This window comes from Diorhabda carinulata, chromosome 5 (genome assembly GCF_026250575.1).
Source record: "Diorhabda carinulata isolate Delta chromosome 5, icDioCari1.1, whole genome shotgun sequence".
Classification (NCBI taxonomy): domain Eukaryota; kingdom Metazoa; phylum Arthropoda; class Insecta; order Coleoptera; family Chrysomelidae; genus Diorhabda; species Diorhabda carinulata.
The window spans coordinates 12,982,499-13,099,849 of NC_079464.1; the positions used below are offsets into that span (position 1 = coordinate 12,982,499).

Here is a 117,351-nt window from a genome sequence, read left to right on the forward strand (position 1 = left end):
TGTAAATTCGCTTTTAGATCATACTTAGAATTATAATAAATAACATCATTATTCGTAATCCCACCCCAATTGGCACTTTAACTAAAGGTTCCTTTAAAGTGAAGTGGTCCCGCAATCGATTTGTAACGATCTATTAAATAAAGGCTCCTTTAAGGCCTTAAAAGAACGTTGACAAGTTTAAAAATTTTTGATAGGTACTACGGATAATATTCTGTACTTTTCCAATATATGTCGTTAGAAAAAAAAACAAAATAAAACGTAGAAGTGTGTGTTAAAAGTGTTTGTTTCGTCACTAACATTTATTTTGGCTCGATCTTAGATGGCGTGCTGTTGTGTTTTCTTTTTGTCAAATTGATTCTTCAATTCAACAATTATTTTCAATCGTAAGTATCAAATGTTTCATATGATTGATTTATTATTATTTTCAATTGTATTATTTTTTTTGTATTTAGGTATATTCTTGAAATGATTGCAAAGAGACTTCGAAGTACCAATTTTGGGAAAGAAGAATGTCTCATATTAATTGAAGAGGTGAAAAAATATCAAGTAACAAACAAATCTCGCTTCGGATAATGTGAGTACTTTGGTGATTACAGTAGTATTAGACGATTCAGTGAATTTTTGATTGCAGTGGTGTAATAAATATACTTCTCATAAACTAAAGAAGTCAGCGAATTAACAACTTAGATCAATAACAAATCTGTTAGAAGTAAAAAATAAATATGAAAAAAAAATTATATTATTTGAGAAAAAAAGAATTTTTAGAAATGGTTTACAAACAATGAACAAGAAAGCTATCAATGGTAAAAAATATTATGGATTAGGTAAGGGTGTTCTTGTGAAAATAATTAAAGATGTTAGTACTAGGAAAATTGTCTTTTATTTGAACTAGAGTTTTGGAACTTTGTTTTTACAATGTTAAGGATCAGAGAAAACTAACTACTTACAATAATTTAATATCCTGGGTCTGTATGTTTTATTCTATATTTAAAATTATACCTGGTTTTATGACTCGGAAACAATATGTTTACTTTTAGGAAATTCTAAAATAAATTCTTTTACAAAACAATGTGTTTACCAACTGTCATTCAAATAAAAAACTTTCGCTTTCAAATTACACTGGTTTGCAAAAAAGAAATTATTTTTTTCTCCTTCTTGTTTTTATTCGTCATATTTTGTTCTTTAAACGCGGAATTTGATATACAATTAAGCACCACACGTAGATTTACAATATATTTATTTAATTAACAAATAATATTATTAAATTATCAATTAAAATAAAAAAATATTACGGTCTAAGTTATACAGTGAAAAATCCTAAATTATAGTCACAATATGAATAAATATTTTATGTTTTTTTTTACTTTTCATCGTTTCTATTGGAGTTTCTCGACGAATTGACCAACAAAAATCAGAAAGCTGCTGACCATTTCCTACTGAAGCGTTTTTCAATCTGCATTATATCTTGATGAAACCTTTCACCATGTTCATCTGATACGGTTCCAAGATTTTCAGGAAAGAAATCAATGGGAGTCCAAAAAATGAATCTTGAGTGACATATTGCAACCTAGAGCTTTATAAGCAGAAAAAATCTCCCGAATGATTTGTCGGTAATCCTCAGCTTTTGTATTATGTGTATATTGTATATTTGTATAAAATATGAAACTCTAGTACTTTTATCAACGGTTTTAATCTCTAGATTTTGAAAGTCTTAAGTCTCTAACATTTAAGTCACCTTGTTTAAGTAAATGAGATTCTTTAGATGGACTGGAAGATCCAAAGTGTATGAAGATGTATCGTTAGAAAGATTGAGATTGTAGACCAGAAATATTTTTATTTGCCACCTTCTTATTAATTGGTGGTGAAGTGCCTTCACCACGAGGAATTGGTCTCTTTGCAGATGGGACGTTCGGGTGTACAATATTATTTTTTTTTTGTTGAGAATCCTCTTGTTGAAATAACAATCATTTTCGAATAACTTTAATAAGTCCGTGGAAATTGGATATTGATGATTAGGTTAGTTTGAAAATTTCCTTGTTTCCGACCACGGTTTTTTTCCGTGGAGGGTGGCGATTTCGGATCACGAGGTAAGACTTAGAGATACGGGAAAAGCTTCATTCTGATACGTTTTTATAAAAATTTTAGTATCTCTAACGGAAATTTCCGTGGCGGGTCCCAATAGCAGCAATTATAATTCATAAATGGGGGAGGCCAGATATAACTATTGATGCCATATATTGAACAATTATCTTGAATAGACTATGAGGGTCAGATAAAATGCCATATTCTTTATTGTTTAAGCATAGAGAAACAATATTATAATAAAGTTTTACATAAAACTCGTCTATGGACCAATGGAATTCAATAATTAATAAATATTTGAGATTTAAGCCAAGTGGAATACATTTTTTAGTTCTGCTTTTTCAACAAATTATCGCACGACCCCCATGCTATTGAAAAAAACTGAGATGGTAGCCGTCTAGGTAGGGGGTAAAAAGAGGTAACAATTTTTTGTTTTTTTTTTATAAAACCTCTCAATTGAAATGAAAATTGGTTGTAGGTATTGTTGTAGATGTTTGTCTAAAATAACGAAGATTCTTCCTAGAGGAGTAAGACTTAATATCCGCAACGTATCGTAAAGTTGTAAAAAAATGTCAGCTTAATACATTGATTTTATTACCTCATCATGTACGTGACTTTTGATAGCAACTGTGAAACTAGACTTAAACATTTTTATATGCACTGGTTCTACTTCTAAAACTATCGGAAGCGATATAACACAATCAATATAAGATAATAGTATTTTATACTCACAACTTTCCGAACCATCCCTGCATATCCAATATAAATTAAATGGTAAAACTTTGTATTTTCTCACTTTTTACACTTATTTTTAATATCTAGTTTATATTTGAATTATTATTATTAAATTATTTATTCCATTTTATTAATTTTCTCCTATTCTTTCGCATTCTTTTTATGTGCATTTTTCAATTAAATCGTAAAATTTTCTTATAGATCGGAATTGTCAATATTTTATTAAATTTGGGGTATTTTATGATCAACACCTGGTATAAACCTGCTGTGTATATTCATATATGTACAACAAATAAATAAATAAACCCTTATAATGTAAAACAATAATTTATACATAAAAAAAAGAAAAAATTAACTTAAAATCTAAAAAAATTTTCTAAAATGTAGACTATGCTTTTAGCTTCGTGGGTTCTAATGGTCTTGTTTTGATGTAAGGAGGATTAGGCCATGGCCACGTTTGTGGCAAAGACGGTTCGTAGTTATGATTATATTGGTGAGACTCCACATACTTTCTCATGTCTTTCGGTTTTGGATATACTGATGCTATACCTAAAAGTAAGAATATTATGTATACAGAGTGTTTCTAAATTTATGCCATAAAATTCAGGTGGTGATTGCCTGTATGAAATTAAGATGGATCTTTACTATAATAAAATTTCTTCAGCCCATCCCTTTCAAAGAAATCACCCTGAAAAGGTGATGGCTAAAACTGAATGTTTTTTCTAAAATTTCAGTAATACTAGAAACTTGAAATTCTGTAATTTTTGTGAACACGCAAACGACTTACTAAGGGTATTTTTTCAATATTCCTAAGCATTTATTACGAATCGCATTTATTTTACTGTTTTCCACCCAATTTTATGTTTTTACAAGAAACTAGACAATTTAAAATCGCCGAATACTAATTATTTCTCAGACGATGAATATATAAGTATTTGAAAGCTCGGAATATATTAAAGTTAGTATACTTTTGTGTTTTATTTTGCCACATTTCCAATAAGAAAACGTTCATAATCTAGCTGGACAAGATTTCGTTCCAATTCAGTTTTATAGAATCAATTGTTTGAAATATTGATATTGGTTACTCAATATTTCAATCAATTAATTCTATCAAGCGTGAATTTGAATATTGAATTTTGAAATCCACGAATTTTATGTTTTTCTAAGAATCTAGACAATTTAAAACCGCCGAATCTTAACTTCGTTCCCAGACGATGAGTACAAAAATAGTAGAAAGCTCTGAAATATATTAGAGTTAGAACACTTTTGTATTTAATATTTCCACAATCCCACTACGAATACTTTCATAATCTAGCCAGCAATATTTCGTTCCAATTCAGCTTGATATAATGAATTGTTTGAAATATTGATACTGGTTACTCAATATTTCAATCAATGAATTCTATCAAACGTCAATTTGAATATTGATTTTTGAAATCCATGAATTTTATGTTTTTACAAGAAACTAGACCATTTAAAATCGCCGAATTATATTAAAGTTAGTACAATTTGATGTTTTATTTTGCTACATTCTTAATACCAAAACGCCTATATTCTTATCCATATAAAATATACATCGAAATCGATGTTTATTGTGTGTCACGTAAACTATAGAGTGAGCGAAAACAATTGACCGATAGTTTACCTTCAAAAACCAAGATGAAACTTTTCCCAAGTCTATATTAGTCCACGCTCTTCTTCCCAAGTATATGTCAATATAAATGTTTGTTAAAAATTGATAAGAATAAAACACATATTTTGTTAAAAATAATACTTTTCTGGTTTGTGTTTAATAATATAGGTATTAGTTTTTTTACTTTCTGGCCTACTGTTAAGATATATGAAAATAAAAAAAAAAAAAAAGAAGAAGTCAGTTAGTGAGAATTATCGAGAATTATTCATTATTAAGGTTAAGATGATATATTAATAAGATTTGTATTGTACATGGAGTTGATAAATAAAAAGTGTATAAGAAGAAAGAGTATAAGTTAATTATTTAAAAAACAACAGGTTATGGGCCCAGGTGATTCTGTGGATAATTAAAATATAAAGAAAATGGCTAATTCACAAATAAAAAATATTTATAACATAGAACTATTGAATGGTGAAAATTATTACTCATGGAAATTTAGAGTGAAAATATTACTAGAAGAAAAAGATGTGGCAGAATGGATAGAAAAAGAATTTGTGGAATCAGATTATACAGTGGAAAAAGACAAAAAGGAAGCTATGAAAAAAGATAAGTTATGTAAGTCATTGATAATACAATGTTTGGATGATAAGCAATTAGAATTTGTAACGGAGAAAAATACAGCCTATGGTATGTGGCAAGCTTTAGGAGATATTTATGAAAAAAAAGGATTACCCGGGCAAATGATGCTAAGAAGAATGTTAATGTCATTAAAATTAAAAGAGAATGAAGATTTGGAAGGTTATTTGACAGAATTTGATGATCTTGTTAGGAAGATAAGAGCTACAGGAGCTGTTATGAGTGATGAGGACATTGTATGTATATTAATGATGGGGATGCCTCCAAGTTTTGAAACAGTTATAACAATATTAGAGAATATGGATCCTAAAGTGTTAACAATAGATTTCGTCAAAAGAAAATTTAGAAGTGAAGTAGAAAGAAGAAAAGCATTAAAATCTGAACAATCAACTTATGAACAAAAATCAGCAGTATTTAATACTACAAATACTAGAAAAATAGTGTGTTTCCGGTGTCATAAGGAAGGACATATGCAAAAAGACTGTAAAGAAAGTGTACCAGGGCAATCAAATTCAAGAGTTGTGCAAGGTGGTTTTACAAGAGGTAGTTTCAGAGGAAATTATAGAGGTGGTTATAGTAGAGGAGGTTTTCGAGGATATGCAACTCCAAGTAGAGGTTTCACTCGAGGTAGAAGTTATCATACAAACTACAGAAATCAGGGAAATCATGTAGAGGTGAACAAGAAACAAAGTTCCGAAGATCAGGAAGAGCAAGATGGAATATGTTTTTTGATGGATGGTAATGAAAGTGAGATTGTAAGTAACGATAATATCTCATTCTATATAGATTCAGGCTGTACAGATCATTTAGTAAATAATAACAAATATTTTTATGAATATTTAGAATTAAAAACACCAATTAACATAGCAGTAGCAAAGAATAATGAATATTTGAGGGCAATAGGTATTGGAAATATTAAAGTTTTGAGTAAAATAAATGGAAAGATCATTGAATGCATAATAAAAAATGTTTTTTACGTTCCAAATTTAAGGAAGAATTTATTATCAGTAAAAAGATTAGAAATGTCTAATGTATCTGTAGTTTTTGAGGGTGGTCAGGTTAGTTTATATAATGAAAATAAATTGATAGGAGTAGGATTTAGAAACAGGCTTTATGAGATTATTTTTGAGTATAAGATAGAAAATCGATGTTTTATGATTGAAAATGATGACAATGAATCAATGATGTGGCATAAAAGATTAGGGCATATGTGTAATGCAAATTTAAAGTTATTAGTTGATAAAAGAATGGTAAAAGGTTTGGAAAATGTAAATGTAAATAAAATTGATTTTTGTGAAGCCTGTGTAAAAGGTAAAATGACAAAACTTAGATTTGAAACAAGATCACATGCAAAAAGATTATTAGAGATTGTTCATACTGATGTTGTTGGACCAATAACGCCACTAAGTCACGATGGGGGTAAATATTTTGTTACATTTGTGGATGATTTTTCTAATTTTTGTACAGTGTATATCATAAAAGGTAAAGATGAGGTGTTTAAGTGTTTTGAAGAATATGTAAATATGGTACAATCAAAATTTAACATAAAATTGGCAGTGCTAAGATGTGACAATGGAGGGGAGTATATTTCCAAAGATATAAAAGATTTATGTAAATCAAATGGAACTGTTTTAGATTATACAATACCATATACGCCACAGCAGAATGGTAAGGCTGAGAGGTTTAATAGAAGTTTGTTGGAAAAGGCAAGAACAATGATAGAAGAAGCCAACCTGCCAAAAACATTTTGGAATGAGAGCATTAGAGTAGCTGCTTATATTTTAAATCGTAGCCCTAGCAAACATTTAGAAAATGTTACACCAGCAGAATTGTGGTATGGTAAAAAACCTGATATAAAAAATATTAAGATATTTGGATGTACAGCATATGCTCATATACAAAAACAATTTAGAGAAAAGTTTGATCCAGTTTCTGAAAAAATGATTTTTATAGGATATACAAATACAGGTTACAGATTGTGGAGCATAAAAGGAAAAAAGGTGATAGTAGCACGAGATGTTATATTTAATGAAACTGATTTTTTTTATAAAATAAAAAAAGCAAGTATTGAAATAAATAATAGAGAACAAAACAGTTTAGAAGAAGAACAAATAGATAAAGAAGAAGAAAACGTTGAAATAGAATCCGAAGAAGATGAGAGTAATGATGAAGCTCATAAAAGAAAAAATTTTGAAAGAATAAAAAGGAAAGTCAAAATTCCAGAAAAATATAATGATTATGAATTATATATGGCATTTGATGCAGTATCATTTGTAGAAAAAGTACCAGAGACAGTGGAGGAAATAGATAATAGAAGTGACAAAAATATGTGGATACAGGCTATGAAAAGGGAAATTGATTCAATTGAGAAAAATGAGACATGGAATGAAGTAGAGAAACCGGAAAAAGCAGAAATTTTGACAGCTAAATGGGTATTTGCTAAGAAACCATTAGAAACAATAATGGAAGACAGATACAAAGCGAGATTAGTTGTACGAGGATGTGGACAGAGAAATACTTATGATTATGATGATATATATTCACCTGTGGCAAAAATGACAACAATAAGGACTCTTCTAACAGTGAGCAATCAATATGGATATTATATAAAACAACTTGATGTGAAAACGGCATTTCTAAATGGAGATTTAAAAGAAGAAATATATGTTTATGCGCCAGAGAGGGTAAATTGTAAACCAGGATGTGTTTTAAAATTGAATAAAGCTCTTTATGGCTTAAAACAAGCTGAAAAATGCTGGAATATAAAAATAAATACATATTTATTAAATTTAGGTTTTACAAGATCAGAAACTGATTATTGTCTATATACAAAAGTTGATGAAGATAAACAAATTATGTATTTATTACTCTATGTGGATGATATCATATTAGCAGGGCAAAAATTAAATAAAATTGAAATTTGTAAAAATGATTTAATGAGATGTTTTGATATAAAAGATAAAGGAGATTTAAAGAATTTTCTAGGACTTGAAGTAAATTATATTAAAGAAGAAGGAATCTTGGAATTAAGTCAAAGAAGATATTTACTTGGAATATTAGAAAGATTTAATTTTGATAATTGCAATCCCACAGCAACACCTATAGATCCAAAGTTTAATATTTTTGAAAATAAAGATGATGAATGCACACTACCAGTAAGACAATTAATTGGATGTTTAACGTATCTGATGCTTGGAACAAGACCAGATATCAGTTACTCAGTAAATTATTTAAGTAGATTTCAAGATAAAAATAATAGTTTGGTGTGGACAGGATTAAAAAGAATTTTAAGATATTTAAAAGGAACAGTTGATATGCATTTAAAATTTGAAAGAAAAAATAATGAAAGTTTGTTTGAGTGTTATGTGGATTCTGATTGGGGAAGTGAAGTAGACAGAAAATCAGTGTCAGGATATTTAATTAAATTATTTGGTAATATAGTGATGTGGGTAACAAGAAAACAAAATTGTGTGACTCTTTCAAGCTCAGAAGCTGAGTTAGTGGCATTATGTTCCGCAGTACAAGATTGCTTATGGTTTTAGAAATTATTGTTTGATATGAAAGTCAATATTCAAAATTTTAAAATATATGAGGACAATCAAGGATGTATAGCTTTGATAAAAAATCCCGAAAATAACAAACGTGTAAAACATATAGATATAAAATACAACTTTGTGTGTGACATTTTAAATACAAAGAAAATGGAATTAACTTTTATTGGAACTAAAAATCAAGTAGCAGACATTTTAACAAAGGGGCTCCACAAAAGACAGTTTTATAAGAATAGAGATTATTTAAATTTATGTTAAGATATTTTGTTTATTATTAATGTTAATAAAAGAAAAATCAAAATATAATATTTGAAATTTCATAGAAAAGTATTAAGAGAGGGTGTTAAAAATAATACTTTTCTGGTTTGTGTTTAATAATATAGGTATTAGTTTTTTTACTTTCTGGCCTACTGTTAAGATATATGAAAATAAAAAAAAAAGAAGAAGTCAGTTAGTGAGAATCATAGAGAATTATCGAGAATTATTCATTATTAAGGTTAAGATGATATATTAATAAGATTTGTATTGTACATGGAGTTGATAAATAAAAAGTGTATAAGAAGAAAGAGTATAAGTTAATTATTTAAAAAACAACATATTTGTCACTTACGTTCTTTATAAGCGTACTCCAAAATCTGGCAAGCAATTTGCATTGAACACTCTTTAATTGAACTGAGCGGTGGATACAAACTGCCTCTCTTCAGATCCTCATCAGATACATTCGATGCGACTGTTTCAGATGCTATTAAGAAAATCTGTTCATTGATATGGTGGATACCTGCCAACAGTACTCCTAAAGCTACACCGGGGAAAATGTATGCGTTGTTTCCTTGTCCTGGTTGAAACAGTTTATCACCAAAGTGGACTTTTCCGAAAGGAGAACCGCTGGCAAATATTGCACGTCCCTTGGGAAGAAAAAAAAAACAATATACATTGATGTGATCGTTAATTCGAAATCAATGTTTATTTTACCTCTGTATGAGTATATGCTTGTTCAGCTGTACATTCTGCTTTGCTAGTAGGATTACTGAGAGCAAAAATAATTGGTCTTTCGTTAAAAGTCGACATGTTTTTTAAAATTTCGGGTGTAAATGCTCCAGAAACAGCGGAGGCGCCTAAATGAAAAAAAAATTAATCAGAGACAGAATTTTCAAATAGTTTTTTTATTAGATAATTCGCATCAACCATATACTGAGTTGGTACCTTCAGTCTCTGAAGACGATAACTTGGTTATCGAAACGCGCGTCAGACAGTGTAATAATGAGTGTTGGTATAAATAGTGTGTTCACTAACCTTATACTGGTTATTAGCGATTCATTATTATCAAATTAAATTTATTATCAAGATCTGTTTAAGGTAAGTGATATTGTATTTAGGTCCTAGATGTGTAGTAGATTTGATGATTAGTTAAAAGATGGACATTCAGTGATTATGTGTTTTATAGTCAATTTGCAGTTGCTACATTTTGGTTCAGGTTTGGCATTAAATAAGTAGCTGTGGGTCAGTCGCGTATGGCCTAGACGGAGACGCTTTAGAAGAACTTCATCTCTGCGATTTTTCGGTTTTTACCATGGTTTTACTAAGTCTTTCACTTCAGGAAGTTTGTGCGTAGACGTTGACCCTTTGTTCTCCCATATATCGAGCACTTTACGTTTTAGGGTTGATTTAATATTGACAGTAAGTTCACGCACTCAGCACTATTTATAGATTTCATAGCTTCCAGGTCTGCCTCTTCGTTTCCTTTTATCTAGTGTGACGGGATCCTATCTTGTATATATTGCAGTTGCTGCTTGATTTTGAGGTTTGAGGTTCGTTTGATGAAGCAGCGATTTGTGTAGCTCGTTCTATTATATATAATTCAGCAGTGAAAGTGGATGGGGTTGGAGGAGCTCTTGGCATATATGCGGAGGTTGGTATACCGCCTTGAGATTTCGATGCATCTTTTTGGTGTGGTGTTTGTCGAATGAGGTGAGCTGGGTAATGAATTTTGTGCTTTCTGTTGTCCATGGTGAAATCCGAGAATATTCGATAGGAAGGATCTAATCTAATTCTAGCATAGAAAGGTTTGGGGGTTCTGGGTTTTATTCAAAAAAAATTTTGGAATTTGTTGGAGAAGCAAATTTAGAGGGTAGGATTGGATTTTACTTTGGTTGCATATATAAGGTTTAAACATTTTGTTACTACTGTAAATAGAACAATAGACTAGTCTGATGAAGAAGACGATGTGTCAGTAGATAAAAAAAAAAACAAAATTTGAAACCTTGGTCAAAAGTAATGAGCTTCCTAGAAATGTTGCACATGCATGAGGAATAAAGCAGAAATTATTGTTTTAGAATTTGATTGTTGGCTTCTAAAAACATTTAAAAATAAATTTAGGTACAGTTTAGAAGAACTGAACTTAACGGTTTCATAATTAATCACAATAAAAAAATTTTTTAAATATAAATATAAACAGAAAATTAATAATGGGTCGGTCAATATCAGTCGTTACAATCTCTTACTAGTTCTGTACCCAAAAGTTCTTAAACAAACGCGATACAAAGTACTCCACGCTTTTAGAAGAGTAAAAGGATCGAACATGTCAATGTTTGTCTTAACACGCGAGGATATGACCTAAAATAAAAGAAGGGACTTCAAGGACCTCACTAGAAGCCCTGCTATAGTAATAAAATGACAAAATGGAACGGAATCGAATAAGTTACTGCTCGTTTTAACATGCGAGAATATCACCTAAAATAATAAAAGGGACTTTGGGGACCTCACTAAAAGCCCTTATATAGTAATAAAATGACATAATGAGACTGAATTGAACATGTCACGTGAGGATATGACCTAAAATAAAAAAGGGACTTTAAGGACCTCACCAAAAGCCCTGCAATAGTAATAAAATGACAAAATGGGAAGGAATCAAACATGTCAGTGATTGTCTTGACACGCGAGGAAATAAGATGAAGTAGTAGAAATGTATACAACATAACTAATCGCTGTTATTACAATTCAATCATCGAATTTTTTATCACGTTCTGTATAATATCTAAACAATTACATTATATTCAATCTTGTGATTTGCAAATTATTGCTATCAAATGATTCAGCCTAGAAATACTCACCTATTAATATTGACGGTTTGATTTCGTTTACAATTGCAGCAAAGTCTTTGATGGGTTCATGTTTTTTAGCATACAACTTTTTGTGTCCATCCAAATTGCCCTCAGGCCTATCCAATGCTAATAGTCCATCGATATCGACCATCCATATTCTGCCTCTAGCTTCTTCGGTACTCAATCCTTCATTTTCCAAAGCTTTCACCGTCAAATCTGCTATACCTGAAGGAACAACAGATAAATCACCATTTAGTGACACAACATCTTGTATGTATGCGTACCTATTGCAGCTTCTCCGGCTCCAAGAAATAAAAATTTATTATCGCTGAGTTTCTTGTTGGTTAATCTCTTGGAAGCTAATAATCCGGATACGGCTACGCTGGCGGTTCCTTGTATATCATCGTTAAAAGTGCAATATTGTTCTCGGTAAGCATTAAGGAAACGGAAAGCGTTGTGATTACCGAAATCCTCAAATTGAATAAGGGTATTTTGACCGTAGCGTTGTACAACGGCTTCCATGAATTCGTCCACGAAATCGTCGTACAATTTTCCAGTTGTACGTTTTTGTCTTAGACCAACGTAGAGAGGATCTTCAAGAAGATTCTAATAAAACGAAAATCGTTAATTAGATCTTGAATTATCTTGGTAAATCATTAATAATAGGAAAGGAGTGTAATACTTGACTGGAACCTTCTAGAAGCAATGACATATCTTTAGAAATGTGAAGTCAAAGTTAACAGGTGGCACAAAAGTCATCAACTTATTAAAAGGTGCTATAATTTTTACAAATGGCTGTAAACGTCACTTCTGCTTTAATATTTTTGAAACAAATTTTATTTGTGCATTAAAATTTAAGAGAAGACTGAAATGAAGAAATATATTAACAAAAATTCAAACAATATGACAAAATTAACCAGCAAACAAAAACATTTAACGACATTCAATTGATCTGTGGAGCATAATTATCTGAATACTACATAAGGACATTTAACACGATAAAAACTACCTTTCAACTCTACAAACTCCTAAAAAGGTACATAGAAAGCTTCTATAAGTCTCTTTGCCAAACTAACCACTGAGTGTTGCGGAGTCAAGATAGATAACAAAATAAGTTGCACCTTCTATTGCTAAAAGACACATTTTTCAAGTTTTCTTGATTGTAAACATAATTCATTAGAAACAAACCATTAATTCTGTGCTAGAGTTGTATATCCTCACTGCCTCACCACTTTTCAGATCCTCACCCTTACATGCGGGTGTGGAGATTGAAATCACTAGCACCAAAGAATTCGAGTTCCATAGAAGATGCAGACAAATATTCCAGATAGATCCCACACCAAACATTTTTCAATATCATAAAATCAAAACTAGTTTGGAAATACCTGGTCAAGTTGAAGAAACTAGACAAGAAAGTTACTCTGCAATGAACACCATGTCACACCGGAGCGGAAGGAAACAAAACAGCTGAAAGACTAGTTAAACTAGTGACAGACAAACTTGAACCCTTCTGTGGTATCAGCTAGAAAACAATAGAAAAAGCATTGGTAAAGAAGATAGATAAAGGTGAAACCTGAGACAGGTAAAAACTTTCCTAGGAAACTATAACTGGAAAAGATCTGATGAATGTATCAACCAAATTTATTAATACTAACAGGATTCTTATCAAGACATTGTCGCCTCAATGGAAATCTGAAGATGCTAGACAGTATCTCAGCAAGAAAGAAGGACAAAATAGATCTTTTGAGTCGCGGTGTATATGATATCCCAATACATACAGAAGTTCCAGCATTGCAAAAACTGTTGATAACCAGTTTTGCAGTTGATGAGGGTTTTCTTTGCGTCTTCAAAAACACTTTCAATAACTTTGACACAGCAAAGATAATAGAGATTGGTGTGTATATATAAACCAATTTAAAACCCAACAAATCCAAACAATTGTTGAGCAATCCTAAGGATGAAATACCTAATTTGGAGAAGAGTGGTATATGTCAAATTAGCTGTGGTGATTGTGACGGATGACATACACACAGAAGTCATAAAACTAATTGAGAAGAAAATTATCGTTATATTTGTCAATTAGATATATGAAAGTGGAAACATTCCACAAGACGTCAATTTTCATCCCCCTTCCAAAGACAAACAAAGCCAAGAAATGTGGCGATTTTAGACTTATTAGTTCAATGTCGCACATACTAAAGCTGTTTCTAAAAATTATTTACCAACGCATCTACAAGAAAAATAGAAATGTGAACAAGACATTACGAAAAGACTTTCTACAAAGTAACACACGATAAGCTGATGGACTCCCTTTACAGGAAGTGTCTAGACGAGATGACCTCGAAATCATACGGACGCTTTATGCTAACTAAATTGCAAAAGTGAGAACTAAAACCGGCGACACAGAACCATAAACCGACATCAAAAGAGGCGTCCGACAGCGATGCGTGTTGTCTCCTCGAAACTTCAATATATATTCAGAAAAAGTATTTGCCAAAGCGTTGGATGAAGCAAGAAAAGGACTTAATTACAGACAGTGAACAGGATCTCCAAGCGCTCTTAGATCACATAAAAACTATAGGAGAATATTATGGCCTTAACATCAACATCAAAAAGACCAAAACATCCAACCATCCTTCCCATATCTATCAAAGTAAATGGTGGCATCATCGAGAAATGTCGAGAAATTTGAATACCTGGGGTGTTGGGTAATAAGATATAGAAATAAGATCACGCATCGAGCAAGCAAAAAATGTCTTTGTAAAAATGAGACAATTGCTTACATCCCGAGCATTCGACCGTAAAATCCGGTACCGGATGGTATATACAGCACCTTATTAAACGGAACAGAGGCTTGCACCTTTTAGGTGAAGTCACTAAGGCGCTTAAAGAGTTTCGAAATGAGGATCTTTAGGAGGATGCTTAGAATTCCCTGCACTACTCATATCAGTAAGAACAGGCACCGACAGGGAACTTATAGAATTAAAAATAACTCAAAAAACCTCGTATCTGGGACACATATATAGAAATATAAAAAACAGACTTTTGCAATTTCTGATCAAAGGGAAAATCGAGAGAAAACGTGGTTCTAGCAGACGGCAGGCTACATGGTTGAAGAATATTCGCGAGTGACCGGTTTAGACGCTGATAAGAAGGGCCACAGACTGAAATGACTTTGCTGGGGTTATTGCCAACCATCGTTAGAAAAGGGGACCCAAAGAAGAAGAATATTGTGATGGGAAGTATATTGGGCATACTAAGAGATCCGTTATTGTCCGGTTTAAAGAGCACACAATAAATATTGATAATGTAAAGTTGTTAAAATAAATATCCAATAATAAATTGTTGTGGAATGCGGAAGGAAAGGATTTTTCGATGTTTTAAAGAAAAATTTGCACTTAGAATATGGAGAATACGGCTAGACAATTTTTCGTAAATAGTTCTGAATTAGCTGAAATTTTAGGTTTAGATGTGGAATTACTGGATCGTGCAGATATAATGCTAGTTCTTTCTTGTGGTTTTCATTTAAATGTGAATCTTTTTCAAAATTATTGCGTAGAAACTGCGAAAATGTTAATCGAAAAGTATCCGTGGTACTACATGTCATCATCGCGTCGATTCATGAAGTACTAAGTCATGGTCCTCTCATTGTTGAATGGGCACCACTACCAATTGGAAGATTTTCGGAGTAAACTCAAGAGTCCCACAAAAAATTAACGAGAACATAATTGCCGAAAAAATCTAGAGTTAATACTATGAGGGATGTAATAAACTGGTTGCTAATGTCTTCAGGGGCTTGGGGTTGTGTATTGGATCCATTTTTCATCACCAGTAACAATCCGATGCAAAATTACTTTTTTCTGTGGCGTTCCCGCTGCATTTCGGATATGCAAAATAGCTCAGCTTGAGTTAATGTGGAACCCAATTTTCTTGCTTTTGAATATATTCAGCTGCTTTTAAACGTTTTGAAATGGCTGCTTGAGTGACACCCAAAGATTCTGCGAGATCTTCTTGTGTTTGGCAACAATCTTCATCGAGTAATGCTTCCAGTTCATCTTCAATTTTTTTTGCTGTCCAGTTCATCATTCAAAATCACCACTTTTAAACCGTGCAAACTACTTTTGGCACGTTCGCTCAGCTAGAGCATGTTCACCATAAACATCAACCAAAATATCAAAATATGATGACTTTCTACAGCATTTTTCTTCATATTAAAGTATGAAGAAGAACTCCCCACAAAAACACTTTTTCAGAAACAAAGTTCGACATATTTGGGTGAAAAAAAAATTATTGTTATAAACGCTTCAAATGAATGACATATACTAAAAAGACGTACAATAACAGTAGGTTCCTAACGCAGGTTCGGAATATTGGAACGATGTAATATTGTACAAGTTACGGTACTCTTAGCAAACTATCAATTAAGTAATAAACCCTCTACTATTCAGAAAAAAAAATGATTATAAATTGTATTTTCAGCTTTGCTGTGTCTCGTTACGGACTGAAGTGAGGCGTGGTTGTTGTACGCGACAGTACAAAATGAAATCCAAGCTGCTATTCGCATCGAACTCGTTGCGCGTTCGTAACGAATTCGCTGCGCGTCGTGATTGTTGTGCGCTCGCTCCGCTTTGAAGACGCTCGCAATCCGCTAGTTTAATGAGGCCCTAAGAGGACGAAATTTTTCATTTATCATAAAAATTACAGTCAAAGACCATTGTATGACAACTTTTGCACCACTTAGTATAAAGTAATTTTACCTGGTTGTTGGTACCGACATCTAAAACTATTGGTAGACATTCATGAGGTTTAATACCGGCTAATGCAGTATATAAGGCAAGCTTTCCGACGGGAATACCCATCCCGCATGCACCCAAATCACCCAAACCCAAAATTCTTTCACCGTCAGTCACGACAATAGCTTTAACGTTAGGTTCGGGCCTACAACAAACACGTTTTTTGGAAATTTCCCATTCCAAAAAATACATTAAAGTATTAATCTCACAACAAAGATTTCTTTAGAATATATTCCGCCAATTTATAATTTTTCACAAATTTTATTTACTTACCAATTTTTAAGAACGTCGAACACGTGTCCTATGTCGTTGATAGTAATAAACAATCCTCTTGGTCGTCTATATATCAATCCAAACTTTTGACAAGCCAGACCTACCGTTGGTGTGTAAACTATAGGCATAAGCGACTCTATGTTTTCAGATAAAAGTCTGAAAAACAACTTTTCGTTCCTGTCTTGCAATTCCGTCAAATAGATATATTTGTTCAAATCTTCTTGATAACGTTCAATAGATATCCTACAAAGTTCTAGTTGTTCTTCTTGAGTTTTAAAACGAGCAGGTTGAAGACCATGTATACCAAGTGCTTGACGTTCCTCTAATGTGAATCCCAAACCCTAAAATACATTACATATTCTATGATGTCACACTTGGTTGTAATACATCGGAGCTTATAATTTATCACACTAATTGAACATTTCCAAATGTGATGAAAACTCATGAACTGCTTCGTCGATGTTCAAAAACGTTTTCGTTTGAACTAACGTGCTAGTCTAGAAGTTTGTCGATGTTAACGCCTTCCAAATTACCAACATATGATGGGCAAAGGACTCATCGAGTCATCCCTTTCATTTTAAGTAATATCTAGAAGTCTATCAGAACTAGATCTGGACTGTGTGGAGGGTTTCATTGTAAATACTATCCAAAAAAGTGTTAAATTCTTTGTCACATTGTCATGGCGGAAATTCATCCGCGTCGTAAACTGTCATTATAAAAGCTCCAGTTAGTTTTTAGCCTTGTGCTATCCTTTCCCTGTGGATAACATCATGTATATCGAAGGAACAACTGAGTATGGTCTTCAGAGAGAGTTCGCATTGTCATGGTGGATGATGATTCGTCTTCAGCGATTGGTTTCCTGATTTTTAGAAAGACTTCTGGTAAACAAATGCTGATGTTCCACTCAGAATTGACCATCTACATTGCTCTAATGGAACGCGGACAACATGTCCAGTTATTTCCAAAAAAACAGGTGAAATTGTGCTTTGTGCGCGAATAACTTTTGTAGGATAATGGATACGTACAGCATCAATGTTTTCTGGCACAACAGCCGATTTTTGACGACCTCCACAAAATTTATCTTAAACCGAAGTGCGACCACAATTGAATCCGAAAAATTGGTTATTATTGGACCAAAAACGCGAGTGGACAAACATCTTCCATTACGCCTATTAACGAGTGATTTTTTTGCTGGTATCTTTTTGGCAATACTGTTTTCGACAGATCACGCATGAATCGTGTCTTGTGTCATTGTCAAACTTGTTCAACGAACGATCAACGCTTGCAAATTATTAAATTTTACTATTAAAATTCATGTTGCGTCACTTCTTCCATTTTATGGGCAGTTTGGTCGGCCTACTGAGGTAACTATTCGAAAGCTTGTGATTAAATTTCGATCCCAGTTTATATTATTGGACAATAAACCACTAACACGCAAACGTAAAAAGTCACTGTTTAGTGTGGATTATTGCTTACTGTGAATGGACGAGCTCTACCGTTTGATGATTGACGATTTTTTTCCCCAAAATAGAAAAATTGGATATTGAAGCATTTATTCGTGAAATACCGACCAATATGTTGGAGAGAGTATGCCAATTTTAGACCTTACGCATGGGCTATCTAAAACGGAGCCGCGGCAAACATTTGCATGAAATCATCTTCTAACATTAAATTATACTGATCGTTCTATCGATCCCAATAAATATGTCATCAATTTTTCCAAATTTTTTGTTGTTGTTTCCAAAATCAAATCCTGTACTACTTAAAAAATCACTGATTATAATCCATTGTTTTGTCTGTGATCGATCTCAGTATAGAACGCAATTTTTAAGGCATCGGGTTTTTTTCTATTAGGCTGTGGTTAATTTTTGACATATATGAATTTTTATTTAATTATGTGGAATAGGCCGCACCCGTTTCGAAATTGTTAAATTGAGCGATTTTGTTAAATAAACTTTTTTTCAATGAATTGGCATGCTAATAATAAACGTCTTTATCATAAAAACAAAGGTAATTTTCGCAAAAAATCTGAGAAATTCGCTATATGACTATATATTGAAACGGAAAGTGATTTTTTGTGGTCAAATATCGTATAAGATGGGCTATACGTTTGATTTAAGTGATTCCAAAATTTTATTTAGAAAGTTAATTTAACGAACTAGCCCTCATACCTTGTTTAACCGAGGATCTCGGAGGTGATCGATTCCCAGTACTTGACCAGGAGATATAATATCTCCAGTGATATTTCTCCTCTGCTGATCATCGGCTATAGTTAAAATTTTCAAAGTCTGAAAAAGTTGATTACGAGCCGCTCGTGCTGATGACCTGGAAAAATATTGATATTCTGAATACTTTTAATACGTTTCCACCCAGTGAAATAAATAAAAAAAATACACTCGTCAGTAAAATATCAGCTCAAGTCACACGCTCGCGGTCAAGAGTCTCTAGCGAAAAATCTGTAGCTCTCATTATTTTTCTGATTTCAGTATCTCAGAGCCATAAGTACGTTTTAAAGAATCATTTATTAATTACTGTAAAAACTTCTTGTATAATGTTAATTTCATTTGAATTTGTGATATCTACATATATGCCAGTGGTTCAGCTCAAAATGTTTTCTGAAATTTTTCTCTTAGTTTCTAATGAACTCTCAACAAAGCCTTCGACTACACTGTTGGATTTCCACCCTTTGTGTTGCTTTATGCAGAAGAGACGCTGACGAGCTTCTGAAACAATGTAATGTGTTTCCTTCAACATAAGGTAGACCAAGGTACTGAGCAATCTGTCGTACTTTGCAGCACGAGGTCCAACATTTCTTTTTGAGCAACTCGGATTTTGCTTCCATTGAAATACCCGCCCAAACCATCTAGAAACCTCCTCTAATAGCCACGTTTTCTTTAATGCAACACTGTACGAATCTTTCTCCTGGTCTTCTGCAGACTCATTCTCTTTTATTGTTATCAAACAGGCACGCTCTATTTTCATCTGTGAAGAGAACGGAGCTTCGTTGTTCGCCAGTCCAATTAACGCGTTCTCTCACAAATCGTAGACGGGTTGCTGCCTGGGGTGAGGTGACTTTGGGGCCAGTAACTTGCCTTCTTAGCTCAAGGTTAACTGTCATAAGTCATCTTCTGACTGTCAAGCCACTCCTCTCGTTTCTCTGAGCTCCTGTTGGACTTGAACACCTGTGAGGGCTTCATTTTTCAGCATGGGTCATCTCTCTCGGATGTGCACCTTTTTCTTGCACAACCGCGTCTTCGATGAAAGTAACTAGTCTATGTAATGATGGTAAACTCTGTAACAGCAGACTGACTTATGTACAGCGCGCTAGCCACTTCTCTCTGACCTTAATAAAACCAAAATTCATTAATTTCTTAGGTTTTTCCAATGCAAGTAACCTGGTAAGTACATTATCAGTTACCACTTTATCATTTATTATTGTTAATATATAATAAATATTTGTTTATACTACTAAATGTTCCGATTTTAGGTTTCTTTTGATTTAAAATTGGTTACTTTTATAATTTTTCGAAGACAGATGAAAATATGACGTTTCGACTTCTTTTAGTACATCAAATTCGTCGAAGCGTCATATTTCTATCTGTCTTCAAAAAATTATACAAGAAACTAATTTTAAAGCAGAAGAGACGTAAAATCGAGAGCATTTAGAAGCATCAACTTATCAAAAAGTCATCATCTTGATAAAACTCAAAAATTTGACGTATAATGAGAATGAAACCATGTTTTTCAAAATAAATTATAAATATGGTCTACACAAACAAACAAAAATACTTCTCTTCTAAAAAATAACACTTATAACCTTATTTTTAACATATTCGTTAAATTAATACTTCGGTAGAGGTATATTTAACTAAACAAAAAAAATGGAAGTTCGATGTGGTGTCTTACTGGATATTTTAACAAAATAACGCCGAAATGTAAAAAACAGAAGCCCTTCCCTTGTCCTTTTTTTTGTTTTTTTTTTTGTATGTAAAAGCAAACCCAAGAGGGTAAACCCTATTACACTCGAGACGAGTTTACCGCTTGGAGATGCCTGTGGATATTAATTTTGAACTTCTGTATGTTTTAGAATTCGGAAAGACATGCCTTGGTAGCTTGCACATCTCCAAAGAAAGAAGTTTCGATAAATTCACGTTTCTTCTGTGTTCTATAAGTCGAATTGCTCTTTTCCGTATTGAGTCGAGAATCCTCATGATAAACTTGGGAACCGAGCTCTAAATATGTACGAACAATATTTTGAAGATGGACGAACCTGGGCCTTGTGGGCCTTAAAAGCTGTTGCGGAGTATATAATCTTTTGGCCTTAAAGAGGGCTCTAAATTTTTTGAAGCTGTTTTAGCTAATTAAAGATGAACAGAGTTTTGATAAATTTCAAGCCCTCGACCTCTGAAAGAAACCCTTTGAGATCAAAAATTCAACACTAACGACGAGGTAAAGGAGATTGTGTGAACATGACAAAAAAACTATGAATATTTGCAATTATATTTTATAATAAATAAATAGTCAGAATGTTGATCATATTATTTGAACCATCGTCGTAATTATTTGTTGGTCCTATGTATGTGGAATTTTGGGTATAACTTGGCTACATGCCAAAACACACTATTTGTTGAATATAATTTGATGAATGTACTTTATTGGCATCAAATTGTCAGGGTTAAACTCTACATATATTGACGACCACTGGATATTAAATTTATAGCGTTAAAATTATTCTATAAAAATTTTCTGATTTCAAAAACTTTCAACTCTTAAATCAATTCACAAAAAATAATATCTACTTTATAAGAATGTAATTACAATTGAAAGTATTAATCAATCTGTAGTAATAATTATATCTTATCTAGTTAACTGAAAAGTAATTGTATTATCAACAACCGATAGACCTAAAAGACATATACGAGGGTTGCACTTAAGTTTTAAGATATAGCAACGGTGATGTGAATGTCAAATCTGACATTGACATCATAAAGTTTGACATTTCTGATAGGTGAATGTACTTAGGTCCAATTTTAGTTTTATTTGAAGTTTAAACCTCAATCATCGCTTTAAACTAGAGTTTTTTTCACGATTTATAGATGGCGTTTACTGGCAAATTTCGGTTTAAATGTTACCGGCGGTCTGGGGGTAGAATGACTTTACAGTCGACGATGATGATGAAGAAATTATCAACATTGTTGACGCGGTGAGAAAACTAAAAGTGATTAGTTCTAGAACGAATCTTTAAATTATTCCATTTAATTTTTAAATTAGTCATAGTTCTATCGAAAATATAATAGGTTTTGTTAGTTTCATCATTAAATTATCTTGTCAACTCCCCTCAATTTATTTTCTTTCCATGTTACCGTAACACATTTTTAAATTCGACTTGTATTTTTTAAGAATGATATACAATAGCACTATTCCATAGAAATTGCACGATTTTTTTAATCCTTTGTACATTTTTGGTCATACAACTTTCATAAACAATTTAATTTTAAAACAAATACAGAAAAAATTTTGGTTATATTTGTGACAACTGACAGAAAAATGTTTGTTTAACTGTGACCTGTACAATAGATCATTCTAGAGTTCAAACCATAGTTTAAACTTTAGTTTAATCTCTTGTTTTACCCTAGGTTGTTTTGGTTGATGAAGCCATCTCGAGTCACCGAGTTTTGCTGGAGGAAAGTACTTCGGCGCATCTATGACCCAATCCAAGACCAAGAATTGTGCATCCGTACTAACGCTAAAATTTAGCCCAGCCTGGTTATAGAGAACAAAAGTACGAGATTAATATGACTTGTCACGTCAAACGGATGCCGGAGGGTCGAGGAGTCAAACCTGCATAAACCGGTATAAGCCATACCAAGCATAAGATGTCAGGACGACGTAGAATAGGACCTAAAAGAAATAGGCGTCCCAAAATAGCGGAGAAAAGTACAACAACTTTAAGAATAGAGGAAAGTTGTTGTCCGGTAGGTCAAGGATCTTCAAGGACTGTAACTCCAATTGGAAAGTTAATGTAAGAGATGAATGTTGCGCAGGTTAAAGATAGGATCTTAGGTTTATGGAAGGGCGATTAGAGACTTGGAAAAAATATAGGGATTTCGAAGAAAGAAGGATATCAAAAATATTACAAGAAGTAGTTCGTTATGGATAGAGCCTGATCGCCAGAAAATTTATCTTCCAGCATGACAACGAACGTAAACATTCCTCGAAGCATCCCCGTCGCTCGATCTCAACCCGATTAACTTGTCGTGGGACAAATTTTTACAAGAAAATAAGGAAGAGGTGTGTAGACCACGCAAAACATTGGGTGGGCAAAAACTTTTGACCTGCAATGCAAACTGTTGACTTTCAGTCTCTGAAAACGATAATTTGACAGACATGCAACGCGGAAAGCAATAGTGAAAAGGGGGAATTCAGAACGGTAATAATATGTTATCATAAATAATATATCAACGTTTTGTTGGGCAAAAAATATTATCGCTGTAGAAATATAATATATATAAAATAACCAATGACAATTGATTAAATTTAAGAAATTAATAATCCTTTTTTATTAATAAAAAAAATATTTTCTGCTGTTCACAACTTTTTAATCTGTCCACGTAAATTCGATATAATGTAAGTACAATTTTATCACAGGTACCTTTAAAATCAATTATTATCGGTAGCGCCTATTGTTGAGCAAATACAATTATCGATTTTATGAAACTATTAATAGATGTTTATTCACGAAGTTTTATATTGGAAACAACAATTTGAAGCATTCCTACAGAATACATAAAATTCTTATGCTGATTAAAAGTCATATACATTATATCAATTGTACAGTATGCGCTAAAATATTCAATACTCTTTATTTCCATTTTATTTAAACCACCCTATAGCCCAAGTGCCAAATAAAATGTGGAAAAGACGTACATAAACAAATAAAGTTATAAGCTACAAGTAAACAATCGAACATTTCGATAAACTGTGAATGATATACACACAAAAATAAGTTGATTTTAGCATACATGATGGTAAAGAAGTGTATTTAGGGAGTAAGAAATAATTAAAAACCAATATTAGCGGTTTCTTATTGGGAACGTGGCAACGAAACACCAAAGTGTACTAACTTTTAATATATTGTCCAAGCTTTCGAATACTTGTATTCACCGTCTGGGAAATAATTAATTAGGATTTTGGTGGTTTTAGATAGTATTAATGATTGTATAAATTTTCAAACTCGTAGGATTCGAAATTTAATATTCAAATTGACATTGATAGAAACCGCTCATAATATAGTTGGCAAAGACTTTTCGAAAGAAGTTTCTCGTAAAGTAAGGTTGGGTTAGATTAGGTTAGGAACACCCCCACGCCCCTACTTACAACTTCCTTTTGTATCAGACATTCGCAAAGTATAAGTAACATACTCTTTCGTTTTTGAATTTTTCAACCTAAAAAAACTATGTCAAGACGACGTTTCCGCGCCCAACAAAGATTGCCGACCTCCGGTTGTACCAGAAGTCGACTGTAACTTTGTTATTTTAAATAGAACACCTTGTATATTATTACATTTTTGAAATCTACGTAAAATTTTAGTATACTTTAGTAGTCTAAAAACTTTTTTCGAAAAATGCATACTTTTTGAGTTAATTTGTAAAAAATTTGACCGTTGCAGACCCTTATAAATTATTTTTTTACGAGAATACCCTTAGATTAGAAAATGGTTTTTATTCGATTGCTTTTAGCAGAGTCAGAAGTATTTGATTCTATTTTGAAAAATTTCTCATTTTATACAGTTTGTGTATAAAAAAGTTCAAACTTCATAAATATAAAATCTTTATTTTCTGTAAATTTTTAGAGATGCAGGTGTGGTCTAAATTTTATTTTGATCCGTTGATACATATTAATATACGGTATAACCGGTAGACAACCATCTTTGAAGATATTTTAGGTAAAAAGATCGTATCCGAAAACCCAAACGTAGAAGTTTTTATTATTTTACTATATATAGTAGTATTTTGCCATATCCAGATAGTTTTAAGTAGTGGGACACCTTGTATATTCTCGTTAGCTTGAAAAGTTACACAACATATTAAATTTCCAAGGTCATCGAAAATGAGAGGGTTAAACTGCATAATTACCCATAATTTTTTTGAAAACATCTCAAAAATGTGGAAAGATATAAAAAACGGTTCAAACAAAAAATGTAGGGACAAAAATTTGCTACGAGCAAAAGCCCGAGCAGTTTATTGTTAGTGAAGACACAAATATCTGTGTTATCCAAAAATGCAGTGCCAATTGAGAATCTATCTACCAGTGAAAATCCAAAGTGAATGTAGAAAAAATTAGCAGAAATAAAATATTTGTAAGTAGCTCCCTAATACAAGTATGTGTAAAAACATCTTACAGTGAAAGATCCAGGAAAAGATCTCACTCTTATAGTGAATCTCACAAGAGACATCAAAAAAACAGTAACAAAGATTGCTTACTATGTGTGTACACCAGCATTTCTTTACCAGAAGTTTTCAGAGGAACCAATCGTAGAAGACGATTTATTCTCAGTCAAAACATCGAATTGATGAATGAATGAATATGCCGTGCAGTTCTTGTTTGGAACCAAATGACTTCTTCAATTAAAAGGTCAGAGGCAGAGTATCAGTCCTCGTATAAATTTCTTGTTTATTGATATCATAAGACTACCTTGGTTTTGATTGTCAAATTTGAACAGAAAACACTAGTTGTGCTATAATAGTACAGGCCTGGAGGTCTGTAGATTGAAACCGCCGATTCCCTTTCATAGTCACTTCCATTTTAAGGAGTAGCTAGAGATAGATCTAGGCTGTACTGAGGGCGTGGGACAATTGTAATGTATCTACTGGCTAAAACCTGCTGAACTCTAAGGACAAATATGCTGACGCGTTGTTGCGGTAAAGAATTCGCCCGTCTGTATCTCTAGCCGCACACCTGACACAATCTACACGCACTCCACGCAATTTCTGTAACACGAACAAGTTCAAACTTGTACTTCATAGTTAGTGTCGATCGCTTCGGCAACGCTGCCAGTACAGAAGAAGAAATTCGCGTTACTTAATTTTTACGTTTCGTATTAACAGTTTTCACTTTTTTGGGTTACATGGTCCACGTTACTAATAGATAATCTATATTTCCATTGATGAGATAATTTCTTTTTTTTTTTGAATTTATCCATTACAACAGAAATATTACTGATTGAACAGGAAATAATAATAAGACACGTTTAAAGTAAGTCACCGCAGTTTAAATATGTCTATAAAAAAATCTGGGTGTCAGCCAACTCTCACCGAATTGCTTTGGTTTAATAATACGCTGCGATTGATATAGGACGACCAGTTGGATATCTAATGGAGGTTGTCATTAAAAATTCAAATTTAATCCAATCAAATTGATAAAAAAATTCAGATTTTTTGAATTTTGTTAAATGATTGAAGAACTGACGCAACTTTGTAGCGCATTTCTGGTATTCCTAGATCGTCTTCAAAATAGGCGTTGGTTTCTGCAATGCCCTTTTAATTTAAACCGATTATAATGGTCTGCATGAAAAATACCATTCTTGACAACTTCAATGTAAAATGACCTCCTTAATCCAAATATCTTTTGCAGATTTCAACCGTTAAACATTCGAAAGCAGGTAATGAAATGTATAGCAAAGGGTATGGCAACATTGTATATAAAAGTACAGTAATACCTCGCTTTATGCTAAGGATGAGTTGCGATCAAATTTCTGCTAAGCGAGGGAGTTCAATTAAATAATAAAACACATTACGAATTACTTTTATTTCCTACAAGTTTACAAAAAAAATGAAATATATATTTTAATTTTTCGAAAAATACTGATGTAACGTTTTTCGACTGGAATTTTTCTTGCGCTTAAGTAAAAGTTTTCTATGGATTACCGCAGATATAAAACACAGTTGGCATCACTGTCCAACATTTTTAGACCAGAATATATAATTGAAATCACTTTAAAGTTTGCTATATCCCCATGGCCAATAGGCTGTAAAATTGAGGTGTTATTTGGCGCCAAAAACATAATTTCTACTTTCAAATCCCGCTGAGATTCCTATATTAGTGCCTGGTCAAGAAGTAATGAAACTTTTGGAGGCAGTCCATTACGATTGCAGCTTTGACGAAAGTTGTTTGTATACCAGTATGAAAAAACTTTTCGATTAGATCGCCAACCAAATGGCAAGCAATATCTTTATCAGTGCCGCGCATGGCGCAGGGTGTTTCCGACTGATATACCAGCAAAGGTTTCAATTTGAAGTCTCCAGTGGCATTTTCAAAGAGTCAATAGAATTAAGGCTTCTTTAAAACCACTTGGTTAACATTCTTCTTTGGAAATAAATGTTCGGGATGGCATCTTTTTCCAATAAAGACCGGTTTCATCTACATTGAAGTCGCAGTATACATAATTGTATATTTGGGTATGGAATTCAAATGCAGTTGCTATGTCTGCATTTTCTGCCTAGCCAGTTATACGAAATTCAAAAACAAAATATCCCATTAAGTTGATCTGAACAGATGTTAAACAATGTTACAGTAGAACATAAAACATTCAAACTTTTTGACCTTATATAAATATTTTTCACAAAGCTATTCAGAGAATTACATTTTATATTATATCACTCCAAAAAATTGCTCAATATAGCCGTTACAACGATAATAGATTGGAGAAGAAATTGAAAAGACATAGACACATACAGTGACGTTAGATGGTGTACACGCTCTAGAAAAAAATTGCAAAAGCCTGAAATTGGAATGCTTCACAATGCATGTGGTTTTGCCAAAAAAGAAGGAAAGGAACCCCGATATCTGGACCCATAAAGCCGGAAACTTCTATAAAATTGACGAGACAGGCTTAAACTATAAAATTCTTCCAAAGAAAACACTCGCTTCATCAAGTGATACCATGGCCGGACGAAACTTATAAAAGCTTCGCCTGTTTGATATTGGCAAAAAAGATTTCAACATATTTGAACCAAAAAAATCCTTCAACATCAAAGATGCTATCTATACAATTGCTGATTCATGGGAGGAACTGAAGTCTTATACTTTTCGAAAATTTTTGCGTAAACTTTGGCCGGTGGTTATGTCCCGAATGTCCCTGCCAGTGAAGTTGAAGAGTGGATTGCCCAATGTGACAAAGACTGTGAAACTAGTGAGGAGCTCAATGACGACCAGATTATACCGCTCCTTTGGAAAATAATGGTGAAAAAACTGTAAACTAGGATTCGGATGGTGATAGTGACGAACCCTCAACTCGGATTTTACACACCCTTTTACATACACTTCAGTACATAGAGCAATTCATCCTCAACACCCGTGGACATTTTATGGATCAAGAAATGGAGGAATACTGCAGCTAAATGTAGAATGTCATTTGCTAAACAAAAACCTATATCTGCCTTTTTTTCTAAGTAATGTAAAATATAATACATGGTGTTCCAAAATTATCTTTACAACTTGAAAAACTTCGTCTTTTGCATGTATTACTGCAACTAATAAAGTTTTTTTTTCAATGGGCACAGTTATAAGTGAAGATATGGACACCACAACAGAAAGCTTAATATGTGTCATGGTTCATAAAGACGAAATCAGAACGGAACTTTAGGACAAAATTCCAAAGAGATCCACCATCTAGACCCTCCATCCGTGCATGGCACACAAGAGTCATGAGCACCAGATCAGTATTGCATAAAAGTGGAGCCGGAGAACTTAGCTCAAGTCCAGAAAATGTGGAGCGAATACGGCAAACATTCCAGCACAATCCGAAAACTTCAACTCGTCAGGTTGACAACAGTTCGGGAACTCATCAACGAAACTTTTTCCAGCCGATGGATTGGACAGGATGGCCCAATTCCATGGCCACCAAGTTCTCCGGACATAACACCCTTCGACTTCTTCTTGTGGAGTTATTTAAAGGACATTGTTTATCGGACACCGGTTAATGACATTGATGACTTAAAACGCCAAATTACACAAGCTTTTAGTACAGTCACAGGCGACATGTTACAGCGTATCTGACTTGAAATTGATTACAGACTGGAAGTACTTTGGGCCACCAATGGTGCGCAAATTGAAGTGTACCAAAAAAAACTTTATGCAGTAATACATGCAAAAGACAGAATATAAATATCTTGTTTATGTTCCAAGTTATGAAATTTTCAACTATTCGTGTTCCGACCATATTCCCAAACTCGAAGATGACGAATTAGGAAGGTTCTACTGTTAAGTAGATCAAGAACGTGTTGATAAAATGACTAGAAAACATCATGTGAAAATTCGTCGTATACCGTTAAATCAATCTCATTGATCCAAGCCAAAAATTACTTCGCCAGAAGGAATTATGTTAAAATTCTGATCGATAATATCCTTCACACCAATAATGGAGGCATTCAACATGTTTTGAATGAAAAAGGACGAAAGCGGAAACTTAATGCGGGTATAGTAATTACTGAACCTCTAAATCAATTTAAATGATAACTTAACCTAACGTAACTCTTCAGTCTCAGAGAATACTAATGATAGTAACTAATTCTATTTTATTTTGTCAATTGTTGCGACGGAAATTTTTCTTTAAATTATTAGTGCATCACTTTCTAATCGATACATTTTAATCATCATATTCAATGAAATTTCAGTTTTAACTCATCATCTGATGACGTCAATGCATAGTCGTGAACAACACAATTTGCACAACCCTCGTACTCACGATGACGCACATTTTCAACAGTTTCATAATTTTTTTATTTGTGTATATGAAATAATTGTTTAATACATTTTATGCTTTTATCTTTGGTTAACAAAAGATATTTTATTGCATCATAAAATGAAACCCGAACCGATTTTGTTCAGTTTTTTTTTAAATAATTATGAGAAGTCATGCGAATGTAATATTTATTTTTAATTCTCTAATATCCAGTGAATATACAATGCTATCCAAATATGCAAATACGCGTTTGTATCTACCATCATATCACCATTCTAGTTTTCCACTAAATCGTTTTTTTATGGAACAGAAAACAAACAGAGTCAGATCAGGTGAATATGACGGATGAGGCCTAACTTAATTAGGCTAATTGATGGAAGGGGAGGGGGTTTGATATGTAGATTCGGTTGGAGGCGAGGACTCAAAAATCAACCATTCATTGCGGAAATAAAAACGGAGTTATGAAAAAGTGATTCTAAAGCTGGAACTGAACAAAAAAAGTAATGAAACGAGAAAATCACATAAATGGCATATAATTTGAAAATAAATCGTTTGATAGAACTCACACAGTTTGATATGACACCGAGAACAACTCTAACCTAACCTCACCAAAGTTAACCTAAAAAATTCTTTTTTTCTTTATAGATCTTAGATTCGAACCCAGAACTTCAGGTATGTCAATTTTGCTATGTATGTGTTAGATGTTATTGGATTATTAAAGGTTGATCATAATTTTAATTTCGGCTTTCCGGTGCTGAAAACACTTTTCTAAAAAATGTTCGTATCTACGAGTTTGATAAGCTCAGAGTACATTATAAATACAAATTTCGTCTCTCTAAGCACCCACTCCCAGAAAAATACACGGAAGGATGGGCAGAAGGCCATTCCACCACCCAATGTTAATTCGACAGGTCGCAGTTTCGCAAGTAGACTCCTTCTTCTCCCCTGAGTTCTATGGGAGATTCGGGAGGTTTTATCTTTTTGTTAAAATTAGCCTGTTGGCTACATAACCTTGTCTTATGGGTTGTCTGGACGTCTTAAAGTGGGGTGGGAGATACTAGGGCTTTCCCCTACAATCCGAACTTATCACCCTACGACTACCACATGTTTGGACCACTGAAAGAAGTCCGCAGGGGTCAAAAACTCCATATCGACAACATTGTAGAGAAATTTTTGCGTAGATAGCTGTCTGAGTTGCCCAAGGAATAATTGCAGTAAAAAGATTTCAAAGAGGTAGGTCAAATTTGTAAATATATAAAAATAAGTTAATGTGTCAGGACTTTTGTCTTCATTATAATCAAACAATCCACGAATAAAGAAAAATAAATGTCACAATTAAGTTACAACAATTACTAATAATACTGATCTGTTATAAAAGATTCATTTATTGTACCGTTAATAATTTTGAAGGTATTTCAAGTGATAGGAATTAAAACAAACAAATAACCTTGACTTGAACTTCCTGAAATAATCTGATAAAATTATTATAGTAATCGCACGTGTGTAATCCCAGTGAATCACTGATATAGTCACATCAATAACTTTCTTATCCATTTCACATTATACTAAAAAAATTAAAAATACTCAATATACAGGGTGACGCAATACAACGCGCATTTATTAAGTATAGGCTGAAAAAATAAATATATAAGGTATTTATGAAATAAAACATATGATGAATGACGGTCCTCTCGAAGACGGGACTCATCTAAACGCGAACGCAGATTTGTTAAAACTCTTTTCAATAAATCTGGGGCGATTGCTGCCATTTCTTGGCAGATATTTTTCTTTAGCCGATTGATGTCCTTCGGATTGTTTATGTAGATTTAATGTTTGAGGTGTCTCCACAGAAAAAAATCAAGAGGCGTCAAGGCAAGGCTACGTGGGGCCAAGGGATATCACCTCTTTTGGAAATTAGTCTTGCAGGTAACTTCTATGTCAAAACCGGACTAGAAACATTTGATGTGTAATAAGTCTCGTTGGAACCAAGTTCTAGTATTCGCTATTATTGATCTCGCAAGTTCTGGAGTCAAATATCCCTTTAACATCACAACATAGCGGTCGGTGTTAGCGGTGATGCTTCATCCTCGTGAATCTTCAAAGAAGAAAGGGCCAATAATTCCTTTGCTTGAGATAACTGCCCATACCGTTACTTTCAGATTTTTCGTACGGACTCCTTTACCCTATCAATATTGTTTGTGGTCCTAGACGTTCTTAGACGACCTTTTGGTGGTGGTGATCTCTTCAAAACGCTTAACCCAGTCGCCTTGTCAAGACGTATGAACGACCGTTCCCGTAAAAAGTGCGAACACAAAAAGCGCCACGCTTTCCGTCGAAGTGATTCATAGCTACTAAAACTCCACGAGTGCAACTAACCAACCACGCTAGGCTTGGTCCTAGAAGGTCCTAGAAGTCCAGAGAAGGTTTAAAAGGTGAATAAATATGAAAATGCTCGGAATTAAATACAATCCACAATCTTGTTTTTCCTTGATGTTTTGTCACAAATTAAATTTCTGAACCCAACTATAATATTTGACATTTGACAACCAACTAATATGTCCATTGATACCTCAGACAAAGAGTGCCTCCTATCTTTGTGAGTGACGATTACCGCTAAGTACGCGAAAACTTTCTTTACTTCGGTGATTCTTTGAGACAGTGAATTTTCAAGTAAATGTGCTCTGTTTTTGTTGATTTTTTGATATAGGTACTGCAAATGTGTTTGTGAAGCAGTGGAAATAGTGAAGTCGCAGTGGACACCTCAACCGGATTTATCACATTAACCACAGATCTCTGTCACATCACAGACTCAAAATAGAAGCTTATTCAGCGTGTTTTCCCAGATATATCGCAACAGGTCCATACCCTAAATTGGCGGCGTGAACGAGCAAATAAAGATGTCGAGGATCTCAATGCGACCATTCAGAATTTTCTTCCGGGACATTTGGTTTCCTTCAAATCAGTCGTTATGATCCAGGTTAACGTAATCAACTATCCCACGATTTTTTTAAATTCACTGGAATTGTCTGGATTACCACCCCAGCATTTTCAGTTAAAATTAGGATCAGTTGTGCAATGGAACAAGACTGGTTGTGAAAAAGGTGATGAATAACTTCATTAAAGCTACAAACATAAAGGGAAAACGTAAAGGAGAGGATCTCTTGATCCCACGTTTACCGATGATTCCAACGGATTTACCATTCGATTTTCACGTTAACAATTTCCGGTACGTATGGCTTTTGCGTTTACCATGAATAAATCGCAAGGCCGGTCGTTGGAAGTTTGCGGAATCAACTTGAGATTTCCCTGTTTCGCGCATGGACAATTATACGTCGCGGGTCAGTGAGTCGGAAAACCGTATTTATTTACGCACCATAAAACAAAAAATACAGTTAGGTTATCTTTGTAATAGTTAAAGAATTTTTTTTGGATCTTCGATTTAGAATCGTCGAATATAATTTTTTGGTAGTAAAATTATGTAGCCTTTTATAATGTTGTTATATGTCTCCTCTATCAACATTTTTACGCAAAATTTAAATTTATTTTATTCAGTTTTTTTGACAGTAGCTTGCGATTGCAGGGTTGTTGCTTAAATCGATTTATTTATATCCTGTTTATTTTCATTAAATGACAGTTCTGGTACAAAATTACAACCTACAATTAACAGTACAGGACAATTTGATTAATATCAAGCGCATAAATTAATTCTAAAAAGGTTAAATTTATAAATAGAATTTTTTTTATTGTCATATATGTGATAATTCGAATTGAAGGTCTTCAAGTTACCAAATAGGAAGAATATATTAAATTTTTACTATAGTCATTATGAATTAAAAAATCTTGGCACACCCTTTAAAAAATATGACCAGTTTTCAATTAAGTACATTTATTAGTCACATATTTTCAGTAATTCAATAGTTATTTGTATGCCAAGGACTGAAAGTTCTAATTTGTTGAACAAGTCTGAAAATTGCGAGACGAGCGAAGAGAGGCAAGCAACAGACGAGTCGTACACAACATTTTTTAGACGACGCATAAGACCCCAAACTTTTTCAATTACACTGAGGAAAAAAAATTCATAATAGAGAATTATCAACATTTTATTTATTCAACAATATAATGTACTTCATGATATTTGCAATGTCAATATTAATTATTTCCAGAAAGTAATGTTGATTGTACCTCCAGGACAATTATTAATATTAATTGGATTGGATGCAGATGGAATACGTATATCTCGATTAGATATTGATGGAATCTCTGTAGATGTGTTTGTGTCTTCGATATAATTTGTTGATTGATTCGTATTTGTGATAGAAGAAAGTATTCTGTTAGCAATTTCAATATTGTTTGTTATTGAGTCATCTATATAAGCTTTAACGTTATGCAAAATCATCGAAGTGAAACTGTCAACATTGTCAAGTGTCTAGAGCCACATTTAAGGAAGTTAAAGTTGATCAAGAGCGTCCCGAAAGTGTTTTGCAGTACGAAACTGTCACTTTCACCACATGGAACACTCAAAACGCAACTTTCGGTATGTAAATGAATACAGAACGCCTCGATGACGATTGTAATAAGTACGTTTCTAATATCAATGTATAAAACTTCACAAGACCTCAACAGCGCAATAACTAAATCAAACTTTTAAACACAGTAATAATCATTTATTTTAACAAAAATTATATTTAATTAAAACATAACCTGCGGAGATATTTAGCAAAACTTTCAACCACTTTATTATTAAAATTAGTTAGGTTTTTATTTATTACAGCTCTGTGAACAATCATGGCCAGACGATCTTCTGCCATGATGTTTCATATCCATGTTTTTAGTCTTCTAAAAGACTGCTAAAGGATCACTCTACTGCACAGGTAGTGCTTGGTAAAGCGTTCAAAATTTTTAATGCTTTTTCCGTTTCGGGAAAGAAGAAATTTGTTTCTTTTAGGGCATCAACAACTGTTAGATTTGTTAGATTAAGTCACAATTGCTGCCAAAGTTCGGTTCATAAAACTGGGCAATAGATTCGCAAGTTAGTTTCCGATTTTCAGTTGTCATCTTTTGCAGCTTCGTCGGGTGTAACTTAGATAATGCGAATGATGGCGTGTTTTCTTCAGCAAAACGTACTTCAAGGGAGATGATAATTGAATCCAAGTATGATGTTACTAAAGATCTTTTCCTGTATTCTGAAAAGCTTTCTGCTGGATGATTGCTTCTATGACGTTGTTTCCCCTTAATACAATGATGTAATGTCCTCCACAAGTTCGACTTTCTCTGCAACAACATCAGCTTCCTCCATAATGTCGTCTGTCACTTTTCCCGGATTTTCACGGTGGTTTTTAATTAAAAGTAAAATCCTTTTAACGTGTTCCGAGGCTTTAACCACCAAAGCTACAGATTGTAGTACGTTGACAGCAGGAAAAAAATTCTGGAAGTAACCGCATGCAGTTGGAAGGCACTTTTCCAAGTTGCACTATTTTTTTTAAGGTTATAGAGTCTTTGATGGTTTCATGGGATTTCTAATTACAGGTAGTGAATTTAGATCATTGATAACCAGATTCAGTTTGTGTGACGAGCAATGAAAGGGCTTTGGTGTACTTTTTGCTTGTACTTCTCCGTCTTTTCCTGATATCGTTGAAAAACCATCAAAACTAACGCATTTATTTACATTCAGATCTTTTGTCAAAAATTCATCTATGCTATGTGCAATCGATTTTGCATACAAATCTTTTAGCTCATTGAATGATAGCTATTCTATGCCAGAAATATCAGCTGTTTCGTCTGCTAGCACACTATATGCTGCTTCTTTAACTTTTTTTATAATATCAGCCTCAATAACGTTTCCATAAATACCAATAAATTCATTTTGAATATCCACTGAACGGTAACTTGCATTCTTTTTCCCTTGCTCAATATGTTTCTTTTAAATCATATCTTCCACAGCCTGTATAAATACCTTCATCATAATGTGTACCTCTCAGTGCGATCCGCAAACTCAATGCAGGAAATAATAGATTTTATAATTTTCGATTTTCTGCAATAATTCCCTGGGAATATTTGTTCAGTTGCAAATCGAGAGGCACACCTTAGAGAAAATATTTAGCCGCCGAAATTCGATCTGCCCCCCATTGGCGACGCTCTTGATTCAAGGAATTCAAGGATTCGAGGAATAAAAATTCGAGAAATGATTATCGATGTGAGATTGAAATGAGTCTTTCTATAACAATATCTTCAGCCTTCCTTCTTCAGAAATATCAACCCTACAAGGTCGTGACTATTTTTTTTCAAATTCAAGTTAAGATAGAAACCTGAAATTTATTAAATTCCGTACGATTATAAATGCCTAACCGCCAGTATTTTTTAAAAATTCCTATCGTGCTTTTCGGAAATTATGATCTGAAATCAAGTAGATAATGTATCTACCAGCTGATTGAGGAACCCAGAAAGAGATTTAGATCGCAGTTTCCGAACGTCGCGTTCAATTTTCAGTGGAAATTTTAAATTTAAAACATGATCTACAGGAACTTTTGGTTTTTATTAATTTTTTGTGCGTTAGTTTTTCCATATCCTTTTTTTTATTAAAACAAATAAAAAAATGCTCGGTATGAATGAAGTTTGATTATTATTCTCGATTTTCAAAGAAAACTTCAAGGAAATGCATGCAGTTTATTGAAAGGTCACAAGACTCTTCCCATTGTATCATGGTTGCCATTAATGAGAATTCCATAAGTAAAAGTAAACAATTTCCTAACCTCACATTTTATTTATTATATGTGTACGGTTTAGAAATGAAAATAACAAATCTAGGTGAAGTAAACAAGAAAAAAAGGAGTCAGTGCATCACTAGCTATAATTATAATTAATACCTTGCTTCTGGAGGCTGATGGACATAAAAGAGCACCTAGTGGCCAGGCCCTGGCTGGATAGAACAAGGAGAAACATAAGTTTAGCTATAGATTAAGACGTGAAAACTTAACAAAAATTGAGAATGAATAAAAAAAAACAATTAAAAAGCTCCTAAGGAAAATAAAATGTAAGATAACCAAGAAATTCTTGGCGAGTGATGTACTATCAGCATGTAGCAATAAACTGAACTTTATCTGTGCATGCTTTTGATCAAAAAATATTGCGTCTTGAATTGCATTGCACATTGTCTTGCACCATGTCAAGCTTCCTTAATAACCCTGCATGGTTGATATGTAAAAAAGGAAAAGTTTGTGGTATTTACATTGTACAAGTTCAAAACAGATTTTTTAAAAACTTGTTTTAATCTGGATATTGGGACATGATTTTCAGAATACATACTATATATTTTTACAAAACAACAGAGAAAACGTCACCCATGTGCAGTTATCCACAAGATTCTAACACGAATATTTTTTTTCAAAATAAACTGAACTTATGCGAAAAAATGTCAATAGAAGAAACAGATAATGACATTATAATAGACTACATAATATTACTACCAAAAATTGGAGATTAAGTGGATAAAAAAATTTTAGACATATGTCAAGATTCTAAACTGATTACCAAAAAAATAAAGAAAAATTATTCAACTATTACAAAGTTCACCTTATTAGAAAACAAATTACCAAAAATTGTGATGCGAGCATTTTTTATAATGACAAAAAAATTCATAAACTTTATGTTTGACTGCTGATGCGCACCGTTCAATTTAAAATCAAAATCCCAAAATTTCTCCAAATTTTCTTTAATTATTGCAAAGGACACACAATAAGAAACCTATTAACCAAAAATTATTTTCATTCGAGTTTAATTATTACATAATTCACATATATGTATACACGACGTCACATCTATACCTGTTATAAGAAACAAATTTTTTTTCTTTGTTTTGGTAATCACAGTATAGACATTTTTTTGATATATCATCCGTGATCAAATGCATTATGTATTTTAAGTATTGGGGGTAGTCATTCGGGCTAAAATCCATATCTACAATAATATTTTTAATAATAATTTCAGCGTAATATACACTCCACAATTCCAGGCATCTTTTCAAACTAATATTTTGCCTTTTTACTGCAATTAACCAAAGGGTCAATAAAATTAACTACATTCTCTTCCTTATTTTCCATTTTTTTGTTAATAGATTATTTATTAAGTATTCCTCACTATGCTCAAAGGAAATTTGAAAAAATGTTGGGATTTCAAAACGAACGATGCGGGTCAGCGCTCAAACGTAGATTTTATGAATTTTTTTACGTTGTGAAAAATACATCTCAATTCTTGGTTAATAGGCTCCTTATTGAGTGTCCTTTGCAAAAGTTAAAGAAAATATGGAGAAATTTTGATGCTTTGATATTAAAACATACGATGCGCGTCAGCGCTCAAAAATAAATTATGAATTTTTTTTGTTATAAAAATTATTGTTTTGTAAAAAAATATTAGTGGTAACTTCACACGAGTGTAAACTGCAATGGTCTGGACAAGGCTTGTCCTATTTGTAAGTGTAATTTTTGATCTACACTTGGGTGTCATAATCATATCAAACTTTAAATATTATAAATATTATCAAATAATTTTTTTTATTCAAATATCTAATTAGTCTTGTTTGTTTTCTTATTTTGACAGTATAAGTATCACACAGTTTTGAGAATACATAAAAAAATTAAATGTCAAAATAAATAAGTTGTACAGCTCAACATTAAAATTGTAATTATAAGTATTTAACAGATTTTACAAATTTAAAAAAAACAATTCATAAAGGTATTGATAATAAGCACGATTATTGAATGTCTTATGTATTATTTTTTTATATTTCATTTATAAATATTTAAAAATATTCACCGCACAGATAATTGAAAATTTTTCTAATTATTCAAGGCATTTCTCAAATATACGATAAATATATTGTAACATTTGAAATAAATATGATCTAATACACTCCAATTATAATAAATTCTTATATTTGAATTCCTATAGAAATATAATCAAAAGTAAAAAAATAAATGATGTTACTGAGAAATACTCACGTCAAGGTTTTCGGTATTGTAGATAACATGTTTAAAAGTTTAAAATTCCCATAAAACGTTCATGCGAATGTTTCAATTATTTTTTGGTCCACGAATAACCTCGAAATAAGAAGTACACCAAACACTGGTAATAGGAAACCCACTATTAGCACAGGTATTTCGATCGTTATGATTACATCACCCAGCAGCTGACTGTTTTGAGTTTTGACAAGAAATCCTATATCTTAGGTTTGTTCTTGGTAGCTGCACTGGCAAAACTAGTTCAGGTAGTTTATACTAAATCGTTCTTTGTAGCAGAACTGGCGCTAGTGTCGCTGTTCTTAGTAGCAGTGCAAGAGAACTAGTTCCCCCAGTTCACTGTACTGTTTGCACTGGTGCTAGTTCAGTTTAGGCAGTGCAGTGCAATAAGTGTAATCTGGAAACGGAGGCACTACATCTTCGTCATCGGACGAATGTGAATTATCAAAAAATACTGAATCGTTTTCCATTATTATTAATACTACAAGGCTTGAATTACATCAAATAACCTCAAATACAACAATCAACAAATATTCCATTGCTCTCTGCACTATATCGTTTTTGAACTGCCCTGCACTGATTCAGTTCAGTACTGTTCCAGTGCAGCTACCAAAAACAAACCTTTTTTGATGTCATTGACGTCGGTTGACCAAAAAGACATCTAACAGACGTCAAGTTGATGACAGTATGCTAGCTGGGAAAAATGTTGCAAAAACGAGGAAAGTAATTCATATTTGAAGCCTTCCATTGCGTAAATTGTTCAAGTTACACAAAAAATATGTTTATTATTATTCATCTTTAAATAAACTGAAAGAATGTCTGCAACAGTATATGTCTATCTTTTGAGACTGACTCACTTATAACTTTTCATGGTAATCAAATTGGTCAAAATGCATGCCTTATTGCCAATTATTTGCCAAAGAGATTAATCAACATTATATTAATTTCTCTAGTGATGATGGGCTTATTGTGATTGAAGATAAGATTCATGAGATTTGAGATGAATCATTAACTGATTTTGGGCTTCCTGCATCAGAGTAATAATGCACTTAATACTTTGGATATGTGGCGTTGCGAAAGTCGTATAATGTAAATGAATTAAACGAGTATATTATTGAATTTGAACCAAAATTAGTTAATGACTAGGTGAGGGCGTACAAAAGTGTTTATTTTAATGAAGGAAAAATCGTTTTTCTGGATGCTTCAAGTGGACCTGGCAAGACTTTCATTACTGATCTTTTTAGTCGAATTTTTCAAGGAAAAATTAGACTATTACGGTAGGCTTGACTAGAAGAAAAATGGGGGGCACATCATTATTCCCATGTTTTGAGACCTCCTGAACCTGATATATTGGTTGAAAATAAATGAATATTTCGAGGGGTCGCAGTGCAAAAAAAAAATGGTTTTTGACCTTTGCTCACCTCTGCAGGTCAAACCAAAAACGACTGAAAAATGAAATTTCACATGTAGGTTCAATTAGTTGCAAGATGATTTCCTGTCTAAGGTCGAAACTTTCCATCTCCATTTTATAGTAATTTTTGTTATATTTTCTTATTTTTTGGCCAGAAAAAGTTTAACTAGAGGGTTCGAACTTCGCATGCAAGTAGAGGTGATGTTGAAGAATTGTCTTTCTCAAGTTCAAAGTTTTCTTCTTTAACTCTTCTAGCACAAAACGCCCGAAATCATTTTGATCGTTGTAATTGTTGAACTGGACCGCCTCCTATTTAATGAATAATACGAGTATGATCGTTGCTAGGGTGATTATGACAATTTTTTCTTTGTTAATTGGAATTGAATAAGAGGGTTCGAGACCACCGGGTCTATTGAAATTATGAATTTTCATTCGAGAGAGAGAGTTAACTTGTGAAATGAAAAGTTATTGAGGAATAGCAAATTTTCCATATATAGAAATAAAATTGAGAATTGATATCATTTCCAATAAATTCATTTTATGGAAAGATTTGTTTGTGTATTAGTTAAATTCTTCATTGGACGAAAAATTCGACTTTCTTGATGGAGCTCTGCTGCTCACGGCTTTATTTATTAGCAGATGGACTCACAGCTCATTCCATCTATCATGATCTATAGAGCTCATGTAGAGGCTCTAGATAGGACTCATGGGTGGTATTACTGTTAGGTTTTCTGGGGATTTTCGACAAACTTTATCGGAAATAGTAACTATCTAAGAATATGACAGCACGGTTGGGGGGAAGTAGTAGAAGTTTTTCTTCAAAGTTACTTTTAATAGGAGACGGGAAAGTACCTCATTTTGAAAATAAATTAGATTTTGATCATGATGTAGGAGAAAGTGGTCTTTCCTGACGACCAAAGTGACAGTATCATCAACAAGCTTTGTAATTGTATTGATTTCAAAGTTTTGGTATATCTATACAGTATATGGTCTGATACACTACCATTAGATACTATTTCTGCTTTTATTTCTGTTACATGAGTTTGTTTCTTCTTGTTTTATTCTAAAATATTTGTACAATATATAAGATAGCCTGGGCCGCATCTAGGGAAGGTACAAAGCACAGTTTGTTTTCCTTCAAGGATTTATATATTTTAGCCTCTTAAGGAGCAATTATTCGAAATAAAAGGCAACAAAGTAGATAGGATGTAACATCCTGGAGATGTTTACCAGTCTTAGGTATCAATAACCTTTGCTACCTTCCATAGCTTAGGTAGCTCAGTCTGAATGAGGCATCAATGAGGTTGGTTAATTTGACTATAGCTATGCGTGGAAATTGATTCAGTATTTTCCCAGAGCTCAGGTCAAATTCAGGGTCTTTTTTGGATTTATGTAAGTCATATTTTCGGTAGAAACTTCTGTTGGAGAAGTAAGTCTATCAATGGAATCCTCCTGATTTGGTTAATTCGAGTCTTGGGTTTCTTCACCTCCGTTCGTCTTTTTTTTTAACCAGCACTGCCGATGTTTTATGTCCTAAGCATGATGTCTACAACGTCGAACCCTTAGCTGGATCAGGTCCACCTCAACGTCTTCCACCCAGCGAAGGCGAGGTCTTTCTTTCAGTTGCCGTCCTCCAGGTCTTGGTCTGGAAGGTTTTTTTTTTCAAAAGTTCTACAAACCGATTTGCTTTTTGCCTATTATCTCGATGATACTGCAATATATGTATGAATATATTTTTTATTTATCAATTTTGTCATATTCTAACAACTTTTAGAGCTTTGTTACAAAGCGAATTTTGGAATGGTAACGCCATCTTAAAGTTTCTTTATAGTACGGACACTTTTTACATGCAGATGGTGCGTTCCACTAAACGTTCAAAGCGCCTGAAAGGACGTTCCACATGGCGACAGACGATGAGGGTAGTGTCCTAGGTGGAATGAAAGGCCCCATATTCAATTATCACACAGAGTTGGATTCTAATTAATAACGATGTGATTTAGAGGCATAGAAACAAGGTCTAGATAGAAGAGTGCCATTTTACAAAATTTTTATTGAAGTTAATTTATATATTTGACATTTATAAATTGAAATAATATAACAGCATTTACAATGTAATTATTACTTGTTTTATTTGATTTTCGGAATTGAATACACCGTTGGAAAAGCGGGTTCATAATCAGTATTGTACATTTGTGCTTTAATAAATGCTTCCTTATCTTCTGGTTCCGGTTGGACCGTAGCATTACCTACAAAATAACATTGTAAGTTGTTGGTTTGGTTCACTTCAATTTATAATAGTTTCATTATACTTAAAAGAATAAATATACAGGGTTTACCAAGTAAAATTGCCCCCTACAAGAAAACTTTTGAAAGAGAATTTTTAGGATTGATATTTATGCACAGACAGATGGTGCAAAATCAATGACAGGAAAATTTTCTGGTTCACATAGAAGTTGGATGACTTTCCCATGGTAAAGTTTTGACGCGTTTGTTTGAATTGAAGTCTGAAGTTCAAGCATTTGTCTTCTTGTATATACGATGTTCTTTGGCTGCGAAAACTTGCTTATTTAGTTGACATTTTTTGTAAACTGAATAATTATGTCTTTACAAGGCGAGGTGTCGCTATTTTGAAACAGATCAATTTTTGGATTAAACATGACGAAACCATTAAAAGGAATATATGAATATATGTGAAATCTTCAATTAACTGTTAATTACTATTTTCCCAACAGATGCTATCTCAAACAATTGTATACGTAACTCATCGAGTTATCTCGTGAGTCTAGAAGCAATTTTTAAAGATCAATCTTTGATTAACTTTTGGATCAGTATACAAAATGAATATCCTGTTCTGTCAAAAAAATCTCTATCTCTAAATTGACATTTTCCGTCTAATGTATGATTTAAGATGACGATTAGTACTAACAGATCCCGCGTGAGGCACTATTACAATGAGTTACTCGCGATTGTATGCACCATGATCTGGGCCGTAAGCCAATATGTCATCTCAACAAAGAGAACTTACAATAATCAAAACTATAGTACCGTAACCCACACTGATTTTTATAATAGAATAAAGATCGGCGACAACTTTGACAGAGACATAAATTAAATAAGTTTTATCTCCAAATATAAGGGATACGAGAAGGAAAAGCCCACCTTTGCTCAGTCTCGTTGGCGAACGTTTTTTCGTTGCTTTATAAACGATTCTCCAAGACAGTCTCAAAAAATTCATTCAGATTATCATCGCTTCCTCGAACACGAGATGCAGCCCATTTTCACAGTCTCCGAGTCTATTACAAGGTCCAATCACGGCTTGGAAAATACTAAAATCTTAAATATTGCGAAAGAAAAAAGCATGGAAACATTTGGATGCCAATCCAAACTTCGAAACCTCAGCACTCCCTATCTTATGAAATTAATTTTCTGCAGATGTAAAAGAAATTGTGGAAGCATGTGCGGTTGCAATAAAGCAGGCCTCAAATGCTTCGCAGTATGGAAATAACAAAATCAATGAAAGAAAATGATTTGAAGAAGAATTGCCAACGATAACTTCTGCCATTTCCCAAACCTTCACATTCGGCGTTGAATTAAATTCTGAGCCATAGCCTGGACGAATAAGCGTAGTATAGAAAACAATTAACTGATTGATAATATGTTTACAAGAAAAAAAAATTTAAAAGTAAAGTTAACATGTTTTGACCGGGTTGTCATGAGCACTGACGAATCCGGTCAACTTTGGAGCGAAATTTGAGAAAATTATAGAGAAAAATTTTCGTGAATAGATCCCAAAATTGATCTTACATAATTTTTTGGTAATAACAATAAAAAAAATTATTACGCAATTTTTTTCTCACATATAAATTTGGATATATTACAAAAAGTCACATATACATAATTGTAGGCGATTGCTACAAAATATGTCCTTACCAATTTTTTGCAAGATTGATAGTTTCAGAGATATCGCGAATAACGTGTTTCCACCCCTTTTTTCAAGATGGCGGCCAGGGAACAAGAGAGGCAACCCCACAAACTTGGGTAAAGCTTATATTGACCCCCTACATGTCTCATAAATTGCGTCCACTATAAAATGTTCAGTTTGGTCCTCAAATTGTAACATGGACTATACCATTTATGGCGCTATTGAAATAGGGGTGCTATATATTTATATGAAAAATAAATACAGAACATGATCTAAGACTGAAATTGTCTGTTATTGAACCTAACTTTGAATTGCTTTGTTCTATCAAACAGTCATAAATATCCCATTAGAACATAAGAACCAGTTTGTTAAATTTATCTTGTTTTCAACTTTTATAGTCATCATTTTAGTCTTTTTATTTAAATGTTTCTATATTATATTCTATCAAATTTTATTGCTTCTTTTTAACCTGACATTCACGAGTAGGTAAATAGGGGAGTTTTCACATTTTTTCGAACCTTTCTTTTGGTTCGCGAGGAAAAAGAGGTTAGGAAACGATGATCTAAAACATTGATATACCGACTACTACCATCGCCAAACGAATAACTTTTCAAGTTGTAACTTTGTCAACGTGAATTATGACATTACACCACTTTCGCTTTCTAAATCTTTTAGGTGTGGTGCACCTGTACCTATCGTTGGGTTTATCGCTAACTTGACGCCATTTCTTACGACATCGTTTTCTCCTTTCGCCTTGTAACTTCAGCTCAATTTAAGTCTCTCTCTTCTATAGTAATTGAGAAGCCTGATTACATGGATAGTCCCTTTGCAATCTTCTATCATGGAAGCTTTCCAAAATTGGATGATCCTCTGGGCGTCGCTGTTCAGCAGGTTATCTCACAAGTTTTCCCTCCTCGTGAGCTTGACATTTTTCTTTATTCCACTAAACCCACTGTCCAGGTGAGCGACCATATCGGTGTTATTATTATTTTTAGTATTATAAAGTCCTCCTCTACCTCTACTTACCATTAGTAAATAATATAAACTAATAAAAATTTGACAAGGTGTATAAATACCTTTTTTATAGGCGTATTCAACGAGCCTGGTGGCAATTTTTAAGGAACAATTTACAATAGTTGTTAGTGGAGGATATATACTTCCATTCTCCAAGTCACTTTCTGAGACTAAGTCAGATAAAGCCTGAAATAAATAAAATTTAAGTATACCACTACTTTTTTGTTGATTTATTTCTTGATTAATAATTTAAATGACATTTATCAGGCTACGTTTTGTGAGGAAGCGACTACACCACCGTCTTGAAACCGAGACCAATTTTAAATGATTGAAATAGCTATGGCGCGGCGCTGCTATCTAGGGATGGATAATTACAACATGAACTTCTGTTACTACTTTTATTCATAACAATGGGGTACATGCATATCTATTTTTGAAAAATTGAAGGAAACAGAGGGATCGGAAGGAAGAAAATATCTTGGTTGCAAAACATCAGATAGTAGACACGACTACAAGATATGCAATCCATAATACACACACATTGCATAAAATAGAGAAGCGATGGAAAATGTTATCGCGAATATCCATTAGTGGACATGCATTGAAAGAAGAAGGTTTCTGAACTTCCCTGGACTAATAAGAAAAATGGTACTAGACAATGTTATCTAGATTTAGAGGACCACAATCATTTTGAAAAAGTTTCTCGATTGTGCCTCGACTAACATGAATAATTTTTGTGTTTCTGCTTAATTCAGTCTAATCCCTCCAAATACTCTTCTGATCAATTTTCTCCCAAATATCATCAATCTTACTTGGTCTTTTTATGTAATTCAGTGCCATAATTTTCTATATGTCTTATTAGATCCCTGTACATTTTCAACTTCCTTCTTTGTTAGATTTATTAAAGCCCAAAGGTTGAGATGGTTTGGCCACCTTCAAAGAATGGAGGACCAGAAGAGATAAGCCGTGTAGCCTCCAGATAGGTAGCTCACTTTGAAAAGTCGTTGCTACTTGACTGGTGAACACTCTGAGGTACAGAATAGGTCAATGTGTTAAAGGTAGACTCACGACCTCAGGCTCATATAAGAATGGAGGACAAGCGGATGCCTAAGATAATTATGAATGTCAAAATATATAGCAGTAGAAAGGGGACAAACCCCCATTCGAAATTATTGTTTGATGTATCTGTTTGAATTCAGTCAGCCTATGTATAGTAGTCCCCTGTATCCGTTTGGATACAGGTGGTCCAAATGATAGAGGTTGCTTGTATCCAAAATGATAAAAAAAATCGAGTCGTTGATAATACTTACCTCAGCTGCAATTAAGAAATGTTCTTCCCCAACGTGTTGGATACCGGCTGTAACTATGGCTAAGCCAATACCAGGGAAAATGTAAGAGTTGTTACCTTGTCCGGGCGTGTGAGTTTTTCCGTTAAAAGTAACAGGATCAAAAGGACTCCCGCTGGCAAATATTGCAGTGCCCTAATAGGAAAACAAATCGTATTAGAATTTAAAAAGACATTCGTACAAAAATAGGACTTACGTTTGTTGCCTTATAAGCTTCTTCAGCTGTACATTCGGCTTTATTAGTAGGATTACTTAGAGCGAATATTACGGGATTTTTATTGTTCTTTGCCATTTCTTGTAAAATTTCTGTAGTAAATGCACCGCCGATGGCCGCAGCGCCGATTAGAATCGATGGTTTTATCAATTTTACTACTTCGGTTAAAGTTCTGACGGGTTCGTGACAATGCGCGTAAACTGCTTTTTGTTCAGATATCCCTACAAAATAATATTAAGATGTAAAGGGGAAGCAATATATTTATTGTGCCAAACTTTTTTCTAATATATTACCTTGTATATCATTCGATTCTATCACATTACGTGTCGTTGGTGTTGAAATATGATATATAAAATATTATAACTTTAAAGTTTGAGCTTCAAAATGTGATGTGGTAAACCTGTTAAGAAGTTTGAATGTACAATGAATGTACCCTCGAAAAATCGATTCGAGCGTTTTCCTATGTTTTTGAATGGGTAGAACGTTTAAAATGAGCCGCTTTAAGCATTTCTACATCATATAGGAACCAAGTAACGACCGATAAAGTGGCAAAAAACGTCAATTTTGCAATAATTATCCATTATATTGACGATAACTTGATAAATATCAATTTTTCGTAAAAAACTGAACAAACCTTTTTTGTAGATCTTTTTAAAACAAATATTTTTGATTTGAAACTTTTTTTCATATCTTTCTTTGTTCAAAAATTACTCGACCAGATTTGTGCTCGGCACCCTCGAAAATTTGATTCTACACAATAAAAAATGCTCTAAAACTGAGGGAAGTATGAAACGTCTACGGGACCCCTTAGCTGCCGTACTTAATGCCGTACAATCTAAGATGATTCTTCGAGTAATTGTCGACGCTCCCTGGTATGTTTCAAACCTGATGGTACACGAAGATCTTCTAATTGCAACAGTAAAAGAAACCATACGACAGAAAAGCCAAATGCATCACCATTCTTTATTGTAATCATTTATGCAAAGAAGAGACGACCAAAATCTAGAAAGCGAAGAGAAACTGGCCAACAGATCTAAAATGAGGTGTGTAGGAAATCTTCTTACTGGAAAAGTCTCATTATAGCTTCCAAGTCAACAAAATAACCTTTAGAATTGTAAATTGTGTTTGTTATTATATAAACATTAAAATATTATCCCCTTGCTATTAATAATGATAATTATCACCTCCTTCCGGTCTTCCCTTAACTATCAGTCCTTTGGAATCCACCATCCAGATTTTTTGTTTTGCATCATATTCCGAAGTTCCTTCATTTTTCATCGCCATCACGCACAATTGAGCTATACCCAAATTAGCTTCACCCGCACCTTGGAATACAATCACGTTATCAGATAATCTATGAAAAAAAAAAAATATATATATATATACACATTGATATTTGAATTATTCACCTCGTTTTGGTAATTCTAAGTGAAGCTAAAAGTCCAGCTACAGCAACACTTGCGGTTCCTTGAATGTCGTCGTTAAAAGTACAATAACTATATCTGTACTTTTCCAAAAGCCTAAAGGCGTTCGAATTACCAAAATCTTCGAATTGTATTAAAGTATTTTGTCCCCATCTTCGTACCACCGCCTCCATGAATTCATCTAACAATTCATCGTAATCTTGACCTCGCACTCGCTTTTGTCTTAGACCTAAATGGATATAAAATAAAGAAGTGGAGCTTAAGAGATAAAGGTAAAAATAAAGTCCGTTATTTCTGAATCTACTAAAACTACGTATAAATTTGAGATATGAAATTTTTTTTCCTCAATTTAAAGTCAAATGGTTGATGCCAAGCTTCCTTATTTAAATAATCGAGATCCTCGCACGCTGAAGTTGAGACTTAAACAAAATGGCGACAAGAATCTGGTATACAGTGGATCTCAAAAGTCCCTTCCTCTCATTTTGTGGGAAAATGAACAGTCGTAAGTTTCTCTAGTACATGAGATCAGAGTTGGTTGTCACACGTTGTCAACGCCCCTGGATTTAACATAATCACTGAGGAAACACTGTAGTGCCGTTTAAAGAAGACCAACGGAGGTGAAGAAACCCAAGACTGGAATTAACCACATCAGGACCATTCCATTGCTGGACTCATTTCTCCAAAAGAAGTTTCTACAGAAATTATGACAACATAAATCCTAAAAAAACCTTGGATATGACCTGATCTCTGGGAAAACACTGAAGCAACCTCGTACCTACTTTTGGAAAAAAAACCTTCCAGACCAAGACTTGGAGGACGGCAACGCGCCCTCGCTGGTTGGAAGATGTTGAGGTGGACCTGATCCAGCTAAGGGTTCGACGTTGTAGACAACATACTTAGGACATAAAACATCGGCAGTGCTGATTAAAAAAGAAGACGAACGGAGTTAAAGATCCAGTTAAAGATTCGACGTTGAAAGCACCATGCTCAGGACAGAAAGCATCGGCAGTCGATTGTTGAGAAGGCCCAGGTTCTCAAAGTACTGCCTTTTAAAGAAGACCAACGGAATGAAGAAACCCAAGACTGGAATTAAAAACATCAGTAGGATTCCATTGCTAGATTTACTTCTCCAAAAGAAGTTTTTACAGAAATTATTACTAACATAAACCCTAAAAAAAAACCTGGATGTGACCTGATCTCTGAGAAAATACTGAAGCAACTTCGTACCTACTTTTGGCAAGAAAACGTCCAAAACAAGACCTGGAGAACGGCGACTGAAAGATAGACCGCGCCTTCGCTGGTTGGAAGACGTTGAAGCGGACCTGATCAAGTTAAAGGTTCGACGTTGAAGGCACCATGCTCAGGACAGAAAGCATCGGCAGTCGATTGTTGAGAAGACCCAGGTTTTTAAAGTAGTTCCGTTTAAAGGAGAATACCAAAGGCACAACAATTAACTAAGAAGGTTATGGCTTCAATATTTTGGAACGCAATTGTTCATCAACTATCCCTAAAAGGGATAGACAATCAATAGCGAATACTACATAGAGTTGTTAATTGCGAAAATCAAGTTAAAACGGCCTCATATGTCGAAGAAAAAACCACTATTTCCACAAGACAATGCACCGGTTCATAAGTCGTTGGCAACGAACGAATTACACTCCGAATTGCTTCCTAATCCACCGTAAAGTCAAATCTGACCCTCAGTGACAAATATTTGGATGTAAGAGACAAATCCTTCTACAAGTACGGTATCGAGAAGATCGGAATTAAAAGCATCAAAGGAGCTTATATTGATAAACAAAATCGGTTTTTGGCAAAAAATGCGTTTTTTTTCAGTTAATCACAAGACTTATTAAGTGATGTGTTGCTTTTTATTATGGCTGATGTTCTGAGAATGGCAAGTGAGATATACAAATTTTGCATACCTATATACAAAGGATCGTTCAAGTGCGTTTCATTATTTGTACCAACATCGATAGTGATTGGTAGACATTGATGAGGTTTTATACCAGCTAGAGCGGTATAAAGGGAAAGTTTACCAATTGGTATTCCCATACCGCACGCTCCTTGATCTCCTAGACCTAAAATACGTTCCCCGTCAGTAACTACTATTGCTCGTACATCTTCCTCTGGCCTAAAAACGTTTAAATTTACTAATAATAGTATACAAAACTAAACAGAATTTGTTATATTGAAGGTAATAAAATAGCGATTACAGATGTTTTTACTTTGTAAAACCATCATCGGTTTACAAATGTAGATAAGGAATACATTATTAAGAATTGTACAGAGTTAATACAAGCGAAGGTAATTTCAGTAAAATTAAATGCTAAGATGGATTAGTTGCTTTTGAATTTTTAGGAGTTTTTTTAAAACTAGAGTAAAAATGTCTGGACTAGATTGTATATTGTTTTTGATTGCTATAATTATAAGAACGAAGAGTGTAATCATGCGAAAAACATTTTCCAACACTAACAACTGGATAAGCATCTTGCAGGTCAGTTGTTGGCAATGTGCTTTCTTGAGGATCAACGCCGGTTTCATCAAGCCACTCGGTATCATAATTTTCGCGCACAACGAAGAAAATTTTTATCGATCTGCTTTCTGTTTAAAAATCGCGCGTTTGACGAAAAAATAAATACACGTGATACCTTACTACACCCCCTCCCTCTTTGTGTTGTGATTATTGTCAAACTCCTCCACCCTTTTCAGGCCTCACGTGATTAATGGACAATCCCACACTCCCGAATTTTTGTTGTAGATTTGTTTCGCCATTTTATCAAACGACTACTTTCCATTACTGCTCTTCTTTATATTTACTGTTTTATACCTAAAACCAAGTATTTTAAAAATCCAACCGAACATAGATACTCCAAAGATATATTTCCTTTTTAGTTCTGCAAGAATATCTTGGAGATTTGGAATTTAAAGTGAATCTACTGTAGATTGCAGATAATATTGAAGTTGACCAATCAGGTTTGATTTTTGAATAATTTCGTCTTATTGTCACACCTTGTATGGCACTTTTATAGATTGTAGTATGAAAAGTATTCGTCAAAAACATTCTTTCCAAGATAGAATCTCTTCTAGATATTCGAATTCGGTTGAAACCAGTTAAAATCTCTTTTATTTGACATCTCTCTATGGAAATCGACTTGTTGATTGTTGATCATGTATTACTCGAATATAAATTATATGTTGGATATGTAAATTATCATTTACATATCCAACCTTTCCAATGAAATTACTATTTTCACGTTGTGCACAAGGACACATATCTTCATCTTTTTTTCCCGGAAAAGATATCAATAACAAGTGAACAAGTGAACTTTAGCATGTCCATGTTTTCCTGTTTTAGAAGTAGACATTTTTACAATCTTCCATGGTCTAGATTTTAACATGACAAAACAATTGCTGATCATTGCATAGGATCGGAGTCTCCAGTTTCAAAATGTGAATCATTCAAATTATCTGTCACTGTTTATACATTTGTTTCTACCTTGTGAGAAGTGATCAAGATGGAAACTAATCCAAAATAGTATCTAGTCAGCAACAGCTAAAATTTCTTCGGCCAAAGATGTACTGTAGTGTTATTTTTTACGGAAGAAAGTTTATTGATTGGATAATTTTGCATAAAACAGGTAGGATCTAGTTTACCTTCAGTCACTGAAGTGGATAACTTGGTTATCGAAACGTTCTTATCAGACAGTGTAATTGTTGGTGTAGTGGTAGTGTATGGTGGTCAGCGAGGCAAATCGAGCTTTAGTGTTAGATGATAAGCAATTTTAATGATTAAAAAAATATACCAAATCACCATGAAACTACTAATTTATTTTATTGTCATGCAGATGATTTAATCTCAACTTACCAATTTTTCATGATTTCGTAAACGTGTCCCTTATCGTATATAGTGACGTATATACCACGTTCTCTTCTATAAACCAAACCAAAATTTTGACAGGCCAATCCTACAACGGGCGTATACACTAACGGCATTATATCGTGCACATATTTTCGAACGAAACTGAAGAATAATTTTTCGTTGCGATTCTAAAAAATATACGAAAAAAGACAATCAGAGAACCATCAATAAAGTTTCTTAGATATTTAAAAAAATATGTTTCTTAACGACCTTCAAAAGTAAATAATAAACGTTGTACCAAACAACCTGTTGGTATTAATCAGATCGAGAAGATTCCATCCATTATAGCAAAATATTTAAATTTGCCCAACTAAAAGTACTGCATCACTGTTTTAGGCGATCGTCTGCTTATCTACTCGCCAATTTGGGAGAACGATAAAAAAAAGGGCGAAACAAATTTTTAATGTCGAAAGCCAAGATTTTGAAGATATGTATGTCCAGAGCAGAAACCTCGACATTTGAGGAGGATGAGCCCTAAAATCCGATATTTTAATAATGCCCCTTCAGTAATAAATTGCAATTTACAACGAACGCATAATGATTGGACTGAAAGTTTATTGTAGACGATATCAAAAAAACAAAATAAAACATTTTTGACACGAATTAATAAATTTATGAAAAATTTGTCCCTTACTTCTCTTGGGAATTTTTCACTGTTTTTGTGTTTACTAGAAAATTTCAATCTCTAACGAGGAAAACTTTCGTAGATAGACATGTAGGTACAGGATCAACATTACAGTTAATCGGAATTTTTGTTTCGAATACTACTAAAGCGCAATAAATCCATCACTCACTAATGTTAAAAAATCTCTTTTGTCGTTGTATCTATAACAACAAATACTCTTTTTACTTCCTCTTTCTGAATCGAAATAGAAGAGATTGAGGCTTGAGTTGATATGGACTCCTGGTCAAAAACTGTGCTCATTGGACAATAGGAAAGATGCTCATGGTTCACCACAATCACCAGCTAAAGGATTGAAACAAAGCGTATTGGTTCATTCTAGAAAATCGAATTCGGTTGGTTTCCGGTCTGGTTTCAGTTAAGACAATACTTTTAATACTATATAAAGACGATAAAACATTTTGCTATTAAAATCTTGAATTTGGTGGTATGTTAATGCGAATAAGTCCATCATTGCACTTGTATGAATGTTTTTTCACCTGTGAAGACAATTCGTTCCCAAATATTCAGATGACGTTATACATAATTAAGTGTAAACACAATTTTGGATTGCTTGCACTCATTTCCTACTACTGGATAGTTTGTCGCATATGTACCACAAGCTGCGAATTCAAATGGGTGGTGTCCTCTTGAAAAATCAATCATTGCAACATCTTGCGCATCATTTGAAATTTTCCTTCCTCCAGACTCAACCTTACGGCGAAAGGTCTCATCGCTTCCTCACTGTGGGAGCGGTATTCTGGATGAGTTGGAAGATTTTTTGATACACCAGCGATTTTCCAACTTGTCACAGATAATGACAGTAGGAACTTGTGTATGTGTGTATGCTTTTTCAATGAACAGAAATATGAGTTGTGTTGCTTATAATAAAACCGATAATTATTAGAAAATTATTAATCAACAATTTTGAATAACCTAAAATACTCTTAGGGTTGTCAGAAATAAAATAATTTTTTTCATTGATGTTATTTATGAAAGAGAACAGCATCGAATATTCAATTTGAATCAGTGAAAGTATTTTATAATTATATACACAAAAAGAAAATGTCTGATTCCATTCAAAAACTCAATTTAAGAATATGATAAACAATAGTTACAAAAAATTTTACGCCAACAATTGAATTTTGGTTTTTTTTTTTGGGGGGGGGGGTATTAGGAATATAAGGACCTGAGAACCAGTTTTTTGGGTGCATCAATATCTACATTCAACTTTCAATTACATAACCATCATAATTTTTAAGTAAATATTGATTCCTACACTTACTAATAATGCAATCAGATACAAGTATTTGTTCAAATCGTTGTCTAATCTGTCCAAACATTGTTTGCAATGCTGAATTTGCTGTTCTTGAGTTTTTACTACTGGTGGTAACAACCCGTGGATACCAAGTATCTGTCGTTCTTCGAAAGTAAAAGCCAATCCCTGAAAAATTAAATCAAACAAACCAAAGTTAATCTCATCCCAGATTGTGAGAAATAAATAGATCGTTAATGAAAGATCCTAAAAAACAGGTCGGTTGTTCGTAATAACAAACAGTTACAAAATTCTATTCTTTACATTTACCTTTCCTGTTAATTTTTGTTAAGGGAATTTGTAATGAATACGAAGTGTTTAAACATTTCATAAAATCGTTATTTGATTGTCAAAATTATTTAGCCACGATTGTTTGCAAAATTTGTCGTTTAATAATTTATTTTTATGCGCGAGAGAATAAAAAATACTTGATAATCCAAAATTTAACGGTCTTTTTAAAAATTATATTATTATATTAAATAATCTAAATACAATAAAAGTTTTCGGCATATCTTTAAGACCGCTTCACATGGTGCAATACAACGTGCAATGCAATGCAAGACGCAGTATTACTTGATCAAAAGCATACAGATCAGCTGACTTTCGGAAAAATTAGCTTAGTTATTTTTATTGTTAAACTATGTAGAAAATATTAGTGAAAATTTGAGGTTAGGAATTTGTTAGGAATATCATTGATACAACGTTGAGATGAGGCCATTGTTAATCAGGGGTAGTACTTTTGTGGCGATTCGTTCAAATGTTAAGTTATTTCTTCAGCTCGTTTTTAATAAAATAATTTTGATATTGTACAATAAGTTGTGATATTTCGAAAGTCAACCTTCACTGTGATTGCAAGTTTTAATCGAAATATGATGAAATAATTATACAACTTCCCTTTTAGTTAATTTAGCGCCACTCTCGTTAAATAATTGTACGAATTTAATTGTTCAAATTAAAGAATCAATTGGAACATTTCACGTCCTTGTATCCATTATTACTTTTTCTACGATTAAAAACGTGATTCGCTAATTTCAACGGGATCCATTTATCGAAAGAAAAAGTAGGTGTATATTTTACCACGATACAGGGTGTCCCCAAATTCGATTCCAACGCTCTAAGTGAATTTCCTTGGGTCAAATTACGCCTATCGGGATAGGGAACTTATGTACGCAAACACAGATCCAGGGTGTTGAAATTTTAAAATGATTTTTTATTTCGATAAATTTCAAATGGTGTATTCGATTGTCATTGAAATTATTTGACGATTATCAGGTTGACAAACTACTTGTTCTAAACATGAATAGATGAATCATAGTTTTCTCCAGAGGCGTGCAGCGGGGGTCCTACAAAATGATATTTGTTCGTTAAACTTCACGTTTTCTTCTAAAAAAATGTTACCTTCTATTACGCTACGAGGTCTGGCTATTAAATAACGAAAAAGGGGTTTTATTATAAAAATTATTCTTCATTTGAAAACTCCCTTTCAATACACTTCCCTCCCCTCGCCACACATCTTTCCATAAGTTTTTTCCATTGATCGAAGCAGTGCTGGAAGTCTTATTTGGTGAGCGCCTTTAAGAGCTCTGCATTTTATCGCTTCCACCGACTCCATCGAATCGTGTCCCTGTCAAAGCAGATTTTATCTTCAAAAACGAAAAAAGTCACACGGTGCTAAATCTGGTGAGTCGGCAGGTGTTCGAGCACTGGAGTGCGTTTACTGGCCAAATACTGCTTCACAGATAGCGCATTATGCACAGCGGCGTTGTCCTTGTGCAAAATCGGGCCGTTTTTTACGAACTCGTTCTCGCAGTGTTGCCAAAACTGACAAATAAAAAGTCTGGTTGACAGTCTGACCGTCTGGAACCCATTCAGTCATCGCGATACCGTTAATGTCGAAAAAAACGATCAACATTGCCTTGAATTTTGATTTGCTCTCTCGAACATCACTGAAGCGCCCACACCAGTCAAAAACACGCGCACGAGATAGAGAATTGTCCCCATAGGTCTCTTGCAATAACTTCAGCAGAAGTAACCTCGAATTTTCTAGCCCCTTCATTTAAACAAGCCCTGACCTTTCGCGTCATTGATAAGCGTACATTTTGGAAAACATCTTTGACTTTGAATATGCTTTGGCTTTGGAAACAACTGTGTTGTTTATTGAAATATATATAGAAAATGGATTACAATTGTGGAGAATTAGCTGATATTCATTTAATTTAACTAATTTTTGCCATTATTGATAGAAGATTAAGAGAAACAGTTTAAATATTAGAAGGATTAACGCTGGACGACCTCGTACAGTTGATTTTGAAAACACCGTTTTGAATGATATAGAGAATCAACCATCTTCAAGTATGAGATCTCTAAATCAAAGATTGAATACAAATAGGAACTCTGCATAGAAAGTTGCAAATAAACAGTTATTGCAACCTTATAAACTCACCAAGGTACAAGAGGTTTTACCAAGAGATTTTGGTTCTCGGGTGGAATTTTCTAAATTAATATTATTTACCGATGATGTAATGTTTACTAGAGAAGGCATGTTCAATTCACGAAACAGTCGTGTATTACCAGAACTTCTTGAAGTTCTTCTTTATATAATTTGATTATATTGTGGCATACAAATAAATACATATTTTGGTACGTATGCACTATGCTCAAAGTTGTTTTAGATCTTCCTTTTCCTTATTATAAAAGAATATGAATAAATAAAAAATTTGATAATCCGAAGGATTTGAATTTATAATTTCCAAAAATCATGTACAGAAAAACTCTGATATAGTGTAAGTATTTTCTCATCTCAGAACTCTCTTAAATTAGTTGCTTGGTAAGCAAGTTAGGATGCATTTTGACACGCTCCCCTTATTTTTCATTACACTTCGTGAATCTCTTTTTTTACTTAGATATTGCGAAATTACGTCGGTTTAGAACATACCACTGGGCCTTCATTATCATTCGAAGAACTTCACTTTGAATTGGCTAGATTTGGGTTGCTTCTGATACAACATAAATGGATTCCGTATATCCGGATAGAATTAATTATTACTTTGTTTAACAAAACTAGATAACTGTAATTTTCTGCCAATCATTCATTATAATTTATGTAATTATATACCAAGTGTAGTTAATGGATTCTATTTTTTGTTTTTGGTCAGCCCTAGTAACCATTATAAAAACATCGTCATTTCAAATAAAAAATAGTGTTGGTTCAATAAAAGATTTAGTATTTTTGTTATTTTTCATGTATAACATCACTCAATGTCACAAATCACTTAATAAGACGTGTGACTGACACACAGATGGCGCTGCCAATGTCCAATCTGTGTACCAACTTTCAAAAGACTATGTGTAAAATTTCGATTAGTCAGAAAAACTTGACAGTCATTTAAATGAAGCTATTTTTGTTATTTTCGAAACAATGGATTCAAAACAAGTTAAATCATCATCGCAAGTCGCAATTTCAAAATTTTTATCTTTATTACAAAAGTTATCTCTATCTATCAATGTAAATGAACATATAAGGTTTGGATACCTCGTAAACCTTCTCATTAGAAGAAAGCGTACATTGTTTCTTGAAATAACTTCCATCATACTCAATACAATTCCTCTATAAGTAAGAAACAATCCTTAAACTAATGCTTCAATTTCTCTTTCCTAATGGAATCAACTTAATGTTTCCCAGGATGCGATTAACTCTTCCTTCTAAACTAACACGCGTCCTTTTGGATATGATTTTACAAATGGAAAAACACCAAAATTGCAGGATGCCAAATCAGGGCTATAGAGTCGATGGTCCAATAAGCGTTATCAGATTCTTGGATCATCTGTTGCTTTATCTGAGCAACATTCGGTTGAGTATAGATATACCACGACCGTATAAGTATTTCTTTTTAGTAGAAAATTCGCGATGAAAATTATAGAAAATAAAAGTTCGGTCAGCAAAAGTTCATATTAATTTTTTATGTATTATTGGTTATTGTTTTAATTTGTTCACCTTTTTATCGTTAATTTCATTGTTTTTACACTGTTGTTAAATCGGATGTGTCTTCTTGACCTTTTACACTTATAAATTCCATTGTCTTTTCTCTGTTGATATCTTTTCGCTTGTAGTTTCTTCTTTTAGTTGTTATTTGTTTTTAATGATTTTCATAGTAATCAAGCGGTTTCTTATTCTATTTTTGATTTTTGCTTTGGTTTTTTCATTTTTTTCTTGTTATTTTGTACAATAAATGAGCGTTCTAGTTCTTTCTGTGCCCCATCATCCACCGTCTTCTGCCTTTTGGTATCATCATCAATTTCTTCTACAGTTTAATCTATTATCGCTTGTAGTTTCTTCATTTAGTTTTTATTCGTTTTTAATGGTGTTTTCAGTCTCCCTCATTGTTCTTAATCTATTTAACTTCATTTTTATAGTATTTTCATAGTAATTCAGCGGTTTCTTATTCTATTTTTGATATTTGCTTTGGTTTTTTCACTTTTTTCTTGTTATTTTCTACATTAAATGAGCGTTCTGGTCTTTTCTGTGCCCCATCATCCACCATCATCCACCGTCTTCTGCCTTTTGGTATCATCATCAATTTCTTCTACAGTTTAATCTATTATCGCTTGTAGTTTCTTCATTTAGTTTTTATTCGTTTTTAATGGTGTTTTCAGTCTCCCTCATTGTTCTTAATCTATTTAACTTCATTTTTATAGTATTTTCATAGTAATTCAGCGGTTTCTTATTCTATTTTTGATATTTGCTTTGGTTTTTTCACTTTTTTCTTGTTATTTTCTACATTAAATGAGCGTTCTGGTCTTTTCTGTGCCCCATCATCCACCGTCTTCTGCCTTTTGGTATCATCATCAATTTTTTCTACAGTTTAATCTATTATCGCTTGTAGTTTCTTCATTTAGTTTTTATTCGTTTTTAATGGTGTTTTCAGTCTCCCTCATTGTTCTTAATCTATTTAACTTCATTTTTATAGTATTTTCATAGTAATTCAGCGGTTTCTTATTCTATTTTTGATATTTGCTTTGGTTTTTTCACTTTTTTCTTGTTATTTTCTACATTAAATGAGCGTTCTGGTCTTTTCTGTGCCCCATCATCCACCGTCTTCTGCCTTTTGGTATCATCATCAATTTCTTCTACAGTTTAATCTATTTTCGCTTGTAGTTTCTTCTTTTAGTTGTTATTCATTTTTAATGATTTTCATAGTAATCAAGCGGTTTCTTATTCTATTTTTGATTTTTGCTTTGGTTTTTTCATTTTTTTCTTGTTATTTTCTACATTAAATGAGCGTTCTGGTTTTTTCTGTGCCCCATCATCCACCGTCTTCTGCCTTTGGGTATCATCATCAATTTCTTCTACAGTTTAATCTATTTTCGCTTGTAGTTTCTTCATTTAGTTTTTATTCGTTTTTAATGGTGTTTGAGCCTCCGTCGTTGTTCTTAATCTATTCAACCTTTTTTGTTGTCGCATCAGGCGATTTTACAAACTGTTCACGCATCAGTTTATCATTAATTTATTGTTTATCTTCATAAAACAACATATTAGCATAATTCATAAACTTACGTAATTATAGATCTATTACATTAACGGAAATTACGTGGTTTGCGTGTTACCTTGACAGGTTTTTTCGAATAATCGAAAAGAATCTGTTATAAAATTACTTATAGACTTGATTTTGTGAATTGCTGACAATTTTTAGATACTCAAACAGGAGAATATTATCGTAAAAAAATTAGTGAATCGTTTTAATATACACTCCCGCACAAAAGTTTTTGTCCGTCCCATAATCCATCATTAAGTTTCAAACTAATACAAAAATTTCTCTTTCATATTGTCAGGCGAAGATCGAAACTTACAACTGAACACACTGTTTACACCAACACTCACGATTACACTGTTTGACGCGCGATTCGATAACCAAGTTATCGTCTTCAGGAACTGAAGATAAACTGTTTACCTTCAGTCTCTGAAGACGATAAGTTGGTTATCCAAACGTGCGTCAAACAGTGTAATCGTGAGTGTTGTTGTAAACAGTGTGTTCAGTATGAATATCAACAACGATTCTAGATATTCCAACTTAGGTGACTTACAAACCAATAAGAATTTGTTATTGCGACAAATTAACCCTTGACAGTATCGGCTGATTTGTTCATTATTCTTTAACTGTGAATTATGTTTTTGGTGTTTATGATTGTAGTTTAGTCCCAGTTATCCCAGTGAGTCACTAAAACGTGATGTGATTTTTACTTTTTGTCCAGTTCGTAATCGAATTTTTTTTGTTCTTGTAAGTTTGAAAATGGGTAGAACCAAAAAACTATCGGTTGAAACTGGTTGAATTAATTGCAAGTCTTCTTAGTCTAGGTAAAAGTAACCGTTGCCATCGAATTGAAAATACCGTGGACTACAAAGTGAAAAGATATGCATCCACCTGGAGCTTTGGCGACAGAAAACGTTCATGGCGACCTCGAGAAACTACAAACGATGAAGATAAACGTATTGTATTGATCCGTAAACGTTATTAACGACTCACGGGCCCAGAGATAGCAACTCAGATCAATGAATCTAGATATTCATCTGCCTTTGAATACTTCTACAGTACAATGGAGATTGAGAGAAGCTGAAATTTTTGGAAGGGTGGCAAAATAAAATTAAGAGGTTGCAGTGGGTTTAAGAACATAAAAATTGAACGCCTCAAGAGTGAAGAAAGTAAAACTATATATAACTATGTATAACATATATATAACAAAGGTTATAAAAAAGTTTTAGGAAAATTTGGTACGTGTGGCAAGCGCTTGATCTACAGAAAATTAGTTTTCCAGCATGACAACGTTTCCAAGCATTCCTCGAAACTGTGTAAAAAGTATTTTAAAGAATAGGAAAAGAAGAATGTACCGAAAGTTTGGCCGTAACAGTCGTCCGACTTCAACCCTATTGAGTTGTTGTGGGACAAATAGGACAGGAGAAGTCAGAAATCAGTGTCCTACTTTTACTTCACATCTTTGGAATAACCTGAAAAACGAATGGCAGCAATAGTTTTTGGTTAGATTAGGTTAGATAATCGATTAGATATTCTTGACTCGGCTCCTTCATCGCCTCGTCCATAAACATCTATCTCGTACCGTATTAAATCATTTCCCGGACTTATAACGTAAATAACCATATTTCCAGATTACTAATGAAATATACTAATAAAAGCAAGGATTAATTTAAAGTACTCAACCCTTTGAACTATATCATTTAATAACAAAATTAAAATAAATTTGTAAACAATTCACAAATGAAATTTTATACATACGTTGGCTGTTCAAGTAAACATTCATCATAGTGATTTTTTTCAACCGTATAAAATGTCGATGTACTTAACATACTTGATTGTTTTAAAATACAAGTTTAAATAGTTAGAAAATGCCATTTGATACATGTCTCATTCAATTTAAATTATCTTATCAAGCAAATATACACAAATGACTAGCTTTCAAATCCATACGAGACATATCAAGGCAGCAATAAAATGTCCATTGGCGTACTTATTAACCTCTTTGATTTGTTTGTGTTAAATTGCAAATGACAATAATTATTGAATCACACTGTATATTCGTGTGGGAACTAACTAACTACTGATCTCTGCAGCACTAAGCGACGGTCTACATATTTTAAACTGGGAAATGCAGGTAGCACTGGTCTACATACCATGTACATGGGCGAGTTTTCAAATAATAAACACCGAGAGCCCGAACTCTGTTGATCGGGTTATCAAATATCAAATGAAAATCCAAAAATTTTTCTTACGATCGGTAACAGACGCAAATCAAAAACCCAAGGAGTGGAACTTTGAGAAACAGCCCTTTTAATCCTATACCCAGATCAACTATTCGTAAATAATATAAAAACAAAACTTTTCACTATCATTTCCAACTCGCTTTTATGCCGTTAATAGGGTATCAAGATAACCTCTTCTTACGACACCGTCTCCCTACGGATCCAAATGGTTCGTACGATAAACCGTAGCTCTGAAAATTTCTGTCCGAGCCATTTGCGCAAGTCTTTCAGCCATGAATTTTGTCTACGGCCGACCGTACGTTTATGTATGTTTAACCATTTGCTGAAGCACCTCTATGTTTGTCTTATGTTCCGTCTAAGATATCCGCAGCATTCACCTGTAGGCGTACATTTCGAACGCATCAATTTTCTTCTCTGTGTCCGTGACCATGGTCCAACTTTCGCAACTTGTTTTTATAGAAGACAGTCTTTAATAACAAATGACAGCTTCTTTTTAAGACAGACACCATCTAACGACAATTGATGTTTTTATGAAAGACAGTCTCCTAATGCATATAATAGTTTGACAAGCCATCGTTTGGTTTGGATTTTGTAAAAGACAGTCTTCTAAGATAAGTTTTATAATTTGGTAAAACGTCATTTTTTTAGGACAGTCTCAAACTACAAATGACAATTTTCTATTGTAAAAGACAGTCTTCTAAGGTATAGACAGTTTTCTAAGCCATCCCATGTCTTTATGACAGTCTCTACAGAAAAATGCCATGATGCAAATGATGGTTTGGATTTTTGTAAAATACAGCCTTCTAAGATAAGTTTTATAAAGCCAAAACAGAACAAGTTCTAATGGAAAGGTGTAATGATGCTCTGGAAGAAATAGAAGCTTGGATGAGGTCAGTTGGACTTAAGATAGCTCCCGAGAAAACAGAAGCTGTGATGATAGTTGGGAAGAAACGTCATGGCCCAATAGAACTTAAGATCGGAGGTCTCGCCATTCACCCAAAGAACCATGTGAAATACCTAGGTGTAATCATAGACAGAAGGCTCAAGTTCACTGAACACCTCAGATATGTAAGTAACAAGGCGAACGTTACAGTTTCTGCTCTCAGTCGTCTAATGCCTAATATGGGAGGCCCATGTGAAGCAAAAAGGAGGATTCTGGGGTGCGTGGCGGAATCTATAATTTTATACGCAGCTCCAATCTGGGGAAGTGTTCTAGAGATTAACAAATATAACACCGTAGCCAGCCGAGTACAAAGAAGAGTAGCGCTGAGAATATGCAGGGGCTATCGTACTATCTCAACCGAGGCTGCAAGAGTACTTGCACGAATAATACCTATAGATCTTCTAGTTGAAGAGAGATCGAGAGCGATAGGAATGACAGCAGGTGAGAAAAAGGCTCTTCGAAAAGAAACGGTACAGAAATGGCAAAATAGATGGAACGCCAGCGACAAGGACGTGTGGCTTCACAAACTGCTACCAGATATTATGCCGTGGTATGAGAGATCCTGTGGTGAAATTGGATACTATTTGACCCAAACAGTGACAGCCCATGGCTCCTTCCAAAGTTATGTTAGGAGAATAGGTAAAGCTGAAAATGACCTCTGCCTATACTGTAGCTCGGAGATAGATAATGCAGAGCACACAATTTTCAGATGTCCTGCGTGGGCGGATATTAGAAACTTGTCTGAAATAACAGTAAGAGCTGAGTTACGACCAGAAAATATAGTGCAGATCATGATGGAAGCAGATTTTAAATGGAAAGCTGTTGAGAGTATGGTGGAAAAAATTCTAAAAAGAAAGGAACAGGGCAGTAGACAAAGAGGTCCAAACACACAGCAACATTAGAAGATAATAGATAGACCCGAACTCCTCATCCCTGCATGCAGCAGGGGAAGGGAGACGTAGGGAGCAAAACAGAAAAGAAGGAATCACAAGAAAGGCAGCTCATCACTATGAAGAAATATTTGTTAATGGTGCTATAATGATTAATGAGCGGAGTTCAGATAAAAGCGACTAACAGAGGACATACAATCCGTCCGAGCCCCACCGCAACGCAGTGGAGGTGAAAGTTTCCCAGCAAAACTATTTGCTGTGGAAGTGCGATAAGTCGGTTTAAAAAAAAAAAAGATAAGTTTTATAATTTGGCAAAATTACATTTTTTTAGGACTGTCTCAAACTACAAATGACCATTTTTTATGCAAAATACAGTGTTCTAAGGAATAGACAGTTTTGTAAGAAATAAACAGTTTTCTAAACTCGTAGCTCGTTGGTTTATGGGGTAAAACGAAGAAAAGCCATTTATTACTATTAAATCATTCCGGGCTTCATACGTGATGATGTTTTTCCTGTTTTACCCCGGATATCGGCAAACAAAGAGGCAATTATCAATGTAATTTGTTTTTAGATATTTTAAAAAAAGAGAAATATATTCTAGGGGGTGGCACGCTGTCTTGATACTCAAGTTGGAGGGACACCTCATTATTTTTTAAAATAATTAAATTCCGAGAATTTCACTGCATAAAAACGGAAATTTTTGAGGTTGTCAGAATTTATTTTTTTATAAGTTACCCCCCTTAACAGACCTTGACAAATTTTATGAGAATTTCAGTAAAAAATTTATCATAATTTTCAAACAGTGTCATGATTTCCGTGGCACGTAAGATTTAAATGTATGATGTTGTTATTTACTAAATTGCGTATAACAGTAAATGCAATTTATAAAATATTTATTTTACGTTGAATTTTTTCTGTTTACTGCTTATTTATTATAAGAATTATTATAAACTTGAACAGAATTTATGAGTTATCCATTGATTCGGGAAGTTCTTTTTAAGTTACCTATATAAATGATTCACATTGTATATAGCAAAAATAATAGTTATAACAACACAATGATCAAAATTACATCACACAATATTTAAATTTATACATAATTTTATCAATATCTTGATTTATTTACTTTTTTTTTAATATAAAACCGAAATTAACGTTAACGATTTTACCTTATTCAAAGCTGGTAGTCTTAACCTTTCCAGTCCAGAAACTTTTCCAGGTGCCAAATGATCTCCATTGCCCCAAGCTCCAATTCGGTCTCTTTCCATTGTACTGATGATCCTTTTATTATTGGCAGACACTAATTGCGAACTGAAACAATTATCAAAGTCAACGATCTACCGCAACAACGATACTGACTATTCTGGTATTAGTTATAGGAATTCACGGTTTTATGTTAGTTCCTAAACAGCGTTGCCATATTTATTTTTACATTTGAATCGATTCCATTCGAGATAGTACATGTACGAAATGATATTGTTATCAGAAAAAATATTTATTTCAGCGTATCAGATTTGATTCAAAACAATTACTATCTATAATCAATTTATTATTACTACAACGAATAATTCACGTATAATAAAAAAGTACAATGGGTTTAATTATTTTCCATTATTTTTATTACATATTTTATATTTTCCCCTTTCTTATACAGGGTGTTTGTATATTCGATCGACAACGCTCTATCACAGAGAGATCTCAATAAATAATTTATTTTGATTTTAAATACAAAATTTGCCATAAATCACGAACGCATTTTTTCAAATTTGGTGACTGATATTTTGACATAAACAAACTTTGGAAAAATTTAACCAGTGGCGCGCTGTCAGTGGTAATTGTCACCTTTACCCCTCTATTTTCTAAGCCACTGGAGCAATTTTTTTTTTATTTTGTTTCAAATTGCCTGATTATTTTTAAGTAAAAAATAAATAACTTTTCATAAAATTACAATTTAGTAGACACATGTCCGATTTTTGATAATTACACTCCATGTATTTGACACGATCTTTCTAGATTAAATCATAGAATTTTGAATAAGTTTTTTCATGAATTTTGCTGTTATAAAATGAATTTTTTATTTGAAGAGTTGACCGATATGTTAATGATTTACGGAGAAGCTCGAAAAAGTGGTAGAATGGCAGCTCGTTTAAACAAACAGAGATTTCGCAATCGTCGAATTCCACATCATTCTACATTTGCAAATATTGAAAGAAAGCTGAAAGAAACCGGAAACTTGTTAATTGAAACAAATGATGCTGGAAAGCAACGTACAACAATGACTGTGCATCTGAAAGAGGAAATGTTAAATATTTTTGAACTTGTATTTACAAAAATGTCTTGAAAATCGAAATTTTCCAAAATATGTATTGGATATCAACAAGGTTAGATTTACTAGAGAAGGAATTTTCAACTCTAGAAATAGTCACGTTTGGGACGAAGAGGATTTCAGCATAAATATTCGGTTAATGTGTGGTTGGGTATGGTTGGAGATTGCTTACATTTTACCAAATAAATTAAATGGAGCAATTTATCAGCGCTTTCTGGAAGAAATGTTGGATAAATTGTTGGAGAATGTACCCTTGTATATTAATTACTTAAGCAGACGTTGTAGGGAATTGGTCGGGGTGGACCCAATTATTGGCCTCCAAGATCACCTGACTTAAATCTTATCGATTTTTTTATATGGGGCTATATGAAGTCCTCAGTGTACGAAATAAACATCGAATCTGAAGAAGATCTAATAGCTGGAATTCAAGCAGAAATCATTGAATCTACTTATATATTAATTAGTACCTATTACCATTACTTATAATTTTATTACTCATTATGGGATATTGAAATTTTATTTTATTTGTATCTTTATTTATTAGCTTTTGTCTAAAAATTGTAACAATTTTTTCACAATAAAGCATTTCTCTCTATGCTCTTAGAAATCGCTTTAGTTTCTTTTCTCTCTATGCTCTTAGAGTTTCTTTTTGTGTAACTCGTACTGGTTCACCAATAGGAGGAAATTTTTTTTCAAAAACTCTGCTTCAACGACTCCTATTGGTGAACCAGTGCGGGTTAAGCAAAAAAATTCTAAGGCGATTTCTAAGGGCATAAAAGGTCCATCAAACTGATTTGCGTTATTGTAAAAATTAAATATCAGAACTTTGAAAAAAAAAATTTGTTACATGCATTTTGAATTGTTGAATTTTATCTTTAAATTGTAAGTACTTAAAATTGATATTAAGAGCTCAAACTTGATGAGATTTTTTCTCTATATGTAGGTTAATATTTTGCTTAAGCACCGAAAAAAGAAATGAATCAGCCTAATAAATACTTTGGTATTTAATATTTATTTTCGAAGTTGTTCAGCTACTTGAACAGTGTTTTTGTTTACAGTACGAATATGTTCCAGTAGTATACGAGGTTCGGTTATTAAATAACGAAACTGCGGGCCTAGAGGGCGTCCTAGACGGGTGGGGTAAAAAACGAATAGTGCGTTGGGTATCAGGGATCAGTTTATTTTCCTGCAGTCTTCATCTTACTGTCCATTGACTAATAGTCACTTCTCGCTCATTAGGGTGCACTTGGACGGTGACGATTTCTTAATGTTGTTGACATAATAAAGCGGTCATCACGAATGGTTGTAAATCACCTTCTGCTTGTTCCATGTCGCCTGTAAAAGGATCCAGTCTCGTACTGGTACATTTTCAAATCGCTGCGTGGGTCATATCTGATTATTAAGCCGGCCAAGTTTTTATTCGATTAAAGCAATAACTTCGGCGGCTTTTGTGGTGTAGTATGTTATTTTCACCACATAAACACGTTATATTTATTTATCGGTTGCTACGTATTTAAATAATAAGCCTTGTTGATAAACTGATGATCACATTAAAGCAAATTAAATTGTCTTCCAAACAGCATATTTCTTTTTTTGATTTAATGAATGATTACAAAAAAAATAAAGTTTAAAATGGGGCGATTTATATGCACACAAGTTTATTACAATTAGGACGATCATAATATTTAAATGTACGAAGTATTGGATGTTTTGGTTAGGTTATAAATTTAGGTTAATAAATTTCCCATCTATCTATTCAAAATTATGATATTTTACTAAAAATTATTAATATTTATAAACAAATTGTAGTTTACCTCTAAATCCTATTAACGCATGATTTTCGTATTTTTTTCTGAAAAATTCTCCTACACAGACCCTAGTAGTTTCACTAAAGCCCATCTCTTATATTGTTAATTAACATTCATATAATGAAATAAATACCAGTTGAATATTTTTCTATTTCTTCAATTCATAGTTACCTTCTTGAACTCTATGTTTCTCTGACCTCAATATATTGAGAATTGGCAAGAAAAATAAGGAAAAATTTGAAATTTAATCCAATATAACCTGTAGGTATTGACACTTGTCAATATTTGGCATTGACTATTTATGTAATGAATGAATATCGAATCCATGGAAGGACTTTTGTATACTTTATCAAATTAACTTTGACTTTGGCGTATCCGGTAAACATACGGAATGAATAAAAACGATAAAATATTAATATGAAATTTTATGCCAAAATTGTAGCGCATAAACAATTCAATCATATATACACTAATAATAATAATTCGTCAACTGATTTCAGTTTTTCTTTACATGTTTTTCGTGATTACTCGATAAATGGATTTATTTATTTAGTCTAGTTAATTTTCATTTTCGCATTCACATTTTCGTTGGTAAACAGTGGAGATGAAGAGTCCACGTGGACTGACGGTTTGTTAGATGTTAATTTGGTATAAGTGCCGTGCTTATTTATGAAATATTGATTAATCCTCGCATAACTGTCTTCTGCAATTGATATTGAAAGAGCTGAAACAGTTTTCCTAAAACTATTCTAATCTGTTTGATTTCAGACAGGGGGTCCACCTACTATCTTTTAGCCAGTGAAGAAGGGGAGGTTCACAAATACCTATTCTCTCAAAATATCTACCGAGCCACGAGATTCTCAACGCTGGGTAGAAATCAGGAAAATATACTACATAAGGAAGTAAAACTTCTTTAGTTGCAGCTAAAAGAGATTTGTTTGGAGAATACCTCTTTAGTTGAAACTACTCTCGTATTTTTGAACATTCTTTTAGTTTTAATCTCAATTATCATTCATAATCTGAAAGCCGTGGTTTGTGTTAAGTATCAAAACCTTGTGATTGTATCATTTCAGTGTGGAAGTGTGGAAGACTTTTTACGCTGAACACGAAGATCTAAACAGTTTTTCCTACAACAAATAATAAGTGAAATAATTAATCTACTGTTTGAACCAACTGATAATTTTTCAGTTGAATTACATGCAATTTTTCATCGTAAATTGCCCTAACCATAACGACGGTTAATTTTTATATACGACAAAGGATTTTTAAGAGAAAAAGGTTTTGTGGTTTCTTGAGTTAATAGGCAAGGACCCATTTCTTTATAGTTACCCACACGATTTAGGCATACTTTAGAAAAAAAGCAACAAAATACCTTCACCTAAACTGATGCCAGTTCAGAGAAATACAATGTAACGGTTTAAGATTAGGTCTTGACCTTAAGGTTCATTATCAAGTATTTTAGACGACCTTATAGTCCAAGAGCTAGCTACATAAAAACGGTCGAAACGGTTCCCAAGATAAGAGCCTGAAAGTTGTAAGTAAAAACAAAAAACCCTTGACAGAGGCGATTAAAAAGTATCGGAAAACCCCCCCGAAAAATCGGAAAATTTCTTAACGATTTTTACGTGGAAACCGTTTGGAGTTTTCTCGCAAGTTTTACGCAAACGTTTCATACTGGCAGAGTAGCCATTTGATGATGTACTAGAGTTTTACTTACAACTTTCAGGCTCTTATCTTGGGAGTCGTTTCCAGCTGTTTTTATTTAGCTAGCTCTTCTAGCACTATTACATAGTTTAGACCTACAACATTTATGTAGTCTACTTTCAAGTAAATTTATTTTATCATATCGAGGATATACAATACAGACTCTTTAGAAAAACCAAATCGAACTCGGAATTCTCTGTCAGAGAAAATGTCAAGGGATAACGAACTACACATTCAATAGATGTATCCAATGAATAATGATAAATCCACGTTAAACACAAAAAGAGACTGTCGGGAAAGAAGAGAAGGCTCAATCACACATGACCACAATTGATTGCCTTAAACACACTCCTACTAGAAGTAAATTTTAGTCCTTTTCACTTCCAAACTTATTACTTTAGAGTCATACTACATAGTAGTGCATAACGATAACATTTTACTCCTCGGAGGATATTTCCAAAAATTCTTAAGTTAAGTACATCAGATTTAAGTATTTGAAGCAACTAAATTCTCCCAACATTCTACCAATGAAGAGTCAAATGAGTGAGTTTTAATCAATCTTCTTTAAGAGCAATACATCGCTTCTGTAACTTCTCGATGACGTGTTTGTAGAAGGATTTGTCTTTTGTCTCAGAATAGGCTTAAGTTTCAGCAATTGCTTCTTCATTTGAGCTGAATTTCTTACCGGTGAGCAGTTTTTTGAGATCATCGAATAGCCAATAGTCACTGGGGGCTAGATCTGGACTATACGGTGGGTGAGGAAGTAATTCTAAGTGTAATTCGTTCAATTCAACCATCGTTGCCATCGACTTGTGATTTTGCATATTGTCTTGGTGAAACAGTTGTTTTTTCTTCGATATATGATGCCGTTTTTCTTTGATTTTCGCATTCAAACTATCCAACAACTCTATGTAGTATTTGCTATTGATTGTCTATCCATTTTGGAGATAGTCGATGAATAATATTTCATGCGCGTTCCAAAGCACTGAAGCCATAACCTTCCCAGCTGACTGTTGTGCCTTTGAACGCTTCGAACCTGGTCATCGGCTGCAGTCTACTCAAATGATGATCGCTTTGTTTCTATATGGAAGTTATGGATCCATTTTTCATCCATTGTCACTTATCAATGGAAAAAATCTGATTTATGACGTGTAAATATGGCCAAACACTGCTCCGAATCATTAACATTTTGTTGTTTTGATGACTGTGAGTAAACGCGACACCCACTTTGAAAAAGGTTGTTCATAGTCAAATATTCATGCGTAATTATAAATACAGTGAAAAAATAATTTATAATGTAACGTTTTTCGTATTTATTTATTTTTTTTCTATTCGTGGGGTGAATTAATAAATACTATATCTTACGTTATTAATTTATTTACACATACACGGTACACTTAACACTTATAATAATTTATTCAAAGTTATAGAACAAAAAGAAACAAAAGAAATAAATAAATAGACTTTCCTAGAAATTACTTAAAAGAAATACTGTAAATGAACCACCTGCTATACTGAAAAGTTCTCAAAACAAACATCAAAGTGCGCGCTTGCTATTTATAAAAAATTTGAAAGATGCCGCGCAAATTCGCCGAATTTTTAAAATTCCATAGTAGCTTGAATGTGTAAGCCTAGAGAAATTGTATGTAACTATTTTTTTTTTCAATAAATTAAATGGAAAAGAGGAAACTTTTTAAATTCATTATGAATCGTAATACATTTCACTTCTTTACTGTTTCCTACTCAATTTTAATGGCAGAATAATAAATTATGGTGCACATTTTTTCCTTTGCAGCTATTAGTTTTGGGAAAAAAATTCAAGAAAAAAAAATATAATACGATCACCCCCGTATAAAGAAACGGAAATATTGGAAAAATACCCTAAGTAAGTCCTTTGCGAGGTTCAAGAAAATTTCAAGTTTCTAGCATAAGTGAAATTTTAGAACAAAAAATAAAAATTCAATTTTAGTCACCACGTTTTAAGGGTGATATCTCTGGAAAGAGTGAACTGGGAAAATTTTGTTATAGGAAATACCCATATTAATATCAACGAGCAATAATCTCGTGAATATTGTCGCATTAATTTATAAACACCTTGTATATTTTTATATATTATAGATTAGTTATTAAATTATATTGTTTATAATACAAAATTAAAAATAACGTTTTTCAATCCAAACAAGTTAAATAATAGAAATAAAATATTTTGATATTTTAATTGTTAGATATACTGTAAAACCGATAGATGTGGCAACGTAGCGAGTCGAATGATTCTATGTAACCTGCGCTATATCGAAAAACCAGCTGACGGCGACGTAAACTACACCAGGGACGCCAGGCGTCGAAACCACGTCACCGTTTACAAAATATTAATGGTTTAATGGTTTAATGGTTTGGAATAGGTGAAAGTATTTTTTATTAGGTCGAATCTTTTTGTCGGTTTGAAGGTCGACGGTATATATCGATCACTATACTAGAACTACTAGAAATTTATTTATGAAACATTTTTTAAATGAATTGCAGTTGTATTATGTAACTGAAATAATTACATTTTTTTTTTCGTTCATCATATATCAAATTCATTATCAGCTTTCTTTAAGTTTGCAACTATTGACTATGTTGCTGTCCATGATTTTTTTTTTCGTATATTCAATATATTAGAATCTCAGTACATACAGGATGTGTCATGATAACTGTGTATATCGTAGTGATTATACGACAATTATTTTTGACAATTTGTACCGGGTGGGCAACTAATAACGGCCGTCGGCCATATCCTTTAGGAACAGGTTATTTTACAGCTTCGGAAAAATAAAAATTATAACAAAAGTGACTGCGAGAAACACGTGGAAATTATTTTCAGAATTTTAGGTCCACCGAGAAAGGGCGTATTTGAAAATAAAGAATTAAGAAGAAAAAAATTTTAAATTTTCCCTAGTTAAGTGGCACTTAATATACGATCATCGAATCCTTCAATAAATGTTGTACATTGTTCATTTCACAAGGTGAAATAAGAGGTGAGGGTGAGTGGGAACTTTGTTATGAAAAAATGCACGTAAGTCCGGTTCTGCTTACGACGATTTTCAAAAACTTGATGTTGTTAAGAAAAGCTGTTTCCCAGCAAAATAAAATATATAAATTCTAAGCAATTTAATTAGCAACGTAAATGCTAGAGGGCGTTGCTTTATATATTTTATATAATGTGATTTTTCACATACTTAAATATGAGGTTCGTTTTTTTTCAACCTCCGTTAGGCTATTAATAAAAGACAAGTTCATATAAACCAATAATTTTATTACCAAAAGATTGGTACATGGTTATTTTTCGACATAATCACCAAGGAGATTAAGACATTTGTCATATCTGTAGACAAGCTTTTCGATACCCTCCTCAAAGAAAGTTGCCCCCAATGAATTCAAGTAGTAGTAATGTTATATCTACGTTTTTTTAACCCTTCCTGTCAATTCGTTGAACCAGGTCATCTAAAACGACAGATTTACGTCCTTGGACCCTTTCATCATTACGGCCATCTTTAAACTTTCGACACCATTCTCGCACAACACTTAACTCATGATATTTTCCCCATACAAAACGACTCATTCTCCCATGGATTTCTGCAGCACTAAGGCCTGTAGAAAACGAATCACACTTCGCAATTCACACTTGGCGGGAGCATCAATAAAGGCGGACATGTTTACATGGCTGTAGCACAACGCCGACTAACGCCTAAATGGCAGCTACAGTGCATGTCTGCTCCTTCTGTCCGCGTAGCATCTACACGGAGCGATTGGAGGTTGAAAAAAACGGCGCTCACAGAAGCTTAAAGTATATTAAAATTAAAAATAAATAAAACCACATGTTGATATCATTTTGTTATCCGGATGTATTAATACAGAACCCTTACTACTTAATGATTAATAAAATTTTACATACAGCTTCTATTTGATGAATTCGACAAAATTTTTATCCAGTACTTTTTTCAAAACTACTTCGTTTGAAAGCTGGAAATTTCGAAACATTTTAATGCATTCGGTAGCTAAGATTACAAAAAATACAAATAACGGGATAGGATATCATCATCCTGTCTGATAGTCAAGCAGCTATTAGAGCTCTAAGCCCAAATATCATAAAATCAAAACTCATTTGGGATTACCTAGAAAAATTAAACGAGCTTGGTAAGAAAATTACTCTACAATGGATTCAAAGACACACCGGAGAGAAGGGAAATAAAATAGCTGATAAGCTCGCCCCAATCGTTTTGTAATATCAGCTACAGAACAATGAAAAAAGCACTAGAAAAACTACAGGGTCTGAGACAAGCAAATAATCTTCTGGGAAACTATAACCAGAGTAAATCTGCTGAATGTATCAAGGAGTTCTATCGCCCCAACAAACACCTGAAGACGCTAGATTTTGTTGCACACTAAGGAACTCCAGAGCACTACACTGCGTTTGAAATAGAAGACGAAGATCATTAGTAATTGAAGCCATACCACATTCTAGACTTTTTAAAAGGAGTGGGATTAATGGTTCAGCTATAAACTCGAGTTTTTCAAGAATCGTTGCACGGCTATCCACTTAGGAACGAGGAGCACGACCTTAAACCACCTACTCCACGTTCAGTAATCGGCTTAATATTTTATAATGCAAAAAATGCACAATCACTTGCCATTTGAAATCAAATCGATATCATCTTTACCCGCATTTCGAAATAATTTGAGGGCACATTTAATGGAAAGTACTCTGTAAACGAATTCTATTATAATAATGTTCAATTTTGTAAACTAGTTTTATTTTCCTAATATGTAAATGTGCAGTTTTTGTTTATAGGTAATTTTTTCTAAACATATTTGCTGTAGATGAATATCGAATTAACCTTGAATGAATGGATACTGATTGTTTATTATGATAAATGTTCTGAGTGTTTTAAATAGTTGGGAGACAGAAATAGCGATATAAGTATTCACGCGGATACACAACGGAAACTTTTTATCTTAACAATAATCGTGAGATATAAGAATCATCGTTTTTTTTTGAATTACTATAAGGGTCACTTAAAATTACGATTTGGCAATCATGCCACTTTCAAATTATTAATTCGAAATAACTACATTTTAAACAGAAATTAAAATTTACTGTTAGAAGTTTTGCTCTAGTCATGAGGTAGGACCGGGCTCTTAAGCACGTTAAATGTCTATATGGAGCCCAACTAATGTACATACGAGAGTTGCTACTTAAGTTTTGAGATATGGCAACACTGATGTGAATATCTCAAATCTGACATTGCTATCATGAAGTTTGACATTTTAATGATGAACGTAATGAGAACGTACATAAACCAAAAACAGTGTACAGATAAACACGCTTTGACTTTTGGTGATTAAGCACTATCTCGAACCACCGTGTTTGGTTGTTTTTCAGAATTCGATCGTGGTCGTAATAAGATAAATTTCATGAAGGTCGTCCAAAATCGGCTATGGTGCCAGAAGACGTCGATGCTGTACGTGAACTGATATTGCAAGATAGTCACGTGACATACCATGAGATTGAGGCACACTTTCGGCATTAGTTCCACTCACAAGGGATTTGTTCGCGTTGGATAACACATAATTAAACAATGGCTCAAAAAAAGCTCGTGTCCATTGGAGCGGTGCTTCGAAAGACGTCTATAAGATCGTGACAGGCGACGACACATGAACCCGGAACTGAACAAAAATCGACTGTATGGGTCTTCCAAAACGAACCAAATCTAACTAAAGTTAATCACGCACTAAGCAGCAAGTGGTCGTCTGTTTGTTTCGAAATAACTAGACATATGGCTATCTTTCCTTTAGAGCAACAAAGAACGGTCAATTCTGAATGGTACATCAGCATATGTTTGAAGAAAAAATCAGGAAAACCAGTCGCAGAAGAATGATCGCGCGTGCTTGCGGTGTATGTGTACCGTGGATATATGTCGAAGGAAACTAATCTAGTTCTTGACAGGACAATGATGTTAGAAGCATACGTAAAAAAGGATGTTACGATGGTAAACGTTTATTATTGTCCACGCTGGTTCATTTGAAGAATTCGTAGTGTTTAATCATCGTTGTCAGATTACCAATAATTAGCAAAGTGGATTGAGAGAAAATACTGATAATAAACTCATCGTTGTCTACTTTGTATACTGGTTTTATAAATATTTACAATTTTTATTGTATACGATAAGATTTAGTACTTAAGACAGTATGTACACTGACTAGTTTTAATGGGAATCAACCTCATAGTTAATAGATTCCAAGTGTAACTAATTTATTACTAGACATTTGAATCTCTATTAACCTATTGTCTCAAATTAATTAATTTTTATACTATATTAATGTGACTTTAAACGTCACTTTATAAATGTCACTTGTCTACTGGTTTTATAATTATTTACAGTTTTTATTGTATACGATAAGATTTAGTACTTGAGGCAATTTGTACGCTGACCAATCCTAATGGGAATCAACCTCCTAGTTAGTGATTCCAAGTGTAACCAATTTATGACTAGACATTTGAATCTCCATTGTCTCAAATTACTTTTATTTATTGATTTGACTCTGAACAACCGTAAATATACATTTTATAATTATTCATTGTATACGATAAGATTTAGTATTTAATTCAGCTTGTACACGGATATTAGGTTTTTAATAATTCAACATTCGTATTGAAATCAAGTTTAATAATTTTTTTTATGTGATAAATGAGTTACTTCATTCAGAAAAGCAACATTTTACTTCGTAGAAAGAAATATGACAGAAAGATCTGAACAATTACAAATTGGTAGGATTAACCGAAAACAAAACTCATCAAGGCCCACTGACAGACTTAATAGTGAATTTATTGGCAGAGACGGATAGGGTTATGAAAAGGTCTTGAGTATATGGCAAGAGACATTGGAAGATTGTAGTGCATGTGTTTGGGTACTTGTGTAGAAATACCGAAAAAAAAATAGAAATTGAAGATTAGTTTTCTTGTGATCGTAATTTGTTAAATATAGGTATTGAACAAGTGATAATAAATACTGGTGAAGACAGTTCATAATCGGATGAACTCTCAAGTAAAACAAAAATAGATTGTAAACAATTTTAATGAATCTAGTTCATTCAATGAATCTTGTTAATTGAAATTAATAGAGTTCATTTATTCGTAATTTGTGTTTTTGTGTTTTTAAAAATAAATTTTCGAAAGTTAAATATATAATTCTATCTAGTAATTAGCATGGCTAATATTTATTTTGGATTTTGTAACTTATTCACCCAGTACATCTAAATGATATGATATAACATAGAATTAAAAAATTCGAATATCTTTGTTAATTACCAATTGCTAAAAGACCCACCTTTGGAATGTTAGTCATATTATTTCTACTGAGTCGAGAGAAATTTTGATTTGACGCATATGAATATTGTTGCTTACGTATTCCAGTTCTGATTATTACATTAATAAATGAATGAACGATTCAAGGTGTTTGCATAGCGTCATCTCATATTTTTTTTTGTTTTCCGATTAAATTAATTTTGAAAACTTTTATTTTTAAATAAACAATTTCGCGAAAGTTGAATGATGGTAATCAACAATTTTCCGTTGACAATCAATTAATTTAGTGCCATGCAATTATGATGAATGTCACATAAAAGTGAACTATAAAATTCGTTAATAGACTATTTTCTACTTAATTGGATACATCGAATCTAATTAAAAACAATGGCCATTGCGGCATTCTAATTAGAGTATTATCTTTGGACTTTATTAATTAAATTAACGCTGAATCCGAATATGGTGTTTGTTTTAGATTTAATTTAGGGGAACCTTGGTAGAATCGAATTTAAAAAAAAAATTGATTGAAACATTTTTTGCATTCAACTCGCGATAAGTAAGCGAAAATTCAATTCCATATTTGCAAGACTGACGTATTATTCAATAAAAATTTATCTGGGTCGTGTATTCAGCACAGCAAATTTATTCCGGACCGTGTGTTCACGGCCTAAAGCACAATTTTTTTCATTTTCAATGCCATATTGGACAACGTCATATCTATCGTTTCGCGAGTAGAAACCTCAGCAATGTCAATAGCATCTTGTACAACAACATTCAATAAATAACTTTTTCGCCATTTAAATTGATGGTACTAAATTATCATAGTATTTATGAAGATAAGCGTTGGTTTGAGAGATGATTTATTTCAGCAAAATATTCAGTTTTTTCTTATTATATCACGAAGTGGTTATTGTTAGTTGTTGGACACAAACTAAAAGAGCTTATTCAAGTTTTTACACGATTCACTTGTTGACGGGAAGAGGGAATTGAAAAAATTACACTTTTTTGGTTATAGGCGAGCGGCAAAACCCCAAAATGACGCTTAGAAACACGGAGAAGTGACCAGATTCGTACTAATGACTAAAAATAGTCGATTCTGCATGTTTTCGAGGTCGCTGAATCCGAATATGAAATTTATTTCCAATTTAATTTCAGGGAACCTTATCAGAATCGAATTTTAAGATCAGTCATAATACCATGAATAACAATTTCCAAAATTTTCCGCTCGGAAATTTCGGACAGCTATTGATACTTTACCAAATAGTTGAAAAATATGGTATTGAATTTTCATAAAGAAATATTTATTTTTCGCTGACTTGTCGCGAATTGAACGCAAAAAATGATGACTCAATGTTTGAAAATTTTTCTGAAAATTCGATCCTATGGTTTATTTCAGAGAGGTATAGAGTAATAAAACCTCATTAGGTATGCAAAGGGACCACAGAGTGACCCAACGAATATTTAAGCCACTTTCATAGTTTGGCATTGATTTCATTGTAAAATTCTTTCTTTTTATCAAGTGCAGGTATTACCACCCGGTTTGGGGTCAATATATGGGTTTAGCCTATTGTTATCCATTTACAAGCACTGAAAATAGAGTGTCAAAGGCGTGCCAGTAGGAAACTCGTAAAAAGCAAAGAATTTTATTTTAACAGAATAAAAATTAGGCATTATGTACATAGTATAAGGTACACTTATTTTTTATTGAAAATTATACAAAAAATACATTATAGAGAAATTAAATTATGAAAAATCATAATATTCTTTTCCCACATTTTATTACTCTATACCTTTATGAAAGAAATAGACTATAACAAGATTCTCCCAAATTTAAGTTGAAACAAACTTCATATTCGGATTCAGCAACCACGAAAGCATATAGATATACTACGAGTCATTAGTACGAATCTGATCACTTCTTCATGTTTTTAAGCGACTTTTTGGGGGTTTGCATCTGGAATATAACCACAAAAGTGCGATTTTTTAATTCCCTCTTCCGTTCCTGTCAAAAAGCAACTGTTATGTTCACATAATGACAAAAGCAACACTACCAAAGCAAGTAATGAGATGGATACCACCGGAGAACCGAAAAAAAAAATAGACCAAGGAAAACATGGATGGAAGGAATAAAACCATCAATAAGCGAGCGAAGACTAAGAGAAGACAGTAGAAATAATGGCAAATGGACAACATCGGTCAGGGTTATGAACAAAAGAACTGATCATTTGAATCCTACACCGATTATTTGGTTCACCTTGTTTAAAAAATAAAACTATCAATCAATTGCGATTATTTGCAACAAACCTAAGCTTTGGATTTATGATAATTGACTATCAGCTGTGGATTATTATACAGTGGAAAGATTTCGTTCAGATTTTTACAAAAACTTGCACATATCATTGAAAGTACCCCGTACAACTGGGTGAAACCAAGGTCATTTAGTGTTATAATATAATTACACGAAATTCAATATAAACAAAGTTGACCTAGTCGAATTTGATAAACAGTAAACGTTTGATGATATAACTACATCATTCGATGTTTCTCAACGTGATTCTAAACTTAATTAAAATTAATTAGCCCACGTGATTAATAAATGTGTAGTTTTGAAAGCAATTTTTTTGTATTAAAATATAATTCGACTTCTCAGTGAACTATCTCACAGTCGACAAATCAATGTCAACAAAATATACAGAGTTATTCAATAATACAAGGTTGTATAACTTTATATAAAATATAAAAATATAAAATATTTTTTTAAAAATTGGAGAACTTTGGGCGTAAATCTTCAATTTAGAAAAACTTTATATTACTGAACAAAGGACTAAAATCGCTTTACAATAAGATCTCACACGACCCCCTTTCTTATTTAAAATTTTCGAGGGAACGCTTTTAATTCATCGGAGGTATTTTCATACAGTAAATTGTCAATTTAAGAATGAAAATGAGTCTATTTCAGGTTTTTTATTCACGCTAAAATTGAATTTATTGCAGTGTATGAGAACAATGATGGAATTTTCCAATGTTACTCACCTTGAATTATAATCTTTTTCAATATTATCTAAATTACCACAACAAATTCTTTGAACAACACTTGCAGTATGTCCCATTATACAACGGACGCATTACTAATTGTTCTAATAAAATCTCAACACACACAAAAGGAAAATAAATTAAGTTTATATTTAACGGAATCTAGAATCAACGGACGATGAAAGTTAACTGAAGGTTTTCGAGTCGATTTCACATTTAATAAATAATAAATTGAATTTATTGATTACCCAATAGAGAAGAATATAATGATAGCACATTAGAACAGACAGGGGTGAAGTCATTGAAAAAATCGCGGTTTACTTATACAGAGCGATGTCGATAAAAAATCCTCACGTCATAATGTAGCAGAATTGTTCGATTATAAACCTTAAATCTTGGTATAATAAATTTCATTATCAAGTTATAGAGAAGAAATCTTTCACAGGTTTTCTACACTCTCCATATTTTTGCCACCCCTCAGGATGCTTTTAGATGCTTTTTTCGTAGATATCTCTCGGCTTGTCACGTAACCATTCGCGCACCAAAAATTTCATCTCCTATTGCTTTCGAACTGCCTCTTTCAATCGAGTGAATAAATAATAGTCGCATAAAATTGGCTAGCGCAAATAAGGGGCTATTTATCGGACCTCCATAAAAGTGGCTGGTCCAAATATTGGGCTATTTATGGGACCTCCATAAAATTGGCTGGCCCAAATATGGGGCTATTTATCGGACCTCCATAAAAGTGGCTGGTCCAAATATTGGGCTATTTATGGGACCTCAATAAAATTGGCTGGTCCAAATATTGGGCTATTTATGGTACCTCAATAAAATTGGCTGGCCCAAATATGGGGCTATTTTTCGGACCTCCATAAAAGTGGCTGGTCCAAATATTGGGGTATTTATCGGACCTCCATAAAATTGGCTGGCCCAAATATGGGGCTATTTATCCGACCTCCATAAAATTGGCTGGCCCAAATATGGGGCTATTTTTCGGACCTCCATAAAAGTGGCTGGTCCAAATATTGGGCTATTTATCCGACCTCCATAAAATTGGCTGGCCCAAATATTGGGCCATTTAGGTGTGCAATTCAAATATTAGATGCATTAATTGAAGAATTCAAAAAAAGATTTGTCAGGTTTTTACAACTTGACGATCCTTTTGTCTTTCCGTTTCTAAAGAATTTTGTGCCTTTTGTTTCACATAAGAATTCGGGGCACTGTCGCCTCGACAAACACCTGATGACGCTAAACCTAGGAGATAATACGACGTGCAGGACGAAACCTCAATTCACACTCTCGAAACACTAAGGAAATCCAGGGCACTACACCCGGGAGCGTTTGAAATAGAAGACGAAGATCTGTGGCAATTAAATCCATCCCACACTTTCAAGGTAGTGGGATTAATAACATTTTTATTTTGTTACTTAACTCATAATTTGATTACATTAAGTTAGGTTAGGTTGGTTTGTCATTTCCTGATATTTCACCGAGCATATTCTCATTTAATGTTCGTAACAATAATCCATTCAAACAGGATTTAAGTGATCATTAAGTGATTAAGAGATTCCTGTCAAGAGATCCAACTTTTAACCTCGTGATGACCTTTCTACTCGTGATGCATCTCGACTGGTGCTTGTTTCAATATCAAATCGATTTTAAATGAGATTCGACCTTGAAACATTTCTATGTTCGCAGCCAAAGATATCTTTCTTCAAGGATCTAATCTTAATAATAAGGGTTCCAATGTTCCGTCCTAAAGGAATAGATAGTATTTCTCGAGAAAACATTATCCACATTTTTTCGGATTTTTTGACCCACGCCCCATAAGTGTCTATGGCGATAACGAAATTCGATTTTTTGTCATACGTGTGCGATTTGAGTTGTTTGCTGATAATTGAAACATTTATATTGGTCAAAAAATATGACTTTCGACGTGGATTAAATCAACAGCAATGTGCCAATCAACTCGCTTCGACTTTGGGTTCAATATTGCATGAGCATTTACCTGGATACCGCATAATTTGACAATCGTTCAAAAAAAGCTCGTGTGGAATGGTTTAAAGAAATGATGAAAATATTCAATCGCGGTGCTTCAAAAGATCCTGAACAGGCGACGAATTGTGGATCCATGCATATGAACCCGAAACTAAATGAAAATCGACTGTAACTAAAGTTATTTGCGCACGAAGCAACCGTTCCATTGGAGTAACGTACAACGGTCAATTCTGAATGGTGTATTAGTATTTGTTTACCAGAAGCGTTCGAAAAAATCAGGGAAACCCTTCGCAAAACACGAATCATTCTCCACCACGACTATGCGAGCTCCTATACATCAGTTCAAACAAAAACGATTTTTTACAGTTAAAACACCGAATTGATGCTTCATCCACCATATAGTCCGTGTTTGGTACACGATGATTTCTTCTTATTCCCACAGATCAAAAATAAATTTCGAGGTCAACGTTTTTCTACACCTGAAGAATCGTTCGAATCAAATGTTTTGGAGGTACCTCAATCGAAAACGATAAAGACATATCCAATTATAAATATTTGTTTTTATTTGTCTATCCTAAAAACGTGAGTAGCAACCCTCGTAGTTGAACACAAAGAAATGTGGAATAATTTAGATAAATCCTATTCGCGGAAACTATGAAGCGGGCGACATCTGTTGATTTTCTTTCAAACTTCAATAGAGGTGAACAATTAATCCAGAATACGAACTAGTTTTGTTGTTTTTTTTTTAAATATTAAAATTCTACCGAAAAAAACTAAACATCATCAAACACCCTTGCAGATTGAATTGTTCGCCAAAATGAAAGAATGAAATGAAATAAATAAGAATGAAAAAAAAAGAAGAAGATATCAATATGCAAATAGAGGTCGTGTAATTTTTCATAAATATTAAACATCGGTTATACTCACCTTCCGAGGTCTTCCAAAATAATATTCAATTCTTTTGTGGTATTATCTGGCTTTTTTTCCATTGAACTATCGTCTTTCTTGGTTTTAAAGGGAGTAATTAGCACTGAATATCCGCTAGATTTCTTCGTTATTTCATCATTATCAAAAGAATTGCTTTCATCGTCTGTGACGGAACTTAAAACAATAATATTCGATTCGACATTTTGATTTAAACCTGACACACTTATTTGTTCACCTTCATATTTGTTTTTCTTCAATTTTATCAAATTTTCATCTTCATTTTTTAACGAAAATCTACGTGGACTACTGGATGTACTGGATGATGAATAAGTATCCGAAAAGATTCTCTTTCTTTCGCGTAGTTTATTTCTAATAGTTCCATTTACATTCGCAACTGAATTGTTTTTAGACGACTTCACTTTTTCTTCAATTACATTTTTATCTTCTCCCGTAGAAATATTAGATATATTGCTGTCTCTTTTGATTCTTCTACGAACTGATTGCCTTATTTTAATTCTCTTAAATCTTCGCTTTACTTCATATTCATAGTCTGTAGAGCTATCATCAGCATGAGAATGCTCTCGACTTCTTTTATTAGTTCCGAAACGTTTTCTTAATGTTCCAACGTCATCAGTATCTTCTTCTATATCTATATCTTCTTCATCAGTTTTCTCATCATCCCTATAGTTAGTGATCCAATTTTTTTGAAACAACTTCTTGTGATCGAGTCTTTCAAGAGCAACTTTTAATAGGGCTGTTGATTTTTTATGTATATCTTCATTTAGTGTTGATGTAAATTCGATTTTATTTTCATCGTGATCACTAATTATTTCCACGTTTGTTTCTGTAAAAACTTCATTCTTATCACTTTCTCCTAAACAATCTTCATTATAAATATCTTCGTAATTATAATTATCATTACTATTGGAATAATCTGAATTTTCTATAATCTTATTTTCTGATCTATCTAGAATAGTATCAATTTTTTTTGTTGCAACGTTAGTATTTTTCATGGGTTTCTTCAAGTTTGGAGATGTATCTGATTCATTCAAATTAACAAGTTTACGTGTTTCAGGTGTATTTTTCAAAATTAAATTTGTTTTAGTAATTTTTTCAATACTTTTACTCTTTATTTCTTTAACTGAATTTTTTTGTTTTTCCTCATCTGTAGAACTATCAGAATCATTTCTACTTATTCTACAAAATGATTTACTTTTATTATGTTTCTTTTTTTTTTCATTGTTATTGGTAGAACAAGTCTCTGTATATGAATTCATATGTTTATTTGATCTGATCATATTTCCAACTTCAACGAGATCTTCATATTTATCAATATCATCTTCATTACTATCATTTACATTCCTGTTTTTGGAATCACGTTCAAGTATTAACCTTTCAAGAACAATTTTAAGAACAGCTGTTGATTTTTTAGGTACACATTTCGATGTACCTGTAAATTTACGTTTTCTATTTTCTCTAATTGTAGAAGATTTATGAAGTTCATCTTTATATGTATCCAATAGAAATGAGTGGTTTGCTTCAACAATATCTTCACGTGATTCTGTTTGAACATATTTCCTTATAATTTCATCACAAGAGTTTTCCTCATCTTCTTTATCTGTATTAGTTTCATGTGCATCATCACTATTTCCATCTAAATTTGATCCTGCTGGAACTACCTTGTCAATACTTCCTTCTATAATTCTTTTAACCAAAATGTCCTCAGATTCAGAATCACTTTTATTTTCTAAGCCAACTTTTTCTTTATAAATATATTTTTTCTCATCAATTTTCTTTATATTCGTACCATCATTGTCTACATTTCGATTTTCTTCATACAAATTTGATTCAGAGGAAAGTTTTGTTTCACAACTTATATTGGGAACCTCTTCATTGTTTATATTTTTGTTCCCACTATTATCTTCTAAACATTCTGTATTTTTAGTACATTCATCATTATCATCAATACAAATCAAAGAAAGTTCTTCACTTTCATCATCTGTTGTATCAGCCGCATCAGAATTTACTCCAGTCACATTAACAATCATAGAAACCTCAGTATTAACACTTTCTTCTGAAGAGTTCATAATATCTTCATTAGTTTCATCCATACAAATAACAGAATTATGTTCATTTTCTTTATCTGTAATATAATCAAATGTTTTTGTAGAAATACAATCAAATTCTTCATTTTTGTTCACATTCTTATCATCTGTATTTACTTCATTTAAATTTGATTCTTTTGACTTGTCTTTTTGAACACTTTCATTATCAGCACGATCTTCACTTTCTAAACTCCCAATATTAAATACATCTCTAGAAATTTTTATATTTTTATCAATTTTCTTAAGATTTGATCCTTTGGAACCCACTTTGTGTATACATTTTAAGGACATTTGATTTAGATTTTTGTCTAAGCAGGAAGCAGAATTCTGTTCATTTTGTATTAGATCCTTATCTATTACATTATTGGTTCCAGTTTGGTTTAAGTTTGAAGTATCATTATGAATTAATAAATTTGATTCTGGGGAAAGGTCATCATCAACCCTTTCTTCTAAACAAAGTGAAGTACCATCATCTTCATTATAAACATTAGAAAGATCTTCAAGTTCTACAGTCTTCTTATCAGTTATTGAATTATTGTTAACACTTTCTTTTAAATTTGTTTCCTCAGTTCCATCTTTCTTCTTTTCTGAAGTAGTATAACAAATTTTTGGACTTGTTGGAATGTTTTCATTGCTATTTTCAAACCAATCTGCACATTCAATAGCTAGTTCTGATAATAATGTTTTGCTATCTTTTTCTGAGGAGACATATCTTAGATTTTCTTTATCATTTGTAACTAATTTTTTCGATTTTGTAGAATTTGGATCAATTGTTTTGGCAATTACTGTTTTTTCAGTGTTAATGTCTTCACTTTCAACAAGTGAAAAATTATCAATATCAGTTGCTGGTACATTTTTATTTTTTTGATTAAAATTATTTACTAATAGCCAATTATTTTTTCCTGGTTCATATTTCCCTTCAATATCCTTCAAAACCAATCCTTGGGCATGTAGTTTGAGAGCTTTTTGCATCATTCTATCCAAATCATCTTGCGTATAAATTTCTTGAATTTCCAATATATATATGCAGTTGGGAATTTCTATTACATTATTTTTTAGTATCTCCCTTCGTTTATTTAGAGTATATTGCATCAAATTTTTTTTAAAATATAAACAATCGAATATATAGAGACAAAGAGTAGCATCTTTGAATTTTAACTTTTCATGATTGTTAAATCTAAAAAACGGTAAAAGTCTCTTAGTTTTGTTTTCCAGTAACACCAATTCCCCATCAACAATAATATTATCACTATTCACAAAAGATTTTTTTATATTATCCTCGAAACCAGTAATCTTATTCAAAGGAAAAGGATCAAGGTTTAGTGAAAAGTACCTAAATTCATTTCCAAACTTGTGAACTTGAACACGTTCTCCAGTGAGTTTAATTTCTGCATACATCCCATTAGGATATGTTTCGAAAACGTCTTCAACAGCACATATTTTTGCAGTCATTGGTTCAATAGGTGATACTAGTACTTCATTTGAAATTATTTGTAGTGTATTTTTTTCTATACGTTTTAAATATTTATCAAAAACAACTTCCAAATCCATACATTTTTTGTAAAAATCATAAGCTTCTTCATTAATAATGCTATTTACAATAATCTTAGATTTAACTTCCATGTGTAAATTGCCGCTAATCAAATATATCAAAGTAATCAGATCATTCACTGTACATTTCGGTATGAACAACTTGAAATATTCCTTGGTATCTTCTTCCTTAACTTTTGCTAACCCCTTTAAAAATATATTTACATCATTCACAGTCAAAATACTTTTTCTACTTGGTTTTATGTTGATATTTTCCTCAAAAACCTTTCCAATTGCCTCTCCAAAATCTTTCTCGAATTGAAAATTTTGCAACATTTGATTTTCATCAACAGCAAATATATTACTCAAGTGCTTTAATAATTGTTCAATTGATAAATGAACATCATGACTTATATCAGGTAACAATAATTTACACCATAAAATTTTGTCTTCAACTGAGGATAAATTAGAAAATGTGTTTTTTAAGTATTTTATTTTTTCAGTTTTCTTATCGGTGTTGACAATATTAGCAACTAATTTTCGAAATTCTTTAAATGATTGTTGTTTCTTCATTTTCATAATCTCATTACTTTTAAGTTCATCTTCAATGGCACAGTCAGATTTTGGATTTAATTTACTATTCATTCACTTACATCCCCAGGGAGTTTATATTCTTTTACTGTATACCCGGATTTTTTTCTTCATTTAATTAAAACAAAATAATTTTTGTCAAAATCAATAATCTACTCTTACATTGCAAAACATTTACGATTAAACAAGTTTTTTAAACAATAAAGAAATACTGCGTTCGATTATGTAAATATGATGACTCTGTTCGGTATCGTTTGGTAATCCACTCTCATTGCTCGGTTCGCGTTCGATTATATAAATTTTCTAAGATCTCTTTGCCCCGAATCACAAAGTATAGAATCCGCGAACAACGTTATCGAAAGCAACTTATAAATTTTGACGTTTTCTGACAAATGACAGACACATGTTTTTTCTATCTTTTGGATCTTTTGAGAGAATATTACATTATTTTTATATATCATGTTTTTTACGTATTGCAAAATACAAACACACACTTTTATTTATAATGTTTGGAAATAGTTCATATTGAAGTTACCATCATTGTTATGGAGTATTCATATTTTTAAACCGGTCTCAGTATGTCTGATACAGAAGAAAACATAGACGAAAAACCGTTTGTAATTGAAAGAGCAAAGCAAGGACGTGCAGTATGTAAAAAATGTAAGCAAAAATGTTTACAAGGAGAATGGCGTTTGGCTAAATTAGTAAGCAATCCTTTTGGAGCTGGGAAAATGAAAGCATGGCATCACATAAACTGTTTATTTGAAGTATTCTTAAAACAACGAAAAACAACTAAGAGAATTGAAGGTCCAGAAGATATAGATGGTTGGGATATTTTGGATAAAGATATACAAAAAGATATTTGTAGATTAATTGAAGAATGTGACAAATTTCATGGCAAGCCATCAAATTCACCTAAAAAACAGCAAAAGTACCGAAATATTCCCAAACAAGAAGAAGTTGTAGATTGTGTAAAAGATTCAGTGAGTGTTAGTCCAAGTAAGCATAGTAAAAATAAAACACAGTCATTCAAAGAATTCAGAAAATTGATAGCTGAGATTAGTAACACTGACAGTTATCTTGATAAAACAAATTGTGTTAAATTAACATTTGATAAAAATTTCCAAAAGGAAGATATAATTCTTTGGTGTAGATTATTGCTACCGGGAGTAGTTAAGAGGGTTTATAATTTACAAAGTAAACAGCTGGTTAAATTATTTAGCAGATTATTCATAGCCGATCAAACTGAAATGTTGGAACACTTAGAACAAGGCGACATAGGAGAAACAATTCAAACTTTTTTTGAAAAAAGTATTAAACTACAACCAGCAAAGAAGAGTTTGTTAACTGTAACTGAGGTGGACGTTTTTCTGAATAAACTATCTGTTCTCACTCGCGAAGAAGATCAAATTGATTTGTTCAAATGTTTTATACCAAAATGTACATCTAATGACTTGAAAATTGTAATCAGACTGATTAAAGGGGATTTGAGGATGGGGGCTGGTGCAAAACACATTTTGGATGCCATAGATAGTGATGCTTATGAATCTTATCAGACTTCCAGGGATTTAGCCTTGGTAATCAATAAATGTTTAATAAAAAATACCAATAGTAAGAAGGGGAACACAGCAGATGTCTTGATTATGACTCCTGTTTTACCAATGCTAGCAGAAGCTTGCAAATCTGTAGATTATGCCATTAAAAAGTGTCCACATGGTATGTATTCGGAAATTAAATATGATGGAGAAAGAGTGCAGGTACATAAACGTGGATCTGAATATAAATATTTCTCTCGCGCTCTAAAACCAGTATTACCTCATAAAATAGCACATTTTAAGGATTATATACCGAAAGCATTTCCTAATGCAAATGATTTAATTTTGGACAGTGAGATTCTAATGATGGATACAGTGAATGGAAAGCCTCTACCATTCGGTACTTTGGGAGTTCATAAAAAAACTGAATTCAAAGATGCTACTGTATGTCTATTTGTTTTTGACTGCATATATTTCAATGGAGAAAGTTTGATTAACAAACCTCTTAATGTAAGGAAAAAAATTTTGCATGAAAATATGTTGGAGATACCTAACCATATAATGTTTTCGGAAATGCAAGAAATTCACAAGAAAAATGATTTAGCCAAAATGATAGCAAAAGTATTGAAATTAGGCTTGGAAGGTTTAGTACTGAAAGATACTGAAAGTATATATGAACCAGGAAAGCGTCATTGGTTAAAAGTTAAAAAGGACTATTTATTTGATGGCAAGATGGCAGATAGTGCAGATCTGATAGTCTTAGGTGCTTGGTATGGTACTGGTAAAAAGGGAGGCATGATGTCAGTTTTTCTTATGGGTTGCTACCACCCAGAAAAAAAAAATTTTTGTACAGTCACAAAAGTTCACACGGGACATGATGACAAAACTTTAGAACAACTTCAAACTGAATTAGATATGATTAAAATTAGTCAAGATCCTAATAAAGTTCCAAGATGGTTGAAATGCACAAAAACTATGATTCCGGACTTTGTAGCCAAGGATCCTAAAAAACAACCAGTTTGGGAAATAACGGGAGCAGAATTCACCCAGCACGACGTACACACAGCTAATGGTATATCTATTCGTTTTCCCAGAGTTACTAGAATACGTAATGATAAAAATTGGGAGACTGCTACCAACATTCACGAGTTACAAACATTGTATACAACTTCAAAGGAAAATCTGGATATCAGTTTACTTGTTAATGATATGGATAACTCCCAGAGTCAAAGTGACAAGCAGAATATAATTAATAAACCAAAGAAGAGAAAAAACTTGGATGACTGTATTAATAATTCTAGCAGTTCATCATCACCCAAAAAGAAACGGAAGATTTTAGAAAGTGAAAATGAAGAGACAAGTAGCAGCTTAGCTACAAGTACCTCGAATAGTTTCACTAATGAAATCAAAAGCATATTTTCAGGTGTAAAAGCTCTTTTGGAAGATGAACTCAAAAAGGACAATCATGCAAATGTTATAAAGTAAGTATTATTTTAAAATATTTGTTGAGTTGGGGTAAAATTTGTTCGATATACTGGGGGGTATCTGCAAACAGTTGAAGGCCATCTCTTAGGAATGGATTACATTACAGCTTCAGAGAAAAATAAATTGGGACAGAATTTTAGATCCACCACTAAAAGGGCGTACTTGAAAATATGTAATTAAAAAAGCAATATTTTTCAAAATTAAAGAATTTTCGTTTATAAAAACCAACTATAGCTTTGTTTCTAGAATTCTTTAAGAATTTCAGTCTCTTAGCCAAATGGCTAATATTTTAAAGAGAATTTACTAAATCCATTAATTTGGATCCTGCAATAATTAGCAATTATAAAAACGCCCCAATTACATCAGTTGATGTGGAAACAACTTTTTCTATTTATAAATTTTTACATTCGGACAGGACAGGGTTAGTTTGAAACCTGAAAAAAAATTAAAATATCTTTATTTCAAAGTGAATCAATAAATTTACCTACGAAAATTTTTGTGCATATTTCCATATTGCATATTTTGGGTTTCCCAGTTGCATATTTCGGTTTCAAATTTATGTACGTGAATTTTAGTGCGTATTTTCATCATTTTTGTGCATATTAAGACTAAACGGTTTGCATATTCCGAATTTTTCAGTCGCATATTAGAATTTCCTTTTGAGAGCATTTTTTTGGAGCGAGAGAATTAATTTTCTACAAAGGCTGCATCAAAATAATAACAATACTTTCAGTTCCAACTAAGAAGTCTGAACAAGAAACCATAAACTAATGGGATAACTAGATAAACATTTTTCAATCTCGCATTTTAAATTTAGTTTGCTCTTTAATTAAAAAAAAGGTACAAAACATTATTCCAATAATAGAAATTATCCTTATTTTTTAACAACGTCAACACATATACGAGTTTGTAAAATAATTGAAAATATTTCTTCACTAGTTACATAAGTGGGAATTTTTCTTGTGATAAGAATCATGATTCCGCTAATACTCAAAATGACATCGTTTCGTAAAGGGTTATGTGAAAATAATATTATCAAGTAATTAGTCAAAAATATCTTCATAATTGTCATAGAGTATTCTCGAAATTTCCAGTCGTAGATAAACTAAAGTATTTTACTCGCATTTAATGATTTTATTTACTCACAAGATTAAAAACTTCATATTTGTGAATGTTAGTTCAATAATATACTACGGGGATAGTTCAAATATAAACCAATTTTTCAAGATAGTCTACGTCACTCTCCACACTTTTGCCACCTCTCCGAAAGCTTTATTTTGCCTTTTTCGTAAAAATTTCACGGCTAACTATTCGCGTACCAAAGATTTTACCACCGCATTACTATCGAATGGCAGTCCGCCTAGTACCTACCTCTTTCAATGGATCGGATAAATAATAGTCGCTTGACGACAAATCGGGACTAGAAGGAGGGCGTTCCAGCGTTTTCCTCCCCAATTCGCGAAGACGCATGCAGTGTGTGAATTTCTGCTTAAAATTCAGAAGTCTTGATACCTATCTGGCTGAAATTTAGCGGTTAACCTACCGTTCGTGAATTATTTCCTTAATACCACCTCGTGCCCAATTCTTCAGCCGACGTTCACTTGTTCTGGAGTGCCTCTCGATCTTTTCGGAAAGCGCAACACCATTCTTACATTTGAGTCTTGGAATTGCTCGGGTTTTACCAAAAAAAACGTTGCGCAACAGACACGCTCAGGGTTATAACGTTCCATAACAGACCAGTCTAACATCAAGTGCGGCCAATTTACGATGTTAAAATGTTCGCGCATTTATTCAAAATTTTTTTCGTGTCGTCCAAGAATAAGAAAACTTTTCATTGATTGAACAACGTAGCATTTAATTGTGGAAGCATTCTACTCGAATTATTTATTATATATTGCTCTGCTATCTTTTTTGTAAAGTTAGCAAAATAGTCAATTTCTCAAAAACTTGTACGGCGGAAAATTCCGTAATATGACACTTAATTAGCACTAAATTTTCTGCTTATTGTTTTTCTGTCTGCTCATATTGCCCCGCTATCTTTAGTTATATATAAATTTCGGTTATGTTTGAACCATGTCAGACCTTTTTCTGAATTTACCATGAAGGTATTTCTTACAGAAATTTTATTGATTATGGAGGCGAACTTCTGCTAGACGAAGAACAGGAAGAAGCAACACACGTTTTTCATTACTACAATATAATTCGTGAGCCTATTATCAAATGTCCCGTTATTGCTAGACACGTTTCTTACGAATGGATCATGGACTCTATAGAAGAAGGAGCATTAAAAAATCATATAAATTATACGGTACAATGGAATCCAGATGACTGAATTTTAATTCTTTGTTTTAAAAAAACTTTATTTATATTTTTTAAAGTTGGGCAATTAATTGCTATTTTCGACAACCCATAATAAACTTTTGTATTTTATAAAATTGCCATTTATGGCAAATTCCTCAACACTCACTCATAATTGAATGAAACCTGTCATCTGCCAAGTCTCCAAATGGGTTTTTTCTAACATGGAAAATTGAGTTTAGTGCAGAAACCCGTCAACCGGCATCACTTGATGTGATCAATATCCACAGGCAGACTATTCGAATTTAATAAGGTTCACCCTCTTTTAAATAAAAAAAAATCGTTGTTTGTCTATAAACGGATAAACCGACACAAAGTGGAACGATAGGGTAGGGAAAGCGAGACAAAACGAATTCACATTCTCGAACTCGCATTCCCTCGTGGATTGGGCTTTAGAGAATAGTGAAAATATGTGAAAGATGCTAGTTTTCATTCAATTCAAAATATGCACATTGCATTGCAAAGTGCAGATATTGAAATGGTACGAGAAACATTTTTAAAGTGACTCGATTGCACACGGTCTCTACGCAACCTGTCAAGTGACGTCAGTTTAAGGTTGGCTACTCTTCACTAATTTCTCTTCTCAGTACGCCGCCATTACGTTTTCCGTCATTTGTCAGTGTTAGTTGGTTAAATTGATTCGTTTGATGCCATGTTAATCAGTAGTCCCGCCGACTGTTAATTTGGTTATTTCATTTTTAAATATCAAAAATTCTTCACTCTATTATTTCTGCTCTAGATTTGGGGACAGCTGGAGTGCTCTACAATCTCGTTTTATTTAGTTGCTCGCTACGTCGACTAAAAATGGAAGTGACTTTATCGCACTCCACAAAAATTATACCTATATTTGTAGTTTCATCCACTACTCAGTCCATCCCATGTCAACTTGGAGCTCTCTTTAAGACCAACAGCTTCTAATCCTCTATAAAGCCCAGATTCGTCCATCTTTGGAGTATTGCTCCCAAGCATTCTGGTTGACCAGAAACTTGGACAGCTTAGAGCATAGAAAGAAACTATTTTACCACGCCATCACACACAATCCCACCTAGAGTAGTATTTGCAAGATCTACTCGACAGGCAGAGGTAACTCATAAACATAGAGTTCGCCACGAAATGCCTAGAATGTTAATTTATCGAGACTCTTTTTTTTTTGGAGGAGGAGGAGTAGGATTCTGTGGAATCAGCTACCAAGGCAAGTGTTTCCTGAACAATATAATCTACGGAAGTTGAAGATAAATATTCACAGGCATTTCTACTTAGCAGCAGTACTTGAATTTGATAAGGTTTATCTGTTGTGTAATTTCAAAACAAATTGAGAGTATGAGAATGAAAATTTGTAAAATGTTTTATTTTAAAATTACGTTTTCAATTTGAAGTATTGGAAAGAATTTAATTAAAATAAAACAAATCATTACAAAATTTCACTGAAATATTATTTGCATAGTACTGCAGAATTCCACGGTCCACACTGTAGATCGAGAACATTATCATTTTCGAAATTATGAAGGTGAGTTAATTCGTAATAATTTTCATTGTCTTCTTTACGAAGTTGATGGTATTTGTTCCATCCGCAACCATACAATTGTCGATTATCTACACAAAAAAGATTACAAAACTGATTAATTTCATGAAAAATACTTATTATACGAAGGAAAAGAAAAACGGAAAGCTGCAAATTTTTTTTGATGGTATATTTATGGCAGCACTGTTTTTGACACATCACGCGTGAATCGTGTCTTGTGTCATTGTCAAACTTGCTCAATTTGGTCTATAATTTAATCATGAATCGACTTACGAACGAACAACGCTTGCTAATTATTGAATTTTACTATCAAAATTCATGCTCAGTTAAAAGAGTGCATCGCGCACTTCCATTTTATGGGCAGTTTGGTCGACCTACTGAGGAAACTATTCGAAAGCTTGTGATTAAATTTCGATCCCAGTTTATACTATTGGACAATAAACCACTAACACGCAAACGTACAGTGCTTCTGATGACCGTGAAATGTCGATTGCCGCCATTCGCAGCAATTGGGCCTCTATTACTTCACTACGTGGAAAGATACGGCTGGTGCAAGAATTGAAGCCACACGATCTCCCACAACGTATAACATTTGGTGAATGGGCGCTGGCAAAGTTGAAGGGAGATCATGGTTGAATTGATACGTCAACAAGCAAAATTTCCGTATCTGGAGTGAAGACTGGTGGCATAATCAAAAGCGACGATGGCCGGAACAGTACTGTGAAAGGCGAGCGCTACCGTGTGATAATTGAAGATTTTTTTTTGTACAAAATGGAAGAATAAGTCATGCCGGACATGTGGTTTCAACAACACGGTGCCACACGGCACGCGAAACAATAACCAAATTAAGAGCCGTCTTCAGTGAACAGTTCATCTCACGTTTGTCGTCAATTCAAATATCTTGGGGTCTTAATAACTGAAGATAATGACGTGGCAACGAGAGTTGCTGCAGGGAACAGATACATCTGAGCAATCTAGAGAACGATAAAGTTTGGAGGGCTATCACGAAGGTCGAAGCTCACAATTTAAAAGACAATAACCGGTTCAGTATTTACATACTGCTGCTGCTGATGTATGGCGAGCTAGATTTGTTAGTGTTAATCCGGGAGGCGTGTTTAAGGTGGCTGGGACACGTGGAGATCCTAAAATGTCCTTCTAGGTTTAAAAATATGATAAAAGTACCTAATAGCCTTACATTAAAAATGGAAATATCCTCACTAAAGTGTCTGTTACCTAAAAATATAATAGTGTGCCTACTGCCGCAAGATACTAGTAAACAATTTAATGTATCATCAAAAAAATCGACTACATGTGGTGTTGCCATGGTAGATACATAACCAGCCTCATCATTCTTTTTTCCTAATCCCAACTGACCATTGCTATTCCAACCCCAAACATACAGGTCACCATCTTGACTAACGGCACAAGAATGCCAGCCACCAGTTGCAATTTTCTTTATTTTAATCCCGGCTAGTGCTTCTATCAATAATGGATTTGGTTCATAGTCTAATTTTCCATGACCTAATTGTCCCCGACTAAAAAAAAATATAAAAACAATTTTTTTACTCTAACAGTATCTCTTTCTTACCTTCCTGCCCCCATGGAGTATACATTGCCTTCTTCGTCTAACAATAAACAATGTTCTTTGCCACTTTTTATATCGCATATTCTATTACAATGAAAATTAAGGGGTTGTGGTACATTAATTAATCCACCATCTAACGTATACAAAATAGTTATTTTAGAACCGATACTAATATTCTTGACGCATTTTTCGTAAATTATTCTTTTATTCATGAAATTTCCTAGTTCTATAATGTTCACTTGCTTCGTTTCATCTATAAATAAAATTCTATCATCACTACAAGTTATTTTTAAAAAATCTTTTCCAATTACTGATGTTATGTCTACTACCCCCTTTTTGTAGTAAATTAAACTTTTATCGTTGGTAACCAAAAGGGAGTAAGTCTGGTTTATGAATATCTAAAAAATAATACAATTATAAAAAATAACATAAAAAACATATAAAAACAGAAAGTATTTTGAGCCTATATAGATTTAGAAAAGCATTTAACAGAATAAAATATTCTTGACACGTTGAGTCCCAACCACACTTAATAAACTTTCCCATGAGCACAAAAAATTTAATGTTTCATATACTCATATGGGGTGTGGATCCAAGGAAATAAGAAAAACTTATTTGAAATAAAAATTGCGAAAAAATGATGTCTTTTTTGTGCGGTCCATAGGGGAAAGTTTAGTGATAAAGCTTTCCCAAGGATCCAGAGCGGTCCAAAAACATCGTTTTCTCGAACTTTTTATTCCAAATAAATTTTTTCTTTATATACTTGTAGAATGGAAAAACGTAAACAAAAATATTGTTTGCTTTCCTATCTTTTGCACGATGATTTATGCCTTTATGTAAAGTGTACAAAAATGTAGGGTTAGGTGTTTTGAAAAATATTATAAATAATCCAAAGTCTTGCTTTTAGGTGAGGTCATATTTACTATGTTTTCATTGTGAATAACGACAAGGAAATAAATTTAGTTTATTAATATCTAAAAAACAATAATACCTACTTAAAAATTGTTCCAAAAAAATGACCACAAAAAACATAAAACCAAAAAGAGTATTTTTAGCCTATATAGATCTGGAAAAAGTATTCAACAGAATGAAATATTCTTGACACGTTGAATCTCAACCAAAATTGATAAACTTTCCTCTGAGCACAAAAAATTTTCGTGTTTTTATACCCCATATAGGGTCCAATGGAAAAGTTTAGTGATAAAGCTTTCCTCAGGGTCCAGAGCGGTCCAAAAACATCGTTTCCTCGCACTTTTTATTTCAAATTTTTTCTTTATATACTTGCAATATGGGAAAACAAAAACAAAAATTTTGTTAGCTTTCTTCATCTTTTAACGTTGATTTATGCCGTTATGTGAAGTGTACAAATATGTAGGGTAAGGTTAGGTTAGTTGTTTTGAAAAATATTATAAAAGTTCAAAAACCTTGCTTTTAGGTAAGGTGAAATTTACTTATTTGCTGTTTTTTTATTGTTGCTAACGACAAGGAAATGAATCTAGTTTATTAATATCTAAAAAACACTACTTAAAAATTGTTCAAAAAAAAATTACCACAAAAAACATATAAAAACAAAAAGAGTATTTTAAGCCTATATAGATCTAGGAAAAACATTCAACAGAAATTAATATTCTTGACACGTTGAGCCCCAATCAAAATTGATAAACTTTCGCCTGGACTCGAAAGATTTTTTTGTCTCTTTACACTCCATAAGGGGTTTCGATCCAAGGAAAAATAAAGAAAAAATTTATTTTAAATAAATAATGAGAAGAAACTTGTTCTCTGTGAACAGTTCGCTCTGGGACCGAAGGAAAGGTCACCTCTACATCGTATGAAAAAACAAAAATTTTCTTTGCTCACACTTTGAAAGATGATTTATACTTTTATGTAAAATGTATAAAAATATGTTTTGGAAACCATTATATATTCCTTTTAGGTGAGGTCTGCTATGTTTTTATTGTGTTGTAAGAAAAAAATAATCGTGATAGAAAAAATATTAAAATTAAGGTATTTTGTTTTACAATGGAGTTGAAGATCATAAAGAAAAATGAAATATACCAAGTATATGATGATGTTTCAAGGACTCAGGACGGTCCAAATAAACTGTTAAATACATTTAAATATTATCCATAGGACCGATCTGAACTATGGGACTCAACTTGTTAAAGAAAGAGATATCAAATTTAATTAATTTGATACTGATACTAATTGATACTGCTTATTATACAAATATAGTTCATCCTATCTGAATTGGTTACCAATCACCTTTTATGAAATATTTACATTTAAACACTTCCTGTAAATATTTCTAGCAATTACAACAATAATACAATGGTAGCATTTTTACTGTCTTTCAAAGTTCATTAAACTGTATTGCATACCATCACAGAAATACGACAAGAAATAAGTTTAAATCCTCTTCCTAGAAGAATCTATGAATTTGAACAAAGTATAAATATCTGATCGACTATTCACTGATTGTGTGGTGCAATTGACAGACAGTAATACAAGAAGTTGGATAACAGAATAGAGAAAATAGTTAAATTTTATTATTGCACAAGTAAGCATTTGTGTATAAAACAGTTGAACATAACAAACTGATCAATTTCAATGTGTGATAGTTACATAGTATGGATGGGACGTAGAACACGAAACTAATAAAAGTATACAAACAATAGAATGAAAACTACGTTTCTTTTGTTGTTTTACTTTTTCTAAATTAAATTGAGTGCCGTACCTTGTTTATAACCTCAAATTGAAATACTGGGGTGAATTCATAAATAATTGGTGCTTGAACCTGTAGTTGTCCAAATAAATTGAAACCGTTACAACATAACTTCATTATCGATTATTCCCTTATTTCATGTACGTTGTCATTCTCTTATAGACCTTATATGCTTAAAATTCGTCAAGAAATTTTAAAACTTTTATCTTCTTAGTACGTATAAATATTTCTTTAGTCGTAATTTTTGCTCATCAAATAATGGTAAGTATCTCTCTTAGATATTTAATTAGAAATTCGGTTATTTAAATGAATATATTGAATATATTCATTTTTGTTATTACTGTCAATTATTTTAGTAACTATAGTAACCACGACATCAAATAATTTGACATTTAACCTCAAACACAGATAACCTTCATAAATTTTAAAAACCAATGTTCAGACTGTAAGAGGGTCGCATTATTTGAATTTATGATAATACTATACATGGTGTTTCCTAAGTAATCTATAATATCGTAGAAGACGTTTCGTCCCTTTGTTTCAAATCGAAAAGTTTCTATAAAACATGTATGAAGTCTTGTCGTTAATGAGATACAGGGTGGTGAATGGTGAATTGTTTGTAAGTGAAATCTATTTTTCCTGGTGACGTTACTAGAAGTAATATGAAAGAACATGCTTATAATAAGTAGCTTCTTTTATATCACTATATAATATTTTATAGAAACCATTAAAACATATTTTTTTACTGAAAAACTGTGGTATTATTGTCAAGAGGCGATGTCACATACAGTGGCTGCATAAGGACAGTGAGGCCACATGAGAGTAGCCCTTTTGACTGGAATTGCACTTTTTGAACTTGTAGTACGGTTCCAGCAATTCTTTTCGGACAATGTTCTGCTTGGCATCATCGAAGATTATTTAATATGATCATTTTTTCTTCTTGACGGTCAGACGTTTTTCCAGATCATTGGATCGGCCCCCTAGATCACCTGGACAAAATTCTATGGATTTTTATAAGTAGGGATCGCTCATTTACACAACCCTGATACTAAACTCGGGAGATCTTTAAAATCGTATCATACAGGGCTCCGAGTTGTACTGTTTTTTCTTTGTTTAACACATGTCTTTGCTTCTGATAAAATAATGAAACAAATTAAAAAATGCTTGGTACGAATAAAGTTTTATTATTATTTTCGATTAATTACACATGAGGGTTGCTTACTTACAAAACAGAATTTTCCTGAAATACTGGATATTTATAAGGTTAGAATTTAATATTAACAGACACACACAGTTATGGTTAATCAATTTATAGCTTTGTGATAAACTATAATTTTTGTTTTGTTTTTGGGAGGTAAATAAATAAAGATGACGGTTTTCCGAAGGGCGAACACGCGACGTTTAATTGTCCAGGAGCGAAACAGGGAAACTCCAATTTGATTCCGCAAACTTCCAACGACTGGCTTTGCGATTAATTTATGATCAAGGCCAGACTTATGGAATCCTCAGTACTCGCGGGATCAAAATATTCTCATTTGTATTTTCTATTTATGATTGTTGCCTCAATGACGTTCTTCATCACCTAAAGTTACGCAGCATGATGACAACTGATCCTACTTATAACTGCAAATTGTAAGGTGGTAATCCAGATAATTCCAGTGAATTTAAAAACTTCGTGGGATAGTTGACTACGTCATCATGATTCATAACGACTGATTTGAAGGAAACCAACAATCCCGGAAGAAAAATCTGATTGCTCTCATTGGGTTCATCTAGATCTTTAGTTTTTTCTCAGCCAATTACGATTATTGAACTGTTGCGCTATATCTGGGAAAACACGCTGAATAAGTTCCTCTTTTGAGTCTGTATTCTGTTTGGAGTAGATCGATATAGAGGATGGATCAACATATTAGTTGGTTATCAAACGTCAAATATGGTTGCGTTCAGAAATTTAATTTGTGACAAAACATGAAGGAGTTATCATATTTATTGCATCTTTTAAATCTTTTCTTTCACAAATAATATAAGACTAAAATTAGCCAAATCGGTCCAGCCGTTCTCGTTCCCGACAGCAATGCATGTACATACAGGGTGCCCCACAACGAGTTAAAACTATCCGTATATGGCAAAATACTGATAGTAAAATCATGAAAATTTCTACGGTTTGGTTTTCGTATGCGATATTTTTAACTAAAATATTTTCAAAGATGGCCGACTTGCGATTCTACCGGAAGTCAATTGTAACTTTGTTATTTTGAATAGAATATATTAATACATTTTTGAAATCTACGTGAAATTTTAGAATACTTTTGTCTGAAAACTTTTTTTGAAAAATGCATACTTTTCGAGTTATTAATTTTTTTGTAAAACATAAAATAACAAAGTTACAGTCGACTTCCGATTCTTTGAAAATATTTTAGTTAAAAAGATCGATTCCGAAAATTCAAACGTAGAAATTTTCATGATTTTACAATAAGTATTTTGTCTTATATAGATAGTTTTAACTCGTCGTGGGACACCCTGTATATGGTAACAATGAAAATGTAAAGAAGAGAACAGAGAATACTTTGGAAATTTCCTGTACCAATGTTTTTAGAATATTTTTTCATTGTAGGGTTTACTAGCGATCTTAAGAAAACTGCGTACGGCTCCAGAAAAAGAACTTAGATTGCTGCTTCTTGGATTGGATAATGCTGGTAAAACTACAATTTTAAAAACTTTAGCTTCGGAAGATATCAGCAACATCACACCAACTGCGGGTTTCAATATAAAATCTGTGAATACTGACGGTTTTAAACTAAATGTCTGGGATATTGGTGGACAAAGGAAGATAAGACCGTATTGGAAAAATTACTTCGAAAATACTGATGCATTGGTAAACACGCAGCTCATTAGCTCGCTGTATTATTTAAATATAAAATATCGTATTATTATTTTCAGATATATGTGGTAGATTCTGCCGATAAATTACGCCTCGAAGAGACGGGAATAGAACTTTACGAACTACTTAGTGATGATAAACTTCAAGATGTTCCGCTGCTGGTTTATGCTAATAAACAAGATCTTCCCGAATCATTAACAGCCGCTGAAATTGCTCGAACTTTGGGGCTGCCTACAATCAAGGATAGATCTTGGCAAATTCAAGCTTGCACAGCCATTCAAGGAATCGGAGTCCGAGATGGAATGGAATGGGTTTGTAAAAATATCAAAAAGAAGTGAAAATAATTAATCTACAACAGCAGCTTAGTAAATGAATAAAAATGCAATGTCGAAAGTTACTTTTATATTTAATAAATACAAGCGTAAGTCTCAGTGAAATGAGTTTTCTTTTATCAAACCTCCATTCACCTATCATTTGTTATTATGTTTTGTGTGGAAAAAAAAACATGAAATAGGTCGATTTTTATTCTTAAATCGACAATTTACAGTATGACAATATTTATTATCCACCTTCAGCACCCCCTCGAAAAAGTCAGAGAATACTTTTCAAAGAACTTAAATAAACCTTTTAAATAACTACTGATAAAAGTCGTTTCGACAGAAATTTCATTGGGATATGATGTAAAATGGTTAAACCTAAAAAAAATTGCACTAAAACTAATGCCATTTCATTGAAAACCAAAATTAAGCTTATAATTTGGATGTTATTTACGACATCTGAAAGTTTGACTGGTTAGAAATGCATAGTTTTGAAAAAAATGAGCATTAAATAATACTTTTTTTTTGATTTTTCAAAAAAAAAATTTTTGCTCATTTTATCTCCATAACTATAAGAGATACAAAAACAAATAAACAGTCAAATTAAAGCATTTTTTTGTGACGATTATTTTGCTTTTTTTATTTCTTTTGAAGCATAAAAATTGATGAAGTTATAACCAAATTAATCTATCATTACGAGGATTACTTATTCACAGCCCTTTGACCCTTTATTAATAAATTGTGGAAGATCTCAACATACATAGGCTTTTAGCCCTGAAAATTACCTTAAAAATACTTTAAAATTAATGGAGTTACATAAAAAATAAGAATTTGAAATTTTATTTACGGCAGAAAATGAATTTCCATTAATGAAAAATGTATAATCAAAACATCGAATGTCATTGAACACTACTTTTTTATTGTATTTTGTAAAGGGGTGGCTCTTAAAGGGTGTCAGGGTGTAGAGAATGAAAAATCATTTTTCGTGTTTAGAAAATACACTTGAATACCGAAAGAATTCAAAATCAAAACATTAACAGTCATTAAAAACTTTTTTTTAATTTTTTATCAAAGGGGTGGTTCTTAAGGGTTGACTGGGTATAGACAATTAAAAATTACACCAAGTTGACACAAGAAACTTTAATACCAAAAAGAATGCAAAATCTAATAATTGGCAGTCATTAGATTTATTTTTATTTCATTCGCTGCAAAGGGGTTGTTTTTAAGGGTGGAATAATAAAAATCATTAATCAAATAAATTTAATTAAAATGCTACGTAGTTTTTAAAGATTTTTAAGGGTTGATACTTCAAAATATACGAATTTTCTATTATACAATATGTTAAGATATTTATGCTGCATAAACGAAAAACATTTAAATTGAAAAAAAATAGGAACAACTATACTATTGGTATTTTTCGATAAGGGGTAGTTTGCACCTCTTAAAAACAATTTGCACACCTTGCGAGCATGTAGATCTTGATATGGAGGGTAGGAAGATTCAAAATTTTCAGGAAAATCGGAGCTGCTTCAAAGAATTCGGAGGTTTGACACCTTTTTAGAGTTTGAATGCCTGCACTATAGCTCGCTTCGACTATTGGTGATGAAGCACCATCTCGAGCTACCGTGTTTCGCTGGTTTTCTAAATTCAATCGTGGTGGCATTTCGCTACAGAATGAATGTCGTGAAGGTCGTCCAAAATGGCAGTTTTGCCAGAAAACATCAACGCTGTGCGTAAACTGATATTGCAAATCGCCATGTGAGATATCCTAAGATTGAGGCATACTTGGACATTAGTTCCACTTGCTTAAGGCCGCTTGCAATTCCTTGAAATATCAAAATATTACATAGACGAAAATTGCATGCTCTTTGACATTATGCAGGTCTCTTCCCATTGCATCATGGTTGCTACTAATCAAAATTCCAAAATAAACAATTTCCTAACCTCAAACTTTATTCAATATTTTGTGGGCTTTTTATATTGAAAATAACAAAGCTAATTAAAGTAAACAAGAAGAAAGTGGCCAGTGCTTCACTGGCAATGATTATATTTGCATATGCTTTGCTTTTGGAGTCTGATGGACAGATAGCTAGAGAATTAGACTAGAAAACATAGAAAAATTAGTTGAGAATTGATGAAGAAACATTTGAAAAACTCCTAACGAAAATAAAAAGTAATATTGGCAGATTAGAAACTTATTTGCGCATGCTTTTAAACAAGAAATATTGCATTGCAAGATTCTGATTGACATTTCAACATTATCGATGCGGTTTCATTTACGCGACAAAAAATTTTCAATTCACATAATGCTCACTAATTAATAATAATAATTAATAACTTTATCAATACTTTATACCAGCATCGGTTATTACTTCATAACTTTCAAATCAAAATATTCCGAAAACTGTACAGTATAGACAGTATCGAGTTTTATCAACTTTTTTGGTGTAAAATTAAATGATGTTTAAGCTCATTTGAAACTTTGTTTAATAAATCTAACAATGAAAAAGTTATGCTCAATACTACTTGGTTAGAATAGTGTAACTAGTGCCCTCTATGAGAGTCAGACATAAAAACAAATTCATTGGATGTATCGGCTACCAAAACATATTCGTATGAAATTTCAATAAAATGTTGCCAGTAGTTGCGGCAAAATCGAAAAAAATGTGTATAATTAATTTTTCTTCAACGCCCTATGACGTTAGGAAAATTTTTTATTGAGCAAACCCCAAATATGTGTTCTATCTATCCTAGAGACGGGATCACATTTTTTTGAAACACCCTTTATACAAATAAATGTATATTATCTCACCACCGACCGTACTACAAACGAAGAAAACTGAGTGAAAGTAAAAAAAGTAGAATCAAGAGAAAGCATTACTCTGCATGAGAGTATAAAACTTTCAGTATTAAAATGAACGCCATAACGAAAAAACCTCTACGAGGAAAATATGGTGAAATAACTGATATTCAATTAGGTATAAAAAACGCCCTTTGGGAATTTAATCCCGGAAAATGTTTGTTGCCTGAATTTTTTGAACACTACACACAGCAAATATTGAACTTCCCCATAAGGGATGACGACGTTTGGCTTATAAGCTATCCCCGAACAGGTAAGTATATATCTATATACATTTATTATTTGTCTACGTTGCGAGGTCTGGCTATTAAATAACGAGAATACTCCCCTTCAATATATTTCCCTCCCCTCGCTACACACCTTTCAATACATTTTTTCCATTGATCGAAACAGTACTGCTAGTCTTCTTTGGTGATGGCTTTTAGGAGCTCTGTCGTTTTTTGATTTACCCCTCCCATCGACTCAAATCGGGTCCATTTCGAAGCAGATCTTTTTCTATCCTTTCAAGGAAATCTAAACAGACGCAAGAGCTTTTGGTCAGGAGTCAGATTTTTTGGCACCAACTTCGCATAGACTTTTGTCATGTATAATTCCTCGTGTAAAATTTTTCCAACCGTTTCTTTATTGGCGTTTACAGCCTCGGCAAACATCCGGATGCTCATTCGACGATCTGCACGCACAATTTGGTTGATTTTGGTCACTGTTTCCGGAGTTGGAACAGTCGTAGCGCGACCTGGGCGCTGATCATCTTCAGTGCTCTCTCGGCCATCACTACAGCGCTTAAGCCACTCAAAAACACGCGCACGAGATAGAGAATTGTTCCCCATAGGCCTCTTGCAACAATTTATTGCACTCAGCCGTTTCAAACCGCTACTGCACAAATACTATAATAGTGACGGAAACGTGTTTTTAGGACGTGCATAGACAAGATATCTAGATACCCAACGCACTACTCGTTTCTCACCACTCCCGTCTATGATATCCTCTAGGCGCGAAGTCTCGTTATTTAATAACCAGACCTCGTATAACAATGTGCCGCAAATAGTCTGCGAAATATTGGGGATTTTCAACCCTTTCATATTATAGTTTATTTGAAAATGCATGAAAAAATAGTTTTATTTATAACCATGTATGAAATGCTGTCATTACTAACGTTATTGAAGGTTAGAAAGTGTCATATTACACACCTCTATTTCCCGCCCTCAAACGGTTGTTCTCGATTTGGGGATATATATTTTTTTTTGAAAATTAAGGGATGACGTATACTATTTTACTGGCATATAATGAGAAAAGCTAAAATTTGGTCTTTTGGTTTACTATTTTTTTATAGTAAACTATCTTAATAATTTGTCCAACAGGGTCCACATGGTGCCAAGAAATGATATGGTTGCTATGTCATAATTTGGATTTTGAAAGAGCTCAATCCACTATACAGCAATTACGTGCGCCTTTAATTGAGTAAGTAGTAGTAAAATTTAATGTAATTACCTAATGGTGGGTATACACTTGCAACGAAACACTCGAGCTTGAACGAATCTAACGCGCCGCGCGTGCTGTATCTTGTCAGCATGTTGCGCCGAACAGAACAGAACGCCTAAAACATTTTCGGAGGTTTATCGGTAAGCGGGACTAGCTCAAATAATTTATTTGGTCGCCACTTTTGAACGTTCGTTGCTTTTTTGGTATTTAAACTGTGCGTAGCACCGGAGTAGAGCAGGAAAAAGTTTATTGATAAGTTTGAAAGGCAGTATATTTCATGGGATCCGTCTCTAGAATAGATAGAAAACTAAAAAATATTTGGGGTTTGATTGGTAAAGAACTAGAAGATTTAACGCTAAACAAGCGAAGATCTTTATTTTTTATGCACGATGGAACTTTACCGCACTTTGATAGAAGATGTCGTAATTGGATGAGTAACCATTTTCTGAATCGAAGGATTGGTAAAGATGCAGAAGCTCCGATTCATTAGCCTCCTCGGTCATGCGATTTTAATCCCTTGGATTGGTCGTATCTTAAAGAAAATGTTTATGTTACAAAGGTAAAGTCACCTTAATAATTGAAAGACAGAATTCAACTTCACTTTAATGACCTCATAGTTGACTCCCAAATGTTTAGGAGCTTAATGGATTCTTTAGAAAAGAGAATAAAAAAAACTAGTTCAGGAGGGGAACACTAAAGCGTTCTTTGTAGCAGAGCTAGCACTAGTGTCGATGTTCTTAGTAGCAGTGCAAGAGAACTAGTTCACCCATTATACTGTACTGCTTAAATTCGAGGTTTGCTATTGGTAGTTGCACTGGCAGAACTAGTTCAGGAAGTGTACACTAAAGCGTTCTTTGTAGCAGAACCAGCGCTAGTATCGCTGTTCTTAGTAGCAGTGCAAGAGAACTAGTTCAGCCAGTTCACTGTACTAGTTGCACTACATCTTCTGGAAACGGTTTCATTACATCTTCGTCATCGAACGAATGTGAAATATCAAAAAGTACTGAATCATTTTCCATTATCCTTTATTGTAAATACTACAAGGTCTCAATCACATCAAATAACCTCAAATGTAGTCACACTACATTGCAAATTGCATTAGAAAAGTACCCGTAAACTACAATGCAATTAATTATAAAAATTATTTAGCTGGCTGCTTTTTGTGGTCGAGTGTAATGAAAAAGAAGAATTGACGTTACCTATTTTGCCGTTAACGGTTAGTATATAAAACGTCAAATTTAAGTTAACAAAAATGTTTTACAATATAGATATAGAAGTTGTTTTAACTAAAAATAGTGAAATAAAAAGAAAAACAATCATAGATTTAGTTGAAAAATATTTGATGCAAATTATTGTTAGACCAAATAGTGTGATAACTGTTAGAGGAGAAGAAAATATTTGTTTCTATAAAGATGTAGACACTATTATTGTAGGAGAAATCCCAAACTATGATAAGTCTTTTGTGGATTTCAGTAACTTGAACATTAATTGGTTTGTGTATAAATTAAACACAGAAGAACCCTTTCATCATAACGAAGAGGATGGAAATGATGGAGAAATCACTATATCTACACAGTTAATCCTTCCATCTGCATGTCTTCTGAATATGTGGGAAAATTTGTTTTATGATAACAATATTAAACAAAACTTATTAAAATATGCTCAAACCATGATGGAATTTGCAGATAAAGGTGTTGATAATAATATAATTAGCTGTAATAGGGTGATTTTACTCCATGGTCCTCCGGGTACTGGAAAAACTTCACTTTGTAAGGCGTTAGCACAAAAACTCACAATTAGAATGGGAAAAAGGTTTGGATCTGGTGTACTAATGGAAATCAACAGCCACAGTTTATTTTCAAAATGGTTCTCTGAAAGTGGGAAATTAGTGAATAAAGTATTTTCTAGAATAAATGATATTATACAAAATAAAAATATTTTAGTGTGTGTGCTACTTGATGAAGTGGAATCGTTAGCGCATGCTAGAAATCAGTGTCTATCGGGTGTTGAACCATCAGATTCAATAAGGGTTGTTAATGCTCTTCTGACTCAGATAGATCAGATTAAAAGAAATTCGAATGTCCTAATCTTCGCCACTTCCAATATCACAGAAACAATTGATTTAGCATTTATTGATAGAGCTGACATCAAACAATTTTTAAACAACCCTTCAGTACATGCAATTTACAAAGTTTATTATACTTGCATCAATGAACTAATTAAAGTGAATGTTATCAAGAATGGAATGCTGGATCCTATCGAATACATTATCAATAATGCTAAATCACCTTCGACAGAAACAAATAAATTATTAGATATATGTGAAAAAAGTCTGGGATTAAGTGGAAGGTCTCTGAGGAAAATACCATTTTTAGCTCATGCTTTATATTTAGAATCATCAAGCTCTCTCCAAGAATTTTTGGGTGCTATGGAACAAGCGGTGTTCAAAGAAATTTCAGAAAGGAAACATTTGAAAAGACTCGAATAAAATAAAGTTGATGTTTTTTCCTGTGAATTAATGTAAGGTAGGTGACTCTAATAAGGTCATGTTAACATTTGATTTTTTTTCATAAAACTGGCTTTTGAATTGAAAAATGAAAATATAATTCTTAATGTCAATTAAATCACCTATAAACTATACGACTTTCATTTTCACTGATATAGGGGAAAGAGGGGTAGTTCTGAAAAAAATATATAACAACTAGTTACATGGTTTGAACCATATTGGAATTTTAAAAATTCTAGATGTTTTGGCTCCCACTTTGGAGCCTTTATTAAAAGGAGGGTGGGATAGGGTGGTTATTCGTTCATTGGTAAGAAGTGGTCTGATTCTGTGATCTCAATTTGCCTATTTCACGCAATGGATCACCCCTTTAATTGATTCTAAGGCTTCAATTTACCTACTCCTTGGAATTTTACCGAGGAAATGGAAAACTGAAACAAAAAAAATATGAAATAGGAAATTAGAATGTTTACACCTACCATCGAGAGCATTGTGACACACTCACTGCTGGTCTTCAGCTAACTGGGGAGCTAGTCACTTTGACCTTGTAATTATGAGGGACCTATTAGGGGTTTTGGCGCGCGTGGGAAGTATATTTTTGGCGAGAAGGGTAATAAATGTGTGGAGATCGGCTACTTGGGGGGTTCTTAGGAAAATTCCAAGGTGTAGGCAGATTGAGTCTTGGAATCAACCAGAAAAAAAGGATTAGTTACATGGAGTAGGTGGATTAAGACTATAGAATCGGATCACTTTTCACGAATGAACGAATAACTACCCTATCCCCACCTTTCTACTAATAATAGCTCCAGAATGGGAGCAGAAACGTCGAGTATTTTCAAAATTCCAACGTGGTTCAACCCTTCAACCTAGTTTTTTGTTCATAATCCTGACCGCAGAAATCCCCGAAAATTTTAAATAGAAAGGGGGTCGTGTGGTACCATTTGGAAAGGGATTTTAGTCCTCTGTTCAGCAATATGAAATTTTCCAAATTTGGTGAAATCATACTTGAGAAAATTGATTTTTAAAATATAAAATTTTGTAGTTCCTATCACAAAACGTAGAATGAAGATAATAATGTGGCATAATATTTAGAATGTACTTTACAATTAAATTAAATGTTCAAAATGACCACCATTAACTTCTTGGTAATAACTGAGACGATTCTCATGAAACTTTTTGTATGACCTCAGGGGTTTGTTAATTTCTTCTGTCCACCATATTTTTATTAACAGAAAAATAGATTTTTGTCTTTAGAAAATTTTGAAGTTAAGTCTTCCACCGAACAGTCCTTGTTTTGCATCCAGTTATTCCTTCTTATTCCGTCAGATCAAAAATATATTGTGAAGTCTACACCTGAAGAAACGGTTGATGTACTTAAATCACATGTTTTGGAGGTATCTCAATCGGAATGGAAAAAAATGCTTCGACAATTGGATTAAACACATGCAAAAGTGTATTGATCTTAATGAAGAATAGTTTGAAAACAATAAAATCATATTCAATTATCAATATTTATTTTTATTAGTCTATCTCAGAGCTTGAGTAGTTTGTACCTCAGTTGAAGAAGCAAATATTGACGTGCCGTGTAATTTGTTTCTAAAAATTATGGAGTAACATGTTATTATCTCAAAAAAGATATTATACACAGTAATAATTACACTAGTCGACAAGATTTTCGTAAAACAGGCGAGACTTTTATTTTTAAACTGGAAATACCCCTCCAATAATAGGAAAAATATAAATTAAGCCCTAATATGTACCACTTTTCAATTGCTTAATTATCCCTGTTTACATTAGCAGGTAGATAGTTTTATAAAGGGGCGGTTAACATCGGTAAATTTTATGGCTAAAAAAATACGTGAATTGTAAAAATTGGTATTCTGTTGAGTTTCATAGTAAGGGGTTCTCTGTTCATAATGAAAAAAGTGATTATAAAGACAAAAATGTCAAGTCAAACGCGCCGTCAAACCTTAGAGAAGTATTTCCCCATTGGAGTGATGCCAAATTGAAGGAAGGTTTTTTTATTTAACCACAAATAAGAAAATTACTGGACGATGACAATTTCGCAAAAAAGCTCACTAGACAGAAACTCAGAGTATGGAAGGCATTTGTTAGTGTAGTGAGGGTATTTTTGGACAACAATATGGATCCAAACTACCAACAGTTAGTTAATGAACTTCTAGACGTCTACAAATCCCTTGGTGCTCGAATTGAAAATTCATTTCCTCCATTTCCATCTGATATTTTTTGAAAATCTGGGAGCTGTAAGTGATGAGCAGGGTAAAAGGTTCCACCAAGATGTTAGAACAATGAAAATTCGGTTTTTGTTTTTAATAGATGTGAGGCTTGTTTATTAGGATGTATACTATGAAAAATATCGTCAATATATACGATTCAAAAAATGTGAAATTACTTTTTTAATAAATATTAAATATTTTACCAAAAGAAGAACCTTACGTGTTACAATTATTTTTTTCATATATTCTTCCAGTTAAGGCAACGGGTTTTTTATTAGGCCATGGTTAATTTTTGCCACTATACAAGCTATCCTTTGTTAACAACCCTTAATAATAAAAGAATTTCAGTTTTAAGTATAACGAATTTTTCGAAAAAAGACGATTAAAAAACAAAAAGCACTTTTCACGAGTTTGATATTTATTCGATATCAGATATTTTCAAATCTAATATCTTATCATTCATTGGTATAACTTCTTATGTATCTTCAGTTAATTCATCTAAATTATAGTTACGTTTTCTTTTTCAGAACGTCAGTTGCTCTTTTCGAATACACTGAACAATTTAATCATGTATTTACAAACTCTGTAGATTACGTTCATAATTTACCTTCTCCAAGATGTATTAAAAGTCATCTTCCTTTAAAACTGCTTCCAGTAGGACTCCAAGAGATCAAACCTAAGGTATGACTGCATATAATTTTTCAAGTAATCAGGGATATTAATTCTAGCAAGTTTTTAGATAAACAAGTATTTACAATTGGATATGTCTTTATCGTTTTCGATTGCGACACCTCCAAAACATGTGATTTGTACGCATGTTTTGACTGTTTGAACTGATGTGTGAGAGTTCGCAGTGTCGTTGTGGAGAATGATTCGTTTTCTGCGATTGGTTTCCCCGATTTTGTCGAACATTTCTGGGAAAAAACTGCTGGTGTACCATAATTGACCGTTATATGTTGAAACTTTGATCATATTTCCTTCGAATAATGAATAATAATGAAAATAATGAAGTAATGCACTATCACACTTTTAAACTGAGGTTGGAAGTTGGTCAATTAGAACCTGTTCAAACTTTATTTCCACCTGCGCGGGAGAAACTGGTGACTCGTAACTGCAAAAAGGGGTGCTGAAAGTGGTTACAAAAAATTTTGTTCTTTGGCATGTACACCTTGTCAACGCCGGTCGTGCTCTAAAATTGAATCTAATGATTTACTAATGCTGAGGGATTTGATATTACTGACAGTTGAGGATTCGTTTGATTCCAACGAAGCAACATGCGATACATTGACGCAGTTTACATGCACTCAGAATTAAGATAAGGAAGAAGAAAAACAAAAAGAAGTAGAAGAAAAAGGACAAGAAGAATTTGAAAGTTACGACTCGGACGATTAAAACTTTTTTAAATTGAAATCGCTTTTATCTTTTCAATTTTTGCCAATTTCCATTTTGCAATAGTTTCAAATAAAACAGACCCGTGGAATAGACGGAGAAATCATGTTAAAAAACGTGGTAAATACACTACCTCATAGGTGGCGTGGAAATATGCACATATTATGACGTTTACAACGTTTTGATTCATTATATCTCAGAAACAGTGGCTTGTACGAAAAAAAGTAAAAAGTATACGATTTTTGTAGATCATTCTATGAATTTTTGTCTGAGGTATTTTTATGATAAAACTTATAGTTTTGCTGAAAATCGTGATAAACTTTGATCTTGAAAAAAATTTTTTCCATACACGGGAATGATGGGGAACTTCCAAATTCTATTTCTAATTATATTTTGAACAATTTTACTGTTTTTCAGCTTGATGGGAATTCATGTAACTTCTAATGTCTAAATTGACCGGACTAATATTCTCAAAATATTCCGAGGAGGAGCCGCGATGTCGCGGCCGCTTCAAACTATGTTGTCGGTCTTTTTTTTTTCGATGATGAACGTCAAAATTACTGGATTTTTACTTAGAGAATCATCTTTAGCATGTACGAACGTTTAATGCATGAATAAATATCTACAATGCTGTTAAAACAATTGAGATTCTGATTAATTTATTTCAAAAATTTCTTATTGATTTTTTAACAATTATATTTTATTTTCAGATTATTTATTGTCTAAGAGATCCAAAGGACACATGCGTTTCATTTTACTACCACGTGAAACTCCTACATAATTTCAACGTCGACTTCGAAACGTTCTGTGAACTTTTTACCAACGGCGCTGTTATCTACGGCGATCAAATTGAACACAGTTTGGAATTTTGGAATAAGAAAAATGAAGATAACATTTTTATTGTTCATTATGAAGATATGAAACGGGATACAAAAAAATTCATACGAAATTTAGCAGATTTTTTGGGAAAAAAAGTGTCCGATGCTGAAGTCGAAGCATTAAACGATTTTCTACACTTTTCTAAAATGAGAGAAAATAGGAGCTGCAACTGTGAAGTTCTTGTTGATAAGAAAGGAGGAAAAGATTATTTTGAAAAACTAGGATATCACTTTATAAGGAAAGGGGAAGTAGGAGATTGGAAAAATCACATGTCCAAAGAAATTGTTAAGAAGTTTGACGATTGGATTAAGCAGAAAACTGTGGGAACCGACTTTATTACTCGTTAAAATATTACCTAATCTTACCTTTAGTTTCTCCCTTCTTCTTTGCAAATACGAGGCTTGTTCATGAAATAAAGTTTCCAACGAATTTTCACGATAAAAAACATGATTATTGGAATTGAATAAAACAAGTTTGTAAAGCTTTTTTTTCACATAATCGCCGTTTAGATCAATGCATTTTTGCATACAAGATTAATTAAAACCTCCCCTTTCAGCTCAGGGAGGAGATGGTTATCACTGGGATCCAAATATGGGCTTTAGGGGTTTGTGATACAATATTTCATGCAAATCTGTTGATGAGATCAGTCGTGATACGAGGGGTGTGTGGACGCGCGTTGTCATGGAGTCGGACTCTATTTATGAGCAAGTCTCTTCTCTTGTTTTGAATCGCGCATCCGACAGTAGTTATCCGCAACAATTGTTATCCAGGTATTCATACAACAACTGTTTCCTGTTCTAAAAGACATTCGCCATCACTTTTCCCGCATACAGAATTTTCTTAAACTTGTTTCCACTGACGGGATTATTTTTTGTGTTTAGTGTTAAGTAGTGGATCCAGATCTTATCCACAGTGACGAAAAATTACTCTCCATCGGTTTTGTAAGCATGAAGGAATTCGCAGGCTGCTTCTATACGTTTCCATTGTCATACATCATACGAAATCCACTTTGCACAAATCTGAGCATAGCCTAAGCAGGTTTTTGAAATGTTGTGAATGCAGGACTGACCGTTATCCTGCAATTTTCAACATTTTCATAATCACTTCGTCCGAAGATGTAAGAATGTTTTTATCAAAAGAATGCCCATCGGAGGAACGTTTTTGGCATACAAAAAACGATTCACGGAACGTAATTCGCACCTGGCGTGGGAATCAAATGGAATCTTCATCTTTCATGGCTACCAGGACAAGAATAAACGTTGTAGATAGCTCGACGGGGATGGAACTGGGAGAAAGGGAACCAAGCTATCCGACCATCTCGCTAAATCTCCTCTAACAGTGTTCTTAGCGTCATCAGTTTCCTATGAACAGTATTTTATGGATAATCCTTGTTTATGTGAATATTTTTGTTTTTAATAAAAACTGTGAATAAAAATTGTGTAAAACGAATAATTTTTTCTTTACATTTATTTATCAAACCAATTGAATAGTCTGATATACATATTTCCAACCATCTCGGAAATATATGACATTCTAAGTGACCATGACTCGAAATGGAAAATCTTATACAAGAAAATTGACGATTTACACAATCTCCACAACAAAAAGTCTGAAATTGAATAACAATCTCTATTTTATTTGTTTAGGGAAACGAAAGAAGACATTTACAACTTAGGAACTAGTTTCTTGGACAATTATGATGGATCTGTTCAAGTCCAGGTTCACGACTCACCAATGTTATCAAAAGAAATAGCTGAACTTAGACAAAGTATTGAGCAAATGACACTAATGCTTAACAGTAAAAAAGACAATATCAACGCAGACCGACCATACAAAAAACCAAAATATAATTGTTCCTTCATCTTCTAAAATTATCTCACTCCCACCTCATATAAACCCTACAAAGGAGGATTAGAATTACGTGGTAGTGTCCAACATTCCGCCTCCATATACAGCAAATGAGCTTGTAGACTACGTGAAAAAAAAACTAAGAACAAATGCATTCCATTACTGAGAACTAGGTACAGTTTGCAGTTGGATTTGAAAATTGGTGTACAAAAATAAATTTACTTGAAGCAACTCACCATCAAAACCTTTAAACCTAACGCAGCCAGAACCAAGTACTGCGTTTATCAGTGAAACTTATTTAAGGAGGTCAAAACTGTTAAAATGGGTGGTTATAGCTGCTTTTAAGTCCCAGGAGATAGAAATAATATAATCATAGAAAAAAATGCGAAAAGAGATGATTGCTCACATATGAATCCGATGTCACCACTTATAGTGAGGCTATCGCGATATTCGGATGCGGCAAATGGACGCTATGTATTGGCAAGGCTGGGGAATCCCACAATGTTTAAAACACTTAGACTATTCCTCGACTATCTCCACGACCAACTATCCAGCGTGTACTTCGAAAGTCATACGAATATCAGCTTCAAATTAACGCTAGTATCAGAGGGATAATAGAGGTATTGTTTCAGCCGAAGTTGAAGTAGATCTTGCCGCCTTCAGATCTTTGTTTTCAATTAGAAACGTTTGCAGCTTCAAACAATTAGGAAAAACCATAGCAAACATTATTCCAGTGGCTCTCTAGGTAAAAGTAAAAACTTTTAGTTAAAATGACGCGATCAAAGACGCAAACACCCTGTGAATGACTGAACGATAGCATGCTCGGCCTGTTGATGAACTGTATCTTTCATGGGCGTGGCCAGCGAGGGACAGGGTAGCGCAACTGCCCCCCTGACAGAAAAAATAAATTTAATAATTTTAATAAACAAAAAATTGAATCTAAAATATTCATATTTTTCTGCTCCACATATATTTTTGTTATCTGTTTTATATATTTTGTTTGTTGTTGTGGTCGTTTGGTTGTTTTTATGAACATTTTCAAATCAATTAATAAGCTCTGATAAATAATATTATTTGCGTGTCCTGTGTACTTTTGCTTTAACTTATCTTCATCTTTCGAGCATGTTCAAAATGGCTTCAAAAAATTTCAAAAATAATGCAGAATCTTTCATGCCATTTTATGAGTTGGGTGATGTCTCTGCAGAATTAGATTTGTGGTACAATATGAGGAAGAAAAATAATTTAGCAGACGACGAATTAAAGTGGCTGCACTTTTGGAGGAAGCTATAATGTTTTTTTCCCTGCAACAAGGTACGCACTGCTAATATTAAGTGCTTTTCCATCCACTACTGCTACTGTGGAAAGATCGTTCAGTACCTGGCTCAGGATAGACTCACTGGGTTGGGTTTTTTGATGAGTGTACAGTGAAAATTTTTTAAGGAAAATCAGGACTGCATAGTGAAGAAAGTTTTGGATAAATTTAGCAAGAAAAATGTAATATGTAATAATTTAAAAATAATTAAAAATTTCAAAGTTTTGTTTACATTTGCCTTTTCTTTTTATCCTAAAGTTTTACATTTTGAACGACCATGGACCATGGCCATGGTTTGCACCTCCCTGTTATAAATCCTGGTTACGACTTTAGTATCTTTTACTAGATGAGCTTAATTATCCAGAGATTGTTGCCATCATTGAACATTGGTTAAATAATTATGAGCCTGTTCTTGTCAAAAACTATATCACAGTAGACAGTTTCAATAGAACTAATTTATCTCATGGAGGTACTATGATCATGTCCACAAACAATGAGTTTTTCGAAATAAACATTTCAATAATATAATATCTGAGAAAGTATTCGAATTTTCTATCGTCTACAACGAGAGAACCCAGACATACATACATTCAGGTCTCTCCGATTATGAAGCAGTGTTAGCAAAATCTAATACTAAAAATGCTTCTCGCAAATTATGCTCAATTATTCGGAAAAAAGTATTTAAAGCTTCAAGCACAGTTGTTAAACAACTGCCTGGAACATGCCCTCTGGTGATGTGGACACTATCTAGTCTGGTATCCAATTTTTTCCTTTCTGGCGTATAAAAAATGAGCAAAATATACCCTGTTCTACTAAACGTTTACGTATATCTGCAAAGAAAATGCGATCTTTATCTCATCTAAGAAAATTCTTGGGTCTTCTTCAAAAATTACGTGAAACTATACAGAAAAAATTATCATAAGATTATAGAAGCTGCCAAAGACATTTATTATAATAGAAAATTCGCCAACTTTTGGTAATGTTTCTAAAGAAACTTAATTCATTGTGAATGATCTGAGGAATAAAGCTTTTCCATCGAGCATAATCTCTAGTTCAACTGATAACCTTTATAATTACTTTGTGAATGTAGCCAAACATTGCTGATGATGAAGAGAATCTTGATCCTTCAGAATTCGATGTGACATGGATTGAAATAACGATTTAAACAACAACAGAATTCTTTTGCATCCTATACAAACCTCCTAGCGATCCCCACAAGTATTACCTGCAATCAAACCATCAAAATACAGTTATCGTTGGTATCTTCAATATTCATCACATCAGCTGGTTAAATTTTTTCAACAGAACTGACGATGAGAGGAGGGAAACTGAAGATTTTGTCAAGAGTCACGGACTGACTCATCTTATCGCATTGTTTTTAGCAAGAGACCCTGATCTGTACAACGCATCACTTGAAACGATAGATTACAATCTAATTTCATAAGGTTTGAACCAAAAATCAAAACTTAGGAGACTATGAAGCTTGGTATTATGGAACGGCCAAGTGAAGCATTTAAACATCTAAAGAATTTTCTTTTTATGTTTCCTTAGAATGATGTACCGGCAAGTAGACCATAGATGCTTACAAGAAATCATATAATTAGAAAATGAAAAACAAACTTTGCAATGGTCCAAATGAATTAAAGTTTTTCTGGTGTGTAACTGAAGCGGTCAACCAAGGC

At 33.1% G+C, this 117,351-nt stretch overlaps 6 protein-coding genes and 1 long non-coding RNA gene across 11 annotated transcripts; 4 read left to right on the plus strand and 3 right to left on the minus strand.

Moving 5' to 3' along the window:
• Positions 1-861: 861 nt before the first annotated feature.
• LOC130894408 (NADP-dependent malic enzyme) lies at positions 862-38,815 on the minus strand. Its single transcript, XM_057801241.1, has 9 exons — positions 38,540-38,815; positions 18,976-19,129; positions 16,805-17,145; positions 16,496-16,676; positions 12,023-12,344; positions 11,748-11,963; positions 9,610-9,752; positions 9,248-9,542; positions 862-3,366 (listed from the first exon to the last, which is right to left on the minus strand). The coding sequence occupies exons 1-9, from the start codon at positions 38,566-38,568 to the stop codon at positions 3,206-3,208; spliced, it is 1,842 nt and encodes a 613-aa protein (XP_057657224.1). The 5' UTR covers positions 38,569-38,815; the 3' UTR covers positions 862-3,205.
• A 436-nt stretch (positions 38,816-39,251) lies between these two features.
• On the plus strand, positions 39,252-42,086 carry LOC130894413 (uncharacterized). Its single transcript, XR_009059323.1, has 2 exons — positions 39,252-39,429; positions 41,743-42,086. It is a non-coding gene; the product is annotated as an uncharacterized LOC130894413 (long non-coding RNA).
• LOC130894409 (NADP-dependent malic enzyme-like) lies at positions 41,999-87,142 on the minus strand. 2 transcript variants are annotated; one of them, XM_057801242.1, is made up of 11 exons: positions 82,532-87,142; positions 64,560-64,701; positions 53,757-53,915; positions 51,757-51,938; positions 49,814-50,022; positions 47,874-48,117; positions 47,649-47,818; positions 46,447-46,685; positions 46,215-46,385; positions 44,967-45,090; positions 41,999-42,214 (listed from the first exon to the last, which is right to left on the minus strand). In XM_057801242.1, the coding sequence occupies exons 1-11, from the start codon at positions 86,809-86,811 to the stop codon at positions 42,096-42,098; spliced, it is 6,039 nt and encodes a 2,012-aa protein (XP_057657225.1). In that variant the 5' UTR covers positions 86,812-87,142; the 3' UTR covers positions 41,999-42,095. The 2 variants fall into 2 exon arrangements, with proteins under 2 accessions (XP_057657225.1, XP_057657226.1); XM_057801243.1 differs by lacking the exon at positions 82,532-87,142 and adding an exon at positions 79,607-79,857.
• LOC130894410 (DNA ligase 3) lies at positions 87,091-92,212 on the plus strand. Its single transcript, XM_057801245.1, has 2 exons — positions 87,091-89,773; positions 91,896-92,212. The coding sequence occupies exons 1-2, from the start codon at positions 87,336-87,338 to the stop codon at positions 92,107-92,109; spliced, it is 2,652 nt and encodes an 883-aa protein (XP_057657228.1). The 5' UTR covers positions 87,091-87,335; the 3' UTR covers positions 92,110-92,212.
• A 1,292-nt stretch (positions 92,213-93,504) lies between these two features.
• Positions 93,505-98,336, minus strand: LOC130894411 (RCC1 domain-containing protein 1). Of its 2 annotated transcripts, XM_057801247.1 has the most exons (4): positions 97,977-98,330; positions 95,246-95,640; positions 94,891-95,192; positions 93,505-93,728 (listed from the first exon to the last, which is right to left on the minus strand). In XM_057801247.1, exons 1-4 carry the CDS (start codon positions 98,079-98,081, stop codon positions 93,568-93,570), a joined length of 963 nt encoding a protein of 320 aa, XP_057657230.1. In that variant the 5' UTR covers positions 98,082-98,330; the 3' UTR covers positions 93,505-93,567. The 2 variants fall into 2 exon arrangements, with proteins under 2 accessions (XP_057657230.1, XP_057657229.1); XM_057801246.1 differs by having other exon boundaries at positions 93,505-95,192; positions 97,977-98,336.
• LOC130894412 (ADP-ribosylation factor-like protein 3) lies at positions 98,098-101,267 on the plus strand. Of its 2 annotated transcripts, none has more exons than XM_057801249.1 (3): positions 98,098-98,225; positions 100,579-100,839; positions 100,905-101,267. In XM_057801249.1, the coding sequence occupies exons 1-3, from the start codon at positions 98,223-98,225 to the stop codon at positions 101,181-101,183; spliced, it is 543 nt and encodes a 180-aa protein (XP_057657232.1). In that variant the 5' UTR covers positions 98,098-98,222; the 3' UTR covers positions 101,184-101,267. The 2 variants fall into 2 exon arrangements, with proteins under 2 accessions (XP_057657232.1, XP_057657231.1); XM_057801248.1 differs by lacking the exon at positions 98,098-98,225 and adding an exon at positions 98,390-98,583.
• Positions 101,268-106,707: 5,440 nt separating this feature from the next.
• On the plus strand, positions 106,708-113,958 carry LOC130894415 (pachytene checkpoint protein 2 homolog). Of its 2 annotated transcripts, XR_009059324.1 has the most exons (3): positions 106,708-108,026; positions 110,769-110,922; positions 112,341-113,958. XR_009059324.1 is itself a non-coding variant. In XM_057801255.1 (2 exons), exon 1 carries the CDS (start codon positions 106,754-106,756, stop codon positions 107,987-107,989), a length of 1,236 nt encoding a protein of 411 aa, XP_057657238.1. In that variant the 5' UTR covers positions 106,711-106,753; the 3' UTR covers positions 107,990-108,026; positions 112,341-113,958. The 2 variants fall into 2 exon arrangements, 1 of the variants encoding a protein (XP_057657238.1); XM_057801255.1 differs by lacking the exon at positions 110,769-110,922 and having other exon boundaries at positions 106,711-108,026.
• Positions 113,959-117,351: the final 3,393 nt, after the last annotated feature.

Coding starts and splice junctions, on each gene's coding strand:
- LOC130894408 (XM_057801241.1), bottom strand. CDS start 38,568: ATGTTATCTACAATACCGAAAACCTTGAC. Junction 9,753..11,747: donor CAAACCGTCAATATTAATAG/GTGAGTATTTCT, acceptor TTTTTCATTTAG/GCGCCTCCGCTGTTTCTGGA. Junction 3,367..9,247: donor GGAGTACGCTTATAAAGAAC/GTAAGTGACAAA, acceptor TCTTACTTTTAG/GTATAGCATCAGTATATCCA.
- LOC130894409 (XM_057801242.1), bottom strand. CDS start 86,811: ATGAATAGTAAATTAAATCCAAAATCTGACTGTGCCATTGAAGATGAA. Junction 51,939..53,756: donor TGTATCTGATTGCATTATTA/GTAAGTGTAGGA, acceptor TATATTTTTTAG/AATCGCAACGAAAAATTATT. Junction 48,118..49,813: donor GAACGATCCTTTGTATATAG/GTATGCAAAATT, acceptor ATATCCATTTAG/GTCTAAGACAAAAGCGAGTG.
- LOC130894410 (XM_057801245.1), top strand. CDS start 87,336: ATGTCTGATACAGAAGAAAACATAGACGAAAAACCGTTTGTAATTGAA. Junction 89,774..91,895: donor AATCATGCAAATGTTATAAA/GTAAGTATTATT, acceptor TATTTCTTACAG/AAATTTTATTGATTATGGAG.
- LOC130894411 (XM_057801246.1), bottom strand. CDS start 98,081: ATGAAGTTATGTTGTAACGGTTTCAATTTATTTGGACAACTACAGGTT. Junction 95,641..97,976: donor AATTTGAGGTTATAAACAAG/GTACGGCACTCA, acceptor ATTATTTTTTAG/ATATTCATAAACCAGACTTA. Junction 95,193..95,245: donor TACTCCATGGGGGCAGGAAG/GTAAGAAAGAGA, acceptor ATTTTTTTTTAG/TCGGGGACAATTAGGTCATG.
- LOC130894412 (XM_057801248.1), top strand. CDS start 98,530: ATGTATGAAGTCTTGTCGTTAATGAGATACAGGGTGGTGAATGGTGAA. Junction 98,584..100,578: donor TGGTGAATGGTGAATTGTTT/GTAAGTGAAATC, acceptor TTTTCATTGTAG/GGTTTACTAGCGATCTTAAG. Junction 100,840..100,904: donor TCGAAAATACTGATGCATTG/GTAAACACGCAG, acceptor TATTATTTTCAG/ATATATGTGGTAGATTCTGC.
- LOC130894415 (XM_057801255.1), top strand. CDS start 106,754: ATGTTTTACAATATAGATATAGAAGTTGTTTTAACTAAAAATAGTGAA.